At 56.0% G+C, this 123,442-nt stretch overlaps 8 protein-coding genes and 1 non-coding gene across 14 annotated transcripts; 5 read left to right on the top strand and 4 right to left on the bottom strand.

Annotated features, from left to right (window-relative positions):
• Positions 1-12,537: 12,537 nt before the first annotated feature.
• On the bottom strand, positions 12,538-28,299 carry MAU2 (MAU2 sister chromatid cohesion factor). Of its 2 annotated transcripts, none has more exons than XM_075549308.1 (19): positions 27,987-28,299; positions 21,491-21,508; positions 21,121-21,186; positions 20,563-20,658; positions 19,484-19,578; positions 19,012-19,039; positions 18,586-18,741; positions 17,832-17,978; positions 17,674-17,764; positions 16,947-17,050; positions 16,738-16,815; positions 16,587-16,652; positions 15,542-15,628; positions 14,794-14,843; positions 14,621-14,698; positions 14,405-14,516; positions 13,141-13,231; positions 12,837-12,964; positions 12,538-12,746 (listed from the first exon to the last, which is right to left on the bottom strand). In XM_075549308.1, the coding sequence occupies exons 1-19, from the start codon at positions 28,260-28,262 to the stop codon at positions 12,672-12,674; spliced, it is 1,842 nt and encodes a 613-aa protein (XP_075405423.1). In that variant the 5' UTR covers positions 28,263-28,299; the 3' UTR covers positions 12,538-12,671. The 2 variants fall into 2 exon arrangements, with proteins under 2 accessions (XP_075405423.1, XP_075405431.1); XM_075549316.1 differs by having other exon boundaries at positions 15,545-15,628.
• Positions 28,300-28,522: 223 nt separating this feature from the next.
• Positions 28,523-48,219, top strand: SUGP1 (SURP and G-patch domain containing 1). The gene is made up of 14 exons (XM_075549294.1): positions 28,523-28,650; positions 31,858-32,023; positions 37,351-37,454; positions 38,269-38,496; positions 39,249-39,372; positions 39,511-39,611; positions 40,429-40,552; positions 42,567-42,934; positions 44,002-44,108; positions 44,589-44,766; positions 44,963-45,069; positions 45,440-45,585; positions 46,174-46,303; positions 47,523-48,219. Exons 1-14 carry the CDS (start codon positions 28,617-28,619, stop codon positions 47,547-47,549), a joined length of 1,944 nt encoding a protein of 647 aa, XP_075405409.1. The 5' UTR covers positions 28,523-28,616; the 3' UTR covers positions 47,550-48,219.
• Positions 41,039-41,312, bottom strand: LOC142438413 (small Cajal body-specific RNA 13). Its single transcript, XR_012782790.1, has one exon.
• Positions 48,220-50,094: 1,875 nt separating the features above from the next.
• TM6SF2 (transmembrane 6 superfamily member 2) lies at positions 50,095-56,472 on the top strand. The gene is made up of 10 exons (XM_075557179.1): positions 50,095-50,240; positions 51,528-51,631; positions 52,298-52,395; positions 52,473-52,576; positions 52,880-52,962; positions 53,656-53,780; positions 53,936-54,037; positions 54,310-54,402; positions 54,998-55,117; positions 56,007-56,472. Exons 1-10 carry the CDS (start codon positions 50,095-50,097, stop codon positions 56,214-56,216), a joined length of 1,185 nt encoding a protein of 394 aa, XP_075413294.1. The 3' UTR covers positions 56,217-56,472.
• Positions 56,473-56,508: 36 nt separating this feature from the next.
• On the top strand, positions 56,509-64,621 carry HAPLN4 (hyaluronan and proteoglycan link protein 4). Its single transcript, XM_075557091.1, has 6 exons — positions 56,509-56,526; positions 60,408-60,518; positions 61,192-61,309; positions 61,573-61,935; positions 63,582-63,905; positions 64,230-64,621. The coding sequence occupies exons 1-6, from the start codon at positions 56,509-56,511 to the stop codon at positions 64,619-64,621; spliced, it is 1,326 nt and encodes a 441-aa protein (XP_075413206.1).
• A 7,693-nt stretch (positions 64,622-72,314) lies between these two features.
• Positions 72,315-94,101, bottom strand: NCAN (neurocan). Its single transcript, XM_075556974.1, has 14 exons — positions 94,026-94,101; positions 92,662-93,051; positions 89,733-89,907; positions 89,264-89,391; positions 88,357-88,650; positions 85,960-86,571; positions 84,373-85,731; positions 79,733-79,849; positions 78,434-78,547; positions 76,302-76,460; positions 75,182-75,264; positions 73,964-74,108; positions 72,952-73,134; positions 72,315-72,460 (listed from the first exon to the last, which is right to left on the bottom strand). The coding sequence occupies exons 1-14, from the start codon at positions 94,099-94,101 to the stop codon at positions 72,315-72,317; spliced, it is 3,981 nt and encodes a 1,326-aa protein (XP_075413089.1).
• Positions 94,102-103,764: 9,663 nt separating this feature from the next.
• NR2C2AP (nuclear receptor 2C2 associated protein) lies at positions 103,765-105,496 on the top strand. 2 transcript variants are annotated; one of them, XM_075549283.1, is made up of 5 exons: positions 103,765-104,028; positions 104,118-104,208; positions 104,325-104,430; positions 104,507-104,586; positions 104,850-105,496. In XM_075549283.1, the coding sequence occupies exons 1-5, from the start codon at positions 103,991-103,993 to the stop codon at positions 104,964-104,966; spliced, it is 432 nt and encodes a 143-aa protein (XP_075405398.1). In that variant the 5' UTR covers positions 103,765-103,990; the 3' UTR covers positions 104,967-105,496. The 2 variants fall into 2 exon arrangements, with proteins under 2 accessions (XP_075405398.1, XP_075405390.1); XM_075549275.1 differs by lacking the exon at positions 104,850-105,496 and having other exon boundaries at positions 103,771-103,836; positions 103,928-104,028; positions 104,507-104,802.
• On the bottom strand, positions 105,024-111,115 carry RFXANK (regulatory factor X associated ankyrin containing protein). 3 transcript variants are annotated; one of them, XM_075549236.1, is made up of 9 exons: positions 111,071-111,115; positions 109,482-109,676; positions 107,914-107,997; positions 107,697-107,762; positions 107,409-107,509; positions 107,066-107,191; positions 106,593-106,659; positions 106,010-106,090; positions 105,024-105,261 (listed from the first exon to the last, which is right to left on the bottom strand). In XM_075549236.1, exons 2-9 carry the CDS (start codon positions 109,666-109,668, stop codon positions 105,191-105,193), a joined length of 783 nt encoding a protein of 260 aa, XP_075405351.1. In that variant the 5' UTR covers positions 109,669-109,676; positions 111,071-111,115; the 3' UTR covers positions 105,024-105,190. The 3 variants fall into 3 exon arrangements, with proteins under 3 accessions (XP_075405351.1, XP_075405343.1, XP_075405361.1); XM_075549228.1 differs by lacking the exon at positions 111,071-111,115 and adding an exon at positions 110,287-110,489; XM_075549246.1 differs by lacking the exon at positions 111,071-111,115 and adding an exon at positions 110,287-110,488 and having other exon boundaries at positions 107,914-107,994.
• On the top strand, positions 110,842-120,029 carry BORCS8 (BLOC-1 related complex subunit 8). 2 transcript variants are annotated; one of them, XM_075549261.1, is made up of 7 exons: positions 110,842-110,951; positions 111,073-111,255; positions 113,772-113,884; positions 114,188-114,252; positions 116,005-116,118; positions 117,181-117,254; positions 117,982-120,029. In XM_075549261.1, the coding sequence occupies exons 2-6, from the start codon at positions 111,219-111,221 to the stop codon at positions 117,212-117,214; spliced, it is 363 nt and encodes a 120-aa protein (XP_075405376.1). In that variant the 5' UTR covers positions 110,842-110,951; positions 111,073-111,218; the 3' UTR covers positions 117,215-117,254; positions 117,982-120,029. The 2 variants fall into 2 exon arrangements, with proteins under 2 accessions (XP_075405376.1, XP_075405382.1); XM_075549267.1 differs by having other exon boundaries at positions 110,843-110,951; positions 119,425-120,029.
• The last annotated feature ends 3,413 nt before the right edge of the window (positions 120,030-123,442 follow it).

The following is a 123,442-nucleotide window of genomic DNA, read 5'->3' as shown; positions in this document are numbered from 1 at the left end:
TGAGAATTCAGGACCCCTGGGTCTTTCCCTAGGAAGGAGTTCCCAGAGGCGACCCCCCACTATCGCTGTCATGAGCTCTGTTGGTGGCCACTACCTCTTTTTCTAAGGTTATTGCCCCCAGCCTTCATTTATGAAGGTAACTTGGGAAATTCCTACCTCACATCTCCTTCCCCACCCCCACACCCCCCCGGAAAAATTTGGAACTTCAAGGCACTGTTTTACCACCAGCTGCTCCACAGGAGAAAGACAAGGCTTTCTAGTCCCTGGTGGGGTGACTGTCTCAGGAACTCCCAGGGGGGTAAGGGGGGGGACACTCACCCTGCCCTACAAGGTCGCTATGGATCCAAATAGACTCCATGGCAGTGAAATGTTTTCTATTTTTAATAAATCATTTTATTGGGGACTCTTACAGCTCTTATAACATTCCATACATCAATCGAATCAAGCATATCTGTCCATATGTTGTCATCATCATTTCCAAAACATTTTCTACTTAAGCCCTTGGTATAAGCTTCTCTGTTTTTCCCCTCTCTCCCCCACCCTCCCACCAAGGGGAATCCTTGATCAAATATATATTGTTGCCATGGTGAGTTTGTTTTCTTGTAGTTGTTGATCTGAGTTGTCACTCTTTTTCTGAAAACTGCAACCATTTGATTCTTTTTCTTAAAAAAAAAAAGTCGACAGGTTACCTCTTTTGGAAGTTACCCATGAACTCTGTCTTTTCAAAAATAATTTGTACAACCATCCACTCTTTCCTAGGGCACAAGTCAGAGACTTTTCTGACTCCGGCTCTCCAGTGACAGCTTCCTTCTCCGTTGGGTGGAGCTTTTCTGAGACAAGGTCAGCTTCCCACCCATGGCCATTAGGCAAAACTCATCGGTCCCTGGTGCAAGTTGTACCACACGACCAGGCCAGGCATTTGAAGTATTCACTTCTGTCACCCCCTACTTTGTTCTGTACTCCTCCTCCTCGTCTGATTTTACCCCAAAATGACCTCCGAACATTCATTAAAATCAAAAGAACTGTGAAAGCAGTTGTGAAAAAGACCCACAACCCTGAGAGGCCTCAATGTGGCCAACTCATTCCCTCCACTTTGTGCAGCCAGTGTGTAAGGTGCTGAGATGCATGACTGAGGGGCTGGGCCTTGCGGGCGCAGATGAATGCCATGGCTCTGCTTGTTAATGAAGGCACGATGTTATACTAAAGTGATAACAAGAAAGTGGAGGCACGTGGAGGAGGAAGTGATTAAATGAGGTAATGGATGTGAGAGTGCTTTGTAAATCAGGGTGCTCCTGTGGAAGGGATTACTGTGCTTGCTTGTTACAAATAGGTTTACGTTCCAGGAAGAAGAGTAAAGAAAGACATGCAGAGAGCCCCAGTGATGGGAGGTTGGCAATGAACCCCAGGGGTGCTGACTCCCTGAGTGAGCTCTGGTGGGCCCCAGGTGGCAAGACCTTTTGCTAAGGAAGGAAATGCCTTGTAAACACGAAGTCTACATGTTCTGGAGTGCCTGGTTGGCCCCTGTATTGCGGCATTTACCACATTCTACAAACACCCGTGGCTGGGTGGGTGAACCATCACCACTTGGACTTTAGTGACCAGCAGAGCTGGGGTCGAATCCACACCTGTTATTTGCTAGTTAAGCCGTGTAAGAAACAAGAAAGCAGCTCTCCAAAGCATATTCTTCACATTGTGAGTGTTAATATCCAGAAAATGAGGACCTTTTGGTTCATTCCGATCACTAACTGGAATGCTTTTTTGAGAAATCCAGTGGTATTTGCCTAAGTAATCTCTCAGCATTTTATACACATCTTTATAGTTGCTAATTGAACTAGGATCAAAGAGCAACTCAGGGCCAGCCCCTTCATTTTCTATGTGAGAAACAGAAGCAGGAGGGCATGGGTGACTCATTCTCCCACTGCCATTTTATGACTGGCTCCTGAGTTTACATGGTCTTCCTATCACTTCCGGTTCCTGTTTAGGGTGGGGCAGGGGGCCATGCCCTTGAATCCTTATGCCAAGCCCTCAAGTTAGGAGCCTAAATGACACTGTTTTAGCTCTCTTTTAGGCCAATCTGAGGGAAGCGTTTCTCTGAAGGGAGGCTCTGAACGCTTCTAATAGAGACCCCGAACCCAAGAGCAAAGGGCAAGCGGAGGCCTGACCAGAGTAGAGGTCTTCCAAGTGATCTCTGTCAGAGGGTGCTTGAAAAGCAGTAAGGTTGTTTTAGGGCAATTTCCAGATAGATCCCTGAAAATAGCAGGACCTATAATTACATCTAGGGATTCCAGGTGGCATAGCACATCACACATTGGGCTACCAACCCAAAGGTCTGAAGTTCAAAAACACCAGCTGCTCCAAGGGGGAATGATGAGGCTGTCTACTGCCATAAAGAAAAACCCACCAGGGCAGTTCTATCCTGTTCTATAGGGTCAATATGGGTCAAAATTGACCTGATGGCAGTCAGTTGTTTTTTGTTATTGTTGTTAATAATTACATCTAACTTTTTATTTTAGGAATGTACAAAATTTCCTTGATTCTCTAGGGGCGGTGGAATCACTGCCTAAAGGCAGAAATATTGGACTAACTGGGAAATACTAAACATAAACAAAAGTCCCATTTAGCTGGAAAATTTTATCCATGAAGAATCAAAGGGAATCGAAGAAGCAGAAGGAGCAAATTGCACCCTCATAAGGGATGACACGGGATGGCTTATGACATAAACAAGAACAGAAGAGCACGTGACCCACACCAAAGATGAGCTTTCCTTTCCATGGTGGCAGCATCTCTCCTCAAGAGGGCGTGTCCCTTCCTGAGTCTGGGAAATCATGTGGGCAAACTGGCTAAGTGACATTCACATCCAAATAGGGAAATGGGAACTGAGCCAGGCTCCTTTCACAGGCAGCTGTGGGGGCGGGGCTTCAGAGGTAGGCAGAAAAAAATGAGGACCAGGTGGGCCATCATCTACAAGGACCTTCTGTCGGTCCCCTGGCCATGGACCATCAAAGAAGCAATGCCTGAAGACAACTTAATATTAATTGGAAAGGTTACATTGGTCCACTTTCACTCCATGACATGGCCAGTTCAGAAGCAAGCATCAAAGTCCCCTCTGTCCTCAGCTTCCTACGATGATTAGACTGCATAATTCATTTGGGTTTCCCAAGCATCTTGAGGTACTCTTATGTGAATTGCTAAGCTACTTCAAACCTGTATCCCATGTGGCAAAAACATAAGTGTCCTTAGAGAAATAGGCACAACTAAATAAAAAATGTTGGTCTACTAGTCCTCCAGCTTCTCCCAGAAAAAGTTAGGTAAGATATCAAAGGTACTAATATTCTTGTGACGTGTCACAGTAATTCATAAATATCCAACTCATAAGGACCTTACATACAACAGAACCAAATACTATCTCGCCCTCTGCCATTCTACAAATAATTGCTATTGTGGCAGCCACTGTGTCGGACTGTCATATGAGGGGTTTGTCTCATTTTTACAGACTACCAACCAAACATGATGTCCTCCAGAGACGAGTTTCTCCTGATAACATGTCCAAAGTATGGGCAATCAAAGGCTTGCTATCCTCAATTCTAAGGAGCATTATGGTTGTACCTCCTCCAACAGACCATTGTTGATTCTTCTGGCAGTCCAGAGTGCATGAGGGGGTACCCCCCAAAAAACTGGAGTTTTTTAAAGTTATATATTGTGATAACCTGGGTAGACTAGAGAAACAAATTCATAGACACTCATATGTATATAGGAAAGAGCTTTATATACAAGAGCAATTGAATATTGAGAAAATATCTCAGTCCAGTACAAATCAAGTCCATAAGTCTGATATTAGCTCATATGTCCATACCAATCTATAAAATCCTCTAAAGACTCACACAATACATGTAATGATGCCGGATAGATGCAGGAAGATCACAGGCCAGTGGGTGGAAAGTCTTGTGGATCCAATGGTGGTGGAAGCATCTCAGTGCCAGCAGGGGTCTCCACATGGCTCCTTCAGCTCCAGAGCTCTAGTGTAGCTCCATGTATCTTGTCAGCAAGCATGTCTCGAAGGGAATGCATGTGTGTCCTGACTCCAGTAAGCTATTTATCTCCTTAGCACCTCCAAATGAGGTCATCAAGCTGCAACCTGATTGACAGGCTAAACTCCACCCTTTCACTCTTAAGTCTCAGATTGACAACAGATTATGTAACTACCACATGTATTTGCATTTTTGTAGAAAACAACCTTATGACCTTCAAAGTGCTCTCCAGAACACTTAACATATTTGTCAAATTTGCTAGTCCATTGTTTTAAATTTTTTTTTAATTAAAAAAAATTTTACATTTTATTAGGGGCTCATACAACTCTTATCACAATCCATACATATACATACATCAATTGTATAAAGCACATCCATACATTCTTTGCCCTAATCATTTTCAAAGCATTTGCTCTCCACTTAAGCCCTTTGCATCAGGTCCTCTTTTTTTTCCCTCCCTCCCCTTTTTAAAATTTTTGATGGGTATAAAGGAAATTTTATTTAAATTCTTTTTAAATTGTTTTATTAACGGCTCATTCAACTCTTATCACAATCCATACATACATCAATTATGTAAAGCACATTTGTACATTCATTGCCTTCATCATTCTCAATACATTTGCTCTCCACTGCGATTCCATTCTTGGAAACCTTTTTCAAACTCCTCTGTTTGGATGGCTGACAGCATTTTCTCTCATTTTTTTCTTCACCTCTTCTACATCTTCAAATCGCTGTCCTATCATGTCCCTCTGTGTTCACTGAAACAAAAATAAATTCGCCCAGAGCGAGGTCAGGTGAGTAAAGTGTGTGAGGCAAGAGAGGCATGCTGTTTTTTGCCCAAAACTGACACACTGAGATAGCTGCATGAGCAGGTGCATTGTTGTGGTGGCAGCACCAGTCCCCCGTCTGTTATACACTCTTAGACAATCTTTTCAAACCCTCTAAATAAAAAGCTTGATTAACAGTCTGACCTGGTGGGAATGAACTCCAAATGCACTGAGTCAGCATTTTCTTCAGTTTGGGAAGTTGAAGGACTTTAAGAAGGAAGTTTGTCATCAATCGACATTTCACCTTCTTTGAAACAAGAAAACCACTCATACACTTGAGGTTTTTCCCCTAGTGCTCTGTCCTTGTAAACTGTGTCCAACATCACAATATTTTCTGCAGCATTTTCCCCTGAGCAAGAAACAAAATTTTACAGCCACATGCGGTTCTCTTAAATTGGCCATCACAAAAAACAAGGTTTGAGTAAGACAGCTTTTACGAAAAAATTCACTGTGATCAGAGAGAACCTCCCCAGGCAACACCACTGGGTGCACTAACTCAAAGCCAGTTGCTCAATGGTTGCCTGGGGTGGGGGATGCACACTATGAAGCTCCACACAGGACCTTTAACCCATTTTTTGGGGGGGAAAGCCCTCTGTATTGAACATTCTTCGTGAACACCATCGTTCTTCTGTGGGCTTTCTTATCTACCCACCATCTTCAGCCCTCGGATGAGGCTATCGAGAATGAGAATATGGCCTGTAATAGATACTCTTCAGTCCGCAAGGTGACATCTTTGCTTTTTGAACACATGAGAGAGGTCTTTTGCAGGAGATTTGCCCAGTGCAATATGGCATTTGATTTCTTTCTTTTTTTAATTAAATACTTTTATTGGGGCTCTTACATCTCTTATCACAATCCATACATTCATCTATTGTGTCAAGCACATTTGCATGTATGCTGCCATCATCATTTTCAAAGTATTTTCTTTCTACTTGAGCCCTTGATATCAACTCCTTATTTTCCCCCTTTCCTCCCCAACCCCCCCTCTCATGAACCCTTGATACGTTATAGATTATTATTTTCATATCTTACATCATCCTGTCACCCTTCACCCACTTTTCTGTTGTTCATCCCCCTGGAAGGAGGTTATATGTTGATCCTTGTGATCGATTCCCCCGTTATTCCCCCACACCTTCCCCTAATCTTCCTGGTATCTCTATTCTCATTGTTGGCCCTGGGGGCATTTATCTATTTTATAGACTATCTATGGAATGAAAGATGGCCATTTCCACCATTTTGAAGTGCACAATACAATTCAGTGACATTATATGCACCGGATTGTGCAATCGTCTAAACAAGAACCTCATGGCTGCTGAGTCGATTCTGACTCACAGCAACCCTCTAGGGCAGAGTCGATCTGCCTTTGGGGCTTCCAAGGCTGTCATCTTTATGGCGACAGCCTGCCCTATCTGTCTTCTGTAGAGTGACCGAGGGGTCAAAGTACCCACCTCTGAGTTAGCAGCTGAGTGCTTTAACCACTGCGCCAACAGACTTCTTGTGCAACCGTCACCACCATGTAATTCAGGAACCTTGTTGTCACCTCAAATGGAAATCCTATACCTGGTGGCAGTAACTTCTCTTTCCTGGTAATCACTACACGACTGTCTGACTACATGGATTTGCCTGTTCATACTTTTAAGATAGATGGGAGCCCAGCCAGGGGATCGTTTGATAGGAGGAAGGCAGCTGCAACAAGGTCCCAAACTGTTGGTAGCCATAGAGATTTGCCGCCCCTCTGAGGTCACCATGCAAAGAATTTGGGATCCCGTGTTTGCCCTTCTGTCGCTTGGGGAGGATTCCGGAGTCCACAGGGTGCTCGGGCACTTGGACTGTTCTTGTGGGCCGTCCCCATCGTCATTGGTCATGCTTCCCCAGTTGCCCTGTTAAGCCCTCCAAGCCAGGGTGTGTGTGTGGGGGAAGTGGCCACGGGAACGGTTTCCTTGAGTTAGACAGGCTGCCTCTGGACCTCGTTTCGTAACTTGTGTTCTCCATTATTGCTGAACCACAGGCCCCCAGACCTGGAGGAGATGGCCACCCAGACATGGGTCCACCCATGACATGGGACCTGTCCCCACAGGTGAGCTGGCCAGCAGTGAGGGAGAACCATGAGTACCTCCACCGTACTCTTACTGATTCCTTTGGCTGACCCACCTGTCAGGAGCTCACTCATTTGTTGGAATTTTTTTTTCTTCCTACAAATACTCAATGAGTCCCTCACAAGGATGGGGAGGAGCAGCAGGCAGAGCGGCCAAAAGAGGGAGATATCTCTCAGGCCTACTTCTCCACTTGCCCACAAGTTACTGACACCAATTCAGAGGGCCTGGTCTACGCCTGCAGCGCACACCGAAATGGAGCGCACAGGGTGCTTGCTTGGTTCTGCACTTTTGAACCAAAGCAAGCCCCCTAGTGGCGGCACTCCTAAACATGCAAACTGTCCACCCGTGGAAAGAAATGACTTGGGAGCACAGGGTCTGACCTCCTCCAGCTACTCAAGAGGAAAATCATCTGCATCAGCTGCCTAGGGCTGATTCCTAGGGGGCGAAGGTCAGACCGGCCCCACCCTCCAGTCTTCCGACCCTTTCAGAAACTAACTATCCCCCACCCACAGCACTCTCTCGACTTTCTCAGGTGCATTCCATAAGGATTGCGATTATGGGGCTTATTAAGGAAGTTAATTTATACATGTTCAGGACACAGCTTCTCAGGCAGGACAGTCTCTTCTCAGCTGCCTCTCTCTGACGTTTGGTCATTCAGCCACATGGTCCATCAGCCTCTGCCCGGCTCTTACACGGCTGACAATAGATGTCCAAAGGGCACACTACTCTGCCATGACCGTGAACCCTAAGGGGCTCAACAAACCTGTATTCCCACAAGCCAGCCTTTTGCCCGAAGGCACTCAGTTCTAACTTGCTCGGTGGGCTGGGAAGCTCACAGACTGACTCTCAACTCTTTTTTTTTTTCTAACATTTTATTAGGAGCTCATACAACTCTTATCACAATCCATACATACATCAATGTGTAAAGCACATCCGTACATTCCTTGCCCTCATCATTTTCAAAGCATTTGCTCTCCACTTAAGCCCTTTGCATCAGGTCCTGGACTCTCAACTCTTAATGTTGCTGCTGCCCCTCCTTGGCCACCCCTCTGGGGTCAGCGTTGCCTGCCTGCGGCATCCAGAAGGTTCAATATGCAGCAATTTTGGACTCTTCTCTAGCTGGTAGTGACTCCCCATTCCTGCTTCTGAGAGGACTCGTTTTATTGCCCTTCATTTGATAGGATGGCAATCACAAATAACCTTGTCAAAAGCCACTGCCAACTGAATTCCACCAGTTTCTTCCCCACCTTCTCTCATCTAGAACCCATCAGTCAAAGGTCACTTGGTGGCAAAACAGAGATTATGGGACTGTTAGGGATGACTCGAGTTGGTTCCGACTCCCAACAGAAGGAAACAGGGCTCAGTCCTTTGCCATCTTCACGATGTTTTCTTAAACTGCAGCCCATTGTTGCAGCCACTCTGTCCATCCATCTTGAGGGCTGCCCTCCACTTTACCAAGCGTGATGTCCTTCTCTAACAAGCGTGAAGTCCTCCTCCGGGGACTGATCTCTCCTGATACCATGTCCGAAGCACATTGAGACGAAGTTTCGCCACCCTTGTTTCCAATGAGCATTCTGGCTGTAATTCTTCCAAGACAGATGTTTGTTCTTTTAGCCGTCCATGACACTTTTAATATTCTTCCCCAACACCATAATTCAAATGCACCAATTCTTCTTTGGCCTCCCTTATTCAATATCCAAATTTCACAGGCACATGAGGCATTTGAAAATTGAAACATGTTAACTCACTGCACTGCACTACCTCAAAGACGCAGGATGGGAAGGTCTTTCAGGACCTAGCTCCAGCTTACTAGTCCCCACAGAAAGCCCCTGAGGGAGGTCGGTGGTAAACCTTGCACTTCCTAGAATGGGGACCTGGGTTCCCCTGTTATCTGACATGCAAGTCGCTACTCATCTGTCAGCAGAAGCTTTTGTATTGCTAGGATGCGGAACAAGTTTCAGCTGAACTTCCAAATTAAAGGGACGAGAAGGCCCTGATGATCAACTTCTCGAAACCCTATGAATCCAACAGAAGAGTGTCTTCAGACTCTGGAAGGCCTGCTCGAACCTGTCCACAATGGGTGACACTGCTGGCATCTGAAACACCAGTGGTACAGCTCCCAGCATGATACCACCACCAAAGTGACCGCAGCAGGAGCGCCAGGGTGTGCGTCGCTAGACTTCCCAAATGAAACACAATATGCCCAGTATATTTTAATCAACAGGAACGTACTTCATATATGCATGTCACACACTCTTTCAGCCTCTCCCAGGTGACGGTCCTGCTGGGGTCAACTCCAATTTAGCATGACCGTGTGACTTGGTAGCTTCGTAAGGTTTGGGGGAAAGAACCAACTATAAAGATCTGTGTTGGTTTTAAGTTGAGATGCTGAACTTCAAGCAACACTAACCGTTTAGATGACCGAGGCACAATTTGATGTCATATTACGTGTGCACTGGGAGCTGGATGTGGAGCAAGGCACTTTGCTTTTGAGAGAGGGACAGACACACACATTCCATGGACTGAAGGATGTGGGGTGTGGCCAGCTAGGACTTCCTCCTATAGCCTGGGGGCAGTGGAACCTTCTGGAAGCAGGAAGTGCTATGGAGCCCCCTTTCCTGGGGTGCTACAGTTCTGCAAGGGGCACTGGACTTGAGAAGGGACTGAGGCTCAAGAGGCCAGGGTGAAACCACTGCCCTGTGAGGTGGTGGGTATGACCAGCACTGATACCATCTGTCTCACATTTGGGTCTGGCGAAGGAACCTTCCATGGCACACTTGGTCACCAGCCCTCATGCTGGCCACAAGTCCAATGACGCACCCCTAGCCCCTGAACTTGGCAATGTGACCTGAGTGGGTGGGGGGGGGAGGGGAAGGGGATATGGTCACCAGCTTGGCAAGACCCAGGGTTATGACCGTGCTCATCCGCTCTGAAGGTTGATGGATTTTCACCAAGTCTGTCTCTGCCCTCAATATGATATGCGGCTCTGTCCTGGGCGGGACTTCGTCCATTCCAGTCCCTGCTGTGTCCCCATAGTGGCGCACTGCTACCGTTTGGCAGGTGCCTGACCCAAGATCTCTGAGGGGCAGGTCTCCAATGTCCCTGCAAGCACTGTAAGTTTGGAGACCAGCACAATCCCCAGTGACCCAAAGTAGAAGAGAACTGGGCAGACCACCCTGTTCCCTGGGGACCTCTGACAAAGAGGGCTGCCTGATAACAAGGCCTAACCATTACCACCCCCACTCAGTCCAGCTGCAACTCTAGAAGGGGCGAGGAGCACCATGAAATAAACCAATGCAAACCAGTCACCTACCAAGATTGTGTTTCACAATCACCAACAGGGGGCCCCCATCCTGACCTTGAGCCTGGTGGTCAAGGTGCATGTCAGCTGCCCCAAGGCATTTGGTCTTGCTTGGTTTAGGGGCAGATTTTAATGCTTCCACAGTGACGCAGGGGGCCAATAGTGAAGTGGTGGTCCCTGGGGTGTGCCTGGGAGCTAGCCTTGGGAGGGACAGGCTGGGGAGATGGAACATGCAGAGACCACCTCCAACTCAGCTGGAGAGCCCCCCACCTCCAGCCAGGTCCATGGTGGGGCAGATATTTCCGGAAGACTCCTTTGAGGCCAGACCAAGAGCTAGGACTCTGAACTAGGGTGTGAGGCCCTCTGGGACGCGGTGGGTGCGCCAAGCCAATTCTATCTGCTCTGGTCAGTGCACATGAGGTCCCTGTCCTTTCTTCCACGTGTGCTTCTTCTGTCACCTGCTCAGAATCACTTGGCTGCTTCAGTTCCCCAAAGCTGTTAGGAGCCCCTTCCCTCATGGTCCATTCCTTCCCCTGCACGCTCCCTCCCACACCCAGTATTCCATATAAGGCTGTCGCCCACCTGCCAGGCAAGGGACATCTCCTGGGGGCATGGGAGAGGGGAAGCACAAGCACAAACACACAAGGCTCCTGCCAAGTTCCTTTACTTTGGATACACAGGAGGCGGCCCACGGGCGCGTTGTGTTCTGTTATTCGTTCTTTTCCTGATTAAAAGCACCAGCTGAAGTTAAAAGCACAGGCTGCTAAAATCAAAATATTACACACCCATTAAAAGACATGATGCCAAACACACTCATTATTAAAACTCTTAGCAAAAGAGACAAGGAAACCAAGAAGCTAGCTGTCCAACAGCTGCTCTGCGTCCTCCGCAGCTAGGGCGGCAGGCCCAAAGCTCGAGCACGCGCCTGGCCACACGGTGGCGCCAGAGGCCGAATGATGTCCTGACATTCACTCGCCTTGGCCCTCCCCATTAGATAGGGACTCCGGTAGTAGAGTAGTAGCAAAAGCTTTTATATCATCCAAGTTGCTGCTGCAAAGAAACGCTCAAAGATCACATGCACACACACACACACACACACACTCTCTCTCCCCATACACTGTTTGGCTTCCATGAAGTGTGGAACATTAAATATCGAGTACTGGGTTTTTACTGTAAACTTACTGTTTTATCCTTAATTTCACATATACACAGAGAACAAGGTGGTACTAAAAGCAAACACCGGGGCAGGTGTTAAGCTGTGAGGTTCTTACTCCAGCTGCTCTAACACAGACACCCTACGAGGAGCAGAGAAAGGCTTAATAAATACGCAGACGAACATGATGCACAAGGTGATGGTGCAGGCTAGGCCGAGGAGTTGTGCCGGGTGGGCCTGGCCTGTGGGTGGAGGGGCCGGGGGCTCCCTCCGAGGCTCTGCTCCATTGGAACTGGGCAGAGGACAAGGCTTGGGGGGAAGTCCTGAGGCAACCCAGGCTAAGGCATGGTAAGGTCTCCAGACGGCAACACGGGCTCGGCAGGTACCCACGTCCTGGGCAGATGGATGCACTCAGCAGAGGCCTTGCAGCACAGGTGTGATGAGGAGGCTCAGGTCAGTGAGGCAGCTGGTGGACCCGGCTGCCTGCCATGTGTGCTGGGGTGCCAGACAGGAGGCTGTCTAGCCAGCCTAGTTAACTAGTGCCTGCTGGGCACCTCCTGGATGGCCAGGCAAGGCATGCAGCAGGCCAGCTGCCTGAAGCTGGCAGAGCACCTGCGCCCATCTCTAGGAGACCCGGGGTCGGGGAGAGTAGGGGACCGCCCCCCCCCAAAAAAGAGTGGACCACAAAGGAACTGGGAAGAAAGGCCTCTCGTCTGGCTGGAGGCCCTGCTCCAGTTCCAGCTCCCTAGGCCCCCATGTGCGTGCACAAGCACGCAGCTATGCACACGTACTTCTGAATACGCAGCTGACAGTGTCTGGAAATGGGAGTCCCTGGGCAGTGGCCTTGGCTCTCGGGTGGAGAGAGGCGGGGACGAGCACTGCAGTCGCTGTACACTGGCTCCTCCGAGAGTGGTTACTTCTTTCCTCCAAATTCCCCATAGGAGCCAAATATGTGGCTTTGGATACTGCCTGCACAATCTGCAAGGGTCCAGAGCCGTCAAAGTGGAAGTCACTACCAGGCGCGGAGGGCTATCCCTACGGAGCCCTGCTTCATATGGGCTTGACCCAGTGCAGAGAAGGGCCGTGAGTTTGGCATCCACTCCCAGGGTGGCTCCAACCTGAGGCAGCCACCACAGCGGTGTGTGTCCTTCCAGCGAGGTGCGTGTGTCCTGGCTGCTGAACAGAAGATGGCACCCACACCACGCCAGCAAAGAGCAGCTCTGGATAGGCCTGTGGGGTCGCACAAGGGCCACCCCAGGACCAGTCTCACAGGAGGCTGGCCAGGCTGGTGTTGGGTCCATTCTGGGCTTGGAACTGCACAGGGGGCGGGCCGTCTGTCCACTGTGGGAGAAAGAGGCACACAAGTTGAGGCCCCGAAGCCCCTGCCCCCGTGCCCAGCCAGCCGGCCCTGGCCCTGCCCAGGTCCCCTACCGTGATGAGGTTGTGCTCAGGAAGGCTGCAGGCCTCAATGTGGTCCTGGAGTAGCTGCTGTGAGAAGTTCTGGTGCATCTGGGCGGCCTCGTGTGCATCCATCGCATTCCCACAGGCTTTGTTCAAGTCTACAGGTAGACCCGTCACACATAGACCTCTGCCGGTCACCTCGTGAGCACGCATATCACCCCTCCACCCGCCAGGGGGGCAGGTCACCCCACCCCTGGGGAGGTCATATCCCTGGGCTCTGCCAGGCAGCCCTGTGCTCTGAGGTAGCCAGCAGGGAGTCTGCCTCTAAGCTCACCTCTGAGCAGAGCCGACGACCACAACTGCACAGACATGTCTGGGATCTTGCTGGCCAGCTGCATGGCAGGCACCACCATGTTGTTACTCTCCTGGCAACCCAGAGCAGTAAGAGAGCTGAGGGGACCAGGGGTGGCAGAGCCAGAGACCCGCCCACTGAGGCCCGTCTGGCTGTCTTCCTAAAGCTGGTAAACCCCAATTCCTCATTTACAGTCTACCACCCCAAAGGGCCTTTCTCTCTGTAGCACTCCTTGGCCACTGGGAAGGACAAACCACTCAATTCGCTGCTCTTGCAACACCGCCTAGCAGCCCTCAAGGTGACTCGTGCCTCTGACACAGGTACAGGGCAAGTCAGCTTTGGTAAGACCACCACCAAGGTCCCAGGATAAGCAGGGCAGGGAGAGGCAGAAAACTGAACTTCCAACCATCACCACCAGGCGGGGTGGGGTGGGGGCACAAGTAGCCCGGGTGGGATGGGCCTTGTTCCTTCTGGGAGCCCCTCAGGTGCAGCAACTCTCAAGACCCTGTGGGGACACTGGGAGCTGGGAATCCTGGCCTGGCTGCACTTCTCGGGGCTTACGTGCCTTGAGCACCGCCCCTTACACAGCCCTGGCCTGGGCAATGACCCTACACTGCTCAGGCCACCCAGTCAGCAACCCTGAAGCTCCAGGCCCTGCCTAGGCCCCGGAGTGCCTGGCGCTGACTCAAATGAGAAGAATGTCATCCAGCTCCCACCGGTGACACGGCGTGGTCTGGGAACATTCTTAACCAGCTCTGCACCCCAGCTTCCAGGAGCCCCGTCTCCTGAGGAGGCATGCCGCTAAGACACAAACTCCGGAGCAGGCGGCCTGCGTGGCGCCGAGTGCAGGGCAGCGTGCACGCCCAGCCTTGCATAGGGCCCTGAGGAAGGGGGCTAGCTCCTCGAACCTCCGATTTCTGCAATGCTTTCTCCGACTAGCCCAAGACACAGGGAGTGAAAGACAGGTGCTATGCACACTCCAGTGGAGGCCTGGGCACAGCACAGCCCTGTGGTGGGGGGGCAGGGACCAAGGGCGGGGTCTAGTGAGGGTGAAACAGTGCAGCCACTGAAATCAGCCCATATGGACCCCAACTTGGGGGCAGGGCAGGAATCTGAAACAAGACAGGTGGGCTCAGGTGGCCTGTTGAGCCAAAGGTGGGGCCAGGACAAGACGTACAGATGCCAGGCAGGGTTCCCACTGTTCTCACATGGGGCCCTGCACCTTTCGCTCCAGGGGCCCACTGACCCTGTGGTTCCCCAGCACGTAGAAGATGTGGCCCAGAAGCACCAGGGAGCAGGCCGTCAGCCGGTTCAGGTCCTCGGCGTTGGACATCTTCAGAGTTTCCCTTAAGAAGCGCCTGCACGGAATGGGGAGGGATACCCAGCCTCCTTTAGGACCCCTCCCCCACAGCAACTCCAAGGCTGGGGCAGCTTGGGGTGGGGGTAGACATAGGGCACTCACTTGGCCTCGTTGTAGCGCCCCTGGAAGAAGGAGAAGAGCCCACGAACATAGAAGGCAGCTGCCCGGAGGCAGTGGGAGCTGGGGAGGGGGCGACAGAGCATCAGAACCGGCCGGGAGGACTAGTGCGGGAGTGTAGCCCTCTTGCCGTCCAGGAGGTGCACCCTATGGCGTACCTGACGGGGAAGCTGTGGTCTGGGTTGATCCTTTCCAGAAGACTGTACAGCTGGGGGGGGGGAGCGAGGGGGGGAAGGCAGCCAGTCAGTCAGGGGGCAGTGACTTGGAACGTGGTGCATTTCACCCAAGACCAGATAGGTCCCCCAGGGTGTGGTGCCACGTGGTGGGTAGGCCCGGAACAAGGAGGCGAGCATCTTAAAGGGGAGGAGGTACTGGGGCGCTAGCTAGGTGGATGGACCAGGAGCCTAAAGGCTGATGGGAGTGGCAGGACTGGTGCTTTGGGGGTCCTCTGGCTGTCCAGTGGGGGGTTGGGTAAAGAGGGTTTCAGAAGGGCTCGGTTTCTTCAGTGTGCAGACAGGAAGGAGTCAGGCCCAGAGAAGGTCTACAGGGGGGCTGGTGGGGAAGGACCCCAGGGCTGGATGGTGAGAGGGGCCAGGTTGTAGTTGGATGGGTGTAAACATGCGGGGGAGCCCTGGGAGCCTCGCCCTTCCCTGGGGTGGGGCACCGTGGCTGCTGTCCTCCTCCCGCAGTAGCCCAGGGAGCTCCCTGTCCCAGGTCAGAGGGCTGGGGCCTTGGTGTCTCCTGGAGTGCAGCAGCAGCCCAGGGCAGACGCCGCACTGTGTTCGCTGGGGCTCCTCTCCCTGGAGGCTGCCCTCACGCCCACGCCTGGGCCTTGCTGAGCCGCTGCACAGGACAGCCTACTTGGGAGGAGGTTGAGAGACAGCAAACACGAAGCATGTCACCTACTACCTCTTGGTGCCTGTTTCCTTCCCGGATGTACACACTCGCCAGGTTGGTGACAATGAACGCCCACAGCTCCTGGTGGTTGGTGAGCTGGATGAAAAGGTGGCATCAGGCTGGCCGCCCCAAAGCTGACAACCACACAAGCCCCAAACAAGCTGCCCCAGAAGCCAAGAGCAGCGCTCATGTCCAGTCAGGAGACTCCTCCCTGGCACCTCTGCCCCTCAGGCAGTTGGCAGGGGTGGAGGAGGGCAGTGTGATGATAGCGGCACGAACGGTTAGTCCCTGATGCATGGGAACAGGAGCCATGAGCAGAGTGGGGTGCAAACCCTACCCTCCAGAGGTTAGAGGGCTGAGACCAGTCACAACTCTGCATGGGGTGGACACAGAGGGTCCTAACTTGGCCAGAGAAGGCTGGCTGGACTGTTAGCACCAGAGCTTAAAGCACAACCCTGACCAGCAGTTGGATGGCAGCACCTGGCTCTGTGAAGGGCCCTGGGTAAAGGGCTCTGAGATGTAGGACACTCGGTCTGACAAAGCACCCAGCGGAGAGGAACGGGGAGGTGCCAGCTGAGTCACTCTGAGGGAGGCAGTTTCATGGTGGAGGGCTCTCCCACGGGCCCATGTCCCTACTGTCCCCTGGCTGTATGACAGGTGTGGCTTGGGCAGATCTGGTGGAGTCTTAGCTCCAGAACTTACCACAGGACAGCTTTGGGCAGGTGCTCAAGGCTACTGAAGCTGAGCAACGGTCACCCCTGAAGGTAGGTCTCGGGCCCAAGCAGGCAGCCCTGTTGGAGGCTGGCCCATGTGTGCAATGGCCCTGGGACGCTGGCTTGCCTGACTCTCTAGTATGTTCCCTAGCCCTACACTACCTGTGTGCCGCGTCCTCCTCCCCACCGCCCCCTACCGGAATAAAGTGCTCTGAGCTGTCCTTGGTGCACACAGAAGCATCAGGGACCCTCCACAGAAAGCCCTGTAGAAAGGCTCGTTCCTGCCACTCCAACTGACCCCAGCACCGCTGCTGCTACCCTTCCTCACATCAGCTCCTTACCCGCAGGGCCGTGGTGAACTGGGCCTCCGCGTTATCCATGCAATTCACCGAGACGCAGTACAGGCCCTGGGAGGGACAGGGTGGGGAATCAAAGGTCAAAGGCAGCCTGGACGATGCAGCTCCTCCAGGTTCAGGGGGGTGGAGCACTCACCAGCAGCGTGTGCAGCTGCGCCGCGTGGTTGGAGAAGAGCCGTGGGGACTGCTGGCACAGCTGGCACACCTGGGAGATCTGGGGAGCACAGTGGGAGGGGCAGGGTTGCGTGGGTCAGTGGTCCCCATAGCCTTGGTCAGATTTTTCAGTTGATGTGCCCAGAGAGGGGTGTCCTGGTCAGTCCACCCCCACACCCCATGCTGGCCCACCTCTTGCAGAGCAGTGGCCTTGTGCCCAGTCACGAGCCGGCACATGATGATGTGCTCCAGTAGGATCACTTGGAAGGAGGACAGGATAGGGCTGCAGTCGAGCACTGAGAGAGAAGTGGGCAGGACTGAGATAAGGGGCAAGCACAGGAATGGCCGGTGGGCCTCCCACCAGGCTGGGAGACCCCTGCTCCATAGGCCTCCCTGCAGACCCTGCCTACATGCCTCCCCTGAACCAACCAACTCCATGGCAATACCCATCAAGGGAGAACCAGCTTCGTTTCCAGGAAGCACATGGGGGCCCTGGAAGGCCCTCCTTCCCTCCCACCCAGTACTCATGACACAGGGTCTGGGACTGTGGGCAGCAGGGAGTCCCCTGAAGGGACTCCAACTCCTCAGTATCCGGTGATGGAGCCCGGCAGTAGCCTCCCTGGGAAGTTCAGTGCAGGGCTCTGAGCATTCCCCTCTGCTCCCTGGCTTCTGGGGAACGTGATGGGAGCTGGGTTGACAGGCGGCTCCACGGGAAGGAAGGAGTTCGAGCACTGTGGAGTCTGCCTGAGCCCAACTCCCATGGCCCTGGCTCAGGCCTCGGTCCGGCAGCAGTGAACAGTGAAAGTAACCGCTGTTGCCCTACTGAGACCCAGCAAAGACATGCCCGTGTCTCCTCTGGGCCACCCTCTTGGCCGCCTCAGGCGGCCAGTGTGCCATGTGCCATGTGCCACTGACTCACTCTTGAGCTTCTCGAGCTGCATGAGAGCCTTGTCTGTGTACTTCTGCGCCTTCTCCAAGTAGCCAGCTTGCATGGAGTGCATCACAGTCACCTGCATCAAGAACAGGCGGCGTCACGGGGGCCTGTGCATCTGTGCCCACGGGCCGGGCGGCACTCACCAGGTAGACGAGCACGCACATGTGCTCCTTGGGCAGCCAGTGGAAGAGGTCGGCGGGGTTGCTGGGGAGGATCTCGTCGTCGTGCAGCGTGGAGATCGTCTGGATGCACTGCTGCAGCTGCTTCAGGCACGGCTTCACGCTCTTCACCTGAGCAGGGCGGGGCCGGGCACACCCGAGTCCACACTGCGCTCCCTCCCAGGGCTTCTCAGGGGCCTAGCCCTTGGGTGGGGGCTCAGCAGGCCTCTGCCTTTCCTCCCAGGTCCCCCACTCCTCCATCCTGGAGCCCTGCCCAGGTCTGTCATAGCCCCACAGGACCCGTTCCAGCCTTGGCTGAGGGTGGAGAGACACAGGGCCACCCTTGAGGGCATGCTGCTCAGCCTCGAGTCACAGGCGCACGAGGTGCACAGCCCTGGGGGCGGCCATGCAGGTGACTGCCACCGACAGACAGGGCAGCCCTTCGTGCGCTCGAGGTACCGAGGCCGGACGTGGGCACGCTGACACACCAGCCCCTGCTGTAGACCGACGTGTCAGCACACAGATGTGGAAAGGCAGTCGAGTGAGAGCAGCTGAGCCTGGTCCAGATGGTGCCGCGTGCACTGGACTGGACCACGCTGGTGGCAAGCACGAAGTCCAGCAGGGCGCAGAGTGTGGCGCGGGCCCAGCGTGGAGGGAAGCCAGTAGGCAACAATGGCGAGACACGACAGTGAGAGCCCCACCATGGGGCAGCCCGCCCCATGCCCAAGGCAGCACGAACCTGCCCAGCATCCAGGTAGTGGGTCACCTGCAGCACCAGGAAAAAGACCCGCAGCGACTCCTTCTGGATGGGGTTCCCCTGCCAGTTCTCCACGATCTGCCCGCAGAGCGTCAGCAGTGGGTGGACCTCCTGCAGCTTCCGTTCCATCAGCAGCAGCTGGGGGTGCACACGCTCTGAAGCCGCACGCAGAGGGCACTGTGCCGCCCCGCAGGGCCCCGCAGCTCCACATCCCCACAGCACAAGAGGACTCGGAGAGGAGCTCCTATCCCGGGCTCGGGTGGGGGTGCACCAGAAGACTCCAAGTTCCCTCTCCTGCACAACCAGCCCTGCGCCCGGAACCTCAACTCTGAACCCGGCAGAACACAAGGATCCTGCCCTCACCTCAGCGGCAGCGGCCCTGCCCACAGCTGGGCTCAACTTACTTACCATGCCTTTACTGAGCAGGAACAAGGCCCTGGAAGAGAGAGCTTGGGGTCAGGCCCGGGAGGACCGCTGTGTCTCTCACCCCACCCCCCACGGGAACCTCCCCTGCACAACAGCAGCCCGCCATGCGCGGAGGGGGCTGTCTCTGCCTGCGAGCGCCTTAGCTCAGCCCTCCCCTCACCCCCACCCCTTCCCAGCCCGAGACTGTGCCTGGACCTCACTCGGGGTCTTCTGGGAACTAAGGGATGACATCTTTTAACCCTCCTTGCACTTTCCACACGGGCCACACTGCTCCCACTAGCACCGGACACCAAAGTCTGCTGAGGGTGGTGTGGGAATTAAGGGACACTAAAATGTAGCAAGTCTCCGCTCATGGACCACAGCAGCCACACCAGCGTGGCTACACTAAGAGCCCACGGGCAGAAGGCCTCCCAGTGTCTCACATCCGTCTGTCTCTCTCCTGGGGGAAGCTCACCGTGTATATTCAGAGCCCACCACTCGCGCGTACTCAGCCCCGACACCCAGCAAGTCACAGGCCGACACCAGATCCTTCTCCAGAGTGTGCAGTTGCTGAAAGTACAGGGTGCAGACCACCTGCCTTGAGCTAACTGCTCAAGGAGCCAGAAATGGAGCCCTTTGCGCCTCAGCAAACCGTCTCAGGGCCAGCCAGCTCTGTGCCTTGCCAGCACTACTGTTATGACCACTGCACATCACCGCACCCGGCCACCTGCAGGCCAGCAGTGCGCTCACAAAGGCAAGCGCCCCTCTGAGGCTGTGGGAGGGCGGGCGGGGTAGAAGGAGGGTTTCTGACCGCCCTGGCAGCCAATGAGGCAGTGGCTTCCCAGGGGACACTGGGCCCACAAAGAGAGTCCTCGGGATTGAGAGCAGAGCAGGCCACAACTGTTACAGGGACTGGCATTGGCCAAGGCAGCCAGTAGTGTGGCCGGGGCCGAGTGCATCCCCGACAGAGGCCTTCAGCAGGCAGCTCAACTCGAGGCCCAGTGCCCACTGTGGTCAGGACACTGGTGAGTGGGAGAGGTGGTGCAGGCACAGACCCAAGGAAGTCTGGTGGTGGGATGTAGTCAGGGAACAGACCTAGGAACTTGTCAGCACTCAGGGAGTCAGCAAGGCAAAGAGATCCCCAGTGGGGTCGTCACAGCCCAGGGTGTACTCACTGGGGTGAAGGCACCTTTCAGGGCTATCACAGAGGGCCTGCTGGGTTGGGGCAAGAGGGCCTAACGGTTTTTCAGTGGTTGTGGGGGCGAGGGCATAGGGCAGAAGGCAGTGGCCAAGTTGCCGGCACAGGCCAGCCTCCCCTCATTTTGTGCACATGCCCTTCCTCCCTGGTTGCTGCTAGCTTCAGCCACAGCTCGGGTGGGCAGGGCGCTGGGAGTTTTACTCTCACGCAGCTGGCCCCCTTTTGCAACTCTTAAAACACACCACCCAGAAGACACCCAGGCCCCCATGGAGTGGGAGGGAGGGAGGGTCCACAAAGACCCCAGAATCCTGGCCCCCACACGCCCAGCCCTCATGTGCCCCGCCCCCGGCACTTACAGCCAGCTGGAAGAGCAGGCGACAGTGCCAGTATGGCGTCTGCTGTGAGATTTGGATGGCTTTCCGCAGGAGGGGCTTTGCTGCATCCACGGAATTCTGAAAGGAAAGACCAGTTTGGAGAGACAGTGACACACAGGAGGCCCTTGCACCTGGTGGCCACCTCGGAGCACTCATCACTAGCCCTGGACTTCCTGTTGACTTTGTCAACACAGAGAGGGGTGCGTTACTGGACTTGCTGCCTGGGACGGTCTGGTATCACTCTGAAGATAACTTCTCAACCAACTCTGCTGATTTACGCTCAAACTCCTGAAGTCAACTCAGGTGACAGTTCCCATTGTTCGACAGCAGAGGCGCCAGTGGGCAATGTGGAGGAAAGGGCCCCTTCTGTCCTGGCCACCCCGTGTGGTATGATTTGAAAGGAGACAGGGCGTTTTTCAGCTATAGCTGAAACCAGGAAATAGGTTGAGGAGAATTCCAGGTCAGAGCTTTGGGGCCCGTCCTGCCTGGGTCAGGGGTGGGTCTATCTGCCGGTTACTAAAACCCTCAGCACCTTCTTACCTCCTGGCAGTACAATTCAGACAAGAGACTCGCAGCTTCAAACTTGACATCCTCGAACTGGGGGACCTGTGAGGTTGGTTAAGGAGAGGAGAGCTGCACAGACACTGGCACAGAGGGTGTAGCTGGGGTTGGGCCCTCTTGAGGTGACCTGCACTGCCAGGGCCCTGGACCTAGGAGTCTGCGCGTGCACTGGTGTCCCAGGCTGGTGAAAGCCAGAAGCCTAGTCAGAAGCTGGGACTCAGCTGGTCTGGAAGGGTAGCTGGGGGCAAGCTGGGATGCTCCAGCTGACCCAGTGGGCAAGGCGACACATGTAGTATGTTGTCTGGTGAGCCCAGGGGTACACGTCCTTGCTCTCAGATAAAAAGGATACTTGCTGAGATATCAGCCACTGAAAGAGAAGGAAAAGAGGGAGGGTCAGTCGTGGGCCAGGCTGCTGGCTCCCCTGGGGGCAGACACAGTTCTGCTACGGCCAGAGGCAGCCAGGCTCTCCTGGGAGGTGAGGGTGGGAACTCGGCCAGTGAGGGTGGGTGTACCTCCCACTCGGGGGCTGAACCCAAAGCTATGGACCATTTTGGGGGTGCCTTGGTGGTAACGGTGAGAGAGAAGAACCGGCACGAGTTCCTGCTCCCTGACACCAGACACCCATTCCTAGCCTGTTGAGGCTACCACGTGAGCAAGGGGCCAGTAAAGACCCGCTCACTCCGAGGCAGCTCCCAATGAGAAGGGCTGAGAGGTGGCTTGGCTAAGGCCCTCCTCAGATCCATCAAGCTGGGAGAGTGGGAGGGGGGGAGTGGGGGCGCCAGCCCACCAAGTCCCAGAGGCGGAAAGGGCACCACAGCAGCAGGAGGGCTCCGGGGGTGGAGGGCAGCTGGTGGGGAGGGAGAGGGGTGGCTAAGGTCTGAGCTCCTCCTGGGGCCCCCCTTCTACCCCGCAGTGATCCCACTCCTTCTTAGGAATCAAACCAGAAAAGGTCTCATGAGTGTGCCTGGCCAAGAGTGAGCCCTCTGCCCTGCACCTTGCCACCCCACACCTTCCGACCCCCCAGAACACCAAGCATTGCTGGAAGGTGCACATCGAGATGACGGAGAAAACCACCCACCCCACCTGAGGGGAGCACAGGGGAAGAGCTCCACAGGCCACACAACGGAGGTCTGGGTGACACCAGAGGCTCAGGCTCCAGCAGGGAGGGGGGGCCCTGGGGCTAGGAAAGTGAGGACAGGGCAAAAGACACAAGAGAACAGGAGGGGGCAGGGCCAGTGTGATGGGGACGCCACCACAGGGATCCTGAAGGCAGAATATGGCGGCTCTGGCTGGGCCAAGGCAGCGGTGCAGATGATGACTGATCTCTGGGGTCTCAACAGAGGACAGGGGAGCACTGAACCTGGAAAGTACACCACAGACCCAAAGACTGAATCAGAGGGAGGATGAACAAGAGGCTTCGCAGCATGGTCAGGAGTTGCTCTTGATGTCAGGCAGACCCTGGTCTCACAGTTAAGTTCCTGACTACTAGCGAGGTCAGTCTGCCCAAATATCCCCTGAGGTGCCTCAAAAGCATGCCCTGGCATTCTGCTGCTGAAAGGGCACAGTCTTGGAAATCCTCCGGTATACATGAGGCCCCCAGGGGTCCAGCTCAACTCAACAGCCACTCATGGCAATAGTCAAACTTAGGTCAGGCCACTGCAGAGGACAGGGCCACCAGGGACATGACACTTGTGGGGAGGTGGTAGAAAGGCAAATCCCAGAGAAGCAGAAAACTTCCAGGTGGTTTCCAAAGCCAAGGACATCTGAAGAGCAGGCTGTACTTCTCCAAACTCTAGCAAAAGGAACTGAGTTCAAGAGCGAGAGGGTTAAGGGACAGCATAAGCATCTAGGCCCAGATGCTGGCAGTCTCTGGGTTCCATTGCAAACTGGCATGAGCTGTGAGGGGGCTGGTCCAGTGGAAACACAGGCGTGTCAGCGCCCCGGGAGCGGAGGGGCCGGAAGCAAGACGACTGCAGGACAGGGGAAAAGTGACAGGTTCTTGAGGCACTGAGACCCTCCACCCAGGAGGTCTATGAGAAGCAGCAGCCCCGGGAGGACACAACAGCCCCTGAGGAGCCGGATTCTGACACCCTCCCCCCCAAGCGGCTGTCCAAACAGCAGGCAAGCTGGAAGGCTCTAGGTAAGCAGCTGATGTGCAGAAACGAGTTAACCCAGGAATAAGCTGCTGGCAGTGGAGGTGGTGTCCGGGGGCACCTGCAATTAGGACTGAGATTAGGGGAAGCCAAGCCCTTACTGAGGGGACACTCAGTACTCAATTCTCTCCTTGAAAATAAGGGCGCCTTCTGAGTAGGGTGTAATACGCTCCTTCTCAGTAGCTCATGACAGGCAAATGTAATAGACACAGCCCTCAGAGACACACTTCAGCAGACAAAAGAAGAAGGGAGCAGACCCCAAAGTGAAAATATCATTACCAAGTTACCAAGGAGGTTAGGCTCTCTCAGAAAAAAACTCAGTCTATGAAAATAACCGGACACTGAACACAGCACTCAGTTCAGAAGCCAATAAGATATTTTACTTTTAGTTCCAAAAAGTTACCATATATTAAAAAAAAAGTGCTCGCTTCGGCAGCACATATACTTAAAAAAAAGAAAAGTTAGACTGCATTAGGCAAACCTGCTGCACTCTGCAGACCACGGTGCACCTGCCCCAAGCCATGCTACTTTCCATCAACTCACATGCATGTGACAGTTGGACACTGAATAAGGAAGATGGAAGAAAACCAAAGCATCTGCACTACGGTGCTGGCGAAAACACTGAAAGCACCACGGACAGTCAAAGCACCAACAGATCTGTCCGGGAAGAAGTACAACCAGAATGCTCTGAAGCGGCCAGGGCGGCGAGACTCAGTCTCATGGACTTTGGGCACAGTATCAAGAAAGAGCAGTCCTGGGGAAGACCGTCGTGCTTGGTGCTCTGGAGAGGAGCACACAGGAGGCAGGCCCTCGACAAGATGGAATCACACCGTAGCTGCAGCAATGGGTCCAGAGGTCAGAACTAGGCGCTGTTTCAGTCTGTTGGACACAGGGTCACTAGGAGTCAAAACCGACCCAGTGGCACCTAACACTGCCACCATCAAGGTAAGGAAGGAACTCTGGTGTCGCTGACAGGAACGCGGACTAGTAACCTCAAGGTTCAAACTCAGAACGATGAGGGAGGCTGTCTGCTCCTAGAAAGGTTCGCAAAGCCTGGGGACCTTATCGAGGGATTCTAGGAGCCCGAATGGACTCGATGGCCATGGATTTGGTCTTGGTAAACCAGTTGGGTCAATACCACCCATTTATCATTCTGCTGCCCTGTGGTGTCCCGCGAGCGATCGTGAGGGGAGAAGCTACGCCACTGGTATTGCAAGTTGGTGGGCGGGTTTCAGAGAAGCTTCTGCGACTTCTGGAAATGAACGCCACGGAGCACAACCAAAGACTCTTCAAAGGGAAGCGCCCAGCCCCTCTAGGACGGCAGGCACTCGGAATAACCTGCACGGTGGCTGCAGCAACAAGCTGGAGCGCACACCACGGCGGTGGACAGCGACGCTTTGTTCTGCTGGGCACCGGACACATGGAGAGATTCAGCAACTCACAGCAAGTGACAAGTTTGAGAACATCAGACCCCCCTCTGAGCAGAGCAGAATGGTTCAGGAGGAAAGTTTCAAGATCCCCAAGAGTCAGTTGCCTTTAAAATGAACTATCTCTATGTGCTTGTTGTTTTGTGTCAGCTCCCTGAAAAAACATTGGAATCTATGTGGGATCAAAATGTACAAGGCATATTGGAACAATTAAACAAAAGCCTTGTGGAGTGATGAGTTTGTTAGCCAGGCTGGAAATGGTTATGCAGCTGGAAGAATGTAACCAGTATTGCTAACTTGTCCACGTGAAACGAAGTCTTACTATGTATATGCTCAACAACAAAGAAAAAACATCCTCCCTTTAAAAACCCCCAAAAGCACTCTGGCCAGTTCATCTGTAGAACTAGAACTCAGCAAACCATTTCTGACGGGAGGATGTTTTACAGTTCTTTGAGCCGCTCGGAGGAAGTGTTTTAAAAAAGGAAGAAAACCCCACAGCTGCCTGATTTGGAAGAAGCAGACTGCGAACAAAGAATAAAGCCTGAAAAACAGCATGTCTGTAACACACAGGCCATCAGGGATCACTGGAAGGAACACTGCCTGAAGGACAATGTCACCTTGGCTGGAATCTAGAGCAAGTCCCAGCTGGGGATGGATCAGAGGGGAAGAGGGGACACTGGGTATACAACGGTGTGGAGCCGGAACTGTGAGGAGGGGCTTGGAGAACACATGAGATTCTGGGTACAGCAGAACCAAGAACAGCACCTCATGGGTCCAAAAGCCAAGTAATAAACACAAAGGAAGCAACTGAGGCATGATGCGTCTCTCAGACAAGGCTGGGGCATGTAATGGACCACTGTGACTGACTAGGGCTGGACCCAGGCAAACCAGTACAAGGAGCAGGGGAATTTATTTTAACCAGTGCTTCCTAAAGTGGGCAACTCTGTCCACTGGAAAGCACTGGAATGAAGGGGGGGGGAGTGTCACTACAAAAAACAGCTGCCTACATTTCACCCTGGATTATGGGCTAGAGCGCAAATGTTTTTTGTTGCCAGGGGGTGCTGACTAATTCCTGCGCCCGCCCCCCCCAAAAGGGGGCGGTAGGCCCAATCAGTTTGGAAACATAGTTTTCGGTCAGGAACGTGGGTTGTTCTGAGTCAGCACGTTCAGGGAAGGGCCGGGTGGTCCTGGCTTCCAGCCCCGACTCCTGGTCTCATGACAGCCCCGGGAGGCTCAGACGAGACAGCTGCCACCACCCCCTCTGCACCTTGCCGCCAGCATCTGCGGCAGATGTCCTGCGTGGTCGGTCCTCACCCGTTCAGGCCTCCCACCAAGAGTGGATCCCTCACTTCCACCAAAAATAGAAAAATAGCTGTCATGTCAACGCCACCCCTCACCCTGGTCCAGTTTTCTCAGGTTCTGCTATCACTACTACCTTGGGGACCATCAGATGGTGGAAGGGGTCACACACTCTCTGAGAGCTAAAAGGTTGGCAACTGAATCCCATCCCCATGAAAAGCCTGGTGATCTGCTTCCAAAAGATCAGAGCCTTGAAAATCATGAGTCTGCTCTGAAACCCAGCGGGCAGCCCAGCCATGAGTCCCGGTTGACCTGGCGACATCTGACACACACTACACCACCAGAGGAACATGGCACAAAACCTGAAAACCGAGATCCTTGATTTGGGGCATGCACGGTGCAGCTTTGGGCGAATCACTTTACCTCTCTGGGCCCACATATTTCCTCATTCCTGAAACAAGGAAGTTGGGTCAGGTGGTGATTAAAGTCCCCTTCCAACCATCTCCTCTCCAAAGCAGTGGGTGAGTGGGTCCAGATTCACCATTGTCACTGCCATCGAGTCGATGCCAACTCACAGCAACCCTAGAGGACAGGGTAGAACTGCCCCCTGTGGGTTTCCAAGACCCTAAGTCTCTACGGGACTAGAATGCCTCCTCGGGAGGTTTCCAAAGGCTGATCCTGCCGTTGGCAGCCCAATGGGCATCTTCCACACCCTGTCCGTCGGGTCATGAAGTTCCGCCCTCTTCTGGGCAGCTCACAGCCGGGTCAATGGCAGAAGCAAGGAGAGGCACAGGCCCGAGAGGAGCCCAGTGTTGCTGTGGCGAGAACAACACCACAGCCAGGAATGGGAAGGGGCTGTCCTAAGTGACAGGTGCGCGCCCATGCTTCAAAGATGCTACCAGTCGGGATGAGGATGAGCGCTGGGCCAGAAGAGGATAGACTGTGGCTGGAGAGAGGGAGGGAGAGAGGAAGCAGGAGCTGCAAGATTACCCCCCCCACACACACACACACACTTGCTTTCTGGAGGGCAGCACGATGGGGTGGGGGGCGGTGCTCAGTTCAAGATTCCAACCCCATAATTCCTCACCAGGACTGCAAAGGTCCCTAAGGGGCACCAACAGTTTGCCCTCAGATACTAACCATCATGTTGGTGGTTCAGACCCACCCACCCAGCGGCCCCAGGGAAGATGACAGTCAAGAGAACACCATGGAATAACTCTCCTGTCACCCACTGGGTGCCCACCAGTCATCATGGGCACCCACCAGTCATCATGGGCACAGGGGCACGGTTTTTGCCGTGAGGAGGGTTACAGGGCTGCAAACTGTCAACTCCTGCCTGCCTCCTTCATCTCTGACACCTGGCACCACTGACAGGGCACAGAATCTCCGGGCCATCTGAGGAGCCAGACTTCCGGATGCACGAGGGCACGCCCTCCTGGGTCCAGACCTCAGATTCCCAGGAGCCTGATGGACTGTCCCTCTTGGACCCCAAGTCACTGGAGGGGGTCAGATCGCGTCCAGGCTGATGCTCCCCAGCGGAGTCCCCGGGGCTGGAAGCGGCAGGCGTCCCGGGCGTGCAGTGGTCCTACGGCTGCCATCGAGGGAATGAGGGACAGGGAGGTCTCTAGGAAACCTAACGCCTTAAGGACCTCGCCTAGCCTGACAGGAGACAACCCTCTGAGTAGTCTAAAAAGTTAATGACTTGCTGCGACCACTGACTGAGGAGCTGTCGGGGAATAAGGCCCTCATCGGGAACGGAAAACAAGGGAGGAGGGGTGTCCTGGAGGTCCTCCGGCACCCTAGGAGGATGGCGGTCTTGGGGTTCAGCGAATGGAAGTCCCAGGTTGGTGCGGAGTGGTTGCACCTCGGGATCCTGAGTAGCGGCCCGGAGTCTCCTCGCCCGCCCGGGGCGCGGCCTCCCAACCCGACCCCCATGCCCTGCCCTCGCAGTGCGGCCCGCGCTCACCGCCTTCTCCAGGTGGCTGCGCGCCTGCTCGCTGTTCTTGGTGTGGTGGTAAAGCACAGAGCCGAGCTGCAGATGCGTGCGGGCCTCGATGCGCTGCGGAGGCTTGAAGGGGAACACAGCCTGCAGGCAGTGTACACACAGGCGGATCTTGGGCGGGCTGGAGGTACGAAAGTGCTCTGCAAAGCCCAGGAGCGCCAGATACCACGACTCGGCCGCCTCGGCCTGCGCCGCCTGGGCCGCCGCCGCCTGGGCCGCCGCCGCCGCCTGAGCCGCCATTTTGGCCTCCACAACAACAAGCGGCCGCCACAGGGAGGCGGAAGCAGGCCAGGGGGCGGGGCCAGACAGGCCTGCGGATCTCGCGATAGCTGCCTCACAAAGCATCATGGGATATGTAGTTTCTATTTAGTATGGACGCGGCTCTGGAAAAGATAGGAGAAAAGGCAACGCTCTTGAGTCAGCGGGATTGTGACTGAATATCATTAGTATACAGAGATTTACGGTCCTTGAAGGAAATTTCTAGACGTCCTCGGAGTGGCAGGACTGGGCCGGCTGATGCGGACTACATTTCCCATCACGTCGCGCGAGGTATAACTACCCCCTCCAGACGGCGCCGGAGCATTCTGGGATTGGATGAATCTCAAGATGGACAACCGGGATGTTGCAGGTAACATCTCCCGTCTCTTGTTAGGCGCCAGCCTGGGTCCTCGGGGCAAAGCACAGTCGTCTTGTCCTCCTGTAGAGCCTGCCCTGTTCCGCGGCTGCTCCCTTAACCCAGCCTGTGGCTTCCCAAAGTGGTGGCTGCCGTGTCTCCCGCGTGTCCCGAGACCCCAGACCCAGGTCGCAGACTGCTTCTGCTTATTTTGCGGAGGACCCACCCGCTTTCGGTGAAAGCCGCCACCCCAGCCCTCCCTGTGCTCTGGTTACAGACTAACGCCCTCCTGGCTGTTTTAAGCTCTGCTCCCCGGAGTAGCGGCAACCTTGGGCTGTCCTGCCTCCCCCCCCCACCCTCACCCCCCCTTTTCATAGCAACTGCTTTCTGGCCTGTGTCCCGGTGCCTGGAAAAGCTGCTTCCCCTGACTGTTCGGGGATTCCCCTTAACACACTTTCCAGATCTTTGAGCCCTGCTCAGCCACAGGCCCTGCTTTTAGATCCCTCGCCCCCAGACCTTAATCTCCCATGTGGGGGGTACTCCCACTTAGTAAATAGGGAGGGAGGGCACCTTGTGTGCCCAGCACTGTTGTGGGCACTGGAGGTACCTCGGTCACCAAGCCAGGGCCCTGCCTTCGTGCAGTTTACTTTCTTCGATGTATAAGGGTGCACATGTTTACGACGGTAGAATTGTGATCGGGTGAGAGAGTGGAGGTGGGATGGGGTCCTGGATGGCAGGGGAAGGCCTCTCCAAGGAGGAGCCACTCCCGATGCGAAAGTGTCAGCTAGGGGAAGACCTGAGGTCAAGATGGAAAGCAGATGGGGCAGCAGATGCCAAAGCACTGGGGTGGGGTCAGCTCGGCCATTTGAAGAACCTGGGAAGAGCTTTCAGAATTCCCGCAAGCCCCATAGGAAACCTTTGTGTTATCTTTGCCATCTTGGAGGTTCCAGTCCTAATCTGAAGACAGAGGTCCCACTCGGAGGTCTGCAAATCGCTCTTCCTTGGTTTTCTTGCTGCTTATACATGTTCTCCAATCAGCATCCAGAGTGCTCCTGGTCAGTGCATAATGCTCGCCTCCTATGAGGGGCACCCCATGCGGGGCGGCCACCCGCCTATGTAGAGGCCAGTGTGTTGCTGAACTAGGTTTCAGTGGTGTTTCCAGACTCAGATGGACTAGGAAGAAAGACCTGGCATCTGGAAATAAAGTTCAAGAAGGCCCTACAGATCACAACAAATCCAACCAGTGGTGTGTCCTGGGGATGGGGCAGGCCTGGTAGCATTTCGTTGGTTGTGCATGTGGTCACAGGAGTTGGAACATGGTAACAGCAGCTGGTGACATTCCTGAGCTAAAGATTTCATCTCTCGCACTCCAAAAGTTCTTGGAGTCAAACCCCTACCCCCCACACTCATGGCTCCTCTTAACCTCGTTCCCTGACACTCCACCCTCCAGGAACTGTTCTGGCTACACCTGGACGCCTTGCTCAATCTTGAACTCATGAACTTTCTTCGCCTGTCCAGATTACTCCCTTTGTGTGTGCACAGGAAGCTGGTCCCTTCTCCTTTAGGGTTAGTATCAACGCCCCTCCTCCAGCAGGCTTTGTAGGAGCTCCCCGTTTGCTCTTTCTCACCCTTTTCCAGAGCAAGTGAGGGAGCCCCTGATGGCACTGTCCGGGAAGGACCCAAAGGTCCCGTGAAGATTTATAGCCTCAGAAACCTTAGAGACTTGTATTCAAGCAAGCAGCCATCTAAGTGAGGCTTCAGCCAAGTCCACACGAAGCACACACACCAGTCTGTGTGACCCAAAGATGGCAAATAACATCCACATGTGATGAAGGCAAAAATTGTGAATACCCAATACAGAGAAGGTTGTGGATGACCGAGCCCAGAATCTAACTGCAAGGGACCTAGTCAGATCACACCTCTGGCAAATCCCTCTGGCCTTAGACAAGGGACTCAGACATCCTTACTGTTAGAGAATCGTACACTTGATGGTGGATTGAATGACGGCGGCTTAATAGGATACTTGGTCAGTTCATCTCTCTCTTGACCTATCCTGAATTTGCTCCAGGTATAAAACTTTTTCACTTGTTCCAAGACAGATCTCTCAGGCTAATATAAACATTGCTGGTGGTCTTCCTACCTCCCCCCTCCCTGTTTTGCTTTTTTTTTTGGTTTGTTTGTTGTAGCTCCCAGTTTGTGACGCAGAGAAAGAGCAGAGGCTTTGAGACAATGGCTGAGGCTTTGAGACAATGGCTGATGTGATAGCTTCTCGAGGATGGATAGGGGAAGCTGAGGGGAATTGGGGAGCAAATAATGAAAAAGAGGAGCGCGGAGAGTGCACTAGAACTGATTGTGTTGTCCAGACAATGCTTGTAAAAGCCACTCGCTGTGGGAGTATGTGCTGCGTGAATGTTGCATCAATGAAACCATTGGAAAGAAACCCTAAGAAAGTCCCTGTAAGTCGGAACCAACTCCGGTGGATTCGATTTGAGGTTGGTGCAGGTAGTTTGTGGTTTAAGTCCACCCCGCAGCACCATGGAGGGTAGGGGGTGGGGCCTGCTTCTGTCAAGGTGGCTCCTAGTTGGCTCTGATTCATGGCAACCTCACGTGTGCAGCGTCGGAACAGCTTCATCAGGAATTCAAGATCACCAGGCCTGTTTCACGAGACACCTCTGGGTGGATTGGAACCACCAACCTTTCCGCTAATAGGCCAACACCCAGAGATAGAGCCCCAAACCCTGATGGTTCTCCGCTGTCCAAACGGGTCACTGATTCGAAGTCAGCCCCACAGAATGTGCTTGGGATTTTTGGTCTCTTTGCGGCAGAGATCTGACCGTAATTTGAGGTTAGTCTTCTGGTACGGTCTGTTGTCTGCTCAACCTTAACAGAAGCTGTGGCTTTCTCATTCGGCACCTATTGGGTGCTCAGTTGAAGTTTCTGGGGTACACACAGTTCATGGCTAACCGAAAGGCTAGTCTACCCAAAGGCACCTCAGAGAGAAGGCTTAGCAGCCTGTTGAAGAAAACCAAGACCTACTCTGACATGAATAGGGTGGGGGTGGGGTGGGGGCTGCCCAAAGTGAGAGTCTGGCACTCAGTGCTTTCTGAAGGAAGGCGTGAACAGATGCGAGTCAACCAGGGACAGTTGCTACCAGCCCACAGCAGGTAGCAGGACGCAGGTATACAAAGGTGACTTCTGACCCTGCTGCTTCTCCTTCTGCAGGAAAGGCTAACCGGTGGTTTGGGGTGGCCCCCCCCAAGTCTGGAAAAATGAACATGAACATCCTTCACCAGGAAGAGCTCATTGCTCAGAAGAAACGGGAAATCGAAGCCAAGATGGAACAGAAAGCCAAGCAGAACCAGGTGGTGGTCACCTCGAAGCCCGGAGAGTAAGTGTCCCTCGGGACCTGGGTTGGAATCTGGACAGTCACCAGCCACAGTCTGGTGACCACGGAGAGGCCCAGACATCCCTTTCAGGAAGCCGAAGGCTACAGCCCAGGAGCATTCGCTCCCTCAGTGGTTCGTTCCTGCAGAGCAGATGTACCCAGAGCACACTGGAGCCCTCCCCTGCTCTTAGGGTGCTTACAGCCGGTCAGTGAAGGGGGGGTGGGGCCGTACCTCAGAGCTGCTGTGCGGCACGGCGACACCCCATCCTGTCCTCCCCAACGGCACCTGCCCCCAGTTGAGCAGCAGGAAGTGACAGCAGCTCAGATTGCACTGTGTGCTCTGAGACACTGGCTGCTGGCAGGGAGGAGAGGCCAGGACTGTAGGCAAGAGGGGGCTTATCACGCTTCCCGCTGGACGGATGAGTGCTCTACAAAGCTCCCACCCCGTTTCTTTATTGGTGCTAAAGCAGTGGTTCTCCACCTTCCTCAGGCCGCGACCCTTTCAGACAGTTCCTCATGTGGTGGGGACCCCCCCCCCAACCATAACATTATCTTCATTGCTACTTCCACACTGTCATTTTGCTACTGCTATGAATCGGGTGACCCCTGTGAAAGGGTCGTTCAACCCCCAAAGGGGTCGCAGCCCACAGGTTGAGAACCGCTGTGCTAAGTCATTGGTGCCAAGGTCAGCACAAGCCGTGTCCAGGGATTCAGGCGCAGGTAGAGTGCCCAGCTGGAATGGGCTCAAGGACTTTCTCACTGAGTTGTGGAAGGACTTGGACACGCCCTTTTTCAATATTCGCTGCTTTTGTTTCCTTGACATTTTTTCCTGACTTATTTTAATATTTTCATTCATACTTTTTCCCTTAATGTATTTGCTGTCTGCTTTCTTTTGTGTTTGGTCTGTTTACCAGCATATGAAGCACAGGGTGGGTGGGGTACCAAGATGGTAACTGGTGTAATGACTTCTCGGGGATTGGGAGGGGTGCGGCTGGAAAGAAATGGAGAACAAACACTGAATACAGGAGGGGAGGATGTTCTAGATCTGACTGTAGTGATGACGACACCCCATCCCGTCCTCCCAAGTTTATGCAGCCTCTCAGATACTGACGTATGGAAGCATGTGACGTGTGGTGTATACGTCACTGAAACTGTTGGGGGAGGGAAAATGGACACACCCAAATGCATCCCTCCAAGAGGGGCTCCCAGGGGTCTCAGCCAAGCTACAAGATCATAGCACCAGGATCAGGGGCAGAGAGGTGCCCGGTCAAGTTGGTTTGGAAGTAGCCCCAAAAGCCAAAGCAAGTCACACCAAATTTTAAAATTTAAAGTTAAAGATCTAAAAAGCATTAAAAAAAAATTTTTTAAAGCCACTTCCATTGAGTCCATTGTGACCCTGTAGACCAACAGAGCTGACCTCTGGGTTTCCAAGGCTGTCCGGCTCTCCTAGAGCAGAAAACCTCCCCTCTTTCCCTCAGACCAACTGGTGGGTTCACACGGCTGACCTCATAGTTGACAGCTCAGCACCTAATCCACTCTGCCGCCACGGGAATGACATCCCACCATAAAGTAACAAGCGAGAACGGCAACACACAAGGGTCACCTAGCGGTATCAGGCGAGTAAACGCTTTCCTTCTGACAAGGGGAGAAAGTGTCCTCACCCTCGGGGAAGCAAAGCCAGGTCAAGTGCGGCCGATGGCTGTTCTGTAATGACCTACATGCTGCCTGTTAGCAACCAGGGGAGGCCACAGGCATGGCGCCAGGCCCCCCTCACCTCCGTTCAGGCTGAGTAGCAGGGTCTCTCCATCTGTGTGCTTGAGGGGAAAGCAACTCCGGTTCCAGGGTCCTATTGATGTTACTGCGCCGTGGGTTTCACGGTTTACGTGGTCTCCTCGCTTTGTTTCCACGCTGCCCGTTCTGTTCTCACTAATCTAGCTTCTCGCCTTCGCTTTTGGTATTTGGTCTCCTGTCGCTCATTGTTTGGGAAGGGAGTACGTGACTCAAAGGTGCAACTGTGGGTGCTGTGTGTTGTCAGGGGCCATCGAGCCTGTCCGAATCCAAAGCGACCCATGCACACCAGCACGACACACGGCCCGGTCCTGTGCCGTCCTCCCGTTGGCTCCTGTGCCCGAGCCCGCCCGTCTCACCGAGGGCCCTCCTCGTTTTTGCTGCTCCTCCCCTTTCCCCAGGGCCTGGTCTCTCCTGAGCTCCTGCCCGAGTGCGTGAGATGAAGTCTCGCCATCCGTGCCTCTGAGGAGCACTGAAGCAGTTCTTCTTCCGAGGCAGAATTTTTTGTGCTTTTGGCCAGCCCCGCCGGGACTTCAGTATTCTTTGTCAGCACCGTACTTCAATCTCAGTGATTCTTTCTCTGCCTTCTTTATGCCTTGTCCAACTTTCCCATGCATCTGAGGCAAGGGAGACTTCCCTGGCTTGGGTCAGGCACCCCTTAGTCCTCAAAGAAACCTCCCACTTTTCAACACTTCAAAGAGGCCCGTGCACATGCATTGTGTGACCTCTTGACCGCGGCTTCCGTGAGCATGGATTGTCGCTCCATCCAAGACAAAACCCTTGACAGCTTCAGCCTTGGCTCTGTTGAGCATGACGGGACGTGCTGGGCCAGGGGTGCGGATTTTGCTCCTGATGGTGAGTCGTAACCCACGCTGAAGGCTGCAGTCCTTGACCATCACCGGCAAGTGCTCGAAGTCCTCTTTCAGCCAACAAGGCTGTGCCGTCCATCTTCCCTGATGATCTGCTCAGCGGGCACGTTGAATAAGTACAGTGAGAGGATACACCCTGACGCACACCTTTCCTGGTTGTCAGCCCTGCAGCATGCCCTTGTTCTGTTCCTACGAGTTGATCCGTGTACCAGTTCCACGTGGGCACAGTGAACTGTTGAGGAATTCCCATTTTTAAGGCTATCCATCGTTTTATGATTCAGATAGTTGAGCTCCTTGGCTGAAAGGTGACCTACAAAATCACCGCAGTTGCTTGTTCAGAGGTCCCTGGAGGGCAGTAGTAGCCCGAGCCCTGGTTCTTGGTGCTATTCATAGGGTTCTCCAGGCTTTTCTTCAGAGGCAGACAGCGCATTCCTGCTTCCTTGTCTGCTCTTAGTTTGGAAGTGCTTCTGAAGCCCGGTCACCTTGGGTGACCCTGCTGATAGGTAAATGCCAGTGACCTCGTTTCCAGCAGCATGCCCCTCTGCAGGGACATCCTTCTCGGTCACACCAGCTGCTGGGTTCAAACTGTCAACCTTGGGTAGCCGCTCAAAGTATACCCCACCACACCAAGGGCGAAAGATAAGCCTCTGCTCCCACAGAGAGTCACGGGCTCAGAAACCCACAGGGGCAGCTCTAGCCTGTGCTCTACGGTCGCTGTGAGTCGGCGTCCACTTGATGGTCGTGAGTTTGGGTGTTTTGGTTCCCCTCACCCAAAGGGTGTCTATTAGCTAGAAAGTGAGTCTCCTCCGTCTTTCTCCCCGTCCTGGAAACCATCAAAGACCCTTGCTTTCTGCGAGACTTTCTCCTCTGGGCTTTTTCGAGTAACGGGAGCGTGTGATGCTTGTCTTCGGGTGATGGGTTTGTTCACGCAGAGTAGCCTCCTCCAGATGCATCGCCGTTGGCAGGTGTGTGGCAGACGCCTCGGTGATCTTTATAGCTGCATGGTGCCCCATGGTGTGCGTGCTCTGTTCATCAAGAACCAGCTCTTGTTGGCTCTATATCCCTCCTCATGGTCTTCCAGGCATTTGGTGGGATCCATCTGCCGCCTGGATGTACAGTACAATAGCTCCCCCAGCCCTCAGCAGTATGAGGACACCCCCGCCCCCGCCCCCCCCCAAGGGTCACTGGCGACCTGCTTGGTTAATGCCGAAGGCAATTTCTCAGCCAGAACCACCTCTTTAAATACCCGGAAAGAGGTATTTAACGCTCAGTAGGAAATCTGGAACACAGAGGTGAGAAATGAAAGGAGAGAAAAATAATCCTCTAGGGTCACAGTGTGGCCCCCCAGCTGCATTTGATGTGTTTTTCCTGGCAGTTCTCAAATCCACTCTTAACAAGGCCCTGCTGTGGGTGAAGGGTCTGGCCTATTTTGCTGCAGGAGCCTGACCTCCCAGGGCTGCCTCACCTGCCTTCTGGATGTCCCCGGGTTTGTGAAACCAGCACCCCTTGTGGTTGTGGAAGCCCTAGCGTCTTAGAGCAGATCTCCAAAGGGACAGACACTGGTCCAACACAGCAGCACTAGACCCTCGGGTGGCCTGAGGAGCAACATGAATGGGCATGCCTGAGGCTGGCTGGGTGAAGGGTTAAGGGAGGGACGGTGCAGTTAGCATGTGGGATGGCAGGTGCAGACATTTCCCCTGCCGTCTAAGGCTGCCAGGTAAACACCCAAATAGAAACCGTGGCCATTTTGAGGTGGGGAACTTGGAGCGGGGTGGGCTCCCTTGCTTTCTTGCACTCCGGTTTCCTAGAAAAAACTTAAATTCAAAGTAGGTGCCCCGGCTAATATTCGGGTCGGCTTATACGCAAGTATGTGCTGTAGTTAGATCCTGGAATTTGCCTTTTGCTTTAAAAAGGGAAACACAACCCTTTGCCAAGAAAACAACAACAAAATGAGCAAGTCGCACACAGAGCGCAGTCCGGGCACTGAAGCACTCCTGTAGAAGTTGCTGAGTGGGGGAACGTTTGTTGTGTCTATTTTTGCCACAATTGAAAAATAAGAATCACACTAATAACAGTGCGTACCAGGAAGAAGAAAATGTTTTAAAATGATTGTGGTCATGGTTGGACAACTCTTGATATAACTGAGTAATTGAGTTGTGTGATATGTGGCTAAAGTGCCAGGACATGGGTGTGAAAACAACAATACAAATGAGCAAGTCCACTGGAGAGAGTGCACCTTGGTGACTGCTGCCAGGAGATGGCTGCCATCCCAGCCTGCCGCGGGCGACTCACCTGGAGGTGCTGACATGTATGGAAGCCATGGTCCATGGGGACAGGCCCATGTTCTCCCTGGGAACTTTAGCGGCCTGGCCAGGGCACAGAGGGGCAGGAAAGGCAGGCACCCATATTGTTGTTAAAAGTGGTTGACACACATTGCAGGGGCCCATCCTGGGGTGACCTGGGGGCAGGGTGCAAGCAAAGACCCTGTAAGGACGCATCTCATGAGACGGTTTTTCCTGAATGGAAGCGGCCCCGCCTCCTGCTAAAAAGCCGGTCCTGGGTTTCCTGTGCTTCTGCCTCAGGGCCCCATTTTGGCGGATGTAGGGCTGCCACAGCCCTTGCCCTGCTTCCACTCCCCCTGCTCATCCGTGTCCTCTTTTACGCTTGGTCTAGAATCGCAAATGCACACGACTCGTCCTCCATTTCCAACAAGTTTGCCAATGACGGCAGCTTCCTGCAGCAGTTTCTGAAGTTGCAGCAGGCACAGACCTCCTCAGGTGAGTGGGGCTGCCCCTACTCTGCGGACCCCTGCCCAGCCCACATCTCCCTGGAGGGTAACCTCCCTGTCCCAGGCCCCCACCATTCTAACATCTCCCATCCTTGAGAAGAAATCAAGGCTTAAAAAGACCAGACTCAAAAGACCCAATGTGAGTGCAGAGCTGGTGTGGCCACAGCTGCGGCCGGGACTCCACGTGGCCCTTCTGCTCTTGCCGTGTGGGATTCTCAAGGACTGTGGCTTGGTTGGGCCCAGTCAGCCCACACTGAACTGCATCTCCCAGCAGTGCACTCAGGGCATCTCCCCATCCAGGATAACCGGGGGCAGAGATATAACCCTCCAGGTGCAGGTGTGTGGACCACTGGCCTGCAGGAGTACTGAGGGGAATGCTGGGTGGGGACCCAGTTTCGGGGCTGCCCATATGTGCAACAGCGCAATTGACCAGTCAGAGGTCACTTTCTGTGAGCCGCTGACACTCGGCCACCCTCAGGCCCCCAAGACCTCAAAGGGACAGTTCACCGAGAGGCGAGCTGCCCAAGCCCACTGTGTGTCCAGCTCATGCCAGGCATGGAAGCTTGGCACCAGCAGTTGGTTCTCCCTAGCCGTTGGGGGCCGTGCTTTGCTCCTGGAGTGGAGGTGTGGGTCTGCGTGTCCCAGGAGCGCTCTGTCAACAGAGGCCAGGATAGTTCCTTGCTGCCCAGCCTCAGCATTCTCATCTCTAGAATAGATGCTGTCCCTGTGGGTGCTTCTGGGTGACTTGTGGGTTGGGAGTGTCCCTGGGAGCACATGTGACAGGACTTTCCTTCCTTTCCAAGATGCCCCCCCCAGCTCAGCCAGCGCCCCCCCCAGCACACCCACCCCCAGCACCGTGAGGAGGCCCCTGCTGCTCACCAAGAGGGCGGGCCTGGGACTGGGCGGCCCACCGGGCCTGGGGAAGACATACTCGCACGCCAAGCAGCTCCCAGTGGCCACCCGGCCAAGTGTCTTCCAGTCCCCCGATGACGATGACGAAGAGGACTATGAGCAGTGGCTGGAGATCAAAGGTAGGGCAGGGCCTGCCATTAGACGTGGCCCAAGACCTCACCCGGAGGGAGGGAAGCGCTGGGCTGGCGGGGGAATGCGTGGGACGTGGGGTCCCTGCATCTGGCTCATCCTCGGGACAGTGCAGGCCGAGCCCCTGCCAGGCACGCTGTGCCGTGGGCCCCTGGCCTCACAGGGCAGCACTGAGTGAACTAGCATGGGCAGGGAGGAAGGTGCTGGGTCGCCATGGGTTAGGAGGGAGCAGCCAATGGCATGACTTGGTGCATGCCACCAGGGCCCCGGTGACTGCGCGCATGGGACTGGCAGCAACCTGTCCCCACGCCTGTTCTCGCTGGGTGGTACTAGGGGGCAGCCCAGGGACAGCTTTCCTGAGCCCTGTAGGCCCTCCCGAGGTAGAAATGGGAAGAAAAGGGATTCTGGAAAGTGTTCAATAAAAGAATTAATCATTCCGCACCCTTCCAAAAATCAAAACTCCGAGACCGGACGTACTTTCCAAGACTTCCCGGTCCTGGGTAGATAGGTTCCCACCAACGCCTGGCCCCCTCTCTGCCCTTGTGTTCATGCCAATGGGCCAGATGACCCCACCCCCCACCCCACCCCACCCTGTCCCTGGTGCTGTGTGCACAGACCGGGTGCTAACACCTCACTTCTCACCTTCTTCTCCCCACCTTCTGTCGTTGTGGTCCCCAGAGAGAGTGTGCCTGTTGACTGGGGGTGTTTGAGATAAGCCCCTGTACTGACAGCCTCCTTAAAGTTTCACCCCCAGAGGGAGTCGAGACCCGGAGAGTGATAGAGAAACTGGCCCGCTTTGTGGCGGAAGGCGGCCCGGAGCTAGAGAAGGTGGCCATGGAGGACTACAAGGACAACCCCGCCTTCTCGTGAGTGTCTCTGGGGGGTGGAGGTGCAGCGTGGAGCTGACGCTCTGGGTCGGGGGCAGGTCCCACCAGCTTGCCACAGGAGGTGGGTGACCCCCTTGCTCTGGCTGCTCAGACCCTCTTTTGTCAAACTCGCGCCAGGTTTTTGCACGATAAGAACAGCAGGGAGTTCCTGTACTACAGAAAGAAGGTAGCTGAGATGAAGAGGGAAACGCAGAAGGTGCAGGTGGCCCCGCAGAAAGGTAAGTGGGACAGCTTGGGGAGGCAAGCGGGGAGCCGTGCCCAGGATGGACTCCGGGTCCCTGGAGTCATTCTGGCTTCCTGTCTGGTGCTGGGCCTGCACCACACTTGCCCTCAGGACTGTGGGGTCCCGTGGCCTGGGCCCCCTTTCCAGGCGTGGTACTCAGGGAAGGGTACCGCAGAGGGTGCAGCTGGAGCCTGGCTGGTGGTTGTCTATGAGAACCAACGAGTCCCCCGTGAGCCGGAGTCCTCCAGTCACAAGATCCTCACAGAACCCGGGGGGCAAGATGGGAGAGAGCATTCAGCCAGGGGGGTTCAGGGGAGATCTGTGGGCCTCCAGCTGTAGGAGAAGTGGGGTCCAGCGACAGGGATGAAGGAGACTGTGGCTCCCCTGGCACCCAGCCCTTTTCCCTGATCCCTTCCTTGCAAGACAAGAATCAGATCGTCCCTACCCTGTGGCCTCCTCCTTGCCCAGGAAGAGTCCCATACCCCTGGCCCAGACCTGACCAGTGCGGGGGTGGTGGGGCAGAGATGTCGACACCCTGACCCTGGGTGAGTCCCAGGGTAGGGGCCGGAAGCATCGCGCTGACCCGTGTGGCAAGCCCTGAGATGGAATCCGTGTTCGCCTCCCAGCAGGGGGTGGGTCGGGGCGCTGCGGCGTCAGCCTGGGTTTGGCACCGTGCAGTAATCTGACTCCCGTTTGCTGTTTCTCTTTGCATTGCCCCTAAGATGAGCCCCTCGAGTTTCCACAGGGCTCTTAGCGGAAGTTAGGCTGGTAGGTGTGGTGCGTTGCGCACAGTACTGACAGCCTGCTTAAAGTTTCACCCCCAGAGGACGAAGAGGCCAAGAACCTTGCAGAAAAGTTGGCCAGGTTCATAGCTGACGGGGGTCCGGAGGTGGAGACCATCGCGCTCCAGAACAACCGCGAGAACCAGGCCTTCAGGTGAGGCGGGGCCTGGAGAGGGCCTGAGGCAGGACTGCGCCCTGGCATGTTCACTGGTCTTGCAGGGTCCCCATCAAGAGCCCGGGAGGTTGGTGGGAGACGGGCAGGTAGTGGGTGTAGGCAGGGGAGAAACGCACAGCGGATAGAAACGGACTGAGTGGGGTGGGGTCAGTTTAGTCCTTTACAAGTGGGACCTGGGCTTGAGAACTTTCCCTGGCCCACTGGTGTTTGGCTTTGGAGTCGGGTGCCCTGGACTGGAAGCTCCATCCCCCCACCACGCACTGCCACCACGTCAGTTCCAAGTCACTCTGGTGTGCTTTTGGGGCGACGTTGCTGAAACACCAAAGCTTCCCGCATCACAGCAACACATAGCCGCCCCGGAGCGACAAACTGACCGACCGATGGCGGATAAAGACCCTAGAGGACAGAGAAGAGCTGCTCTTGAGGATTTCTGAGCCAGAATCTTCTCTCTTTTTTTTTTTTTTAACGTGTAGCAGTTCTTAGTGCCCAGCAGAAGCCGCTCTGTCTGCTGAGCAATATCCCCACTGCGAAGCTGCTCTGACTGTTGGCGGATAGATAATGACACGGGACAGCCATTATCACCGTGGCAACAGTACCCAGGCGCTATCCGAGGAACATTGCACAGGGCACTGCCGGCTCTCGAGCGGGCACGCCTCAGCTTCCTCCAGGGTATGCTTCTCCTGCGAGTCTGGTGTGCCGAGGGTACTGCCAACCCTGGACGTGGCCGAGACCGCAGAGCCAGAATCCTTATGGGAACAGACAACTTCGTCGTTCTCTGTAGAGGGTTAGAACCATTGACCTTGCTGTTAGGATCCTGGCTAGCACTTAACCTACTGTGTCCTCTGTCTTCTGGAGGCTCCCTGGGATATCCCAATTCCAGAAGTCTGATAACCGTGGTGTGGGCCACATCCCTGAGCTCCCGGTTGGCGTGGCCACTTCAGCTCGTTCCCATGGTTGCCAGGTAGCTGGGAGTTGGTTCACATAAGGAGGAGACTTGCATTGAACACTAGCTGCAGACCTGTCCATGGGAGTGGGCACGATCGTGGGATGCTGCCACGGTCTCGAGCCTACTGGGAAATGGAAAGACCCACAGCACCCTCTCGGTCCTGGCTGAGGCCAGGTGGCCAGTACATGTGATCAGGATGAGGTCCTGGGGTAGAGACGAGGCTGTGAAGTTCGGACAGAGTGTGGTCGGGATGTGGTGGTATCGTTAGGAGGAGCAGTGTGGCCAAGACAAGGCTGATCCTCCTGGAGCTGTCCCCTCCAGAGCCAGCCTCCCCAGCTCCCTCTGAGCAAATGCCTTGCTTTCTCTCCTCTTGGGGTTGAATGCTGTCCTTCCTGGGGTGCCTGGGTGCTTCTCCTGGGACCCTGAGGGGACATAAATCCCATGGCCCTGGGGCTTTTGTCCTGCCTTTGCAAAAAGGGACAAACCCACACGTTTTGAGGCACCTGCTGAGCCACCCCTCCTGATGGGACCTCTCAGCGTCCAGCATTGGCAACAACAAAACACGTTTTGTCCCTGCCTCCCCCCACCCCCACCTGGTGGCCCCACGTGTGTTAGTAGAACTGCTCTGTCCGGTTTCAGTAGGTGGTCACCAGGCCTTTTTTCCAGTGTCCTCCGGCTGAACTGGAACTACCAAACTAGTTAGCAGCCAAGCACCCGGGCCTCCTGGCAACCCATCCTGCCCCTGCCTTTTCTCCTCTCTGGATGAGCCCAGGCTGCTCACATCACAGATTCCAGGGGAAGCTTCTGCCAAGATGAGGGGCTCGGGCTGCGCTAGTCCCCTCTTGGGCAGGGTAGGGGCACCTGATAAAAGGAGACTCACGGCAGTTGTGGTGTGCCCATACTGTGTGTGGGCGCACCACCTGATCCTTGGGCAGAGCCAGCAGCCACTGAGACCTGGTGGGGCAGGTGGTGGTGACATGCAGTGACTTTGGACATTGTGTCCAAGTGGGGACTCGGGTCCAGCTCACAGCCCTCTCCCCTCCGCAGCTTTCTGTATGAGCCCAACAGCCAAGGGTACAAGTACTACCGCCAGAAGCTGGGGGAGTTCCGGAGAGCCAAGGCTGGCTACACAGACGGCCCAACGGCTCCTGACCCCAGCTTGAAGCGCCAGTGTCCCCCTGAGACCCCATCAGGGTCCCTGACCCCCACTGCCGCCTGCCTTGCCTCCTCTGCCACCCCCGTGTCCTCCGCCACGCCCACTACTCCCCCCGCCACTGTCTCCGGGAAGGCGGCCGCCACAGCCACCGCCAAGAGGAAGCGGAAGAGCCGGTGGGGGCCAGAGGAGGACAAAGTAGAGCTCCCACCCGCCGAGCTGGTGCAGCAGGACGCAGCTGCTGCCCCCTCGCCACTGTCAGGTGGGCTGGCTCTCCCCTCCCCCATGTAGAAAGGGGGGCATGGGGAGGGGTTGGATCAGATAGTGCTGAGGGGCGCTGGACAGCAGTTTCCCAGGGAGGAGGGACCTGGGCCATGTCCAAGTGCTCTGGAAGCCCGCAGATCCCTCAGCCCCTGCTAGTGCCGAGATGTGTGTTGCTGGTTGCTGCCATCCGGCCTAGCGCAGCCTTCACCCCGAGCAGATCTGTAGCCCCCACCTCCGTGGGGACACTGGTTTCTGCCTCCCAGATAGGGCTGCTACTTCTTACCATAGGGCTGCCGGCTGCCACCAAGTCCCCAAGTTCATGTCAAGTGAAACATCAGTTGCTCTGAACACAGCTTGCTGCTGCTTCCCCCATCTTCCCCCCAGCCAGCAGGAATCCCAGCCAAGCAGTTGCCCAGCCCCAGTCACATGGGTCTCCGTCATGTGCCAGCTGCTTAAACTGGCCTCTGGAAGCTGCATGTACACGTGGCCACACGTAACATCCATGTGCACTCACTTGTACATACATGAATGCTGCTTCTTAAATGTGTACGCGCCTGCCCTCCCATGGGCACTCAGTGTGCACTCGTGGTGTGCTCACAAGCACTTACACTCATACACGTCCTATGCTCACTCATGCATGTACATGCCCTCCCCATGGGCACTCGTGCACTCCTGTGCGCTATTGTGTGCTTACAAGTATTACACACTCTTACATGCACGCCTGTGCCCACACATACTTGCAGCCATTTGCGTGTGTGCGTGCACTTGCATGTACACTCAATGCACGTACACGTGCACGTGTCACGTACACGCACCTGTGTGAGTATACACACACATCTGCAGTGATTCCTACCTGCGTGTGTTTGTGTGTGTGTGTAGTACCCCCCCCCACACACACACACAGGTACACATGCATCTCAGCCCTCAACCAGTGCTGTGCAGAGTCCCCGCCCCCAGGCCCTGTCTACGTGTCCACATCTGCATGCCCTGGGAGTATAGGAGCTCCCCCGTGGTCGTCACCCGTGACCCTGCTGCACCTCATTGACCGTCCTGTGTCCTCTCCAGTCCAGGACCTCAAGGGGCTCGGCTACGAGAAGGGGAAGCCCGTGGGCCTGGTGGGTGTCACAGAGCTATCCGATGCGCAGAAGAAGCAGCTGAAGGAGCAGCAGGAGGTAGCGCCAGCACGGTGGTGTCGGGGCAACATGGGGGGGGAGTCAAGCACGGGCAACAGCACCTGAGCCAGCAAGGCCTGGAGTCACTCCTGGCCGCGGCTGCACCCTCTGCTCCTTTCCCTTGCCTGTGCAAAGAAGCCGCTTGGCCAGCGGACCTTCAGCCTGGTCATGTCTGCCCAGGCCCTCCCACTCTGTGGCTGCCCAGGGGTGGGTTCTCACACTCACGCACATCCCAGGCAGTTTTATGTTAGCTGTGGCGTGAGCCTGGTTTGACGAAGGAATCAACAGCCAAGGTGACCTGTGGTGATGGTCTTCCTGGGCAGGAGGGCTGCAAGGTCTTTGACCATAGGCTCCCCGCCTCCCAACACCCCAGAGGTCCGAGCTGGTGCCTGGAGACCTGGGCTACTCCAGTTGTTGGGCCATGGAGCTCCGACTGAAAGGAGCTGGCGTGGGACCCACTCAGCCTCTCTGTGTCCCCAGATGCAGCAGATGTATGACATGATCATGCAGCACAAGCGAGCCATGCAGGACATGCAGTTGCTGTGGGAGAAGGCGCTGCAGCAGCACCAGCATGGCTACGACAGTGATGAGGAGGTAGACAGTGAGCTGGGCACCTGGGAGCACCAGCTGCGGCGCATGGAGATGGACAAGACTCGGGGTGAGTGGACCCCGGGGTGCAGGGACAGGCTGGCTGTGGATTGAGACCCCAGGCCTACTCTGGCTTGAGGCTTCTGGGGACATCCCAGCAAGTAGAGCTCTCTGCTGGTGTGTGCCGACCAGGGACAACATGGGGCAGGGCCATGGGGACATGGGCCCCCCCTTTCTCCCTCCCTGATCCCACCTTCCTTCTGCAGAGTGGGCCGAGCAGCTAACCAAGATGGGCCGGGGCAAGCACTTCATCGGAGACTTCCTGCCGCCTGACGAACTGGAAAAATTCATGGAGACTTTCAAGGCCCTGAAGGTAAGGGCTCAGTGCTCTTGAAGCTCCCGTCCATGCCTGGAATGTTCTGGGCTGCAGGGCACCAGCTTCCAACAGCAGCACTTGAGGGCATGCCCAAGTGAGGCCTGGGACCAGCCTCTGCAGACCAGGCCAGTGCCCTTCCTCCTGGGACCCTCGGACTGGCCAGGCATAGCCTCTCACCAGCTGCATAGACCACCTCATGCAGCAGACCCCCACCCCCCTGGTGCACAAGCCTGTTCTGTCTCAGCTGCCAGGTCACCTCACCTGCTGGGCCTCAGGAGAACGACACCGGGTTTGGGACAAGTGGGCACTGTCACCCATAGATGGGGCCAGAGGTGAGAAGGTGACTGATGGCTCCCTCGCCCTGCAGGAAGGCCGAGAGCCCGACTACTCAGAGTACAAGGAGTTCAAGCTGACGGTGGAGAACATCGGCTACCAGATGCTGATGAAGATGGGTTGGAAGGAGGGCGAAGGCCTGGGTTCTGAGGGCCAGGGCATCAAGGCCCCCGTCAGCAAGTGAGTATGGGCCTGCCAGGCAGCTCCCGTCGGTGAGTGGTGGGGGTCGGGGGAAGGACTAGTGTGACCGGGGTGTCAAGAATCCCTGAGCAAGTAGAGGGGGGTCAAGATCCATATCGGCAAGAGAGTACACTGGCTTGGCGTGGGCTCTGGCCTTGCACAAGGGCCCTGTTGCTTCCCGACCCTGACCTTCTCCCCACCCACGTTGCCTGGTAGAGAAAGGGCAGTGCCTGTCACCCCCATCCTCCCCCAGGCTTGGCACAGGGCCATAAGGACATGCAGGTTTTGCTCCCACCCCAGGGCGCCCTCTGTCCTCTTTCCTGTGCTGCAGTTTCCCCCTGCCCAGACCAGGTGGGCACCCCAGGGAGGCATGCTGGCCTGGCTGGAGCATTGCTAGTACTCTCCCCCAAGGAGAGGGGTGAGCAGGGGAGAGGTAGTCCTGGAGGCAAGTGAGGACAGACTGGAACACCCACCATCCATATGCTGCACTGTTTCCAGAACACCTCCTGTCCCTAGCTTCCTCCTGGGCTTGTCTGCATAGGCGCACCACCGGGCCCAGCACTCACGCCTGTACCCTCCCCCCTGTAGGGGCACCACAGCTGTGGATGGTGCTGGCTTTGGCATCGACCGGCCTGCTGAGCTTTCTAAGGAGGACGACGAGTACGAGGCCTTCCGCAAGAGGATGATGCTGGCCTACAGGTTCCGGCCCAACCCCCTGGTGCGTGCCCCTCCCCACCCGACCACAGGGTCGCTCATCCATCTGGACCCCGTGGGGCTGGGGTCCTGATTGTTGGACTAAATTGTCCTTGCGTCCTCTAGCACACTGAGGCCAGGGGCTCCAGTAAAATGCCCCGCTGAGCCCCTCCCCTGAGAGTGCTCCGTCAGCCTGCAGCAGGCCCTTCCTCTTTCCTCCCTCTTGTTCATCCGAAGGGTTTGAGCTCAGCCCTAGGGGCCAAGTGAGTTACGTGCTAGGCAGCTAAGCACAGGTTAACAGTTCAAAGCTGCCAGCTGTGCCATTGGGGAACAACTATGCAGTCTGCTCCCCTCAGATCTACCGCCTCCAATACCCACAGGGGCAGTCTGACGACCTAGGCTCACCGTGAGTCACAGTTGACTCAATGGCAGTGAGTTTGGTTTGGGGTTTGGTCTTCAGAAGGTTCCAGATGGACAGGACTGCTGTCAGACTCATATTATTTCACCTTGTTTGTTTTTAAAAATATAAATCATTCTATTGGGGGCTTTTACAGTTCTTTTTTTTTTTTCTTTCTGGAAAGACTATTTTGGGGCTGGGGAGAGGGGGGCACGGCACTCAGTCCTTGGCAGCGGCCTTCCTCATGGCGGCCAGCACGTTGCTCAGCTCCTCTCTCTTCCTCTTGGCCCGGATATGTGTGCCCACCCGCTTCTTGATGAACTTCAGTGCCCGCTTGTCCTTGGAGACCTTGAGCAGCTCCATGGCCCTTCGCTCGTAGGGTGCGAAGCCGCACACCTCCCGGATCATGGCCCGCACGAACTTGGTGTGCTTGGTGAGGCACCCGTGGCGGCGGCTGTGCCTCGGCTTGCTCAGGTTCTTGGTCACCTTGTGGCCCTTGTCGAGGCCCACGGCCCTAGGGGAGCGCACGGCTGCGACTCTGGTGGGTGCCGCGGCGGAAGGCGCTTTCACAGTTCTTGTAACAGACCATGCATCAGTTGTATCAAGTGCATTTGTACATACATTACCATCATCATTTTCAAAACATTTTCTTTCGACTTGAGCCCTTTGGTCTCAGCGCCTCTTTCTTCCCTCACTTTCCCACCCTCGTGACCCCTTGATAAATGATAAATTATTATTTTCCTATCTCACATCATTCGCTGTCTCCTTTCACCCACATTTCTTCTGTTGTTCGAGCCGGGGGTGGGGTGGTGATGTTCACCTGTTTTTTTGTTTCTCCCTTGTACAGAATAACCCTCGGCGGCCTTACTACTGAGCATGCGCCAGTGTTCACACTACTTCTGGAAGGACCGTCCTGGTCCCCTGAATGTCCCGGCCTGCGTGTCTGCCGCCCTCCTGTTGTTGCAAGTGTCGTGCTGTGTATCAACGCCCCAGTGCGAGCCTGCCCAGGGCTGGGCCCACCATCCACCACCCACCACTTCCTCAGCCTGGTCCTGCCCACACTACGGAGTCCATTAGCTATGGGGCTGGAGCCAGGCGAAGGCTAGCCAGTGGACTATAATAGGAAGACTTCCTAGCACCCTGGGCATCCTGGGTGTACCCAGCCTGGTGTCTGCCCACAGGGTCTCCATTCCCTGCTTGAGCCTGGTTGGGTGATTTTGAGGAGAGAGGCTGCTATCCATGCAGGAAACAAGTCCGGCTGGCCTGTTCTGGACCTGGCCTGACCTGGGCTATCTCTGGGCCCTAAGAGGTGGGAGGTCCAGCCTGCCCTTAGACCTGAGGGTGGGCAGTCTTGGAGGTGGGAGGTGCTAGCGTACATTGGTCCCCACTGCCCCCTTGTCCTCAGCATCCTTCTAGGAACCTCACCCCCCACTCCCAGCCCCAGGACCCGTCCACAAAGGTCCTTACCTCTAGTAGCCTTGACCCCATGCTGGGGGTCTGTGCCTGACTGGCCCCGTGGCGTTCATTAAACTGATGGACAAGCAGGTCATGATCTCCTGTCTTTGGCTGCTTTGGGAGGGTGATGGGATGCACTTTGCTAATGGAGACACTCTGAACAAGCCGAGATGGGCAGGGGGTCACAGGAAAGATGCTAGTTCCCGATGCAGGGCTTTGGTATGGGGACTCGGGTGGCTTGGCTGGAACAGCTTCTCAAGGCTATGATGGAATCACTTGGCCTTGTACTCAGCTATGTCTTCTTCGAGTGACACTTGGAGCATCCGGGACTGGGGCGGTGGGGAGACAGACGGGAGTCGTCTGGGCAGGGGTTGGGCTCCAGGCAGCATACAAGCAAGGGCTCGTTGGTGTGGAACCCTAGAGCAGTTGCCGCTAAGGGCCACAGGAAGAGTTAGGACAGTGCATTCTGGGGGGTGGCTGATGGCAGGCATCAGACTCAGATCCAGGGTGTCTGAATGCCAGGCTTCTCGTGGTACTGGGTCCCATGCCCACAGCCAGCTCAGGGCAGCCCCGGGTTCCAGCAGGGCACGCTGTCCTTGCTCCCCACGTATCCTCTCTGCTTGTGCTGCCCTCCTTATCCTGGAACCTCGCCAGTCTCCAGCCATGGACTTTACTCCCCGGTGGGGGCGGGTTCAGAATGTCAAGAGCACAAGCCTGGGACACTCTGTGCGAGAGCAGACCTCCAGACAGTGAGGCACAGCCAGAGTGGGGCTGGGTGGCATCTGGCAGGGCTGCCCAGAAGTGGGGACATGAAGCCGCCAGTTCAAAAGTCGGGAGGTTGACTTCCAGCTTCAGGAGGGAGGGTGGGGGTGGCACCTGAACTTCACCCCACAGCAGTGCTGTCTCACTGCCACCAAGTGACTTCTGACCTGCAGTGACCGTGTGACAGGGGAGCTCTCTGGGAGTAGAAAGCCTCACTCATCTTTCTCCTGGGGGGAAGGGGGTGCTGGTAGTAACCATTACATCACCAGGGCACCAGGCCCAAAGGCAGTGCCTTCAGGAGGTGGGAAGTTGGTGCCTGCTCACAGACACGGAACCAGGGAATTGAAGCGCCCATGGCAATGAGTTTTCACTTGTTAGATAGCAAGTAAACTACCCCCCTGGAGTGCTTCCCAAGGGATGGCCACCCCACAGTTAGGCCACAGATTGCCTGAGGCAGAGTTGGAACCTGTCCCAGCCCAGCCGAGACCAGGGTTCCCAAGGGCAGAAAACATGGACACTGGGAGCTGATCCTGGTTAGAAATGGGGGTGCCATCCTGTGGCCCCTCCCTGGCTAGGCCCAGACTCCAGATCCCTGTACCTCCTGTCAAAGAACAAGGTCCAGCTCCTCAAAGTGGACCTCTCCCCTGTCCCATCACTCCATAAGCCCAGCCTGCTCTCTTCAGCAAACCTCCCCCTAGAAGGGCTGCTACCCTGCTGACTCGTTTACCGACCCAAGGAACGTAAGCGCACTTCGGAATTGCCCAGGGACCCCAAATTAGGGGTCAGTCAGCCTCGTTTTCTGGGCAGGATTACAGATGGTTCGCTGAGGTGAAGGGGTGGGGTCCTCCGCCCACCACCAGACAGCCCACAATCCTGGGCTTAGCTGAGGGGGGTGGGTGGGGGAATTTGGGTCCAGATGCATACGCCTTAGGACGAGGCCTCAGGACGAAGGAAAAAAGGGGTGTCGGGAAACTGAGGCTAGGCGCAGACAGACATACCGTGAGCTGTAAGGGGGAGGGACGGGGCGGGGCACGGCCAATGGGGAGGCGGGACCCGGCGTCGCCGAGGCTCCGGGAGAGCCGGCAGGCGGGCCGTCGCGGTGGCGGCGGGTGGGGGGCGACCTTTGTGCGGGGCGGGGCGCCCCAGGCGTGCCTCGGAGCCGAGCGCCCTGGAGGCCGCGGCGGGGTCCGCGCGCAGCCACCATGGACATCCCGCCGCTGGCCGGCAAGATCGCGGCGCTGTCTCTCGGCGCCCTGCCGGTGTCCTACGCGCTCAACCACATCTCGGCGCTCTCGCAGTGCGTGCGGGGAGGGCCCGCGCCGGGGCTGCGGGCGCGGGGGGACAGCGCGTTGCGTGCACCGGAGGCGGACGGAAGGGGGATGCGCGCGCGATGGGCCTGGGGTCTGGACCTGGAGCTCGCCCCCAATCCAACCGGAAGTCTTCCTACTCTACCCGGGAGATAGCCAGGGGGTGCGGGCCCTACCTGGGCTCTTTGGGGCCTGGGAGAAGGGAGATTGGGGAGCTGAACACCCCCACAAGCCAGGGCTTTAGAGGGTCTCTAGGGTCTTCCCTGGGGATGTCCCCAAGGTAGGATCCAAAGTTACCTGGGTCAAAGTATGCTGATCATGCCAGGGAATCTGGAAATTGCCCCACACAGGCCCTATCTGACTGCCCTGGGCTTCTTGGCTCAGACCTGGGACATGATTCTGCCCCTTGCCTCACTTTCCCCTAGTGTCCCCAAGCTCCAAACCCAGCCGAACTCAAGTTGGCCCCTGGGTGCATGTGGATTGGTTGTTGGCTTTATCTGCCTCCACCCCCCACTCCCTGGGACCCAGGGTGAACCTGGGTCTTCTCTGGGAGTCTCTGTTTCCACACCTGGGTCATGGGCACACCCCTAGTTCTGACTCCTTACAGCTGAGGCATAGGAATTCTGTGCAGTTGAGGCTCGCTGGGTCTTCCCTGGTTTCTGTAATTGACCTGTGGGTGTAAGGGGTTAGAATAGGGGCTCTTAAGGGGTAGTGGGGTGTCCAGAGAGATGGGGCCTAGAGAGCCTGTCTTGTGTCCCTGGACAGATTTCCCCCATTCTCTGGCTCTCGCTTTGCCCGCCTGTGTTGCAGGCTGCCCACAGACACTTGGATGTTATCTGTGAAACTGGTTGACCCTATCTTATCAGGTTGGTGGAGGCAGATGTTGCAGGGGCAGGTGGAGTCATGAAGGCCCTTGAACTTTAGCCAGGAGGTGTCTTAAAGAGTGAGCTGTGCTGAACCAAGCACTGGAGACCCTCCGACAGGTGTGGGTGCTAGAGCTGGCCGTAGGGGGTGCTTGGCATTGTTCAGTTACTGGCCAAGGAAATGAAATTAAAAGCAAGTGTCAGCCGTCGAAAGGTGTGTTGGGCAAAGATTCTATTTTGGGGGAGTCAAAGAGAGCTTCCTGGAGGAGAGGGCCCATGGAGATGATTTGCAAAGGATGTAGGTATGTCTGGAAGGGGGTTCCAGGCAGGGTAAATAGGCAAGCACTTGGTGATGGAAAAGGACAGTTCCAGGGACACATAGCACTTCAGCCTCGTGACCACCCAGCGTCTGCCCTCACCCACCAGGATGGACAGGACCTCCTGACATGGCTTCCCCCTCCACAGCCCCCTGGGGGTGGCCTTGATGAGCGCCCTGATCCTGGTGCTGCTCTCCGTGGCTATCTACAGCCTGTCCTACGGGGAGATCTCCTGCGACCCTCTCTACACAGGTGAGTCCCTGGGGAAGGGGGCTTGTCCGACCAAGGGCCTCCATCCTCTACGTTCAGGCTGGGGTGGGGACCTGCAGGACCACCCCTGTTATATGGGAGACCTTCAACAGTGTCCCCACCCCTTCATACTGGGAGTCCCTGAAAAACTATGCCTGCTCATCACTCTGGGGGTCCCCTGATGTCAAGGATGGCACTGCTCCCATCAGTCCTGAGACCCCTCCAAAGGCAGGGACTCTTCCTCTTCCCACAGGCAAGCAAAGTCCCATCTGTGGGCCCTGTGACCTGTGAAGTGGGGACAGGGAGCAGTGAGACCTGGAGGCCTAGCCTCAGATCTTCCTCCTTGATTGGCAGCTTCCTGCCCTGGCCACACCCATTCCAGAGTCCTGTCCATGCATGGTCTGAGCCATGCTCACACCCACCTCTGAAAGCCGTCCAGACCCGGACCTGATCCAGCCCTCCTGCACCCCACCCTGGTCACCTAATGGTGGGGGTTTTCCCTTTCCTGAGCCCATCATAGTCCTGGTCTGCCCAGTCTAGGCCCCGCCATACAACTGGCCAAGCCCCTGCTGCGTCTTGAGTTCTGTCATGATGGCTGCAGCCCCGCCCACATCAGGCGGAGCACCACCCCTGCTCATCCTTCACCTTGACCTGCCCACCCTCCCACAGTGTTCGCTGTCTTCGCCTTCACCTCCGTGGTGGACCTCGCCATCTCGCTCCAGGAAGATGGCTACGTGGGGGGCTTCATGGAATTCTACACCAAGGAGGTATATGTGGGGCCCAGTGTGGATGGCTCTTGTCCCCTCACCCCACACTCACCTGAGCCCTCGCCTCACCCCCACAGGGAGAGCCCTACCTGCGCACAGCCCACGGCATCTTCATCTGCTACTGGGATGGCATCGTTCACTACCTCCTCTACCTGGCCATGGCCGGAGCCATCTGCAGAAGGTTGGTGGGGCATCGGGAGGGAAGAAGAGTTCCCAGGGGATGGGGTCTTGGGCCAGGCTGGAGCCAGGAGTGTCTGCAGGGGCTCCAGCCTGGGAAGGGGCTGAGATGACTGAAAGAAGCCTCCAGGGACGGTTGCTAAGTACCTTGGTGGCCATGTGTCCCATGTCACACACACACACACACACACACACACACACACTCGTCCTCCTGTCATCCCTTCCATCCTGGGCACAGTTGGACCCTGGTGTGGCTGTGAGGCCACAGGGTAGGTCCTTGCTGGTCACTCTGTGATTCCTCCACCAGGAAGAGGTACCGGAACCTTGGACTGTATTGGCTGGGCTCCTTCGTCATGAGCATCCTGGTGTTCGTCCCGGGCAATATCCTCGGTGAGGACTTGGCACAGGGGAATGCCCCCTCTGCGCATGGTCACAGGCTGTGCCTCGGAGTCCCCCATCTGACCCTCCTCCCCTGCTCAGGGTCCACAGAGGCCTCTCCTCTCTGATGCCTGTTCACCCCCATCCGCAGCCTGCCCATTCCCTCAATCCTTCCTCGGTTCTTCTGGTGGGAAGAGAGATCCCGAGTCCACTTCTTCCATCGATTCTGGACCCCTGACCCCAGAAGTTTGGCCCCAAGCGCTCTTGACTTGAGAGGGACATTCTAGAGTGGCTCCTAGGGGCACAGTGAGAGCTCTGTGGGCAGGACTTGGGAAATAGGGACAAGAGGGGCAGGTTACCTGGGTGTGGGCACAGTACCGGCAAAGCCCGGGCTGTGGATAGAAAGGCAGGCGGACTCGGAGGGAGTGGTCAGAGCAAGAAGAGGTGGAATACGGAATATGTGGACCCAGCTGGACTTCCCAGGGTTGAGTCAGTTCCAGAAGGAGCCAAAGCCCACAGTGGAGGCAAGCCACAAGGACTCTCTATTGGATGACTTCACGGGCACTGGGGAGCTATGGAGGGTATTAGAGCACAAACAAGTGAATCAAGCCACCCCGGCTGGGGCTCTGCTGTGACCTGGCTAATGGGCCCAGGCAGGCCTTGATGATCTGAACTAAGATCTTCAACCTTCCCCAATCCGGGCAGGCAAATACAGCTCAGAGATCAGGCCTGCCTTCTTCCTCACCATCCCCTACATGCTGGCCCCATGCTGGGCTGGCATGAAAATCTTCAGCCAGTCGCAGGCGCCCACCTGCTGCAGTCCCAACATGGTGAGTGTCGGAATGTCCTCCATTTGGGCTCCCCTGGGCACCTTGTCCTCAAAATGCCTACCATCCCCGGTTTGAGTTCTTTCTGGAACACCTGGGTTGTCAGGAAGGAAGAAATGAGCTTCTCACCCTGTCTCTTCCTCCACCCCCCGGACCAGGTGCAGGAGGAACAGAGAAAGGGCCTCTGGCAGCGGCCGACAGACCTGGCCCTCACCGTGTACCTCATCCTGGCCAGCCTCTTCACCCTCTTTCGGGGCCTGGTGAGTGCCACAGGTCATCGTGTTCCTCCCTCAAGTACACCCTGTTCACCCAGGAAAGTTCTTTATCAAGTCTGACCTGAGTATTTCATGGCAAAGACCTTGTCCTCTTGCCTTGACTGGAGTGCCAGTGTCTGTGGATTCCCACCCAAAGAGAAATACCTAGCGCAAGGAGGTGGTGGGGGCCAGAGCAAGGAGTGTAGGCCCCACTTTTAGGGAAGAGGCTTCCCTTGGAGGCCGGTTGTGATGGGTGGGAGTCTGTCTGTCTGCCTCAGGTGGTGCTGGACTGCCCCACAGATGCCTGCTTTGTCTACATCTACCAGTATGAGCCCTATCTGCGGGACCCTGTGGCCTATCCAAAGGTGCAGGTGAGAAGGTGGGGTGGGAGGAGAGCTGGCCTCCTGTGGGAAGGGCCACACTGACCATCTTTGGAACCAGGTGCTGGAAACACAAGTCAAATCTGTTGGAACCATGCCACTAAAAAGTACAGATTTGAACTTCAGGCATGGCTGGACCCAGGAGCTCATGGACCGCTCTCTCTCGGGCCATGGAGTTCACTCCCAGGAAGCCTCTTTTGTAGGGAGGCCCCCCCTATTCAGCCACCAGAGAAGGGTGAACCCATATTTGCCAGTCCACTCCTCTCCCGACCTCCCAGCTTAAGCAAAAGCCTCAGACATCACACATGCTCATCCTGTAGCCAATCTATCACCAAATGGTTAGAACGCCCTGATTGGCCAAACCTATTGTCCCTCCAAGAACCGAGTACATGGAGTGGGTGGGAAATACGTTTACATGGAGTGCCCCAGGGATATAGGGAAGCGGTTTCCACAGGAGAGGGATGGAATGCTGAATGGACAGAGTCTCACCTTGGGTGAGGTCTGAGGCTGGCCAGATGCCCACTGGCTCCCTACCTTGTGTGTCTTGGCTGGGGCAACTGGCTAACCCATGGGCTGTGTGCCCCAGATGCTGGTATATATGTTCTACGTCCTGCCCTTCTACTGCCTGGCTGCCTATGCCCTCATCTTCCCTGGCTGCTCCTGGTTGCCGGACTGGGCCCTGGTGTTTGCTGGAGCCATCGGCCAGGTGAGACGGGGTTGGGCAGCCGTGGAGGGGGGGTGATATCTGGCCCCCCACCGCATGTTTTCGTGCTGATGTCTGTGTAAGGTAAGGTGATGCCGGACCTCCTGGAGGCCTAAGCCCCAGCATAGCCCCTGAAGGGTGCTTAGTCTCTGGAAGACAGAGCCAGTGACACCCTCAGTTCATGAGGTCAGGACTCAGGAGAGGGAAGAGCAGGTGTTGATGTGGGGAAGCCAGAGGAAAGGGGCTGGGCATTGATGTATGTGTAGGAGTTCTCTCTGCAGGGAAGGGCATTCCAGGAGTGGAAAAAAACACACAAGAAAGTCACAGAGAAGGTCATCCCTGGGAGAAGGCAGAGATGAGACAAATTGGCAGATAGATACTGAGAGCTGAACTCGGCTAAGGGACTTGTGTGGAGGCCACTGGAGAGCCAGGGGAGTTGTTTGAGCAGGAGAGAGCCCATCTGAGCAAAGACCCATTTCTGGGTTTCCAGTAGGAAGTGATAAAACCTGAGATCAAACCAGGGCTTGGGGACACGGAGGATGTTAGTAGGGTCCTATTGACAGGAATTGGGTCCCGTGCTTCTGAAATTTGGCAGCTGAAGAGGCGCTAGTGCCAGCGCCGAGCAGGGTGCTGCAGGGCTGGTAGGGTGAACATGCTTCTTTCTACACAGGCAGCTGGGGAGACACTGGCAGCTCAGAAAGAGGTGAACAAGGACAGACAGGCAGACAAGAGCAAGTGGGCCAGGGATCTTTCACAGATAGCTGGGAAGGAAGTAGAGAGAGGAGGCAGATGCCATGAGGATTCTGCTGCCTCCTGAGAGACTCCAGAGTAGCTGGTCAGTGATATCGGCCTGGCCCTGCCCCTGACATCATTTCTCTCCCTCTGTCCCTAGGCACAGTTCTCGCACATGGGTGCTTCCCTGCACCTGCGCACACCTTTTACCTACCGTGTGCCCGAGGATGCCTGGAGCTGCTTCTTCCTGTGCAACTTGCTCTATGCCTTGGGCCCCCACCTACTGGCCTTCCGCTGCCTGCAGCAGCCCGCCTTCTTCCTGCGCCCACCACCCGCTGGTCCCCTGGCCCAACACAAGAAGCAGCAGTGAGGGGCTGCCCCGGACTTGGTTTACCTGTCCAACCGTACCCTGGCCCAGGAAGTTTGGGGTGGGTTTTCTAGGGATCGAAGGGATGTCTCCAGGGGTCTTTGGGCCTGGCAGTGGTGATTTCAAGCCTGCAGGAGAGATGGGAGACCAGGGGAGCAGGTGTTCCCACAGAAGGGTCACACTCAGTGATGTCAGCACCACAACGCCACAGCATGTCCACCTGCCTCTTCCCAACCAGCATCCGTCGTCCCATTAATAATAAAACCCTTTTTATCAACAAAGTGTCACTGCCTGAATGTCTGAGGGTGTAAGGGTGAGGGGACCCTCTCCTTAAATCCGGGGAGGCTCCTCTCATCCTGACCAGCATGAACATTGGGAGCTGGAGGTGCTGAGACGGCAGAAGTCTGCCTCTAGTTGGCATACACAGCTTCATCTTCTGATGGAGAAACTGAGGCCCAGAGGAAATGAGAGATCTCCTTATTGAAAAAGAAGGGTCTGCAGGCCCAGCTACATCCATAAATTGTAACGAATAGTCAGGCACAGTTAGTCAGCGCCTACCCTAGACCAAACGAAGGGCCCTGGGGGTCTAGCGGTTACACATCCGGCTCCTAACTGCATGGTCAGTAGCTCAAAACCACCAGCGGCTTCTCGGGAGAAAGGCAGGGTTTCCTACTCCCGTAAAGAGTTACAGTCTCAGACACTCGTAGGGCCAGTTCCACCTTGTCCCGCAGGGGGGTTGCTATGAGTGGGCATTGACTCAATGAATGGCAGTGAGCTTGATTTCTGTTGGTACGTTATACCACGCCAAGGACGGGGCTCATATGCTCTTCCTTGGATCTCACCCCATTTTCCAGATGGGAAAACAGGCGGAAGGCAGGTCTGAAGTCCTGCTTCTTGCATGTGACTGAGCTGGGTATCCGACCCAAACCTATCCCACTATCCAGACCATAATTTTGCCTCTGCAGTTTGGTTGGCTCTTTCTTACTTAAGGGAATGCAAGGCTTGGAGAGGCAGCTGTGGGGTGGGGGTAGCTCACTGTTTCCTTTGGGTGAGGAACCAAGTTCAGAGGTCAAGGGCTTGCCCAGGGTCCCCCAGTACCTGTGGCTGGTTAGCTACCCTGCTCCCTGACTCCACCCATATTTTTTAGGCACCTCCTATATACGAGGGGGTACCCAAAAAGAACTGGAATTGCGCTGGACAGAGCAGAGCTTTCGTAGTACACATCCCCCAACCCACACAAACGCTAGGCAAGCATTGAGCAACTCGCTCTGATTTAGTGCACCCAGTGGCTTCACCTGGGGATGTTCTCTCTGGTCACAGTGAATATTTTTGTAAAAGTTTCACTAGAACCGTGTGTGTGTGTGATGGCCAATTTAAGAGAACAGCATGCGGCTGTGAAATTTTGTTTCCTGCTCAGGAAAAATGCCTCAGAAACTGTTGAGATGTTGAACACAGCTTATAAGGACAGCACTATTGGGAAAACTCAAGTGTAGGAGTGTTTTTCTTATTTCCAAAAAGGTGAAATATCGATTGATGACAAATCTCATGCTGGATGTCGGTCAACTTCCCTAATGGACGAGAATGTTGACTTATAGTGCACCAGGTCAGACTGTTAATCAAGCTTTCTATTTAGAGGTTCTGAAATGATTGCATAACACAGTGCAACCAAAAAAGCCTGATTTGTGGCAGATGGGGACTGGTTTTGCCACCGTGACAATACATCTGCTCACACAGCCAGCTTAGTGGGCCAGTTTTGGGCAAAAAACAGCGTGCCTCTCTTGCCCACGCCCCTTGCTCACCTGACCTCCCTGCTACTTTTTGTTTCCATGGATGCAGAGGGACATAAAAGGACAATGATATGACAACATAGAAGAGGTGACGAAAAAAAATGATGAAGGTGCTATCAGCTATCCAAAGAGATGAGTTTGAAAAATGTTTCCAAGAATGGAATTCCAGATTTGACAAATGTATTAAGTGTAATGCAGAGTACTTTCAAGGTCATAGGTTGTTTTGTAAAAAAATAAAATAAAATGCATAGCTTTGAAAATAAAATTCTAGATTTGGGGGTACCCCCTTGTGTAACTAAGAGGAGCCCTGGTGGTATAGTGGTTACACATTGGACTGCCAATCACAGGGTCAGCAGTTTGAAACGACCAGCTGCTCTGCAGGCGAAAGACAAGGCAAGGCCTTCTACTTCAGTGGAGAGTGACCGGCTCAGAAACTCACAGGGGCATTTCTACCCTGTCCCATTAGGTTGCTATGAGTCGGTTGATGTGATGGCAGTGAGTTTGTTTTTTGTTTATGTATCCAAGCGTCTGGTGGCATAGTGATTTATGTGTTGGGCTGCTAACTGTGAGGTCAGAAGTTCTAAGTCAACAGCAGCCCTGTGGGTGGAGGTAGAGTCAGGGGATGAGGCTGTAGGGTGGCGGGGAGGGAATGAGGCTTTCTACTCCCATAGAGACCTAGTCTTGGAAACGCACAAGAGCAGTTCTAACCTGTCCTATAGAGTTTCTGGGAGTTGGAATCGACTTGATGGCAGTGAGTGAATGAATGGGTTGCTTTATATTTAGGATGGAGCCATCCCTGTGGTGCTGTCCTGTAAGCAATAGGCGTCTAAGCAGGCGGCTGGCAGTTCAAACCCAGGAGCCACTCTGGGAGAAAGATAAGGATGTCTGCTCCCGTAAAGATGAACAGCCTCTGAAATCCTTTATGGGGTGGCTATGAGTCTCGACTCGATGACAGTGGAGCTGGGATGTATCTAGGAGCCCTGGTGGCACAGCGCTTAAAGCACTAGCTGAGAGGTAGGCAGTTCAAACCCAGCCGCTCCTCCATGGGGGAAAGATAATGACCATCGGATGCCCTGAAGATTTCAGACTTGGCAACCCTGAGGGAGGACCTACTCTCCTTGCACTCACTGCCACTGTGTAGCTGCTGACTCAGAGTGACCCCACTGCAGGGCAGAATAGAACTGCCCCTGTGGGTTTCTGAGACGGTAACTCAGTGGTTCTCAACCTTCCTAATGCCATGACCCTTTAATACAATTCCTCATGTTGTGATGACCCCCAACCATAACATTATTTTCATTGCTACTTCATAACTGCCATTTTGCTACTGTTATGAATCATCATGTAAATATCTGATATGCAGGGTGTATTTTCATTGTTACAAATTAATATAAAGCATAGGGATGAATCACAAAAACAACTAATTCTATATTGTGAAATATTTATTTCTAATGACAAATAAATGAAACTTTGTCTTGAAGCATGGTGTAGCATGGGTAACAGTCTTCATGCCGGGTACTCGTATGTGGGCGCATCTGCCTGTGCGCTGACCCGCTTGGAGACAGACAGAGGAGTGGTGTCTCAGTTCCTAAGACAATTGGAAAAATGTGTTTCTGATGGTCTTAGGTGACCCCTGTGAAAGGGTTGTTCGACCCCCAAAGGGGTCAGGACTCACAGGTTGAGAACCACTGCTATAACTCTTTATGGGAATAGAAGGCCCCAGCTTTCTCCTGCAGAGCAGCTGGTGGTTTCGAACTGCTGACCTTGTAATTGGCAACCCAACTCCCAACCCCTCTGCCACCAGGGCTCCTCCTCTAGAAGGCTTTCTGTGAGTTGGAATCAACTTGATGGTGTTGGGTTTGGGTTGGCAATGTCTAGCCGTTGCTTCCTCCTCAAAAGGCTCCACACTCTGTTCTGTTGAGGCGCAAATAGTTCAAGCCTCTCTCAGGTCCCTCAGGGAGCAAGGGACAGAGTTGGGTTTGGATCTGTCACTCTTCAGCCACCCCTATGGCCCTCATCCCAGGCCATCTCTTCCATTCCACGTGTGATCCTTGTAGGGGCTCCCACGCTGCCGAAGGGAGAGCCTTTTGGGTGCCAGAGTCAAGGTCACCCAGTGAAACAGACATGCCCCCTTTACAGGTCTCCTAGCTCCCTGCCCACGCAGGATATCTGAGAGGGAAGATCCCCACCCCCACCGCTTTCTTCACTGCAAAGATGAATCAACTGAGGCCCGGAGAGGTTTCCTTCACTGTCCCAAGGTCAGCAAGTGGGGGCTGCGGTGTCAGGGGACCTGGCTCTGCATTGACCACCCGCGTCCCAGGCCACCCCTCCAGGAAGCTAGCAAGCGAGCAAGCGGCGTTCCCTTTAACGCCACCCTCCCACCCCGCCCGCCCCCCTCCTCCCCTTGCAGGCAGACACCGGGATTGCGCTGCCCGCAGAGACCTGCCCAGATCTTCCTGGGAGTTTGCAGAACGCTGTCCCGCGGCGCGGGGGGCCTCGGCCGGGGCGTGCGGGCAGGATGGTGAGTGGGGGGCTGCGGGACCAGCGGGGAACCATCTCGGTCTCTCTCTTGCCGGGTTCTGTCTCTCTTTGTTTCTGTGTCTCTGGATCTGAGTCTTTCGGAGTTTCTTTCCCCGTGTCTGCCTTGCCCCATCCTCTTCTATCTCGCCCCCTCTTCCGTCTCTCTCTTTCGCTGTCTCCCTCCCCCTTTCTCTTCTCCCCTCTCCCCCTAACTTGCTCTGCTGTCTGTTACCGTGACCCTCTCCCTCCGTGTCCCTTGCCCTGTTCTCGTCCGCTCTTGGATCTCGCCCTCTCGCCTCCCCTCCGTGTGGCCTTTTCGCTCTCCCGGAGTCTCTTCTCTCCGTCTCTGCCCCCCACCCCCCGCCGGCCCCGTTTGCTGCAGTCTCCTGGCGCACGGATAACCTTGCCGCCGCGGCTCCGCTCCGGGCTCCAGCTCCTCCCCATCCCCCCGTCCCCCAGCCCCGGGCCTGGGCTCCGAATGACTGACTTAGGGGGAGGCAGGGAGCGTCCCTGGGCCTTGGGTGTGAGGGTCCCGGAACAGATGTGGGGGTGCGGGGTGCAGTCTTCTTTGGAGATTCCTCTGGTCCCCTCCCTGGAGGTCTGTCCGGTACTGAGGTCCCCGCCGCGAGGCAGGGAGGCCCACAGGCGGGCCAACCTGCGCACCCACCTCCCAGGTGTGTGCCCGGGCGGCCCGCGGGCCCCGCGTGCTCTGGGCTGCGACCTGGGGGCTCCTGCTGCTCGCAGTCCCCAAGGAGGCGCAACGCGGCCGGAAGAAAGTCGTGCACGTGCTGGGTGAGTAGGAGCCGCGGGCAGAGGTCTGGCCCCGCAGGGGTCGGGAAGGCACCCCCTAAATTGCGGCCTAGAGTAAGTTCCGGGTGCGTGGTGGAGGTAGGACGTCACTGCTGGCCACGGCACCCGGCCTCGCCCACCTCGGAGCCACCTCCTTTCCGAATCCCCCTTGCAGCTCCTCTGTCTCTCCAGTCCCTCCCCAGCCCGCCTCTCCTGGAGCCCCGCCCCCCGCCCCACCTCCCTGATGACCGTTCTGTCGCCTGCAGAGGGCGAGTCAGGCTCGGTGGTGGTGCAGACCGCACCCGGGCAGGTGGTCAGCCACCGGGGTGGCACCATCGTCCTGCCCTGCCGCTACCACTACGAGGCAGCTGCCGACGGCCACGACGACATCCGCCTTAAGTGGACCAAGGTGGTGGACCCTCTGGCCTTCGCTGATGTCTTCGTGGCGCTGGGTCCCCAGCACCGGGCGTTCGGCAGCTACCGAGGGCGGGCCGAGCTGCAGGGTGACGGGCCTGGGGACGCCTCGCTGGTCCTCCGCAACGTTACGCTGCAGGACTACGGACGCTATGAGTGCGAGGTCACCAATGAGCTGGAGGATGACACCGGCATGGTCAAGCTGGACCTGGAAGGTAAACAGACCAGAAAGGAATACAGAGGCTTTGCCGGAGTAAGACACTGTTTCTCCCCTAGGGCAACTAGATCCCCAGGGGGACGCTGGCAAGGCCTGGGGATTTTTTTCAGTTGTTACACTTGACTGGAGGGGCTTTGCTACTGGCCTTTGGTGAACTAAGGCTCGAATGCCCTCCACCTAAAATTTTTCTCATCCAAAATGTCAATAGTACCAAGGGGGACAAAGCTTGGGGTAGGGTAGGCTTCAGGCACAGTAAACTCCAGGTGCTCACACCATGTCAGGATTCGTGTGTGGTGTGGGGGAGGGATTCTCATCAGGCAGGAACCAAAAACACTAGTTCCTGTGCCTTTATTCCCACTTCAGCAATTACTTTCCTCAGAGCTCCAGCTAAGATCCCAGAGTTGTTCCTCATTGGCCCACCTTGAATCATATATCTACGTGTGAGCCAATCGCTGTGGATGGGAAAGGGGGATGGTCTGATTGGTTGACTGTGGAGGTAGGTGGGATCCTTCTCACTTGGTTTGCTTTTATTACAATCCAGCTTAGAAGGTTCGGAACCGGACTCTGTTAAGTAGTGAACTAGCAGCAAGAGCAGCAGAAAGAGGGAGAGGGAAAGAAAACAAAAGCAAACAGAAAAACCCACTGCCATCAAGCTGATTCGGGCTTGTGCTACTATGGGATTTCTAAGGTTGGAAATCTTTAGGGAAGCAGATAGCTTCACCTCTGTCCTGTGGAACCAGCTGGTAGGTTTGACCTGCCAACCTCGAGGTGAGCAGCCCGGCGCCTTACCCACAGCACCACCAGGTTCCTGAGTAGCAGAAGCTCTCCTTGACCAGTGTGTTCCGTGTGTTAGGTGCATGGTTGAAGAGCTTTGGAAATTTTATTTTTGTTAATTTTGGAGGAGATGTTCAATAGATGGCGGATTGGCTGGGAAGATTGAGCCTTGCAAAGTGCTTGTTAAAGAATGGTGGAATTGGGATTCAAACCCCGGGCTGTCAAGGCTCAAGGTCTTCTCTCTGCTGAGAAAATCCATCTCAAACCCAAGCGCTGCCTCTCAAACACAAGACAGCCAGAGCTCGGGTGAGCTGAGTTGATTGTGAATCTGAGGAGAATCACAGCCCAGGGTCATAAGAAGGGAAGACCAATTAGAACCAAGGAGCCTCTGGTGATGCTGAGGACCAAAGGGGTTTTCACCCAGGGCCAGCCTTCCTGGGGCTCCTACTCTGGGGAGTCCCACTCGAGCTCCGTGGGGGTCAAGGCTGGACCAGAAGGAAAGACCCAAGGGTGGAGGAACACAGAGAAAAGCATACATGAGTAGATTCTAATAGAGATGGGTTGTGAGAACTGGGTTTTGAAGGATGAGTAGGAGTTCAACAACAGAAGGTCTAGTAGAGACACCAGCATTAGCAATGCCTCCAAAAGTGGGAAAGGGTGGACATTATTAAGTCTATTAAATGCTTAGGTTAAGAGAGTCCCAAACTTAAGAATGGGAGCCAGGGGGCATGTGAGCCTGGGCAAGGTGTGGCCAGATCTGAGGCCAAACCCAAGGATAAAAATCCAAGGGCCTCTGTGCGTCGGGCTCCTCTGTGGTGAGGCGGGTATGGGCAGCTGGGAGTCAGGCTGACCCCCTTCCATCCCCCGCAGGCGTGGTCTTCCCCTACCACCCCCGTGGGGGCCGCTACAAATTGACCTTCGTTGAGGCTCAGCGTGCTTGCGCCGAGCAGGATGGCATTCTGGCCTCGGCCGAGCAGCTGCACGCAGCCTGGCGCGACGGCCTGGACTGGTGCAATGCAGGCTGGCTTCGCGACGGTTCCGTGCAGTACCCGGTGAGCCAGCCCCGGGAGCCCTGCGGTGGGGCCATGAGTCCCGGAGCCAGTGGCAGCATCTCCGGGGGCGTGCGCAACTACGGCTACCGCCATAACGCCGAGGAGCGCTACGATGCCTTCTGTTTCACCTCCAATCTCCCGGGTGCGTAGGTCCTAAGAGGAGGCCCCGCCCAGCATGCCCAGTCCCCCTCCCCTCAGAATGCAAGGCCCCACCCTCAGCGGACCCGACTCGTAGAGCGCCATTGCCCGGAAGTCGAACTCTGCTGGGCACTGAAACTGCCCTGGCTGAGGTCAGGTCCCCTGTAGGTGTGTAAGTTACCCCCGAAGCTGTGGATGCTGAGGTCAGGGGCCCGGGATACAGAGGGGTGTAAGAATCATTAGTCCCCGAGGCCGGGATCGCCTGCTACAAAGGGTCCTGGCTCCAGGATTCTGGGCTCAACCCTAATCGCCTCTCCGCCCCCCGCAGGGCGCGTGTTCTTCCTGAAGCCCCTGCGGCCCGTGCCCTTCAAGGAGGCGGCGCGGGCGTGTGCGGCTCGCGGCGCGGCCGTTGCCAAGGTGGGGCAGCTGTTCGCCGCTTGGAAGATGCAGCTGCTGGACCGCTGCACTGCCGGCTGGCTGGCCGACGGGAGCGCGCGCTACCCTATCGTGAACCCGCGTGCGCGCTGCGGGGGCCGCCGGCCTGGCGTGCGCAGCCTGGGCTTCCCAGATGCGGCGCGCCGCCTCTTCGGCGTCTACTGTTACCGCGCGCCTGGCGCGCCAGACCCTGCACCTGGCGGCTGGGGCTGGGGCTGGGCGGGCGGCGGCGGCTGGGCGGGAGGCGCTCGAGACCCTGCTGCCTGGACCCCGCTACGCGTCTAGGTCTGGCAGGCGAGGCAACTGGGGCGCCTGGAGACTGGCCGAGCGTCTTGGATCTCCAGGAAGCTGCCCATGCCGCCTGCAGTTCTTGAAGACTCACTATGCCCCTTATAGTCCCTGGTGACCGAATATTCCTCCTGAGGTCCCCTGGAGACTGACTGTACCCCTTGAAGTCCCCTAAACACTTGGTACCCCCAATATCCCTACACCCCCCCCCCCACTTTCTCCAGGAGAGATGGGCCACGCCCCCGAAGGAATCCTGGCGAGGAACTAGAGAGACCATTTCTCCTGAAGGCTGGCTCCGCCTCCTTCGGTCACCTGCAAACAGGCCACCCCCACAGTCACCTGGAGGCTGGACCCCCGGACCATCTGGGCACTGAACAAGGCATTGCTCCCATCAGGAGAGCAAATGGAAACCTGAGGGTACCAGGTGGCCACGCCCTCTGCCCGCCAGTGAGCTGGAGATCGGGTCTCATCTCCTTGAAGCTCCTGAAGATTGGATGAGCAGGCTGTCTCCAGGTTACCTCTCCCGTTTCCCAAGAGACCGCCCTGATGAAGACAGATTGTAACGTCGGTCCCCAGCTGGCTCATGGGACCGCCAGCCACCCCTCTTCTCAGGTGTCTCCCTTGAATGGGAACAAATCTGCCCCACCTGGAAGCTGGCACCCCCTTTCCGGGCTGTCACCAAAGAGACCACCTCCCACCCCTGGGGCCACAGAACCCATAAGGCCTGTTACTGTTACTATGGGGACCAGCCGCCCCGCTTCCCACTGTCACCAAGGAGACTGGCACAGCCTCTACCTGTCACCTTGAGAGACATTCCCCCCCCTTGCTGCATGGCTCACATCCATGGACACAGTACCCCTTCCCCACTGTAACCATGGATACCACACCTATCCCACCTCCCCCTTCCCTCCCTCTAGTCCTATAGCTGCTTCCAGCTATCCTTAGGCTCGGTGGCCTCACTTTCTCCAGCTGCCCCCAGCGTGACCCAGAATGTTGATGCCTCGTTATAACCATGGAAACAGGGTGCCCCTCCCCCAAACTCAACTCCAACACCTCCCCCTTTCCACCCCCCAAGTTCCTCCCCAGGTGGCTTGGACCCACTCACTGTTGCCATGACACCAAACTGATGTGCGAGGTAACAAAGACCTGTTCCCCTAGGCTTTCCTGGGAGACAGGGCCCTGTCCCACCAAACGAGTCCTGAAGGCTGTCAACATTTTCCTCAGGACAGTCGCCTGACTGCTCAGGAACTTCTCCACGGAGGGGCTAATTGCCAGGGGTACTTCCCACCTGCAGACTGCCCCTCAATCCAGGTATCCCTCAGGTATGCCCCATCCAGGCAGCTTCTGCAGACAGCACTGGGCTCAGGGGTTACTGGCCACCTTCTTTCTGCACGTTAACTACCTGCCAGACAGCAGCTGTGCATGAGACACCCACCACTGTTCCTCACAACACCCGCCAGATGGGCAGCGCCATGGTACAGCTGAAGATAAACAGGCGAGTCAGCCCCCCCCCCCCCGAGTTGTGCAAGCAGGGCCCTTGTTCCCTCCCACTGAACGCCATATTCCTCTTTAGACTCCACAGGGGGGATGGGATCTCCCTGAACCTGAACTTCTACTCCAGCTCCAGGGTCTAAAGGGTGATCTGGACAGTGTGAGGAGGCCCCAACTGCACTTTCCATTCGGAGAACCACCTTTGGGGGAGACTTCCAGGGAGACCACCCAGCCCAAGGAGGACCCAGTTCTCTGGTCTCTCTAGGAGTCACCCTGGGATCCTTCTGGGAAGCCATCCTTCATGTCACACCCATCTCTGGGAAATCACCTGGCTTTTGAAACCAGGTGGACTTGGGTTCAGTTCCTCCCCTTGCTCACTGTGTGACCACGTGACAAAGCCTCTCTGCGCCTCGTCTCCTGTTCTGCGCCGTGATTCCAATCAGGCCTGTTCTGAGGTTTTGTGAGTGCAAGGCATATGGTGTGGGCTCAATAAACCTTGGTTTCTTTGATGAATGAGAAAAGGGAGCCACCGGTGAATCATTAATAAATACACGTTGGGTGTGTTTGGTGGTGCCTTGGTGTGCTGTGGAGCACGTCTCTTCGTTCTGAGCCCCCTTCCTCTCCCCACTGCTTTGTCCTCTCCTCTCCCCCATCCTGCCCCCCACTCTCTCCCTGGAGACCCTCCTCCCCTCAGTGGCATCTGCGCTTTCTCAACCCCAAGCTCACAAGCCTGCAAGCACAGAGCAAGTAAGTGGGGTGTGTAGTGTGTGTGTGTAGTGTGTGTGCGTGCGTGTGTGTGTAACTTGGGGATTTAAGACATCAGGAAAGCAGTACAGAAGGCATTGTCGTTTCACCAGGAAAATTCTCACCCTCTACTCAGTAGGCATGGGTTCCAGTTGGAACCTCTCGACACCCATCCATCAGTGCAGATTCGTCTGTTGCAATGCCACTGAGAAGGCTCCCGTGGCACTCCTGACTAAGGAGAACCAGAGAGAAAGGCGTGGTGATCAAGTTGCAAGTGGAAGTCAAGGAAGGCCATGAGCTTGTGCATTTCCCCTGGAGTCCAGGGAAGGTGTGGGCAGAGGAGCATCAGGACGTTTCTGGGATACGAAGTGAGGAGAGCAAAGGGTGTGATCAACCCCTTTGATTGCAGAAGAGGGATGGTCACATAACAACCTTCTTCACCGTGTGCGCTACAGTTTCCAGAGACTCAGACCCTTCTCTGAGGCAGATGGCAGGCCAGCCTCTGTGGTTAGGTTACTTCTAGGTCTCCAAATAGGGAGATGGGAAGGGTTATGGACTGAATGTATCACCCCAAAAGATTATGTCTGAGTCCTAATCTCAAGACCTTGTTTGAAAATCAGGTCTTGAATGAATGAATGAATGAATGAATGAATGAAAATTGGGTCTTTGCAAGATGTTATCAGTTCACATAAGGGGAGATTGGTGTGGGGTGGGTCCTAATCCACTAGGTGTGGTGTCTTACAAACTGAAGAGACATCGGGGAGAGGGCCATGTGATGGAGGAGGGCAGGTGCAGATTTAAGCCAAGGAGTGCCAGAGCCAACTGGGAAAGAGACATGGACCAGAGTCGCTTCTTTCAGAGCTTCCAGAAGAATTGACAGCCGGCAGCCTGATTTCCAAGCCTCAAAAACAGTGAGACAGCACCTTTCTGTTCTCATAAGCCGCTCAACTGGCTTTTACAACTCTGTTACAACAGCCCCCAGGGACATGGTGGTGCCATGCAGGAGGCCCAGGTTTGCTCCCCAGTCAATGCACCTCATGTGCAGCCCCCACCATCGTCTATGGAGGTTCACACACTGCTGTGAAGCTTAGCAAGTTTCAGCGGAGCTTCCAGACTAAGACAGACTAGAGGGAAAGGCCTGTCAACCTCCCTCCAACGGTCAGCCATTGGAAAGCCTAGGCAGAAGAGCAAGGAGGTCCCTTTGGGGATCAAGGTGTGGCCGGCCCAAGCCATGGTATTTCCACTCGTCTCCTATGCATGTGAAAGTGGGACATTGAATAAAGGAGACCACCAAAGAAGGGATGCATTTGAATGACGGCGTTGGTGAAGAAGATTGAAAATGTCATAGCTGGGCAGAAGAACAAACACATCTGTCTTGAAAGATGTACAGCCAGGGTACGAATTAGAGGCAAGGATGGCGAGACTTCCTCTCACGGACTTTGGACCTGTTCTCAGGAGAGACAAGTCCCTGGAGAAGGATATGATGCTTGGTACAGTGGAGGAGCAGTGAAAAAGAGGGAGACCTTCTGTGAGATGGACTGACACCGTGGCCACAGCCGTGGGCTCAAACAGGCAATGTTTCATTCTCTTGTGCAGAGGGTCACTGTGAGTCAGAACCGACTGGACAGCACCTAACAGTAACAACAGCAACATGGATCACAATGGTCTAATTCCAAGTAATCACAGGACAGGGCCTGGCTGGGCCAGGCAGTCATTATGACCTCATGAGTTGGGGCTAACTCATAGCAGCCCTGTCCCCTGAGTATATCAGAAACACTGCCTGTGTCAGTCCAGGTAGACTAGAGAAACAAATTCATAGACACTCATACCTGTCTAAGAAAGGGCTTTCTATACAAGAGCAGTTGAATATTGAGAAAACATCCCAGCCCAGTCCAGATCAAGCCTGATATTAGCCCATATGTCTGATACTAATCTAGAAAGTCCCCCCCTCTTATTTTGCAAGTCCTCTTCAGACTCACGAGACACGTGCAATGACGCTGAATGCAGGAAGATCACAGGCCGGTGGGTGGGAAGTCTTGTGGATCCAGCTGTGTTGTCAGCATCTTGTGGATCCAGCCGTGTTGTCAACATCTGTGGATCCAGCCGGGGGTGGGGGGGGATCTCCACGTGGCTTCTCCAGCTCAGGGCACTAGTATAGTTCCACGTGTCATGTCGGGAACTGAGCAGTCTCTCCCGCTTCCAAGGAGGAAATCCAGGAATTCCCAGAATCCCCAGGGGAAGGCTCAGGAAAGGCCATGCTGACACAGAGGCCTCATTGGCTATCACCTGATTGGTGGGCTAGACTCCACCCCTTCACTCTTAATCGTCTCAAATTGACAAACCATTACAGAAGTAACACACTGCCCAATCGGGTACCATCCTCACAACTGTTGTTATATTTGAGCCTGTTGTCGTGATCTCCAAATTAAGTCCCTCCTAGAGGTGAGTCAACTGACGTATTTCCCCACATGCTCCCCAGAACAGCACCTTGTCACTTTCCTTCGTCAAACTGATTTTTTTTTAAAGTGCTGTCTCGAACACGGTTGCTACTTCCCATTCTTAGTCTATGTGAAGTTGAGTATCTAACTGCCGGCCACACACATCCCACCCACTTTGATCTTAGGAGTAGCTGTGGAGTGAATGCTAAGCCATTTTCAGTCCAGGCATCTCTTCATCATTGATTAGGCAAGGTCACTTACGTTGGATTAGTTTATCCCCTTTTGTTCCTATTCCCCAGTTTACCTTAATGTGCTTTTAAAGATGCTGCCTTGTTTTGTGGCACATATGTTTAGTATAAGAGCCATCTGTATTTCCTATCTATGAGCTTGTATGGTTCCTGAATGCAGTTCCTGAATGAGGAGCCCTTGTTACTGATTTTTGGGAGCTCTTTATAAAGCAACTAATCCTTTGTCTTTGCCTTGAACAGTGATTACCAAAAAGCTTGGCATTTACCTTTTGGCCATGCTGAGGGTATGATTTGGCGCTTTTTTTGTGGTTGTTGTTGCCATTATTCCATTCAGAATAGAACCCAAACTCCTCACAATAGCCCGAATGGCCCTGAGTCTGACCTCACCTCTCCCCGTCCTCCTTCACTCCCTCTACTCAGCCACAACGGCTCCATCCAACTCCCTAATGGCTTCTTTCCCTTCTGCCTAAAACCCGTCCTCTCTTACCTCCTTCTCTAGCTAGCCCTGCTCCTCCGGCCATCGTTGCCCACCAGCACCTCCTTGAGGAGTCTGCCCTTGACCACCCCCGGGGCCATGTCTCTCCCATGTACCACGATGCCCCCAGCACAATGTATGGCTCACGGAGCTGCTCGCTACATCCCTGCTCCATAAAGGAAGGAAGATGCCTGGGGCAGACAGGCAAGTTGAACTGTTAAAAAAATTTATTAAAATGTCCAAGAAGTACATTAATGTCCACAGTGTCAGATACCACAGACCCACAGAACACTGCAGCTCACAGCAAAACCAGCAGAATCCAAGGCTATTCACACACATTCACGCACACTCACACGCATGCCACACACACAGCACACGCAAAACATCCACGCGTCCCTAAGTGAAAGATCAAAAGACAAACCACCCACATTTGAAAAGACCAGCACACCCTCCCATCATGGAGGGGGATGGGTGCAGGGCAAAGGAGACTGGGTGACAGGAGAGGAGGGGGCAAAGGCAGGAAGCATGAACCGAGCCTCCCCACCCCCCAAAAAATTGCATCCCAATTCCCTCCAACAAAGAAAGTCTTTTGTGATGTGGGTGATCAAAGATGGGCTGTTATTGTTATTATTAGCTATATTTTTAAACCAAGACGTATTAACAATGTGAGAAGACAAAAGCCACATGCCTGTAGTTTCAAAACTGCAACCAGATGGTGGGCATGTCTCTAGCAGGGAAGACCTTGGTCACAGAGGAGGGTCCAGGCCACGTCTCTCTATCATCTCCTCCGTGGGCCTTGGTGGGTGGAAGTGAAACCACGTTCCAATCCCTTGCCTGATGTCGAGAGTCATGTGGGGAGCCTGACGGGGGCCTTCATCTCTTCGTGTATCAATTGGGGAGAACAAGGGCTCTTAAGTCAGCAGTCTGTTTACGTGACTTAGAGTGAAGTCTGTCGTCCTGGGTTAAGTCTGTTGCGGCTGCCAACTCATAGTTGTCAGCTAGGATTAGTCTTTCTCAGCAGGGATACAGGCTCAGCCAACAGTCATTTCTCTACAGAGCCCTTCGTGGCTCCTCTGAGGGCCATCCTCCCACTGTGGCTCTCAACACAAATGCGGCTCAATGGAGAGAGGGCAAAGGGCATGAAGGGGCTTTCTTAAAATTGATGAGGGAGCAGGATCCTGGCCTATGGCCGGGAGAAGCCACGGACAGGAAGTAAGGAGGGTTCTTTCTCACTTAAAAAATAAAAACTCAGAGAAGAGTACTTGTGTCTCTGTGTGTGTGTGTGCGCGCGCGCACTTGTTTGGATACTGTGTACCTCTCTACAATATGACCACAGGCAGGTGACTCTACTTCAAGGTTAAGCATCTCTAGGCAGCCAGGTAATGGCTGGGTGAAAGGCTGGGATGGAGGTGGGAGCTGGGCCCAGGGTAGAGGCACCGCTGCTATCAGCTTGAGAGATGGATTCCGGGACTGGGCTAGGAAGCTTGGTACCTCCTTGGTTCAGGAAAGAGGTTCTTTGTCTCCCTGAGAGATGGAGGGGTAAGAAATCAGGGCACCTCAAGCCCCAAACATCCTCTCATCTGTGTGAGTGACTCCCACACATGCAGAACCACCGCATCTCAGCCCTGGACGAGCCGGGAAGGCTGAGCCACACACTTCCCCTCCGTTGCCTAGATATTGCTCTGGTTTTCTGGTCCCGAAATCGGCGGGCACAGAGGGAGGGTGTTCTAAAAAAAATTCAGTAAGTGGGACTGGCACCCTGTGTTTATCCACCAGGACCACAAGCTGAACTTTGGTCCAAGTCCAGGGTGGAGGAAGTACAGCTGCCCCATTCTAGCGGTGTGCTTGTCTAGTCTTCCACGCCCAAGCCAGGGGCCGTGAAGAAAGCCTCCCTCCTGGGGTAAGGATATTGTTCACTGAGTCTGAATCTCGTGGGTGGGAGGGCTGGGGAGCAAATGCCTTCTTGTGATTTCCACCACACTCTCCTGTACCCTCATCAAAGCCATGGGCCTTGGCCGGAGCAAAGCCAGCATGTTCGGATTGTGCTTCCCTCTCCTGGGAGACGCTCCCAGAGTGCAGACTGAGGACTAACTGTTCAGACATACGGCTACAGCTGCCAGGAGGACCTTGTGTATGTAAGGAGGAGGGGTTGAGGAGTTTGTACACAGGACAATGGGCGTGGGGCGGGGTGGGGGGGCCTCAGGACCCTCTTGTTTCTCTCGGGCTCTGTCTCCCTAGGGGAAGGCTCCAGAGGCGGCATGGGAGGGTGACTGTGCCATTTTCTGCCGGGCTTCTCAGCAGAAATTCCCCTCTTCCTTCTCCCAGTCCTCGGTGGGGTGTTTCTTGTGTTTTCTGCGCTCCTTGCGCGGCTTGTGGTGGCGGTGCTGGTGGTGGTGTTGGTGGTGGTGGTGGTGGCGCCGCATCCGATGGGACCGTCTGGCTGTAGGGTGGGGAGGGAGGGAGGGCAAAGGGCAGGACAAAACGTGGTGAGAAGGAGAGGGAACGTGGAAGAAAGGCCGGTTCTGTTCTCACCTAGATGCAAGGCTGCACTAGACCAGGTCCCAGGTGTGGGCTCACGAGATGGTTCCAGCCTGCACTACACAGAGCTGTGGGTGGGATCGGTTCCCGGCCCAGGTCCCTCGTGCACAGCCGCCACCCAGCTGTCAATGGAAGCTTGTGTGTGGCTATGATGTTGTGCTGAGGACCAGGAAGAAAAGCCTAGAGATGTACTTGTGAACATCAGCCAGTGAAAGCCCTGTGGGCCCAGTGATCAGACCCACACCGATTGTGCGGACGGCACAGGAGCAGCCAGAGTTGCCTCCCACTGTGCACAGGGCCGACAGGAACTGGGGGTCAACTCAATGGCAGCTAACAATAAGCAGCTGGAAATCGTGTTGGGAGCCTATAAGGGGGGGGCGGCGGGGCACTTACGTTTGGTGCAGACGATCTGGGGCCTATCCCACTTGCCGTTGCCCCGGCACCGGATGGTAGCCACGTGGTGCTGGGCAAACCCTTCATCGCACTGGTAGCGGACAGTGGCGTGCACATTGTACTTGGCCTTGTGAGCGCCGATGAGTGAGGCGTTCTCTACTACTGGAGGGGGACCACACAGCACTGGGGACAGAGGGGCATCCTGTTAGGGCCAGGGCCCTGTAAGGGGCTCAGCTACGTCCTTGTCCCAGTGGGAATCACATACCCAGCAGGCCCTCCCTCGCCCGGCCCTGACCTCACAGGCCGAGCCGTGACTGTAGCTGGCTCCTCCACCCACACAGGAGCCCCAGGGACCAGAACCACAGACGCCACCCCCTACTCTGCCCGCCACAGGACGGGGTGGGAATGGCCATAAGAGGAGGACACAAACAGCTGCTGTGAAGGAAAGTTGCATTCCACAGGGTTTTCAGGGCTGAGTTTGGGGGGAAGTAGATCACCAGGCCTTTCTTGCTGGATACCTCTGGGTGGACTCAGAACCTTCAACCTTCCAGTTAGCAGCCGAGCCCATGCTCCCCAAAGAAGGAAAGTACTGCGTGCGGCAGGGACAGGGAATAAGAATAAGAAAGCCCAAGAGGTGACGCCGAGCTTGTGTACAAGCGACTTTGCCTTAAGAGCTTGTCCAGATCAAGAACAAAGAACACCAGCCACGTGGAGGAAAGGCAGGCAAAGGGGCTGGGCTGGCGGGTTAGGGGAGAGAAAGAAGCCCCCTGGCTTATCAGTCAACACGTGGACAGGGCTCTAGTCTTACTCATCATCAGTAACGTCGGGGGGCGGCTTCTTGCCAGTCAGGCGGACAGAGGTCAAACGTGCAAGAAGGCACACATGTCCAGGGGTGAGACCTGGAGGTCGTGTCGTCCCCACTCTGCTGGGCCCCCTCTGACACTTACACAAAAGGCCGTGAGCTTGGGTGCGGAGAGGAAAGGGCAGGTGACGGACGGGCAGGTGGATGTACCTGTGCCTTTCTTACAGACGTAGGGGAGGTTGTAGTTGCAGGGCACGTCGTTCCAGCGCCCGCTCTCATGCGCCACCATCACCACACAGTCCTCCCCGCCCGCGAAGAAATTATCCGGCTGGTTCTCCCTCCAGTTCTCATATTGCTGCAGGAATGGGGGCAGGAGGGTTAATGGTGCTCAGGGGACCGAGTCCTGGCCCTGTTGCTTTGGGAACCACTGGCCAGCCCACTGACATTCTCAGGAACTCAATGTTTCCACCTCTAAAGTGGGCACCGTTTTGCCTGCCACACAGTCTGAGCCACTGTGCCCCATGCCACTGCTGTCTGAGACACTGTGATCCAAGCTGCTGCAGTCCAAGCCACCCTTCCTCTGGCTCGGGGAATATATGGCCCTCCTCACTGGTCCTCCTGCCTCCCTGCCTGATCTCCCCACCAATCCCAACGGCCCTTTCCCACACAGGTCACTGTTAGATAAGTACTGGGGCACTTGGTATGTGCCTGGCCCATGGACAAAAGGTGGCTGAGACCTGGATGAAGGCCAGGAGGGCGTCTCTGAGGTGGTCACGGGTGACTTGAGGACACAGGGTACAAAGAATGCAGGCAGGGCACAGAAGTCCAAGCAAAGTACATGCAAAGGAGCAGAGGCAGGGCTGAGTCTTTTTGAGGAACCAAAAAGAGCATGGGGCTCAATTCAAGTTGGGGTGTGGCCAGAGAGTGGGCCGGGGTCAAGTCATGTGGTCAAGGTGAGCAGGTGGGCTATAATCTTAAAGAAATAGAGTCCGAAGAGGCAGGGAAGGATCCTGTCGGACAGCAGGAGGCAAGAGGCCAATGAGGATTCGCTTGCGGGGGTCCAAGGAAGCAGTAATGGTGGTCACGTGTGTGTGTGTGTGTGTGTGTGTGTGTGTGTGTGCGGCCCCAGCTGGGGAGGGAGTCCTAGGTTTGTGGTCTCAGCAACTGAGAAGGTCGGGCTGGCTATGGGGCTGGGGACCTCAGGGCTAAAACAAGATGAGGGCATTTCTGTGTCCCCTCAGCCACCCGAGCCTCACAGAACCGGCATGACCTTTGATGTCCACCTCTGGTTGTTTTGCCCAGGAAGGTATATGGCGGCCCAGACTAGATCCCTCCATTCTGGGTGGTGTCCTCCTCGTCTGCAGCCTACGGGCAAGGCACCCTCTCCCCCCCCACCGCCACCACCCAGCCAAGGCTTCAGCCTCTCACCAGCCCCGAGTTGTCCGTCCACTGGAAGTCCCTCTCCACGATCCTGTCGTTCAGGCCAATCCACGTGTTTTCATGTCCAAAGCCTGTGGGTGGGTGGGAGGTGGTATGGAGACTTAGGACCCTGGCTCCTCCCTGAGACTGTGGGCTCGAGGGGGCAGGGAGGCCTGGACAAAGGTGAGGGAGGGGCAGGGATGAAGTGGTGGTCCTTTCCCCTAGCTTCCAGAGTGGGCTGGAGGCGGGGTGGGAAGGTCAGGAGGACTGGGGCCCCCAAGCTCCTCCTTCAGCCTTTGAGATGGTGTGGACACGGTGGGCTAGAGCAGAGCCCCCAAGACCCTCCTCTGGCCTTGGGGGGAGACTGGCTACCGTGTCCTCCCTTTTACCCTGCTCCAGGCAGGTGAGCACGGTCTGCCCTCCTACCTGTGGCGAGGTACATCACCTAGGACTGGAACTAGGTCCCAACCCTGCCACCATTCGTGGCTTCAACACCTGGGCCGAGGAAGGAATACTCAAGGCGCACCCTCTCCTTGCAGAAATGAGAGGTGAGGGGCCTGGGAGCCCCCAGGTCAGTGGCTGCTGGGGTGGGGGGTCAGCGTGCGATGAGTGAGTGAGGATTGCATCTCATGGGAATCGGGAGCGGATAACTGAGAGAAGGAACAGGGCCAGGGCGGGGCCACCTGCATGAACAGGAGGGTGCACCCCAGAAGAAGGATCGGGAGTAAGTCAGTAGACGCTGCATGGCCTGATTGCGACACTGCCCTCCCCCGGGGTCTGGGTGGGGCCCAGCACAGATGTTCCTCAACCCCCCTCTCCATCCCTGCGCCCTGTTTTCATTGTGGTGGGACATTTAGGCTGAGCTAACCCTACATCACACATTTCGGTAATCAGATCGTGGCTGGGCCATCTCTACCCTCCACCCGAAAGCCTCCCTCAAGGACAAGGTGGTGTCTCCAGGGCCTGGTGCGCAGCAGGCCCTCAGCCAGTCAAGGATGAATGTATACGCGAATAAACAGGCGTGGATGAATAAGTGGGCAGGTGCTTGGACTCGTGACTACAGCTTGGTGTCTTTGGGTCCCCCAGGGGATCCCGGTAAAGGGCCCGTGGGTGCCACCCAAGCCCCTACTGTTGATGAAGCTGTGCTCCTCAGGTGAGTGGATGCTGGTCAGGTGGCCGGCTCGGCGGCGGCAGTCCCTCTCTGCGTCTTCCCACGCCCGCCGATGGGCAAAGTAGCGGTAGCAGAAGCCCTGGAATTTGTGCCAGCCTCGGTCACAGCCTTCCGTGTCTGGAGGGGGGATAGAGAGGTGGGGACCGCCATGACCACACAGTCGGACCAGATCATGTGGGGCTAGATCACCCCTCTATCTCCTGAGGACTCCCCAGCATTTTACTGCCACTTTCCCTTATAGACTTTTACTCTTTGCTTTTGGAGATTCAATGTGCCTCCCCCCTCCGATTCCTTCTGGCCCCAATGTTGACAGCTCTTTCTTTTTTTTCTTTTCTTTTTTCATCATCTTTTTCTTTCTTTCTTTTTTACATTTTATTAGGGGCTCATACAACTCTTATCACAATCCATACATATACATACATCAATTGTGTAAAACACATCTGCACATTCCCTGCCCCAATCATGCTCAAAGCATTTGCTCTCCACTTAAGCCCTTTGCATCAGGTCCTCTTTTTTTTCCCCTCCCTCCCCGCTCCCCCCGACAGCTCTTTCTCTTTCAAACCAAGCTGGCCACCCCCTCTGTGATGCCCGAGGAACCCCAGTGCCTGGAGCCCCAGGCAACAGTCTCAGTAAGGCCTTAAGTTTTCCTTTTTGGCAAAGAGCTACGAAAGCTAATTCTCTAAAGAAGATGCACAAATGGCCAACAGGTGTGCAGCAAGGTGCTCGGCGTGATCAGTCTCTAACCGAACCCAACCCGCTCAGTCTCCAGGATGAGCTGCTACTTCCCACTCATTAGGATGGCCGACATCCTCATAATCATCATGCTGTTGCTAGTCACCACGGCGGAGTCAGCACGGACTCACGGCAATGGTCCGTCAGCAGGACGAAACCCTGCCCATCCTGCACCATGCTCACGAGCAGTGGGGCGTCTGAATCCACTGTTGTGGCGACTGTGTGGCCATTCATGTCGCAGACCAGTTCCCCCAACATTAACAACCAGCAAGTGTCTGTGGGGGATGCCGGCGGAGCCAGCCGCCTGACCCGCGGCCGGAGGGGGCGCTGTAGAAAGCACCAGTCCTGTAAAAAACTGCCGGCGAGTCCTCAAACCATCAAACACAGAGCTAACCGAGCAACCCAGCAATTCCGCTCCTGGGCCCGAGCCTGAAGGCACGCAGCCCAAGGGCTCAGATACCTGGACACCTGGACACGAGCCCTCACTGCAGCACTGTTCACAGACACCCGCTGTTCACCAGCAGGAGAATGGATGCCCCTGACAGAGGCCGCGGACTCGATGGACTAGTATTCACCCACGAACAGGAGCAAAGTACCGGTCAATGCTACCACGTGGCTGAGCCTTGAAAACAGGACCCTTCACTGTAACGGTGGCGGGACAGTTTGGAGAGGATCACAAAGGCTGTCAACGGGAAGAGTCTCATCAATGACACTGAAGGATGCATGTGTCAGGTGCTGGCATGGTGAATGTTTCCATGTGTGTATTTTTGCCAAAATGGGGGAAAAAAACTCATGAACAACAATGAGTGACCAGCCAAACAGTGAGTATGGGGGAAAGAAAATGTTCTAAAACTGATTGTGGTAAAGGTTGTGCAACTCTTGCTGAGATGGTTGAACTATTAAATTGTAGGATGTGCGGACGAAGTGCCCATAACGCTGGTTAAAAAATAAAGAGAAAATACAAAATAAAACAGGGCCCGAGTGAAAGGAGCCAACCCCACCAAGCCACATAATGAATGGTCTCTGATGCGACTGATGTGGAAGCTTCAGAGCAGGGGAACCCAGGCATCCAGAAGCGGGCCAGTGGTGGCCGGGGACTAGGAGAGGAGCAACGGGGTGTCCCTACTGCTGGGGCAGGGTCTTCAGAAACTCTCTGCAGCAAGATAGAGACGGTGGGCGTGCGCCTCGCTGGAGATGCGCTGAAGGCACTTAAAACCTGTGCACTTAAAACCGACCGGTTAGCTCTGGGCTCGGTGAACATTCCCTCCTGTCTGGCTCACAGCCTGAGGTGGAGACAAGGAGCCTTGGGGGAAGTCTGTGGCCTGGCACCCCACCCCACTCCTCCTGGAGAGACCCACCTTTCTCACAGAAGCTGCCCCCGTAGCTGGGGAGGCACAGGCAGACAAAGCCGTTGACCTCGTCAATGCAGGTGCCGCCATTCTCGCAGGGGCTGCAGATGCAGTCGTCGATGTCTGGAGGGGGAAAGGGCCAGGTCAGGGGTCAGCATCCCCCCCATTCCAGCTCTAATCCCCCCTGGGAATCAGGTGAAAGAGTGATCGTGATCGGGCCATCCATCCTGGGTAGCAGGCCTTGGTCTACCCAGATGGTCCCATGGCTCTGTTTGCCAAGGGGTGGAGCCTGGCATAATTCACCAGGCGGGACATTAAGGAGAGCAGATGCCAGGGGGTCAGAGGAGGGCTAGAATGTTAGCCCCGCAGAATGTTCCGCTTGATTCCAATGCCATAGAGGTTATCCTTTGGTCTTTGTTTTTGGCACACGGGCCCAGAGAAGCCGCAGCTGGAGGGCCTTTGGACAGACAGGAAGCTGGGCTCCAGACTCGTGTCGCGTCCCAAAGCCGTGTCCTACGTGGAGAGCTAGCTGCTCCGTGGCGCTCCTTTCCCACCCACCCCTTTCCAGGCAGCACTTGAGGCACGCGTGACACCAGGCACGTGGCAGCCTGGTCCTCAAATTGTGGTGACACTAAGACGACCCTCTTGAGCAGTGGTTCTCAGCCTTCCTCGTGCCAGGACCCTTTCAGACAGTGCTACTTCATCACTGTCATTTTACTACTGTTAGGAATCAGGCGACCCTGTGAACCGGGGCTCTGGAGGGTCGTTGTAAGTGGCAAGTCAAACAAGACCTCAAGCCCCCAACATTCCAACAGCTCCCCGGATGAGCGCCATGCTGGAATTAGCACCGTGGTTGTGAAGCGAGAGTCAATGAGGAAACGGATCGTTTGCATTTATCGCTTCCATTCTATAAATAGTGGTGTTCCTCAGCCGAGCTCTGAGATGAGCTTTCAAGAATTCTGGTGGTGGTACTGACGCCCCTCCTCCCCCAGAAACAGGGGATGGGGAGGGAGGGCTGGAGTCACATCATCCCCTTCTCTCTTGCCCTCTTCAGTCTCTGCCCAGGAGCCACGGGAGGCAGCTCGACAGTCACTGCCCCCACCCCCCCCACAGTTCGGCTGTGGCTAATCGTTTACTTCTGGTTCTCACTGTGGCAGATTTAGCTGGATTTAAGGAGCGGAGGAGGGGAGAGGGGCATCTGAAGCTAGTGTTTTGTGATCCGCAGAGTCCTGGAGGCTGCTGCGATCTACAGCCCAGGGCTCTGGAGTCAAACGAATTCAGGATCAAATCCTAGGTCGGGGCACTCACCGATCTCACAGTTCTCCCCAGCGAAGCCCTGGTCACAGCAGCAGCCATACATGGTACCGTTAGCGGTACAGGTCCCCCCATGCAGGCACGGGTTGTTCTCACAGGGATCAGAGGGCTCTGTGGGATAGATGAGCAGTGTGGGGGGAGAGGCAAACCTGCAACTCAGTTGTTTCTCAGAAGCCAGACCACAGGTCCCTCTGAGGCCCCCAACCCATCGAGCATCTCTTTGTGAGGGTCCTCTCTACAATATCCTCAGCAGGCAGCCATCAACATCTTTTGCATGCTCCTTGTGACGGGGAGCTCACTCCTTCCAGCACCTCTCCCCAAAGAACCTGTGGGTTGCCTTGCTTACAGCAGGGTCCTCCTGTCCTGGTACTGAAGAGACCAGGGCTTCCTGAAGTGTCTCTTCGGAGTTCTTCTAGAACCCTTCTGCTAGACATCCCCAGTTGGTGACTGAACACCTCACACACTAGTGCCCAGAAATAAACTCAAGGATCTAGGTGTGGTGTGAACAGCTTGGGAGCGTGGGAACTGCCAGCTCCTTTCTTCATTCTAGTGGCTCAACCCTTTTTTTTGCAGTGGGGAGGGTGGTGGCGGTGGCAGTCTTCGTGCGTACAGTGCCAAGAGGTGGTGGCTTAGACTCGTTAATAAAAGCATGAGCTTCAGAGTCAGCAAGGTCGGGTCGAAGTCCTGGATCTGCTACTGATTAGGGGGCCCTGGGCAAGTCATTAAACGTCTCTGAATTCCAGTTGCCTCATATGTAAAAGGGGGAGATGATACCTCCTAGCCTTCTCTCTAAGTCTTAACCACACTGCCACGTTCAGATCTGTCCCTGTCAGCCTGTGGCTTCTTGGAGGTCAAGGGGAGGGGGAGGTGCAGCATGGACTGAGCACCCAAGAGGCATCAAATACTGTGGATTCCCCTCTCACCTCTGGCTGGATTTTCCTGGAGTTAGGTGCGTCTCTTCCCCCACATCAGCAGCCCAGAAGCCGCTGGGTGATCCCTACCCACTTGTAGAAGACCCTTCCCTAAAACCTGGGAGAAAGAGCGAGCGCCCCCATCTCGTCTGGCGGACCCTCCTCACACTGCACAGACACTAAAACCAAGGCTCAGGGGAGGGGAGGGTCCCTCAGGACAGCGCCTGGCTCAAAGGCACAAGAATGGCCCTGTGACCCCAAGGCCCCTGCTGAAGGCTCTTTCTCTAGCCTCAGTGTCTTAGGATCTATCTGTTTTGCCCTGGGCCTCACGAGAAATCGAGGCCAGAACAAGTCGACACCTCTTTTCTGGTCTCCCGGATCCTGCCCTGGCCCTCTACAGTCTCCTCCTCGAATGGCTGCCACGGCGAAGTCTGTGAAAGCCACTCAAGCCATAGAGAACTTAGAACTCTCTAAGACTCCCCAGTGCTCTTAGGGGGAAGTAGAGGGGAAGAAGTCATTCCCCGTTGTAATCCATAAAACCCCACACCAAACACACTGCCACTGAGGCCATTCTGACGCCGAGAGCCCCTCTAGGACCAAGCAGAACTGCCCCTGTAGGTTTCCAAGGCTGTCAATCTTTATGGGAGCCAAAGCCTCATCTTGCTCCATCAGAGCAGCTAGTGGGTTCGAACTGCTGACCTTGTAGTTAGTAGCCCAAAGCGTTGTCCATTAAGCCACCAGACCTCCCATGGCAGCCCACATGGTCCTGTCTAATTTCCAATGACATCACTACTGCCGCCGCCCCTTCTCCCTCCTCCTTCTCCTCCTCTCCCCTGTGTCTGCTCTATGACACTAGTCCCCTCACTATCCCTCCAACGCCCTTACTACTTCCTGCTGCGGGGCCTTTGCACATGCTTACTGCTTGACGTTTCTCCAGTGCTTTCATCTTTTCCTAACATGTCACCCAAGGAGCCCTCATGGAGTAGTGGATTATGCTTTGGGCTGTTAACTGCAAGGTCAACAGTTTCAAACCATTAGCCATCTCCCAGGAGAAAGATTCAGTTTGGTGTGCCCATAAAGAGTTAAAACTTGGAAACCCACAAGGGCAGTTCTACTCGTCTCTGAACTGGAATCAACTCGATGGCAGTGAGCTTGGGGCTTGGGGAACGTCTAACATCCTTCACTCATTTATTAGGATTTCTTGTCTGTTTCTCCTATAAACCAAACTCACCGCCATCAAGTCGATGCTGACTCATAGCGACCTTCTAGGACAGGGTAGAACTGCCCTGTGGGCTTCTGAGACTGTAACTCTTTATGGGAGTAGAAAGCCTCATCTTTCTCCTGAGGAGTGGCTGGGGGTTTCGAACTGCTGACCTTGCAGCTAGCAACCCAACTCGTAACCACTATGCCACCAGGATTCCTATCAGGTAGACACAAATCAAATGCAGCTATTTCTCTTTATTTTAATTTTTTCATGGGAAAAAGCAAGTCTTCATCTACACTGGCCACAGTCCACGTGCCCGTGGCCACCAGTGGCTATAGCTACATTATCAGCACAGATGAGGCAATCCCATCACTGCAGAACATTTGAGAATGTCAGTCTCCGGAAGCCAAAGGTTTTGGTCTCAACACTGGGCCTGGGACTCAGCCCCCACCCCATATTATTTGCTAACTGATGGAATGTTGCAGGTGTCCCCGTGTGGCTGATGCCTGTCCCTAGAGCGGTGGCTGGAGGGACTGTGTATCTGTGTGCTTGCCACAGCACGTGTGTGCACACGCATGAGGTTTTGGGACTGTGGGGCCACGTGAGCCCCAGAGCCCCACCAGGTGCCCCGTGCTGCTGACACCTGCCCACAGACTGGCGGTGACTCAGTCGCTCGCGGGCGCTGCGTTTATTTTTGGCTTCATTAGCATTTCTGCTGCAAGCAGCGGGTGGGTGGTGACTGGGTGTCCCCCAGTGTCGCCCGCCTCCCTCCGCCTTGGCTTCAGCCTCAGAAAAGGCGAAGACAGACCCAGCCCTGGCAACGGGGCTGCTCAAAACATGGTTTCCTTGGCTCCTCCTGGCCTGGTCTCCCTCCACCCCTCTATCCACTTGTGGGACCCTCCCAGGATGGGCCTCCCCACCACCCACCCCTCCGAGTCTGCTCACCCATTCGCAGAGTGCCAGCCTACGGACTGCGACCAAAATGTCGCTAACACATGCTGTGCCTCAACTTCCCCCTCTGTAAAATGGGAGTCACCCTCACACCACTCCACAAGGGCTCGATGAGCAGCACACTGCTGTGAGATGCCACAAACTGCCCCCTCCCCCCGACGTACGTCCCTCCCCCATGCATAAGTGACAAAATTCTGCCTGAGCCTGCCCAAGCCCGGCTGGGCTGTGAGTCATAGGCCGATGTCCCGAAGTCCAGGTCTAGGTCTTTTGTCCCCGTCCAGTTGGAAGCTCTGCTGAAAACAGTGCTGTATCCTAGCTACATGCAAGCCTCCCCTATGGATGGGCAGGTCAGTGAAGCGGAACTGAGCTGGTCCTCCAGACCCGGCAGGTGGGACTTCTAGCACAGAATGCTTCCCTACAAAGACTCGGAGGAAAAGCCCAAGAATGATGCATTGAGGAATCCCTTCAAGGGCCAAGAACCTGCCAGACACACATTGAAACCAACGAGGCTTATGAATCAGGCTTATGAATCGTTCCACCAGTCTCTGGCCATCGATGTCAAGAGGGGCCGGAGAGGGTGGGAGAAGTCCGCACCCACTACTTCCATCATGAAGGGGCACGTTAAATAACCAATTGTGTTAAGAAGAGTGAAAACTCAGTGTAGCTTACAAAAGGAGCTTTTTAATTAGCTTCATTTCTTTAAAAGCTCACTTGACCAAAAAAAACCCCAACCCACTCAATAGGGTAGGATCTAAAACAAGGGCTGGAGTTGTGCAGACTGAGCTGCAGTACACTGTCATCCGGAACATTCTCTGGACACTCCTGGTAGCAAAGATCAGATGGGGGCGCTAGCCACTGACAGGCCCTGGCAGCAATGATCCTCCCTGTGGCTCCGTTTACTTGTCTGTAAAATGGGCGGGGGGGGGGCTTCTGCACAACTCTCGCAGGCCTACAGTCTTTGCACTGTGGTTCCTGGCCTCCAGGATCCCCATTCTCACTCCTGGGCCCCTCCCTGGCTCTAGCTCTGGCTCCCCAAGGCTGGGAGTCTTCAAGGGACAGTGCCCAGCACTGTGGGGCTCAGAGTGGACCCTGTCATGGTTACTTGTGGAAATTCTAGGCTAAAACTCAACCTCTTTACTAAATACCTCATCAGTCCCACACAGTGCTTGCGGACCCACTCCTGAGCTCCAGACTCAGAACATCACTTCCTGGCCTTTACCCAAGCTGGCCCTTCTACCAAAGCAAACTCACAGCCATCAAGCCAATTCTGACTCACAGTGGAAGCAGTTCTGCAGGTTTCTGAGACCGTAACTCTACAGCAGAAGAAAGCCTTTCCTTCTCTCTATGAAAACTTAAGGGGGCTGGGGGTTCGAACTGCTGACCTTGCAGTGAGCAGCCCAAAGTATAACCCACTACACCACCAGGAACCCCGTGCCCTCTGCCAGATATGTTTATGCTCCAATGAGCGCCCACCTCCAAAGTCCCAGGTCCCCCAGAAAGCCCGACTTCCCTGCTCTGGCTCCTCTAGGGCCCCTAAGCCCTGACCTCTGAGGACTGGACTGACTCACCTTCGTCCATGCTCCCCTTGGTGGGGATCCCTGGCAAGGCCAGCTCCTCTCCACTCGCTGTCTCCTCCCAGAGACCTTCCACATCCGGGCCCCCGGACACGAGCTCCAGACCTGACTCCTCAGGACCCAGGGAGACGGGCAGCAGGGTGCCAGGGGGCTCCCATGGTGCGGTGGGCTCCCCCAAGGACACAGAGGTTGCTTCACCCATGCTGGCTGCAGTGGGCGTCCACGGGGGGCTGCGCTCCCATGGAGGAGCCGATGCATCCAGTATCCCCGTCTGGTTCACCGACTCGGGGTGGGGTTGGGAGCTTGGTGAGGCCAGTGTGGACGTGGACAGGACTCCAAGCTTGTCCTCTAGGTCCAGGGATGAGAGTGAGGTCACCACTCTTGTATCCACAGTCACTGGCGGGGTCAGGGCCGAGCTTTCGGCTCCCTCTGCCATGTGGGATCCAGATGCCCAAATTCCACTAGCGTCCACTGGGTCCCCTGTCCCTTTGGGATCGGTGGGTTCCTCTGCGCTGTCCCTATCCTCAGCTGCCTGAGGCTTCAAACTCGGGTTTCCTGCACTCTCAAATGGGGGTAATCCAGGCACCAAGGAGATTTCAGGACGCCCTGAAGGTGCAGCCTGGGGGTGGAGGTGCTGCCTGCCACTGTCTACCACGTCCACAGTGGCCGGCTGGTCGAAGGTGCCAAGCTCTGACCCCAGGATGTCTCCAGCTCCCGTGGGCTTAGTGGGGTTCTCAGAGAGGGTGAAGGCAGCTGCCACATTCTCACCCATGGGAGCCCCAGGGCTGGGGCTGGGGGGCTGAGGAGGGCTGGTTGCCCCAGTGATGGTAGGGTTAGGGAGGGCACTGGTTCCTGGCTCTGTGGCTTCCTGGGAAGGGGCTCTGAGAATCAGGGATGTAGCTTCTCCACTCTGACTTGGGACACCCAAAGAGGGAGGCGGCAGAGACGCCCCCAAGTCACCGAGACTAGGGGGGCTGGCTGCTATTTCTGACCCTGGGACGAGTAGAGAAGAACCTAGAACTTTTCCCTGCTCTTTGGCCCCATGGTCCTCAGCGGGGACAGGTGTCGGGGATCCCAGAAGCCACAGTTTGGGGGCACGTAGCATGGCCATGATAGGGAGGTCGAGGGAAGTCGCTTTGGGGGAGGCATCTGGAGGGTCAGTGCTGAGCCCAAGAGCCAAGGTAGAGGTCTCGGAGGTAGGCCAGGGCTGGGTGGAGGCTGCTGGCGTCACCTGGGGACCTTCAGCTTCCTGAAGCTCCCCATCAGGGGCTCTGCTGGGCCCTGGGGTGCTGGGCAGGACTGTGGTGGGAAGCCACTGCCAGGGCTCCGGGGAACTCCTATCACCAGAGGGATCTGAAACAACATCCATAAAAGTAACAATAACAATCTGAGGGCAGCTCCTCCTGTGAGCATGCCCGAGGATGAGGGATGCAGAGGCCACCTCCCCATCTCCCCACCTCCCCATCTCCCCACCTCCCCCCTCCCCATTTCCCACCTCCCCATCTCCCCATCTTCGGCTTCATTAGTAGCCACACCTTCCCACCCTTAGGCCCCTGGGAGGGTCTCCTGGGCCCAACTCACAGGCTCCAGGCCCATCCACTTCATTGGTTAGGATGTCCCAAGGGCTAGGGTCAGCGGAGGCCGTCGCAGCTCCTGGGGTGACTCCCTTGGTGGCTCCTGTGACCAGGGAAGGCTCCACTTGATTCCCAGTGGCCTCCAGGGTCGGGGGCAGGACACTGGCCTCCAGCCCCGTTTCTAGCCCTTGCTCTGGATCCTGCTGCTGGAAGTGGCGTCCGTTCAGCCCTTTGAAGTGTCCCCTCTTCCTGGGTGTAGGGCCGGCCAGGGGGACCTCTGTGTGATTTCCTGTCACAGAGCCCTCTTCACTGCTGGGGTGGGGGGCCACTGTGCTTAGCCATGCTTTGTCAGCTTCTAGAGAGGACTCAGTGGTCCAGGCCAGAGGAGTGGGGCCCCTAGAGACAGTGCTAGGGGTCTCCTGATACTCCTGTTTCTCAGTCAAGAGCAGGGGCTCTTCCTCCCCACTGGATACCAGGGGCTCCTGGAAGTCAGGAGTGACCTCCTTCCCAAGACCTGGCTCTAGGTCTTTGGCCAGGGGCCCCTCTGCTGAGAGAATTTCCCCCTCATCCCCAGATGAGGGGGTCTCTGCGTCTCCGTGTTGTGGCGTAGGGTGGTGAGCTGCAGGAGGAAGAAGAGGGTGTGTTAGACCTGGGAACCGGTAGGAAGTTCTGCTTGAAGTCTATTCACAATCCAGACTGCTGCATCTCTGAGTCTCTTACAGTGGTCTCTGGGAGCCCCAGCCTCAGCAAGCACAAAAAACTATCACTCCACTGTTCAGGTTGGGGTCCAACTGAGTTCCCTGTCAAAGTGAGAGATGGTGAGGGGCAGGGGTAAGAGTGTGCCAGCTCTCAGGGGTGTCTGGCAGCCAGTGGAAGCTTGGCCTAAAATCCGGGCCATGGCTTTGCCCTCTCTCCACTTTTAGGGTGTGGCCCTCACAGGCTGGGGTGCTTACAGAGGTGACATGGCTCCTGGGAGCTGCATTTTGCAACTTCCAAGGCTGTGGCCCCACCTCAACAGCTGGAACGGTCCCTGGCTGCACAAGGGTTTGCAAGGGGTGTGGGCATCTTGGTCCCTCCAGGGCTTGGCCTCCAGCAAGCTCTCAGGCATGATCATCCAAGAGGCATGTCTAATGGGTGTGGGTAGGAGGGGGTAGCCCCTTCATGGGGCTTGGATTCTAAAAAGGGGTGTGACACCTGGGTCACAAGTTTGAGAAATTAAGACCCTTGTGGGGCAGGGTATCCATTGGCATGGCCACCATCCGGGAGGGTGCACCATTTGAGGTCATGGCCCTCATGGGCCTGTCCATCCAGATCATAGCCACATAAGGAGCATGACCTCAGAGAAGGGGTACTAAGGCTAGGCCACTCATGGGCTCTGGGATTTTCAGGAAGGCTGATGCCAGTAGGCAGAATTATGAGCAGTAGCAATAGCCGAGCTTCTCAGAGCCGGACTCCCTGGAGTTATTTTCAGGGCTTGTCCTCTGGGGCATTCTGGAAACACCCAGCAGGGGAGGCATGCTCCCTGGGGGCGTGGCTAAGAAGGGTAGTTCTCCTCCCATGGGGTGAAGCTGTGAGGGCCCTTTTAATGGTTTATGTCCTTTTGGGGAGGGGCCCTGGGAGCCCAGTGGTTCTATGCTTGGCTACTTATCCAAAGGGTGGTTGATCCGAACCCACCCATGGTGCACCGAGAGAGAGATGTGGCAATGTCTTTCCACACAGATCGATATATGGATTGTTATAAGAGCTCCTAAGAAAATAACTTCTTTTTAAAAGGGGGAAAAACATCTGTTGTCATTTGGCACTGTGGACTCGGTTCCGACTCAGAAAGACCCTATGTGCCGCAGAACGAAACCCTGCGTGGCTCTGTGTCACCGCACGAGCGACGGTGTCAATTCACCTCATCCAAGGGTCCCACTTTGCCACTGCATGACGGGGACTTTACCAAGCATGGCGTCTTTCCCCTGGGACAAACTGATGACAAAGTCTCAGCATTCTCGAGTCTACTGAACATTCGCACTACGACTTCGTCCATGACAGACTGGTTCGCTTCTACTGCCAGGCCAGATTCAGTACCCTTCACCAGGCACCATCATTGAAATGCACCCATACCTGTCTTCCTGATGCGTTGTCATACTCTTCCATACATCTGAGGGCACCGCAAATGCCATGGCTCGGAAACCATGGGGCAGTTCTACTCTCGGTTTATCAGCAACTGGTTTAATTTGCGTGTGTGCGCGCGTTTTGCGGGAAGCGGGAGCGCAGGGAGGGCTGTGAAGACTGACAGTCCCAGGGGCGTGGCCATCACTGAGGGGCGGGATCTACTCAGAGCTGTGTGGCCAATGGGGGCCCTTGCTGAGGACCCCCTCCTCTGGAGGCGGGGCCTCCGGGGCGGGGCTCCACTCACCTCGGAAGCAGTAAGCGTCAAAGCGCTCCGAGGGCTCCGGGAAGCCCGTGCGGTTGGCAAAACGGTAGACGGTGCGCACGCCCGGGGCTGGGCCCCCGCAGCGCCTGCGCGGCATCTGGATCGGGTAGCGCACGCTGCCGTCCGCCAGCCATCCCGGATCGCACTGGTCTAGGCCCTCGTGCCAGGCCAAATGCAGCTGCCCCACCGAAGCTAGGGTGGCACCCTGACGGCGGCACTGGGCACGCGCTCCCTCCAGGGACAGGCGGCGGGCCGGGCCTACGTAGAAGACTTCACCTGCGGGAGGGGCGGCAGAGGCCAGGCCAGGTTGGAGACCCTCTCCTACCTTGGAAATGGGGTCCCCAGCCCAGTTCAAATAGCCCCGATCTGGCCGGGTTTGGGCAGGTGTTTAACCGGGCTGCGATACTGCTGCTGTATGGTCAGGCTGCTAGGACATCCCAGCTCCCATACGCAGAACTAAAAGAAGGGCTTAAAGCCTCTTCTTAAGGAGCCCTGGTGGCATAGCTGGCTGCATATTGAGCTGTTCACCACCACGAGGGCAGTAGTTCGAACTCCACCAGTTGCTCTGTGGGAGGAGATGAGACTGTCTGCTCCCATAAACTTTATAGTTTCAGAAAACTCATTCAGGGCACTTCTACTCTGCCCTGGAGGGTCGCCCAGTCAGAATCCACTGAACAGCAATGAGTGGAATTGAGCCTCTTTTTGCAGATGAGGTAGTAAGGGATCGAAAGTTCAAAGAGGCTGATGGGGCTCAGAGAGAAGAGCTTGGGTCTTAGAGCTCTAGGCTTGGGGAAAGGTGAATTTCCAGAAAGATGGGTACTCAAGGTGATAGGATAGGGTGGGGGCATATAACAGGGGCTCAGAAGTGCAATGGGTGATCCAGACTTACCCCCCAGCTCACGGGCAAAGCAATATACATCATAGAGTTCCTGTGGGTCCCTGCGTCCATAGCTCCGCACTCCTGGAAGGCTGCTGCGGTCACCATAGCAACCAGGACGGGACTGAGTGATAGGATACCTGACAAGACAAGGGGAAGTCCCTTTCAGATATGTGTTGCTGGAGCCTCTAAGGCAGTGGTTCTCAACCTTCCTCATGCTGCCACCCTTTAATACAGTTCCTCATGTTGTGGTGACCCCCAACCATAAAATTATTTTCATTGCTACTTCATCACTATCATGTTGCTACTGTTAGGAATCGTCATGCAAATATCTGATAGGCAGGATGTTTTAAGCGATCCCTGTGAAAGGGTCATTTGACCCCCAAAGCGGTCGCGATCCACGGGTTGAGGACCACTGCTCTAAGGACCCTCTTTCCCCAGGGGTTAGCCTCCCACCACCCCACCTTGCGTCTCTTCTCACCGAACAGTATGGTCAGAGAGCCAGCCAGCATCACAGTTGTCGAAGCCATCCTCAAAGGCAGCTTGCAGATGTCTCGGGGCTGCGATGGTGGCGGAGCTGAGATGGCAGGCCTCCTGGGCTTCCGCAAAGGTCAGTGCATAGCGGTCCCTGGCTGCCCGATAGTGGAACACCACGCCTGCAAGGGGTCCAACAGGATGGGGAAACATGGGTTGGCACCTTCAGTAACAGACCCCCTCCTTTGCTGAGTGTTGCCCCCTAACCTGATGGCATAAATAAACCTGCTGCCCTCCTGTGTGTCCTGCCCCAGTCATCCACGCAGCGTCTGGCACAGTCCTCAGATGATTGCTGCTGCTGTTGTTAGGTGCTACGGGGTCGGGCCTGACTAATCGCCACCCTGTGCGCCGCAGAACGAAACACCGCCCAGGCTTGCACCGCCCCATGCTTGATCCCATTGTTGCAGCCACTTTGTCCATCGTCTCCTGGAGGGCCTTCCTCTTTGCACAGCTGAAATACCATTGGTGTAGCTCCCAGAATCACAGCAACTCACGAGCCATCACAGTATGACAAACTGACAGACACGTGGCGAGCGAGGATGATGATGAGGGCAAGGCTAATCAGCCCGTTATTCAGATGAGGAAACTAGTAACAACAATGATCGTGGAAAACCTGTTGCCATCTACATAGTGACTCCGTGTGTGCGGAGTGGAACGTCCCCAGGGGGTCTTCTTGGCTGCAATCTTGATGGAAGCAGGTTTCCAGACCTTTTTTCCACAGCACCATGGAGTGGGTTCAAACAACCAGCCTTTGGGTCGGTCACCAAGTGCAAACAGCTTTGCTGAAGGAAGGAGGAAGCAACTTCCACGCGGAGGTCACTGCCTCTGACACTAGTCCATTTTCTGGGATATCACTTTTGAGAAATGAGGCCTGGGAAGGGGGCTGGCCAATGAAGCTCATCAATTATGCAGGGGGACATCGTGTGGTCTCACCATGCCTGGTTCACAGATGGAGGGGGGACATTGATCTCGGGGGGTGGGGGTGGATGCAAACACCTACCCAAGGCCACACAACAGCTTCAGGGAAGTCGGCTTCCTCAAAGGAGCCCCACACCAACCCATTCGCTGTGTCATTCGTTAGAGATGTATCTCCTGCACTTCTACTGGGGGCCTGAAGGTGCAGTAGGTGTACATTTAGTTGCGATACCAGGGCCGGTGGTTCAAAACCACCAGTAGCTCCTCGGGTGAAGGATGGTTCTACCCTGTTCTTCAGGATTGCTAGGAGTCAGTATTTAATCAATGGCAGTGAGAGGTTTTTTTTTTTCCTTCAAGTGCAAGCCGTAGGAGCCTTGGTGAGTTACATGTTGGGCCACTAATCACAAGGTCAGAAGTTCAAACCCACCAGCTGTTCTGCTAGGAGAAAGATGAGGCTTTCTGCTCTGTACAGATTTACAGACTCAGAAACCACAGGGGGGTGCTGCTCTGCCCTGTAAGGTTGTTGGGAGTTCAAGAGGACTCTGTAGCAGGGAACTTGGAAGGTTTTTTTGTGCTGTGAGCTAGACCTTGTTCTAGGGCAGTGGTTCTCAACCTGTGGGTCACGACCCCTTTGGGGGTCGAATGACCCTTTTACAGGGGTCGCCCTATTCATACAGTGGCAAAATGACAGTGATGAAGTAGCAAAGAAAATCATGTTACGGTTGGGGGCCCCACCACATGAGGAGCTGTGTGAAAGGGTCCAGGCATTGGGAAGGTTAGGAGTCACTGTTCGAGGGCTTTGCTGGAATCACTAAGTCTCTCTTTTTTTGTCATGCTCATCTTGATCGGTTAGGAAAATAGAAACTACATCAGCCATTTCAACAGAGAGAATTTAATATAAGGAAGTAGTTAAACAGGTATTAAAGGACTGTTATTTACCTAATAGATCTCTTTAATCGGTTCGCTGGTTAAAAAAAGAGCCTTGCTTTTTAAAAAGGTAAGCAAATGTATTTTAAGGGCTCTTTTATGTTCTTATTTTAAATAGAAAGCCAATGTTCTGTGCCTTTGGTAAAGCTCTTGTCAGCTGCCTTCACCCCTGACTGCTGGTGACCCCGCGCACCACAGACCAAAGCGCTAGGAGAACCATGAGGCTTTCTGCCCCTGTACAGATTTACAGACTCAGAAACCCCAGGGCGGTTCCGCTCTGGCCTGTCTGGCCCGCACCATCTCTATGGCTGCTTGCCAATCAGACTACTGTGAAAACCAGGGTTTTCAGGTGCTGATTTTCGGAAGCCGGTCGCCAGGCCTTGCTTCCTACTGTCTTAGTCCGGGACGGCCGCTGGAACCTGGTGGGCATCACAGCGGATACACAAGCCTCTGTTGACAGATGGGTGGTCCAGCTGCTCATGAGATGTCGTGGCTAGGAATGTACCTGGGTCGCCTTCATGGAAGGGGAGGATTGGAGAACAGAATCACAGGCACTCATCAAATGGACATAAAACAAAGGGAAGAAATCCTTCTGAGATACTGTAGCCCATGGGAGACTAAGCTGGAGGCGGTTCTCTTGGATAAGACAGCGGTGTTATAGGCAGGTTAGTCCCCATGGGAATCTTTGTGGCTCAATCAGGAGAATCAATGGGATCACAGTTCAGGGCCTGGTTTCTAAGAGGTTCCTGGTGGGCAAGGCCCCCCACCCACTTCCAACCCTAGCCCTGCCCCGACTGACCCCCATTCAGGGCATGGCTTCTAAGAGGTAGGTACTCGGTGGGTGTCTCTGGCTTAGCCCTTCCCACTCTTGGGTCTAGCCTTGCCCCTACTCTTTCCGACCCCTGTTCAAGGCCTAGTTTCCAAAAGGTACTAGGAACACGCAGGGGGGGGGGTGGGGTAGGGTGGGGTGGAGCGAGGAATGCATCTCTAGCTTAGCTCCTCCCACTTCCAGCCTTTCCCCCATCCTCACTGACCTGTCACCTCCAGGGGCACCAGATCCTGCTCATCCTCGATGCCCCGCACCACTTGGCAACGGTACAGCCCAGAGTCGCTGGCCCTCAGTGGCCCCAGCAGCAGGGTGGCGTTGGCACGGCGCAAAGGGTAGGTGGGCAATGACACGCGTCCCTGCCAGCCCTTGGCCACTCGCACCACGTTGTCCTTGGCCACCAGTATGGGCACGTCCTGTCGCTGGCCCGATGCTGTCCGCACCTTGGTCCACTTGATCCGAGGGGCATCTCGGCCCATTCCCGGCCGGGGCCGCAGGGTAAAGAGGCAAGGCAGGGCCACCAGCTCTGCCAGTGCGGCCCGAACTGACCCCGACCCCACTTTCTGCAGGTGGAGGCCCTTCTCAGCAGCCTGTGTGCCTGTGAGGGAGGAGGTGCAGAGAGGGCCTGATCAAACGACTGGAGAGGACGCTGCTTCCCTCCATTAACAGATGGGGACACTGAGGCTAGGGAGGTCAGACTGCGGCCTCCACTTCGCCACAAAGCGGTGGCGGGTCTGTGAGTTGCATCCAAGACTTGGATTCAGAAAGGGATCTATAGGGTCACACTCATTAATTGTTCTCCACCCACTCAAAGTCCAGATTAAGGCAGACTCTGAAAAACGGGGGAGGAGACCCATTTCCATTCCCATGCCCCCCTTCCCTCTCCAGGCCTTGGTTTCACCAGAAGTTACAAAAGGAATAACTTGGAAATAATGGTCATGGATGCTTCCTATGTGCCAGACACTTCACAGTAATCACTACAAGGTCAGCAGTTTGAAACCCACAGCCGATCTGCGGGAGAAAGACGAGGCTTTCTACTCCCGTAAAGAGTTACAGTCTCAGAAACCCACTGGGGCTGTTCTGTCCTGTCCTACAGGGTCGCTATGAGTTGGAATAGACTCGATGCTTCACAGCAAACAACTCATTTACTCTCAAGGCTTACTGAGGAAGAGTTGGAGGGTTAGGGACTCATGCTCAGAGAGGCGTCACTACGTGCTTAAGGCCACAGAGCAGATCAGTGATAGATTTCCAAAACTGTGTATTACCACTCGGGAAATGCCAGAGAGAACTTGCATAGTGTCTCGCTCACTCGCTCACTCTCTGTCTCTTTAGCTCATCTCAGCAAAATTGTGAGAGGCAGGAGTCTCCAGCCTCCACCGGCAAGGACTAAAAATACTAGCTCAGGTGTCTGCTCTGCTTTTGACTGTTCAAAGACCTTTTTCATCTATTCGCGCTCTCTATTCTCCGGACCAAGCCAGGGAGCCAGCAAGAGAAGGATCTGGAATTAAAAAAGCAGCCCCAGCTTGTCAGTCCCCCAGGCCCTAACCTCTCCCTCCCCACAAGCCAACTTACTCTGCTCCCCAGCAGCCACAAGCAGCAGCATCTGGAGCATCAGAAGGCCTGTGGCCCAGACAGACAGGCCCCCCATCCTGGACCTGGAATGGGATGGAGAGGGAGAGGGGGAGAGAGAAAGAGAGAGAGGAGATAAGCCATCACAGGAAAACACCCAGCCTTTTGGAATACGGAGTCAGGGCTCAGAGAGGCTAGCAAGTCACTCAAGGTCACACAGCGAACAAGCAAAGATCAAACCCAAGACCAACTGATTTCAGAATCTGAGCAGTGGGTGAGACCTGGGGCTGTCACACTTCCTTGCTGTGTGACCTTGAGAAAGTGGCTTAACCTCTCTGTCTCCATTTCTTTGTGGGGCACACGAGGTGACGATCAATTGGCTGGAAGGAAGAAACCAGTCAATGCATTTAAAATGCTTTAAGCCCCCTGGCACAAAGGAGTGGATTTCAGCTGCGTTCACATTGACCTTCACTCAGCCCAGATCAGGGCTCCCTTTTCCAGATCAGCCTTCCTCATCAGCCTTGAGGCTCCTGGAGGGAAGCAGCCAACAACAGTCCTCTCTGAGATTCCAGCCCTGAAGCTGGGTCTGCTGACTGACACGATTCTCAGCATCAATTCCAGGATTTGGTTGTCACCAGGATTCTATTTTTGGTTTGGGGGATTTTGTTTTAGGCATTGCCAATGCCCAGCAGGAAGAGGGACCCCAGCCCCAGCCCCAGCCCAGCCTATTCTCCCATCCTCTCACTTCCCAGCAAGGGCTGTGCCTCTGCAGTGCACAGAGAAATCCCAGGGGTGGGGCCAGCCCTCTTTAGGGGCTGTGACCCAAAGCGACACGTGGGGCACTTCGTGAGGCCTGCACATAGCCACAGAGCACACAGCAGTGCCCTCCCAGACCCCACCCTGAGCAAGCAGCCCTTCCCCAAAACTCCCACACCTTAGGTGTCGGTCTCATCGGACCAGGTTCAGGTGATGAGACAGATGGGAAATGAGAGCCTTAAGAACAAGCCCAATCTTGTACACACCCATTATAGGCTAAACTCTGAGGAGGAGGGAGATGGAGCCCCAGAATGGGGACTGTGCAGGACACCTGCCCCCTCCCAGGGCCCCCAGATTAGTGCTCCCAGGCAAACGGGGCCCTGTCCGTGGTGCTGAACGCATAGGCAGCGCTGTCCCAGCCCAGCCCACCTGGATTCCCCAGTCAGGTCAACTATATGTCTGAGCACAGAGACAGGTATCAATTTGTCTTGGGTAACACAGCAGGACACCGCCAGAGACCAGGCACTGAACTAGTGTTCTCTCAACTACAAATCAGTAAACCTCAGCTCCTTCCATGCTGGTTACCTCTGTTCTACCCTGGGTGCCCCCAGCAGGGGGTCCCTGATGGTTGGTCAGCCCTGGTTGGACATTAGGGGGATGGGCATGGTTCAAGGCCATGGCAGCCCCAGGAGAGCCTCAGGAGGGGCCAGTCAAGGAATTTTCACATACATTCACAGCTCTCTCATTCACACAGACACGCACATCCAGATGCATATGCATGCACATTCACAAGCACGCACATGCAGAGACACATACACACGTCTCACACTCGGACACAGGCGCCTCTTTTTTTTTTACAGGTGCAACTTCTTAGTCCCAGATGCACACACTCACACACATACTCCTTACATGTTTGGTGACCTTGGACAAGTGCCATTACCCTGTGCCTCAGTTTCCCCACCTGTTATATGGGCATAGTCCCATGGCCACCTAATAGGATTATCTATCTATGAAATGAGTTGAAACTTAAAGGTTCTAGAATTGTTACATTGAGCAGCAAGCAGCCGTGTGTGCATACACAAACAGACCGAGCCGCCCAACATCGTGACCGCCACAGAATTTCAGGAGTACACCCCCTGCCCTTCATCCAGACTTGCTCAGTCCCCTCTCCCACGCTTCCCCTCCCAAACCCACACCCCTTCTCTCAAAATACCTCCTCCCAAGGCCGCCAGAGGTGAGCGTTTACACAGCTGTCTGGGGCTCATCCCTTATGAATAATGTATGAGCCTCATGTATATGCAAGTAGGGGCTGTGGGTCGCTGGGGGAGGGGTGAACAGAGCTGGTATGTGTGTGTGTGTGTGTGTGTGTGTTTGGCTCACACCCACTCCCATCTGAGAGGGTTTGCAATGTGTGTGTGTGTGTGTGTGTGTGCGCGTGTGCCCGCGTCAGGGTGTGTGTGAGGCTGTGTCCGGCGTCTGAGACCATGTGTGTGGTAGTGGTGGTGGTGGGAGTGGAGGGGAGACCACTCCGTGAAAGGTGGCCAGTAGAGGACCTTTTTGCTTTCCCTCTGCCAGTGCAGGTCTGAACGCCCCTTGGCGGGGGCTAGGCACCCATTTGTGTGCTACAGCCAGTTGGTCCATGTGTGCACCTGGGTGTGAAGGTGCAGCAACTCAGGGGAGAAAGAAGGCTTAGTCAGCAATCCCCTCGGGGGACCCCCGGGATCCCCCAACCCTGCACACAGGCCACTCAGGGTCCACAGTGCCCATCAGCCACCACCTCCATCCGCATAGGAGGACACATGTGTCCACATGGCAGACACAGACCCCAGAGACACACAACGCACAGATTCACGCGGACATTAACAAAGAGACAATACGGGGACTCAGAGGCACATCTTCACAAAGACGCACACCCACCGGCTCACAGCCCTCTGGAAACCTCCGTGAGCCTCACACAACCAGACACAGCTCCTTACACGCGCGTGCACACACACAGCCCAGCTAGAGGAATGTGGCCCTGGCGTCCGACGGATGGAGACACACCATTTTGCCACCTGGCGACGTGGGCCCGACACAAGTTTCCTGACAAAGGCATAACCGCAGTCTCATCAACTCATGGAGGCCCCGAGGCACCTTCCCCCTGCCCCCTGCCACCCCACTAGGAGGACACACACACAAAGCCCCCACCTCCTGGGGGTGCGTTCCATTTGGGGATGACCATGAGCCAACAAGGGTGCTGCAGCTCCAGGGTCCCTGGGCTCACAGATCTCCCGCTGCTCCCCATCCCCCTTATGCCCCCCCCCACTCCCCACTGGGGTTGGTGCCAACCCTCCCAATGCCTTCATCCCCAGGATGCTGCTGAGAGGAACAAAGCCCCTTACATTGGGCGCTGAGGTCGCTCCTGCTCCTGCTTATTCTGGGGTCCTCGTCCCTACTTCCCAGAGCTTGTGTCCCCAAACCAAGCAAGCCAGCGCTTCCACACACATGGACTTGGACACATGGAATGCAGTGTGAGGCAAGGGGCTGGGTCCTGCTGTGAGCATGTGGGAAAATGAGGTGCTGGGTGGTCCCCCACTTGGGACTGGGTAACCCTCGTGGCTTCTGGACATGCAGAGCAGCCACGATGCCTGAGAAGACCTACTGCATTCCCTGAGGGGTGCAAGAGAGACCCAACTTCATGTCCCAGGGAACATCAGGGACACCCCCCCAGCATGAGACCCACCCCCTGAGAACCTTCTCCCTAAGCCAGGCTATGGCGAATTAGACCCCCTCAGAGGATCAGGGTGGCTCTGGGCTGTCTCTTCCCTCAGTCCCAGTCTCATTCATTCTCAGGGCAGACCCCCTAGATGCCTCTCAGATGATCCTGGGGGCCCCTCCCCGCTGCAGTCCTGCCTGTGATCTTCTATTCAGTCTCTAATTGGGGATCCCCACTTAGAATCTTGGGGTGTCTCGGTTCAGTCCCGGGGTGCCCCGTTCCGGAGTCTCCCACCCAGCATCTGGGTGTTCCCCGCTCCTCTCCAAACTCGGGTGCCCCTCCCCCCGTGTCTCCTCCTCAAACCAGAGACCCACCTCCAGCCTGTCCCCCTCCCCACCCTAGGGTCGACTCAATTCTCTAAACAACCTGTCCCCAAATCCTTACCTTCCCCTCACCCCCCATTCCACAGTCCGCTCCCAGTTTGCGTTCCATCCCCAGCGGGGCTCCCCTCCCCCCGCTAGCCCCCTCCCCAGCCCAGGAGCTTCTCCTTGATCCCAGGCCTCCTCCCCAATCCAGAGGGCGGTCTCCCAACCCGGGGTCCCCATGCCCCACTGGGAGCCCCACCTGGATCCTAGCTCGGGCGCATCCCCGGGGCTGCCGCCCGCACAAAGGACGCTCGGCTCCGCTCGCTCCGCGCAGGGTCCAGCCCCGAGCCCTGCGCTCCGCTCGCCCCAGCGCCGCCTCAGCGGCTTATAAAGGGGCTGCGGGGCTGTGCTGCGCATGCGCCCCCCGCCCGCCTGGCGTTCGCGGCGCCGCGAGGAAGGGGGCTCCGCTGTTTAAAATGCCCCTTCCAAGCACTCACCCCACCGGGAGATAGGCCGGGTCTGGTTTCCCCCATTCCATCTGCGCTAGGAGCAGCGCTCATTGTCCCCTGCAGGTCCGGGATAGGGCCAGGTCCATTTCACAGGTGGGGAAACTGAGGCTGGGAAGCCAAGTGGCTTCCCAAGGTCACGCAGAGGCAAGTACAGAACACTGGTGAGGACGTTGGCCTGCGGGCACTTCAGGGCTCATGCTCCCAGGAGTTTGGGCCACGATTCCCGTTGCACCCCCACCCCCCGTTTATAGCTAAGGACAATTCCCCTGGGTGGCTGCTGACTGGAAAGGTTGGAGGCTCTAGTTCATTTAGCGGTGGCGCGGAAACAAGGCCTGGCGAGCTCCTTCTGCAAAGTCAGCCATCGGACACGCTCTGGAGCACAGTGCCATTTGGACAGGCATGGGGTCGCCCAGTGAGTAGCTTGGACTGGATGACAGTCGGTTCAGACACTGGTAAGGTTGAGGAGGTTCCCAGAGGGTAGGGACACCCCTGTCACCCAGCTGGTAAGAGGCACACAGAGTCTGCCACTCCCAAGAGTTGTTTCCACCCAGCGGTAGCCCAAACTTACCATCGTGTTCATCCGTCATCCTACAGCATGGCCAGGAGGTAGACAAATGGAGGTCCACCCCATGGGCTATCCCCCTACCCTCAAAGGCAGGGAAGTGTATGGGGGAGAGGAAGGTGGGGCGGGGTAGGAATTGTTCCAGAAGAAATGCATTGCGGTGTATGAGGAGGGAGCCGCTGGCCGAGGGCATTGGGGGCTGCTGCACAACAGGACTGAGGCAACTGAGCTTCCTGAATTAGACAGGTGGAAAGTGCTGGGTCGGCAAATGTGGCATTCCCTGTGTATTTTACAACAGTTAATAACAAGGAGCGAAGTGCTGACCCGTGCGCGCTACAAGATGGATGAGCCCACAAAACAGGATGGTCAGGGAGAGACGGCCCAAGGCAGGGCCACCGACCGACTGCGCACATATTGCATGTGCGTCATTGTTCCCGTACCGGCCCATCCACAGAGACAGGAAGCAGGTCTAGGGGAGCAAGGAGGGAGATGACTGTTAATGAGCCCCGAGTTTCCTTTCAGAGTGATGAGAATGCTCTGGAAGTAGGCAAAGGTCATGGCTGGCAGGTCATTGTGAAATGTACCAACTGCCACTGAAACCTGCACTTCCTGATTGCTCACATGGTGAACTGAATGTGCGGTGAAATTGAGCGTGACATAAGAACAATAAAAAAACAATACCTGGACACAGGTCACAGTCACCCCCTAACTCTGTGGCTAGTGGGAGGGGAAGGTGACATGCTAACTGGTTGCATGGCTGCATGAGTGCGTGGGTTTGTGAGGTCGTGTGACTGCGCGTGGCTCTGGGACGCGTGGGTGGCTCTGTAGGGCTGTGTGGTGGTGAGGTTGTGGGGTGTGTGTGGTTGGGTGAATGGGCATGGTTGTGACCTTGTGTGTTTGTGTGTGGTTGTAACGGTAGGCAGCTGTGTAGCTGTGTGGTTGTGTGAGTGTGCATGCCTGTGTAGCGATGTATAATTGAGTAGCCTCTACAAGCCCAGGGTTCAAACCTTTCTGCCGCTCGTAGCAGTGTGTCTCTGAGCCACTGACCTCTCTGAGCCTCAGCTTTCCCTGTAAAAGGTGGATCATGAAGAGTTCTCACCTCAGGGGGTCTGTTGGGAGAATGAGTTGCAGTCAGTCCACAGACCATTTTCTGACTGGGGAAACTGAGGCTCTGGGGGACAAGCACTTGTGAAGTGACAGAACACCTAGGGATGGTAGGAGCGCTACCCCCCCCACCCCGTCTGTGACCACAGAAACAGCTGCCCCCCTTCCTGCCAAGGCTGGCGCCAGGGTTGAGCTCAGCCAGGGCTGGGTTCCGAGGGTCTGGCTGAGAGCCCAGGGCGGGCTGTTGCCGGGGGGCTTGAATAGTGGGGACCAGCCTGGGAATCTGCTGGGTTCAAAGAACTATTTATAGGCCGACACTGGGATTTGCTCAGTCCTCCCCCCACTAGCCCTTGATCCCCACCGTGTTCCCTGCACTGCCCCCCACCACCACCGTCGCTGCCTGGAGCGGCTGCAGGGGAGGCGATGGGGGAAGGGGCTGGTGGCCAGAACTGAAGGAGAGCTGGGTCTCAAGGTGAACATTGTGGCCCTGAGGGCCTCTGACACGCTCATCTACATTCACATCTGTCACATGCAATGTCATCCACAAGCACCCACATCCAGTCACACGCCTAGTCACAGGGCAACGGCATGCAGACTTCACATACACGCCTAGTCACAGGGCAACGGCATGTGGACTTCACATACATCCGCATCCAGACACAGGCATGGCCCTGCACACAAGCAACCCTGAAACTGTGAGCACAAGTCCCTCCACACTCACACTTCCCTCACCAACCACACTCGCCATCCCCAGAAACCACGCTGCTCTCTCATAGCCATGGTGACAGTGTGGCCCTATCTGTCAGGTACTCCCACACAACCTCGGTCCCTGGACACCCAGTGTCCATCACGTGGTCACTCTCAGTCTCATAAGCATTGCACAGCCACATCACACCCAGCCACACTCTCAACCGACCTGTCACACACCTCGTACTCATGTGTCACCCCCATGTTCACAGAATCACCTTGCCTACAGCCAGGGCCATCTCCCTAAACGGTTCACTTTAAGCTGGGGAACTGTCACAGCCTTCCCCATACTCCTTCACTGAGACTGAGACCACAGACCACAGGGCAATGATCACCCCCACCCCCAGGGGGAAACAGGCTTGAAGATTTCCAACAGCCTTTCCCCACCAGCTTGAAGAGGTTAGGTGCAGGGGCCCCAGAATCAGCTGATTGGAGCATCCTCACTACCCCAAACTTGCTGTCTGGCTTCCAGCAAGTGGCTGGTCTTCTCTGAGCCTCTATTTCTCTCCCAGAAAAGAGTCCAGCTCAACCTAGCAGAGGGAATGCTTGAATCAGACTGGAGTTCGAATCCCAGTCTCCCCCAGGGGAACTTGACCATATGACTTTATTTCTCAGTGCCTCAGTCCCTACCCACCCCCATGAAACAGAAGAGCCTCTGCTGACCCTTCTAGAGCTCCCCATGTCCATGGTCCAGGGGGGGGAGGGTGGCTTGGCTCCTCCTCCATCCAGGCAAATGAATGAGTCACTTCTGGCTGCCCTGCTGGGAGCCTGGAGCCCTTAATTCCCTGGAGAAACAGGAGGCTCTTTCATGCCTGGGAGCCAAGGGGGGTGAGGAGGCAGGAAGAGGGTCCAGAGCTGGCCTCCTCCCAGTGGTGAGGGGGCCCCTTGCCAAGGCTGAGAGTGGTGGAGAGGGCTGTGGGGGCCCTGCATACCCTCACTGGGACTTTGGCCTGGTCCCCGCATCCTTGCCACTGTGGGGTCCATGAGCTAGTGAGTGGAAACAAAACTTATCCCAAAGGGCTACCCCAGCAGTCTCTCAGCAAGCGTCACCACAACTGTTGTGTGGCTTCCAGAGAAGCCCCTACATGGAATCCTCGGACAGTCCTGTAAAGAGAACTGCCCCACTCTACAGATAATGAAGCTGAGGCCCAGCGCGGTCCAGACGCTTGTTCAAGGCCATGAGGGCACCAAGTGGCTGAGCTCGGATTGGAACCAGATCTGGCCTCTCCTGGGCCCATGCTCTTCTAGCTGCCTCTGGGGGTGCAGGGAGAGGAATACATGTATTGCCATCCCAGTGCCAGCCCTGGCACCAGGTTAGCCAGGTCTGGATGGCACCACCCCATATCGGATGCAGGAAGTGCTGGCAGCAGGGTGAGATGGGGCAGGGCCTTCCGCTGGTGACCCACTTTCCCAGGCAGCCCCCTCTCCAAGGGTGGGTTGGGGCAGACATTGGTTGCATGCCGAGGTCTGCTTTCCTCAGCCTTTGAAAGAAGGGGCTGGATCCCGGTCATTCAACTAAGGATCCTGGTCATTCAACTGAAGCCAGGAATTGCAGCCTCCGGTCAGAGGCTGCCCTGTCTCAGACCCCCTCCATTCATGCAGATCGGAAGGTGGCCCGCCTTCCTCAAGCACCTTCCCTGGCTCCCCCGGACCCAGCGGGATCTGGCTCCACACATTTCATTCTAATTCATGGTCTCTCACCCATGTAGACCTTTGCTTGTTCCTGCCTGGAACAGTCTCCTTGGTGCTCTCACCAGGACTAACTCCTGCCATTACTAAAGGACCCCATGGCAGTGAGTTTTTCTTGGCTTGCAGCTAGAAAATGAAGACCAACACCAAAAGGAACCGGCAAGCCATTGGGCAGCTGCTTCTTCCAGGAAGCCCTCCTTCCAAGTAGAGTCCCCCAGGCCCCTCGCCTCAGCCTCTTTCCCCCTCTGGTCCAGCCCTAACCTCTTAGGGCTAGGAATGTCTGTGTCTAGTTTTGTCTTCTCCAGATTGTGGGCTCATCAGGCACTGGCCTGGAGCTGAGGGCTCCCACTACCCCCATCATCATCCATCCCAGGGATGGCACAAAGCATGGCCAGGTTAGTGAACCACTGAACCAAATACGTAGCCTGGCATCCTAGACTTTGTGGGATCTGACTTGGTGAACTTCAGTTCATTCTTCAAAACCCATTTCATATCCTCCGGTCCCCCAAGAAGGCTTCCTTGGTGATCCAGGCAGCATTAGTAGGAAAGACAGAATTGGAAGCTGGGTCTCTTCTGTCCCAGGGAGGATTCCTTGTACTCCAGCATGGTGGCCTCGTCCTCAACACTCCTTCGGTCTCTGGAAGGCAGTAAGGTGTAGCCGATTGCAGGCTGCATCCCAAACAAAATCCACTCACTACCGTGGAGTGGACAGAGACCCCTAGCAACCCTCCTGTGGGCTTATGAAACCTTAACTCTATGGGAGTGGAAAGGCTTATCTGGCTCCCCAGGAGGGGCTGGTGGTTTCAAACTGCTGACCTTGAGGGTAAGCAGGTCACAGTGTAACCCACTACACTACCAGGTCTCCTGAAGGCTGCATTTAGCAGTATGCAAATGAATTAGATTTCCCTAATTAGGCAGAACCCATTGTAGGAAATCTCTCAGACAGCAGAGCCAGTGTGCAGTATGGGCCACCAAGCAACATCCACCCTGCATGTAGTGGGCCTTTTGGCGTTGGTCTTCATTTTCCAGCTGCAAGCCAAGAAAGAAATACTGCCATCGAGTCTTTCCAGCTCATGGCGACTCTATTAAGGCAGCTTGGAACTGCTCCCTAGGGTTCCCGAGGCTGTAAAGAGCCTCATCTATCTCCTCGAGGTAGCTGACCAAAGCGAAGCCAATTACAGCCCAGAGGTCCGTGCCGGGGCTCCGGGAACCACTCCGCGGGCCCTTTAAGAGGCGGCCTGGAAGGGCGGGGCCAGGGGAGATCCGGCCCCGAAACGACGGCGGGCGGAGCCGCGCGTCCAGTGCGCCTGTGCAGCGTCCACGAGGTTCCGGCCTCCAGCTGTTGCATCTCGGCGCCTTGCGCAGGACTGTAGTGCCAGGAGAAGGGGTGACCGCGCCCCAAACCCGTGGGAAAAGGGTTTTCCATCTTTGCACCCGGCCCCAGGCACTAACAGGGTACCCGATTTTTTTCCGTCAAGGGGGTGATAAGGGAGACACTTGGGACCAGACGGGGGCGGAAGTGGCGGTCTGGTGAAGCCAAGATGACCCACTCTTTGGTTTGTCCGGAGACCGTGAGCAGGTGAGTCCGGGGCGCGCCCTCGACTGGGGGGGTGGGGTCCGAGTCCCTACGTGGGCAGTTCTTGGAGCCCTGACCCTGGTGCCCTTCAGGGTGAGCTCTGTGCTGAATCGCAACACCCGGCAGTTTGGGAAGAAGCACTTGTTCGACCAGGAGGAGGAGACCTGTTGGAACTCAGACCAGGTGAAGCAGCTCCCTGGATCCTCAGCCCAGTCTGAATCTGATCCTGGGGATGTGTGACCGAGTTGGTGCTGAGGCTAGGGTGGTGGTCTCCAGCCTGTTTCCCCATCTGCTTCCAGGGCCCCTGCCAGTGGGTGATGCTTGAGTTCCCCCAGTGCGTCCGCATCTCCCAGCTGCAGATCCAGTTCCAGGGGGGCTTCTCAAGTCGCCGGGGCCGCCTGGAAGGTACTGAAGGCCCTGGGGTGCGGGCCCTGGAGGGCCTCCTACCTAAGCCCACCATGTGCCTTTTTGCGTGATGCAGGCTCACAGGGCAGCGAGGCGCTCTGCAAGATTGTGGACTTCTATCCTGAGGACAGCAACTCCCTGCAGATATCCTGTGAGGTGGTGGGTGGGGAGGCTGCTGCTGAGGTGAGAGCAATCTGCACCTGACTGGGAAGTGGCCTGAGCACAAGCCTTACATTCTCGCTGCTTCCTCTGCAAAATGGGACCGATTACAGCTTATTTGGCTTGAGGCTCAGGGCCCTAGGCCACACAGCACAGTGGTGGTAAGGGAGGCAGGGCTGATGGCTGGGATCTGGGAGGACTGGGGGGTTTCCAGGACGGGTGGTAAATAGAGGCAAATGTCCCTTAACTGCTGTGCTCAGACCTTTCCTGTGCCAACCACTGAGGTGGCCCGGCTGAAGGTGACTTTCGAAGACATGGCTGACTTCTTTGGCCGTGTGGTCATCTACCACCTTCGGGTGCTGGGGGAGAAGGTGTGAGGCTGCATGTGTCAGGAAGCCCCCAGGGGAGCATGACCAAGCCTATGAGCCATGGAATTCTGCAAAGAAGGTTTATTGTTCCTCTTGAGAGCGCCCCTCCCACTGCTGTCCAGCCTCATCTCCCCTACTGGGGAGCTGGAGCTGCCACTGAAGCCGGCTGGGTGGCCCTGGTTTTGGGGCCGCCTGGTTTGTTCCCTGAGTGTCCGAGTCCCTGGTGGAGGCCATCACTCGGGGTCAGCGGGCACAAGGTCCCTCTGGAAGAGCTTGAGGATGTGGTTCTCGATCACCTGTTGTACTGGGGATGGGGACAGGAGTTGAGGTAGGGGCTGACAGGCCCCACCAGCTGCACCTGACCCTTAGGGAGTGGACAATGGGGCCTCCCAGCCCCCAGGCCCTGGTGGTTCCTGGGACTCCATCCCCTCTCTTCCTGGCTCACACCTGAACTCTGCAAACTTCTCTCGCCCTCACCCTTGGATAGTTTTTAAAGCTATAAACATTATTTCTTAGCAAACCAAAATGAGGGGTCGTGACTTTGATGAAAAGGTAAGGGGGTTTTGAGGAATGGATCCTGTACCCAGTGGAACAAAACTCTCTGATGAAGGAGGGGGTGCTTCTGCAACCCTTTAGCTCCCCATGCCCCTGGGAGGGCGAGTCACTTCTGTTAAGCTCTCCTCGTTTTGGAGATGGGGAAGCTGGCCCCGACCATGCAGACAAAGCCAGACTTCTAACTGGGGGTCTGCCAGGGGACTCTCCCTCCTTCCACCCTGCATGCTGTCCCTTTGCCTCCTGACTCTCTCAGCCTCTGCCCTGGACCACTTGCTGGACCATGTCCCTCCTCTCCCTCGTTTCCTCCTCCTCCGGGCTGGGTGTCTGAGTGTCTGTGGGGGCCGGTACACAGCAAGTGCCCAGTGTTCAGTGGCTGAAAATGCTCACTGCCGATGAGTCAGCTTCTAATGCCTGCAGGGGGTGTCCCATACACCCCTCTTGGTGATTATCCACCTACAGCATTCCATTCCATCACTGCCCGGGTGCCTGGGACCAACCTTTGCGATACCCCAGGGCCACGGCGAGGTCCATGGGGGTGTAGCCAGAGTCGGCCTCCGTGGTGAGATCGGCTCCTCGGGCTAGAGGCAGAGCAGAGGAGGAGGGTGGCAGCTTGAGGGCTAGAGACTAGAGGGATGCTAGCGGGGTCAGAGGTGACTGGATAGGGGACAGAAAGGAGGACTACTGAGAGGAGTGTGGGATGGGGAGGGGCCATGTCGGTGCACTGTGGAGGGGGGGCTGGAGGAGGGCACAGAGGGGGCGGGTGGGGTACTGGATCGGGGGCTGGTGGTGAGGCAAGATGGAGTTGCTTGATGGTGGGGCACTCGATGGGAATGCAAGGTGCACATCTGGGGGGAGAGTTGAGGCCAACTCCTACCAAGGGATGGGAGCCTAGAATGGGGCTCCAGAGGCCCAGGTGTTCCCCCACATGCAGCCACAGCCTGCCTTTGCCCACAACCCCTGAGTAACAGACCTCTCTGAGCCGTAGGCAGTGAGTGCAGCCAGCAGGATCCCCACCTCCGGGGTCCCGAGACTTTGGCCTACCCTCCAGGGGTCCTGAGTGGGGTACTGGGTCTCACTTACCCAGCAAGGCCTCCACACACTTCACATGGTTCCCCCGTACAGCATACAGCAAGGGGGTCCCTCCGTTCTGGGGAGGGGAGATGAGGCTCTAACCTTTGCCAATGATCAGGACTCCTTAGGCTCTGCCCCGACTTGTTACATGTCCACCTGTGTCTCCTCTCTAAGGGTGGGGAGTGATGTTCCTGCCTCCAGGAAGGTCTCCCTGTCCTCCCTCTCCTGAGGGGCACCTCGGGGCTCTCCGCAGCTGCCTCCACACCACCCATCCCAGAGCTGTCTGCCACATCTGAGCTGCCTGTTGACTGGGCTGCCTCCCCTCCGACTGGAACCCAGGGCCAAGTCTGCCTTGCCAGAGCAGGGCCTGAGCCCAGGAGGTACTTAACCCACGTTGGGAGGCAGGAACTCGGGCGAGGAGACTGGCCGGCTGGGAGCCTGGGGGTGGCCAGCGCAGTGGAGCGGGGCAGGCGGCTCCTCACCCAGTCGTAGATGTTGATATCCACGTCCCGCTCCAGCAGCAGTCCCACGATGTCCGTGTAGCCGCCTGTGCTGGCCAGGGACAGGGCACTCTCCCGCTCCTTGGCCAGGATGTGTGGGTCAGCACCCTGGGGGCAGAGCGGGATGGGGGGTGTGTGGAAATGAGAGGATGGTAAAGGAAAAGTAGGGCGCAGAGAGGAGGGGAGTCGCAGGGGAGGGCATGGGAGAGTGAGGGCATCCCAGGAGTCCTAGGTTCCCCCTCACCCCACCCCACAACCCCATTTTACAGGCTCCAGCAGGTGCAGCCAAGGCCCCTACCCGCAGGCCCATAAGCCCCAGACACACCCACTCCAGCAGGAATCGGACGGTTTCAATCTCCCCGAAGGCTGAGGCCCAGATAAGGGGGGTGAAGCCTCGTTCATCTGGCTTGTTGATTAGGTTGTCCCCTGGAGGGGTGGGGCAGGGGGGCGGGAATCAGGCCCGAGAGACCACGAGGGGAGAGGCACACAGAAGGGCCATAGCACTCCTGTGGACCCACCAACACACACATCCAGGTCACCCCTGCACCCAAGGGCGGGCACACGTGCATTCAGACTGGTCTTGACACACCAACTGCACCACGTGGACACACACCTTTCCTCAGGTGTTCTCTCAGCTGGCTCAGCTCCCCCTGGGCTGCGAGCTGGTGGATGGACAGGGCTGGGGGGCCAGAGAGGGAGAGAAAGAACCTGTCAGGGGCGGGGCGGGGGATGTGGAATCCTCACCTGTCCCATGCCCTCCCTGTGCCTCAGTTTACCCCTGTCCAAGGGGGCAACTCTTAGCCCTCATCCTTCCTGCACCCCCTACTCACAGTCGAGGGTAGCCGGCAGGGCAGAGACCTCATTCCCTCGCTGCCGGTTGGTGAGGGTTGTGGAGTGCTTCAGGGAGCTGCCTGCTGGGAGAGAGAGGAAGGGCCTCAGAGTGTGAGTGAGTGAGTGAGTGTGTGTGTTTGTGTGTGTCAGGGGCTGTAGGGAGGACCCTGGGGTTTGGGCTTCAGCAAAGACCTTGCCTGCCGATTCCTTGCTGCTCACTGGCCCTGCCTTCTCACATTCCCAGGAATCTTCTCTGAGCCAAGTAAGGTGTCAGGTGAACAAGACAAAGGCCCTACCTGTGCTCAGAGGCAAGGGAGTAAACCAGGCAGAGAAACAATAAAACAGCACATGGAACTAGTGCTGAGAAGGAATAAAAAGCCCATGTAAGGTGACAAAAAGGTAGGGGGAAGGAAGGGCTGTTTTGCAGGAGGTGGTCGGAAAAGGGATGAGGAGGCGAGGCTGAGATTGAGACTCCGGGATCAGGGAAGAGGGTAGGAGAGGAGGAGCCAATGCAGGGGGCAGCAAGGGCAAAGGTGGGCTGAATTAGGCTCTAAGACTCCCCTCAAATCTTTGGCCCCTCAGCTAAATGTAGACCATTTAGACCGGATGACCCAGCAATTCCACACCTCTTAATAGTCAAGCGATAGAAACAACCCAAAAGCCTATCAATAAAGGGATAAATAAATAGGAAGTGGCCCACGCCTACAATGGGACTCTGTGAAGAACCAAGTTCTGGTACGTGCGATGCCAACACCATGGACGGACCTCCAGAACTAAAGCTCCCCGAGCGCGAGGCCAGACAGAAAGGGTCACGTGGTGTGGTTCCACTCAGACGAAAGGGCCAGCAACCACTCAGACCCACTGCCATGTTGTCAGCTGCGACTCCGTGACCCTACAGGACAGACAAGGACTGCTCCTCCGGGCTTCTGAGGCCAAATCTTCACAGGAGCAGGCGGCCTCATCTTTTTGGAAGCCCAGAGTGGGTTTGAATCGCAGGCACGACAGCAGCTCAACTCTTAACCCACAGTGCCACTAACGGCCTTCATGAAATGTCCAGCCAGGCAAATGCAGAGACCAGAAATGGATTCGCAGCTGCCAGGGGCCTAGGTGAGTGCTAGCGCACAGAGGATACCATTCTAGGGGGACAAAAATGTTCTGGAACCTAGATGGGGGTGGGCAGCTGCACGGCATTGTTAGAGATGTTCACTTTAAAAGTTGTACAGCCTGGTGGTGGTGTGGTTAGGAGGTGAGCACCAGGTGACCAGTTCGAAACCACCAGCCCACCTTGGGAGAAGGATGGGGTTTTCTACGCCTACAAAGTGAGTCTTAGCAACTCACAGGGGTCGCTCTACCCTGTCCTGTAACGTCGCTATGAGTTGGCATCAACTCGGCAACGAGTTTGGGTTTTGGTTTGGTAGTTTACCATGATTTAAAAAGTGAACTTGTTACAGCAGCCAGTGAAGAAGCCCTCGGCTTGGACATGTCCCAGGTGCTGTTGCTGCCACCGAGTCCTATCAACAGCAAGCACATCAGTCACAGAGGGTTGGACCCAGTGGGGGAGTCTTACCCTGAGGTGAGGGGACCCCAGTGTCCACATCAGGGTTCCCAGGCTCCGGGGTGCAGGGGAAGAGGCTGAGGACGACCGTGTCTGAGCTGTCAGGGCTCTCGTCCCTGGAGTCTTCTGGGTCCCCGGGCTCAAGGGCAGGGGCCAGTTGAACTGGGCTGAGGTCATCTGCTGGCTGGGCGGGCTCCATGCAGGAAGCTGAGGTGGTGGAGGGGAGAGGTGAGACATGGGATTGCTTGTTGGGCTGCTAACTGCAAGGATGTTAGTTCGAAACCACAAGCTGCTCTTAGGGAAAATGATGAGGCTTTCCGCTCCTGCAAAGATTATGGCCTTGGGAATCAAGGGGGCAGTTCAGTTCTGTCCTTCAGGGTCACTCTGAGCCAGTCGACTGGACGAAGTTAGGGAATGAGGTACAGACTTCCAACACCCAGCCTGCATTGCGAAGGTAGATAAACTGAGGTTCGGGTTAATTGCCAGGCTGAGCCCAATTACTTCTGGGTGCCCTTCCCCCACAGTAATCCCAACACAAGGGTGAAAGCCCCAGCTCTGGGGTGAAACTGGGTTGGATTACCTCGCCTGCAAAACACAGGATCTGAACCCACGACTTCAGCTTTCTGTGCTTCAGTTTCCTCGCCAATAAAACGGGGAAAGGAGGCCTAAAGAAAGTCAGCTGAGTCGCGGACAGAGCTTAAGAAAGGCTCGCGGCGGGGATTCTCAGTGGTCTCCGGGATGAGTGAGGGCTTAACAAAGATGTGATTGGCCCTACTCCTATCCACGCTTTCCTTTCTGATCCAGGAAGCAAACTTACCTCCCCACGAGCCTCCTCTGTCCCCCCGCGCCGCAAGCCAGGGTCCCCCAAAACTTGGGGGCTCAATTCAGAAACTTTTCTCCACTTGATGTAAGGAGAAAAAGCTGGACCCACAGCACCTGGCTGCTTCTGCCGGGACAGAGCAACTTGATACGCGGCTACTACCCCCACCCGAGAACTGGCCCACTGCGCCTGCGCACCTCCGCCCCCCAAAAGTGCGGAAAACCTCGAGCTTGAGAAGCTGGTTGTGGCCCTTTAAAACTCGGGGGAAGGGGCGTGGCTTCCGTTGGGACCCACCCCACCCCCCACCCAAGGATTCCAGTTGCGCCTGCGCGCTCTTGCCGCCAGGGCTTTGGGAGAGTGGGCGGGGCCTCACGGGACGCTGAGGAGCTCCCTGAGCCTGCGCAGTCAAATCCTGCTCCGCTCGGAGGTTTTCGATTTGGAGCCCCCACCTCCCCGCTTCACTTTGGAAGGATGGGCGGAGTCTTTTCCAACTGGGCGGGAGGGTAGAAGTGGGCGGAGCCTCCAGGACTTAAAGGAGCAACGCACCCTTTACCGGCGCCCCTAAGAATGACCCCCTGCAGGCCAGGCGGCTCAGGAAACGTGTAGGGCGTTAGTCGGCAGGGGCCCCAGGCCGAGCGACTTCACGGCCCGTGGCGGATAGTGTATGCAGTGTCCCCATCCCCCAACTCTTCTGCACTAGAAAAGAGAGTTCTGGAAAGGAGGCCCTTGGCCCTGCCCTTCCTCCCCACCCACCCACAGCGTGTCTCCTCTTGTCACTCACAGCTCCTGTCCTGCCTCAGGAGAAAGCCCGGCGACGGTACCGGAACTGGACCTGCGCGGTGTCCGGTTTCAGCGAGGGACGACTGAGGCCGACGTTCCCGTCTCCCGACTTCCGGTTCCTGTTTGTGGTTCCGTCGGCTGCGGTCGCGATGGAGGAACCTGAGATGCAACTCAAGGGGAAGAAAGGTGGTGCGGGGGCCCGGGCGGGACGGAGGAGGCCGCGTGGGGGTCGCGCTCAGAGAAAGGGTGGGAGAGGCGCCTGCGGGGCTATGGGCGCCGTGAGAGAACGGGGGCCCTAACCGAGCTGCCCTCTAATTCCAGATCTTGAGTAGTCGCCGTATCTCAGCTTTGACACCTGTCAACTGGACAGGATAATAGACCACGCAGGGTCTTGAGAGAATTCGCCCGCTTGGTATTTGAAAAGCATGGGAAAGTGTGCGTGAAATCGCTACTTTTCTTGCTTAGTTTGTTTATACGTTCACGCATTTGTATGTGCTCAGATTACCCAATGTTTAAAAGTCACATAGTAATAATTTGTAGGTTACCTTAATTTACTTGTAAGCTATGCATGTCTTTATTTTTATTTTTTGCATGTCTTTATTTTTATTGTTAGTTATTGCTGATTATTTAGAAAGCGGAAGCCCATGTGATTCCCACTTCACCCTATGAAGAGTAAGCTGTCGATCACTAACCTCGTTTTTTGAAAGAAAGAAAAGAGGGTCTTCACAGTGGTTAGCTGGGCAGATCCACACGAAGTTGCCGCTGAGTCTAAAACACACTCGTTACTGGACAAGAACACCAGCTGTTGGAGTGACCGCTCTTGCCACTCCCTTTTACAGATGGGAAAGCTGTGACTGAGCTGTCCCTGCCCATGTGAAGCATATTGTTTTTGCAAATACACAGAATAGAAATGAATGTAAGGTCCTGAGACCAAGTACAGTGGAGGGAGCATCTCTTGAGGCATAGTAGTCAAGGAGGGCCTCTCCTGGGAGGGATCTCTTGGAGCTGAGGCCTAAGGGATAAAGCGGAGCCAGTGGGGCTGGCAGAACGTGTCTTGTAGGAGGGAACAGCAGGTACAAAAGCCCTGGAGTGAACTGTTCAGAGTTGTGCTAATGGCACCTCCCACTGGCCACATAAATGTGTTCAGGTTTAAATTAAATAGATGCACTTGAATTGTGCTGGAGAAGAATACTGAAAGTACCATGGTAGTGTTAAAAGGAGAAATGGCTCTGTATTGGAAGACATAAGGCCAGAGTGCTTCTTTGAGGCGAGGATGGCAACACTTGGTCTTCCAGGCGTTGGACATGCTGTCAGGAGAGACCAGTGTCTGGAGAAGGGCATGATTGGTAAAGTGGAGGGGCGGCGCAAAAGAGGAGGGCCCTCAATGAAATGGACTGACACCGCACTGCACAGCGGCCTCAGGCTTAGGAGTCATCATGAGGCTGGTGCAAGACCGGGCAGTGCTGCCTTCTGTGGTGTACGGGTCACTGGGTCCAATAGAGCTGGCTCGATGGTGCCCGACAGCAACACAGTTAAGATTGAGTCCTGCCGTCAGTTTCAGGTGCTCAGTCAGCGCCGGTGGCTGGTGGCTGCTGTCTTAGGGCAGATTAAGGGACCGTGCTATCATCTTAGAACGGCCTTTTGAGCAGTGCTGGTAGTGTCTGAGGGGCGGCCATTGTGGTTGGTGTGGAAGGAGAAAAGGGCAAGGAGGTCAGCAGTGGTGACCATGCAGTGCCTTATGGGTAATGATAAGGAGCCCACCCTCTGCCGTCTCTATTAGAGAGTTGAACTGCTTCTTCGGGTTTCCAAGGCTGTAAGTCTTCACAGGAGCAAAAAGTTTCATCTTCCTCCCTCGGAGTAGCTGGTGCCTTGGGACTGTTCTGTGATTAGCAGCTCAATGTATATTTCTCATCCGATTGTTGGGAGCTATAGGGTGTGGTTTCAAGCAAAGGCAGGACCTATCTGGTGTGTTGTCAGGAGCTCACTTTGCTGCTTGTGGGTGGCACCCTTGGGGTAGGAGGGGAAGCAGGGAGAGTGGGGAGGAGGCTGGCTGGCACTCGGGTTGGGTATAGCAGCCCCAGGGCCAGTGGAAATAGTGGATGCTGTGCAGGGGTGAGGATCTGGGCTTCATTTGGTGGCACCAGCATGGTCTGCTCACAGTCGGGGAAGGGGTGGGACCGGGCGGGCTGGGGAATGCTGTCTGGCTAGACATTGCCATTTTTGAAGCAGACCCTGAGGGTTCTGTATAACTGATTTGCCAGGAGACCTCCACTGCTGGGAGGGTAGCAGGAGGTAGAACAAACTTATCTTCAGGTGAAATCCCACAGAGGAGCTAGGGAGACCTGGAACTAGCCTCTCCCACCCAGGGTTTCCACTGTGGTTCAGGGCTGTGAACACTGAGGTGCTTTGGGTCCTATGACATGCCCTCAAGTTGTAACTGGGGGCGTAGGGCTCTGGGCTGCACTGGTGCATCCAAGTGCATTTCACTTGGATTTGGGAAGGGGAAACCACAGGTTCACTGGCTACACAAGGTCCACAGGAGGACCTTGCTGTGACAGTCTCCTCCAGTCATCTGCTCGGACTCTGGTTACCCCGCTGCTGGCAGGATGGCACACCCCACGCTCCGCTCCAAGGGTAACGTCGATGTTTTGTCCCTTTGTTTTCTCCCTCGCTGCCTGGCTGTCCTTGGGACCTGGACACAGTCACAGACAAGTTCACAGAGAGTGTGTACGTGCTGGCCAACGAGCCGTCTGTGGCACTGTACCGCCTGCAGGAGCATGTGCGCCGCTCTCTGCCGGAGTTGGCCCAGCACAAAGTAAGCACCACCCACTGTGGCCCCCGGCCACTCCGCCCCGCTACAGGGCAGGAGGGTGGCTGGGAGGGTCCAGGTGGGGTGGAGGGGTGTCTAGTGAGATTCCAGTGAGGAGGCCTAGGTGACCCAGCCAGTAAACAGGGAGGTTTGAGAAGGAGGTAGGACAGGCCAAGGGAGCAGCTGTGCAAAGCTGGAGGCGAAGGCTCAGAACTCCAGCTGAAGAGGGAGGGAAGGCCTGGACTGGAGGGCTCCAGAGCCCCATGAGTGTCCCCAACATAGCCGCCTCGTCACACCCCATCCCTGCAGGCGGACATGCAGCGGTGGGAGGAGCAGAGCCAGGGGGCCATCTACACAGTGGAGTATGCCTGCAGGTGAGTGCTCACCCCACCGGCCCCCCAAGGTCTCCCTGCCATGAACCCATTGCTGCCACTCAGTTGGTCCCTGCCATATGCATCCAACTGAGTGGAGGTTTGTGCTGGACCTGCCCTTCCCCCACAGCGGCTCCTGCTCCTTCCAAACCTGGCTGGCATGGGCAGACCCCTGGGTGCAATGAGTTGGCACCTCAGGGGGACAAGACTGCTAGTCTTTGGGAGTAGGAAGCCTCATCTCTCTCCTGAGGAGCGACTGGGAGTTCCGAACTGCTGACCACGGCAGTTAGCAGCCCCAAGTGGAGCCACTCCGCCCCAGGGCTCCTTAGAGCAAAGGCATTTACTATCTCACGGCTGCCCGGGTTTGCACTTCTGTGTCTGGGCACCCTCGGATTGTGGGCTGTGACTGACTGGGGGCAGGAGGACACTGCACTGTGTGCAGTGTTATGCCGTCCACAGCCCTCGTCCCTCGGGTGGACCCAAGTGTGACCATCTGTCCGAGAAGAGTTGACAAAAGATAGAGCTTCTCTGGCAGGTGGCCCTGTCCCTGAATGTGTCGAGCGAGGTTGGGGGTACAGCAAGTAAGTGTAGATGTGGGTGCTCCTTCCTCCTCCTTCTTGGCACAGGTGGCCAGCTAAACATAGTTTTAACAAAATAAAAAATGAAGTAAAGATTCCGTTCTGCCCTCACACAAGCTTCAGGAGCTGAGCAGCCGTGTGAGTGGGCAGTTCTTAAGGAGCAGGTTTGAGAGCACTCTCCCTCCACTCCTTGGGGCATCCCGTGCAGGGGTGCAGCACTGCGTGGGAGGCCAGCGTCCCAAGGCAGGCGTGTTCTTTTTTAAAAATCATTTTATTGTGGGCTCTTACAGCTGTTATCACAATCCATACATTCAAGGCCAAGACATGGGAACCCTATAGGACAGGGTAGAACTACCCCCCTCCCCACCCCCACCCCCGTGGTTTCCAAGACTGTAAGTCTATGGGAGTAGGAAGCCTCATCTCTCTCCCGAGGAGCGAGGAGCTGCTGGGAGTTCCGAACTGCTGACCACGGCAGTCAGCAGCCCATCGTGGAGCTACTCCGCCCCAGGGCTCCTTAGATCAAAGGATGGACTTGAAGGCTGGAAAAGCTGACTTGCATGAGGCAGGCGAGTGAGGTAGCGCCGCCTAGTGGCAGCAACAGAAACGCAGGGTGTTTCCTCCCACTAGGGCCATGGTACCTGTGAGCCCACCCCACCCCACCCGACCCCACCCCGTGGTCTCCGGCCAAGCCAGCACGTCCTGGAGCCACAATCGATGGATCGATGGGAGTGGTCTTGTGCTTTTAAGGACCAGTTGCTGGTGTGTTGAGTCCAGTCGTGGTGCTGGCCAGCAGTCAAGTGTGGCGCTATGCTGCAGTGAGTTTTCCAGGGCCTTTCTTCTGCAGCACTTCTTAAGGGGGGACAGCGACTCGAACCTCTGGCCTCCTGGTTAGCAACCAAGCACATGAACCTCTTCCACCATTCAGGGCTCCTTGTTTGCACCCCCACCAGAACAAAGCCAAGAAAAACACACCCTCAAACCCATAGGATTGATTCCGATTCGGCTCCTCACGCATTCCAGTCTCAAACAGCTCCCTCAGTTTCCCCGGCCATGATCTGTCTGGGAGACAATCGCCAGGCCTTTGTTCCAGGGAGCTGTTGGGTGGCTTCAGCTGCCCACCTTAGGTTAGCAATGGAACTCAGATGCTGCCTGACCACGCCGCCCCTTCCTGTTTCAGCGCTGTGAAGAACCTGGTGGACAGTAGCGTCCACTTCCACAGCGTCGAGGGACTGCTCAGACAGGCCATCAATATCCGGGACCACATGAACGCCTCCGCTGCCCAGGGCCACAGGTAGTCCCAGGCACCGCCACCTTGCCGTCAGGACCATCGACCAGGAGCTGCCCTTCCCGATCTCCTCTGGGTCTTTGGTGTCTGTCACGGGAGAGTCTGGTCTCTTGGCACCCGGAACTGAGCTCTGCCCTGGACTGAGCCCCGACTGGGGCACTGGGGACCTGGGGGTTGAGGAGCGTGGACGAGGGGCAGGGGAGAAAGGTGACACCAGGTGAACACATGACCACCAAAAGCCCCACAGTCGTCGAAGGATGAGCATGGGGTCGGGTTGGGGCCTCTAAGAAGAGGCAGGTGAGCAGAGGCCTGGACGAGACAGATGGGGAGCCGATGGGGACTGGGCTTCAGGCAGAACAGTGAGGGCAAAGCCCCGAGCTGGACAAACCAGCTTGGTGGAGGAGCAGGGAGGAACTGGGTGGGGCTGCAGGTGCAGCCGGGCAGGGCTGGGTTCATTTGGAAACAAAAGGTGCCCCTGAGCCTCGGTGGGAGAGGAGTTCTGCAGGAGTTGCCCTGCTGTTGGCACACTGACCTAATAAACACCCATCTGGATACACCCAAGCACTGGGACCCACAGGAGGGCACCGCAGGCTGCCCACCACCCCTCCCCGTCAGGCCACAGGAGGTAAAGCCCCTGTGTTTCTGGTCTGGTACTTGAAGCCTGAGGAAGCGTGGTTGCCTCGGGAAAACTGAAAGGGAGGGCAGCCACCTTCCCACCCCCTTTAGGTCTCTTGTACCAGAGCCTTGCCTTTAGGCAGCTCTGGGGAAGGTCCGGGGACAGCATGGCAAGTGTCCGAGCACAGCAGGGCCTCAGCCTGGTGTTCCTGTCACTCACGGCCCTGGTGGGACTTCAGTGCCCACTCGGGTTGGCTGTTGCAAACACGCAGTATCAGGCCGCCTCTCACACCACCTCTCTGAATGTCCACGGGCCTGCGGGGCTTCCCAAAGAGAGTACTGGTCACATGCGTACCAAAAATACCCAAATGCTCTGCCACAGCCCTGGGGACCAGCGGGAGCCCCACATCCTGCCTGGGGTTTCCTGATAGGCCCTGCCCTGTTTTGTTCCAGCCCCCAGGAGCCACCCCCACCCTCCTCAGCCTGATTCCAGGAGAGATTTGGAGGTGCCTGGCCTCCCCCACCAGGTCAGTGCTGGGTCAGGGCTGGGACCTCCCGACTAACCCACCTGCCCCCACCCTCGCTCGCATAACCATGCGTACTCTGCGGGCCTTGTGGGGACGCTGTTGTCACGGGAGACGGCAGTACCCAGTGCCACCTCCCAGTCTCTCTCCTTCCCTCACTTTTGCACACGGGCCTGTCCTGGTCCCAGGTCCTCTCCTGCCCCTCCAGGACTGAGGGGGAACCACATTCCCCCATCCTGCCACAATCTGGCCGTTACCCACACACGGAGTCCTCAGCCACACAGGGTGCGGCGCTTGCCCAGGGTCGGAATCCAGTGCTGCTGTGACCCCAATTGCAAGCCTGGGACCTTTGAGAGCAGAGCGCCCTGACACCACTTCCTGAGGCTGGACGGCCTGGCCAGCCTCATGGCCTTGTGGACTCAGCCCTTGGCTGGTTGGCAGTCCCCCTCTGGTGCCTTTTTTCCCTGTTCCGCCAACAGCTAGTCTCCTTTCATAGCTTAGGAGAGACTAGCTTACAGTGCTCTGTAAGTGCCCACCAGGACTCCACCCACAGGTGTGCCGCTAGGCCCCCTCAGGTGGGTTCCCACCGGTGGCAGCCCTGCCCTGCCAGCCTCAGTTGGAGGCTGTTTGAGCCATTGCTGTTGCAGCCACTGTCAGTCAGTCCACCTCGTTGAGGGTCTTCCTTGTCACTGACCATCTGCTGGTCCAAAAGCGGGATGTCCTTCTGCAGGGACTGGTCTCTCCCAATAACATGACCGAAGCCTGGGGGACGGACCCTCGCTGCCCCTGTGTGGCGCTGGGCACGCACCTCCGCTCTCAGGATGCACTTTTGAGGAGCAGAGGAGGCCGCCCCGACTTCTGGCTCCACATCTGCCCAAGGCTGATTGCTGTGGGACAGCGGTCAGCTGGGTCTCCGCTCTCCTGCCTTCTGTAGCCGTCTCTCTTGGGACACTGCTCTGCTGAGTTCCATCAGCCCTTATAAAATACTGGTAATCCTGGAGGTTAGCAGGTTACACGTCAGGGTCAGAAAACAGGCAGGACACAGCCCTTCTGTCTGCAGGGCCTCTTCTCAGCCATGCGGCAGACGCGCCTCCCTCTGACCCATGCGCCTCTGCCCCGTGCAGGCAAGTGCTCCAAGGCTCCTTTAGTGCTGCTGAAGGTCCAGGAGACACCCCTTGATTCCCCAGGACGTCTCCTGCTCTCCGCACCGCCCCTCTGCCCTATCTCCATGCTGGGGTCTCAGACCCTCCTGCTTCTACTTTCTTGCTGGCCACGGGATTCTCTGATGCTGTTTCTGAGATGGCTCGCTTTATACCGGCTGGATGGCGAAACTGCCCAGTCACCTCATCAGTGTCTACACCTTTTCCCGATGACCCCATCCAGATTAGAAGACCCGCACCCAGCACTCATTCCACCGAGGTTTCCCTTGTGAGCAGCTGGGCATGTGGCTGAGCGGCTGGGGTGGACATTGGTGTGGTTTGTGCCCAGCGGTGGTTGCTGGGTGACAAAACGTGCCTGATTCCAGTGGCTCACAGAACCCCTACCTTTCAAGTCCAGTGTAGGCCAGCTTCAGCTGGGTGGGTCATCTGTTGATCTCACACATGGAGTCTGTGAGCACCGACTACACACTGGACGGGTAGTTTTCCAGTGCCCAGGGACTGAGGCGCCATTCACTGGAGTGCCCCAAGTTTAGTCTCCACAGTTGCCGAGCACCTGCTGTGTCTTAGGCTTAACTCAGTGTGAGGGCGGGGAGAGATCTTACAGGCTGGGGGTTGGTCTGATGACATCATGGGCTGTTGTGTCCCGCCTTGTTGCCTCCTGGCCCTGGGCCCATTCCTTGGTCACATCCTCTGCTCTGGACACTGCCCCTCTACACTGCAGCCATACCAATACTCACTGCTTGCCCTTGGCCAACACAATCCTTCCCCGCATCCCAGCCCAGAACCGCTCCCCAGTTTCTCCCGCTCAAGCCTTCTACCCTACCTGCCCACAACGTTGCCTGTAGTAACCTTCACGGAGTCTCGGCCTCCCTGAGCCTCGCCCTTTATCTCCCAAGAACCTTCAACACATTTCCATTTCCCAGTGAGGAAATGAAGGCTCCAAGGGGGGGAGACCGTGAATCCAGGGTTCTTGAATGTACTCAGACTCACACCTGGACCCTCTGGCCCTCCATCTCAGTCCCTCGCTCACCCAGCCCCAGGACCGCCGCCCCAGCATGGACTGAGATGAAGATGGAAGACTACCGTGTTCTGTTTCTCCCCTCTCCTACCCAGAGCTCTGGGTCCGGCTAAAGCCATGACTGCCCCCACCATCGTCATCCCTGCCCCCCATCCACAGCCCTGGCATGCCCACAACTGTCCTGGTCAGACAGATCTCCAAACAGGCATGAGAAGCCAGCGTGGCGTGCCCATCATCACAGCTCTAGAGAAGCAGGCCTGGGTGTGGTGGGGCCCAGCCTTACACTGGCACTGGGTCCTCTGGTCCTACCTGTCTTCACTAGGACCACTTGGATGGCCTGGGGTGGGCATCTGGGCATCTACCTGCCTGGCCTCAACTCTGCCTCCAGTGGAAAATCCTGCAGGCCTGGGCGATTTTGAGAACCCTCCCTCCCTCCTGGGTGGGAGTGGGACCCTGGCCTGGCCAGTAGACTCCCAGCTTACCCAGGAAGAGGGTAAGACAAGTGTCCTAAGAACACGGCCTGGGGGCACCTGGACGCAGCTGATCTGAGGCCAGCGCATCTTACTACTTGTCTGCCCTTCGCATGTATGAATGCATAAATCACCATTTTTGCAAAAAGTTGTTTTGCAGTACTTTTCACAGCTGGCGGTGAGTTCCAAGTCTGGACTGTCACTTGTCCGCAGCATGTGCATCACCAAAGCCAGCTGTTTGCCAGTGTCACCTTAGTCCCAGTTTCCTTTGTTCACGCAAAATGGGTCCAGGAGATATGAATGGCCTTCAGGGTGTGTGGCCAGGGAGGGTCCTAGGCCTACTGCTCTGGAAGGGCCCCCCAACTTGACATTGAGGGAGAAGGTGGCAAAGGCCAGGGTTATTCCAGAGGAGTTGGTAGGCCCTAAGGCTGCAAAGGAGCCTAAAGATATTGGCGGGACGGTGGTGAATCTGGGACACGAGTTTCTGAAGATGAAGCGCTTCCCCCACAGGAAACAAGACTTGATTGAGTCTTCCCTGCCGGGGCTGGGAAGTCCCAGACAGGGCCCTTCTTAGACTGAAAATGGTGTGCGGCCCTTGTCAGTCACTAGAGGGAGCCCTCCGTCCCTGAGTCCAGTCCACCTGTCTACCATGTGGTCCTTTATTCAGAAGCAAACAGTAGACTGTGAGCCCTGTCCTGCCCAGGAGATAGGGCTGTCCCCTGGGGCAAACCCTCAATGAGGTAATTGCAGATATCCCCAGAGAATGCCTGGCAGCAGTTTGGGCCCCAAACCTAATGGGAGCAGACACGGGTAGGTACCCCAGGCCTTCCTGGCTCCCCATCACCCTCAGCCCCTTCAGGTGACCTCCAGAGCTGTGGGGGAAAGGGCAGGGTGGCACTGGTTAATCTACATATCACTTGCATGTAAGCCTTGCTCTTCCTGCTTACCACCAGGTGACACAAAGCCAGGCCTGGTCTGAGCCTCCTTTCCTGAGGCCATCTCAGGCACGCGTGACCCTCCGCCTCTGGTCATCTCACAAGGTGCCCTGCATTCATTTTTTTGTAGGGTCAGGGCCTACTTGTGCACCTTCCCTTCCTGCAAGGATTTGAGAGTACGGGTGTCTGTGTGCCGCCCAGCTAGCTGAACTTGCCCTGACAGTCCCAGCGGTAGATGGGATGGATGGGCCAACAGAAAAGGAGGGTGGGAGTCTAGCATCCACGAGGGTAGAGGTGACAATTCCAGCTTTGGTGGTGGGCCACCCCTCCCGGCTCCTCCAATCCCTTGGATGGAGAGAACTTGGGCCCACAGGGTGGCAACCTGCAGAACAAACCTCAGCCTCCAGCAGGCTGGCTGCAGCTCTCTGGCCCTGTCCTAGCCCTGATATTCATTTCTGCTGCCTTGGTGGGGAAAACAAAAGGTTGGCTGTCCTAACCTGCCCAGTGGAGCCACAGAAAATCCTCCCTGTGCAGAGTCAATGAAGGCGGGGCTCTTCATGGGCGCCATGCTGGCCCTGGCTGGTTTTGTTTAGAACACCCTGAGAGGGTCCTGCATACTCAGATGCCCAGAACCCCATTTCCTGTCTGCTCCTGGACCCCGTGAGGCCTCTGGGGATCCCATGCTTGGCTCCCACACTGTTAGTGAAATGTCCCAGGCCTTCAAGAAATGGATTGAGAAGACCCTTTGAGACTTGGCCCCAAGGAGTTCTAGGGCTGAGGGAGACAGATCTCCCCTAGGTCCTGGGCCAGCACTGGGTCCCAAACGAGGGGATTAAGAAGGCTTTCTGGAGGAGGGGGCATTTCAGGTGAGGGTGCATATTTTTTTTGGGGGGGTGTATCTTAAGGAAACCACAAGCCCCTTCCCCAGAGGAGGTAGTGACTAAGGTCTCAGAACTGAGAGCGGTTGATCTGAAGTCACACAGGAAGAGTGTTGGGGCTGGGACTGGAATCAGGTTTCCAGGCCTTTACCCATAGTCCTTATTGTAGATGGCCCTGGGAGTGGGTCTTGAAGCTAGAAACAGGAAAGGGGCTTCGCCCCAGGGGACATCCATCCCACTGGTCCCTCCCCAGCCCCTCCAGTCTCCAGAAACAGACCGCCCCCTCATTTGAGAAAACTGAGATCCAAGAGTCACCTGCCTCACACCGAGGGGTGGTGGTGGTGGGCGATGGCCACACAGAGCAATAGGGCCGGGGCAAAAGCAAGATGGAGGGATCCGTGGGAAGAAAGGGACCTGTGGAATGGGAGGGGCCAGGGGTGTAGCTTCACCTGTGAAGTCCTCTCCACCCTGCCCCCCCCCCCACCAGCTGCTCCCAGGGCTGCTCTATGGCCGCCCTCACGTAACCAGAGCCTGCCTGTTGCATCAGAGACGGGCAGGCGACCGTGAGTAAACAGAGCGGCCCTTGGGGGGCCCAGGGCTCCCCAGCCACCTTGGAGCTCACTGAGCCTTGTTCCGACCTGTGTGTCTCCAGCCCTGAGGGCTGCGGGTGGGGGAGGCAGGACCCCAGGTGCCCCACTCATGCCACAGAATGAGCTCCAGTTTGGGCTCAAACCAGTGGTTTGCACTGCCCACATCCTAGAGAGGGAGCCTCAGAGAAACATGAGCCTCCCAGATGCCTCCGCTCCCGATCCCTGCCACCTCTTGCTCTTCCAGGAGTCCAGCTGCCTCCTGTTTTTGCCCAAGGAGACAGTCACCAGGCCTGCCTGCCCCCAACGGGCCCCCTCCTCACCAGCTCCGAGCCCTTTCACCCTCTTAGAAAGTGCTTCTCCCAAGGGCAAAACTCCTACACACGCTTCAAGACCCGCTATGGATTCCTCTTCTGGGATGCCAACCTTGACTTCTCCAGCACAGTGCTTGTTCCCAAAACTTGGGTCTCCCAGTCAATCATTCCTCCCCCTGACCCCACAGGACTGGTGGTGCTCCACCGGCCCTGGGCTGGCCTGGTTCAAGAGAGCCCGCACTGTTCAAGAGCCCGTTTATCCCAAGCTGTGTTCTTCCCACAGGGATTCTCACGGACCCCAGGCTCACTGTGGGCTGGGTGAGCTGGGGACTAGAAGAGGGAGTGGATTTAGAGATCAGGGCTGGGGCCAGTTTGGAAGGCCCTCTGAGCTGACCTTTGACGTGAAGGTCAGAATAGACCCTGGGTTTGGATGGTGAGAGGTGGGCAGTGGACCTGGACAGGTTTCCGCAGGCACCTGTTGCCCCAGGTAGAGTTAAGAGCAGGCGCAATGCAGTGCTAGGATTGGCCCTGACTGGGAACCCTCAAACTTCCAAATCAGAATTAAAATTTTCTGAATTGGAGCCAGTGGTGAGTTAAGGTCAGGGTCACGTTAGGGTTGGAGGCTGCCAGGGATGGTTGGGTTAAGCCTGGCCTGGTCTGACCCAGCCACCTCCTCCCCGCCCCCTCCCCCTCTATTCGCTCTCCATCCACCCCGGCTCCTCCATCACTATCCGTGACCTCAGGCCGGACTGCCTTCCTTGCGCTCTGGGATGTGGCCACGCCCCAGCACCAGGCTCTCGCCGCCCGTGGGAACGCCCCTATGCAAATA

This window comes from Tenrec ecaudatus, chromosome 1 (genome assembly GCF_050624435.1).
Source record: "Tenrec ecaudatus isolate mTenEca1 chromosome 1, mTenEca1.hap1, whole genome shotgun sequence".
In the NCBI taxonomy this organism is placed as follows: Eukaryota; Metazoa; Chordata; class Mammalia; order Afrosoricida; family Tenrecidae; genus Tenrec; species Tenrec ecaudatus.
The sequence above is the reverse complement of the archived record's forward strand: the minus strand, read 5'-3'. Positions and strand labels throughout refer to the sequence as shown.

What these genes read in the sequence shown, in the direction of transcription:
- RFXANK (XM_075549236.1), bottom strand. Translation starts at nt 109,668, where the DNA reads ATGGAGCCCGCCCAGCCAGCAGATGACCTCAGCCCAGTTCAACTGGCC. An exon ending in GAGAGAACACCTGAGGAAAG is followed by an intron (nt 107,510 to 107,696) that starts GTGTGTGTCCAC and finishes CCACCCCTCCAG; the next exon opens with GGGACAACCTAATCAACAAG. An exon ending in GGCCCTGGGGTATCGCAAAG is followed by an intron (nt 105,262 to 106,009) that starts GTTGGTCCCAGG and finishes CCCCATCCCCAG; the next exon opens with TACAACAGGTGATCGAGAAC.
- MAU2 (XM_075549308.1), bottom strand. Translation starts at nt 28,262, where the DNA reads ATGGCGGCTCAGGCGGCGGCGGCGGCCCAGGCGGCGGCGGCCCAGGCG. An exon ending in GCAGCTCGAGAAGCTCAAGA is followed by an intron (nt 17,051 to 17,673) that starts GTGAGTCAGTGG and finishes CTTCTCTCTCAG; the next exon opens with TGCTCGACTGCAGCCCTATC. An exon ending in GACCACAGCTTCCCCGTCAG is followed by an intron (nt 14,699 to 14,793) that starts GTACGCCATAGG and finishes CCCCCTCCCCAG; the next exon opens with CTCCCACTGCCTCCGGGCAG.
- NR2C2AP (XM_075549283.1), top strand. Translation starts at nt 103,991, where the DNA reads ATGACCCACTCTTTGGTTTGTCCGGAGACCGTGAGCAG. An exon ending in TGTCCGGAGACCGTGAGCAG is followed by an intron (nt 104,029 to 104,117) that starts GTGAGTCCGGGG and finishes GGTGCCCTTCAG; the next exon opens with GGTGAGCTCTGTGCTGAATC. An exon ending in CCTGTTGGAACTCAGACCAG is followed by an intron (nt 104,209 to 104,324) that starts GTGAAGCAGCTC and finishes ATCTGCTTCCAG; the next exon opens with GGCCCCTGCCAGTGGGTGAT.
- TM6SF2 (XM_075557179.1), top strand. Translation starts at nt 50,095, where the DNA reads ATGGACATCCCGCCGCTGGCCGGCAAGATCGCGGCGCTGTCTCTCGGC. An exon ending in CGTCCCGGGCAATATCCTCG is followed by an intron (nt 52,963 to 53,655) that starts GTGAGGACTTGG and finishes CAATCCGGGCAG; the next exon opens with GCAAATACAGCTCAGAGATC. An exon ending in CCTGCTGCAGTCCCAACATG is followed by an intron (nt 53,781 to 53,935) that starts GTGAGTGTCGGA and finishes CCCCCGGACCAG; the next exon opens with GTGCAGGAGGAACAGAGAAA.
- NCAN (XM_075556974.1), bottom strand. Translation starts at nt 94,101, where the DNA reads ATGGGGGGCCTGTCTGTCTGGGCCACAGGCCTTCTGATGCTCCAGATG. An exon ending in CTTTGCCCGTGAGCTGGGGG is followed by an intron (nt 88,651 to 89,263) that starts GTAAGTCTGGAT and finishes CCCCTCCCGCAG; the next exon opens with GTGAAGTCTTCTACGTAGGC. An exon ending in GGAGCACAGCTTCATCAACA is followed by an intron (nt 75,265 to 76,301) that starts GTAGGGGCTTGG and finishes ACCCACCCACAG; the next exon opens with GCTTTGGACATGAAAACACG.
- HAPLN4 (XM_075557091.1), top strand. An exon ending in CGGGGCGTGCGGGCAGGATG is followed by an intron (nt 60,519 to 61,191) that starts GTGAGTGGGGGG and finishes CCCACCTCCCAG; the next exon opens with GTGTGTGCCCGGGCGGCCCG. An exon ending in TTTCACCTCCAATCTCCCGG is followed by an intron (nt 63,906 to 64,229) that starts GTGCGTAGGTCC and finishes CGCCCCCCGCAG; the next exon opens with GGCGCGTGTTCTTCCTGAAG.
- SUGP1 (XM_075549294.1), top strand. Translation starts at nt 28,617, where the DNA reads ATGAATCTCAAGATGGACAACCGGGATGTTGCAG. An exon ending in GCAGGCACAGACCTCCTCAG is followed by an intron (nt 37,455 to 38,268) that starts GTGAGTGGGGCT and finishes TTCCTTTCCAAG; the next exon opens with ATGCCCCCCCCAGCTCAGCC. An exon ending in AAGGACAACCCCGCCTTCTC is followed by an intron (nt 39,373 to 39,510) that starts GTGAGTGTCTCT and finishes AACTCGCGCCAG; the next exon opens with GTTTTTGCACGATAAGAACA.
- BORCS8 (XM_075549261.1), top strand. Translation starts at nt 111,219, where the DNA reads ATGGAGGAACCTGAGATGCAACTCAAGGGGAAGAAAG. An exon ending in CGGAGTTGGCCCAGCACAAA is followed by an intron (nt 113,885 to 114,187) that starts GTAAGCACCACC and finishes CCATCCCTGCAG; the next exon opens with GCGGACATGCAGCGGTGGGA. An exon ending in ACAGTGGAGTATGCCTGCAG is followed by an intron (nt 114,253 to 116,004) that starts GTGAGTGCTCAC and finishes TTCCTGTTTCAG; the next exon opens with CGCTGTGAAGAACCTGGTGG.